General features: G+C 43.5%; 3 protein-coding genes across 4 annotated transcripts; 1 reads left to right on the forward strand and 2 right to left on the reverse strand.

Moving 5' to 3' along the window:
- Positions 1 to 17,346: 17,346 nt before the first annotated feature.
- On the forward strand, positions 17,347 to 94,708 carry MATN2 (matrilin 2). The gene is made up of 17 exons (XM_072151474.1): positions 17,347 to 17,655; positions 26,563 to 26,679; positions 40,984 to 41,553; positions 45,585 to 45,707; positions 48,051 to 48,173; positions 49,780 to 49,902; positions 51,148 to 51,270; positions 53,415 to 53,537; positions 63,589 to 63,711; positions 64,050 to 64,172; positions 74,194 to 74,316; positions 79,138 to 79,551; positions 82,435 to 82,587; positions 83,455 to 83,496; positions 84,095 to 84,181; positions 92,074 to 92,159; positions 93,706 to 94,708. The coding sequence occupies exons 2-17, from the start codon at positions 26,565 to 26,567 to the stop codon at positions 93,760 to 93,762; spliced, it is 2,508 nt and encodes an 835-aa protein (XP_072007575.1). The 5' UTR covers positions 17,347 to 17,655; positions 26,563 to 26,564; the 3' UTR covers positions 93,763 to 94,708.
- A 1,599-nt stretch (positions 94,709 to 96,307) lies between these two features.
- On the reverse strand, positions 96,308 to 102,715 carry RPL30 (ribosomal protein L30). The gene is made up of 5 exons (XM_072151476.1): positions 102,601 to 102,715; positions 102,431 to 102,475; positions 100,452 to 100,597; positions 97,422 to 97,552; positions 96,308 to 96,405 (listed from the first exon to the last, which is right to left on the reverse strand). Exons 2-5 carry the CDS (start codon positions 102,449 to 102,451, stop codon positions 96,353 to 96,355), a joined length of 351 nt encoding a protein of 116 aa, XP_072007577.1. The 5' UTR covers positions 102,452 to 102,475; positions 102,601 to 102,715; the 3' UTR covers positions 96,308 to 96,352.
- A 3,696-nt stretch (positions 102,716 to 106,411) lies between these two features.
- LOC140132559 (polyadenylate-binding protein 1-like) lies at positions 106,412 to 118,713 on the reverse strand. 2 transcript variants are annotated; one of them, XM_072151478.1, is made up of 17 exons: positions 118,630 to 118,713; positions 117,320 to 117,517; positions 114,520 to 114,713; positions 114,333 to 114,448; positions 113,939 to 114,075; positions 113,751 to 113,845; positions 111,733 to 111,870; positions 111,563 to 111,658; positions 111,182 to 111,454; positions 110,607 to 110,682; positions 109,807 to 109,917; positions 108,409 to 108,554; positions 108,245 to 108,317; positions 108,032 to 108,162; positions 107,460 to 107,949; positions 107,253 to 107,383; positions 106,412 to 107,167 (listed from the first exon to the last, which is right to left on the reverse strand). In XM_072151478.1, the coding sequence occupies exons 2-17, from the start codon at positions 117,504 to 117,506 to the stop codon at positions 107,075 to 107,077; spliced, it is 2,487 nt and encodes an 828-aa protein (XP_072007579.1). In that variant the 5' UTR covers positions 117,507 to 117,517; positions 118,630 to 118,713; the 3' UTR covers positions 106,412 to 107,074. The 2 variants fall into 2 exon arrangements, with proteins under 2 accessions (XP_072007579.1, XP_072007578.1); XM_072151477.1 differs by having other exon boundaries at positions 108,245 to 108,320.
- Between the last annotated feature and the right edge of the window lie 8,186 nt (positions 118,714 to 126,899).

Here is a 126,899-nt window from a genome sequence, read left to right on the forward strand (position 1 = left end):
TTTTGCACCTTATGTATGATCCTGTCTTTTTACTTGTGATAGATGTTCAGTTTTCCCTATCCTGGCAGACTTTTTGTTGCAAATGTCTCAAATCCACATTGACACAAGCCATGTGAAGGGGTTATATACAGGAGAGAATACAAGCCATATGAAGGGGTTATATACAGTAGAGGATAGAAGCCATGTGAGGGGTTATATACAGGAGAGGATACAAGCCATGTGAGGGGTTACATGCAGGAGAGGATACAAGCCATGTGAGGGGTTATATACAGGAGGATCGGACACAAGCCATGTGAGGGGTTATATACAGGATAGGACACAAGCCATGTGAGGGGGTTATATACAGGAGAGGACACAAGCCATGTGAGAGGGTTATATGCTGGAGAGGACACAAGCCATGTGAGGGGTTATATACAGGAGAGGACACAAGCCATGTAAGGGGGTTATATACAGGAGAGGACACAAGCCATGTGAGGGGTTATATACAGGATAGGACACAAGCCATGTGAGGGGGTATATACAGGAGGATCGGACACAAGCCATGTGAGGGGTTATATAGAGGAGTGGACACAAGCCATGTGAGGGGTTATATACAGGAGAGGACACAAGCCATGTGAGGTGTTATATACAGGAGAGGACACAAGCCATGTGAGGGGTTATATACAGGAGAGGACACAACCCATGTGAGGGGATATATACAGGAGAGGATACAAGCCATGTGAGGGGGTTATATACAGGAGAGAATACAAGCCATGTGAATGGGTTATATACAGTAGAGGACACAAGCCATGTGAGGGGGTTACATACAGGAGAGGATACAAGCCACGTGAGGGGTTATATACAGGAGAGTACACAAGCCATGTGAGGGGTTATATACAGGAGTGGATACAAGCCATGTGAGGGGTTATATACAGGAGAGGATACAAGCCATGTGAGGGAGTTATATACAGGAGAGGACACAAGCCATGTGAGGGGTTATATACAGGAGAGGAGACAAGCCATGTGAGGGGGCTATACACAGGAGAGGACACAAGCCATGTGAGAGGGTTATATACAGGAGAGGATACAAGCCATGTGAAGGGTTATATACAGGAGGAGTGGACACAAGCCATGTGAGGGGGTTATATACAGGAGAGGACACAAGCCATGTGAGGGGGTTATATACAGGAGAGAATACAAACCATGTGAAGGGTTTATATACAGTAGAGCAGTGATTTTCAACCTTTTTTGAGCCGCGGCACACTTTTTATACTTAGGAAATCCTGGGGCACACCACCAACCAAAATAGCACAAAACGACACTAAAACAGTCATATTATACATATAGTTAGTAATATAGATTCTAAATTTATTTTACTCACTCAGTGTGAAACCTGGGCCTGTTTCGATAAACACAAAAGGGATATCCTGGCAGGAATGGTGGAAAGACACACGAAGCTCTTCCCCAACAGTTCTCAGTTTCTCCCTGTTTTTAGTATATGGTGCTGATTATTATGTGGCTCATATACTGCAATATAAAGGGGTACAATGAGAAGTACTATGGCCATGAGGCCAGAGTACAAGTGCCAGCTCATATATTCAGCATATGAGCTGGTACTTGTAGTACTCCAGCCTCATGACTATAGTATTTCTCATTTTACATTTCTCATTGTTATATGCAGTATACTGCTGGAGTACTACAAGTACCAGCTCCTCTGCTGAGTATTCTGCCAACAATGCATATCCTCAGGCAAAAGCTCATATAGTCAGCATTATTGGTGGGCATTACTTTGGCGGTGGGCAAATGCGGGAGTCTCTCCGCTCTCAGGATGATGCGCCGGCCTCGGTGATGTCATTTTGTCGCACGAGGTTCAAAGCTTGCGCATGTATTATTGTACATGTCTCCTACATTGTAAGAAGCCGTGACTGCGCATCGCTGCGCATTGCCAGGAAACAAAACACAGGGGGCACCATAGTTTGGGGAAATTTCCCCGCGGCACACCCGACCATGTGTCGCGGCACACTAGTGTGCCACGGCACACAGGTTGAAAATCACTGCAGTAGAGGACACAAGCCATGTGAGAGGGTTATATACAGGAGAGGACACAAGCCATGTGAGGGGGTTATATACAGGAGAGAATACAAACCATGTGAAGGGTTTATATACAGTAGAGGACACAAGCCATGTGAGGGAGTTATATACAGGAGAGGACACAAGCCATGTGAGGGGGTTATATACAGGAGAGGACACAAGCCACGTGAGGGGTTATATACAGGAGAGGATACAAGCCACGTGAGGGGGTTATATACAGGAGGAGTGGACACAAGCCACGTGAGGGGGTTATATACAGGAGAGGATACAAGCCATGTGAGGGGCTATATACAGGAGAGGACACAAGCCATGTGAGAGGGTTATATACAGGAGAGGATACAAGCCATGTGAGGGGTTATATACAGGAGGAGTGGACACAAGCCATGTGAGGGGGTTATATACAGGAGAGGACACAAGCCATGTGAGGGGGTTATATACAGGAGAGAATACAAACCATGTGAAGGGTTTATATACAGTAGAGGACACAAGCCATGTGAGGGAGTTATATACAGGAGAGGACACAAGCCATGTGAGGGGGTTATATACAGGAGAGGACACAAGCCATGTGAGGGGGTTATATACAGGAGGAGTGGACACAAGCCACGTGAGGTGGTTATATACAGGAGAGGATACAAGCCATGTGAGGGGTTATATACAGGAGAGGATACAAGCCACGTGAGGGGGTTATATACAGGAGTGGACACTACTGTTAATTTCGGATTTAACATGTTGCATTTTTAATGCATTTTGAAACCTATTACAACAGCTGAGGAGAGGTGATTTTCTTAATTACATTACTGTTAATATTTGAATGTACAAAACGCATAGTAAACGCAATGTTAACACATGCGTTAACATGGCGTTTATATTGCGTTTTGTAAACGCAAATGCTAACAGTAATGAAATGAGGATCACCTCTTCTCAGCTGTTGTAATTAGTTTCAAAATGCATTAAAAACACAATTAAACAGCTACGTGTGACCTCACCCTTACAAGTAACCAATAAAAAATAAAAAATTCTAAAATTTTGACAAAAGAGGTTACTGTGCAAAATGTAAAACAGTTAAAGCATGTTAAAATCAGGTCCGTGAAAAAAAAAACTTCCTTTGCACCTGCCCTGGACCAGATGCAGAATTGCGCCAATAACGACGCAAAAACGGCAAAAGTCGCTAAAAATTTACAATTTGCCAAGCTGAAACTATGACACATATGCCCCATAGACACATAGATGAGACTGATCAGAGTTGAGAGATGATGAGATCCATGAGATAGATATAACACACAATGACACATTGCTAACTCACCTATAACACACACTGTCAGCTATACTATATCTCAGCTATAACACACACTGTCAGCTATACTATATCTCAGCTATAACACACTGTCAGCTATACTATATCTCAGCTATAACACACTGTCAGCTATACTATATCTCAGCTATAACACACTGTCAGCTATACTATATCTCAGCTATAACACACTGTCAGCTATACTATATCTCAGCTATAACACACTGTCAGCTATACTATATCTCAGCTATAACACACACTGTCAGCTATACTATATCTCAGCTATAACACACTGTCAGCTATACTATATCTCAGCTATAACACACACTGTCAGCTATACTATATCTCAGCTATAACACACTGTCAGCTATACTATATCTCAGCTATAACACACTGTCAGCTATACTATATCTCAGCTATAACACACTGTCAGCTATACTATATCTCAGCTATAACACACTGTCAGCTATACTATATCTCAGCTATAACACACTGTCAGCAATACTATATCTCAGCTATAACACACACTGTCAGCTATACTATATCTCAGCTATAACACACACTGTCAGCTCTGTTATAACTCCTTCCCTGGTATAAAGGACTTATCTTGCCTGTAGCTTGAACAGTAAGTCTCTGCATGCTGCTGCTTGCCCGCAGGAAGTGTCTGTGTGTGAGCCATCTTGTAATGGAGGGGGAGGGGCAGAGATCACACTGCATTCTGCAGACAGCCGAAGATACTCATGAGAAAAATCTGTCCTGCCCGATCCTTGGAAGATAGAAGATTTACGGTCAGATCCCATAGCAAGCAAAATTGTATATACCAAGACTGATGGAGACTGATAGGTTGGAATTATATCTGTGAAATGCTGTATTTTTGTTAATGACAGTGAATTAGAGAATGTGTTATTATGTTATTCTGAGTATATTTAAGAATCTTGCCTGTATGAGAATACCCCTTTGAGTGGTTAGTAAAAACATTATTTGGCATCTTTGAAAACCTATTGACCCAGAGAAAATTGTTAGCATGTTAATTGTATGGTACAGTGAACAGCACAACATTTTTAATGTACAAATCAGGCAGCAGATGGTCTTTTTGTTTTAATCTATTATAGTTTTAATATATATGATTTATTATGATAAATTTATCCGAAAAAAGTAGTGCTTTTGAAAATTGTAAGCTTACCATCCGAGTTCTGGGTTCGGGTACAACCCGCACAACCCGGACATATTGCCGGATTGACTGTCAAACAGCCAATCCTGCATATTAAGGGGGTTATCTGAGATTAATAAATAAATTAGGGGGGGCTGGGGGGGGGCTTTTTAGAAATAATAAACCTCCTCCGGCGCTGTTGATGTCCTGCGCCACGCACAGGTTCTCTCAGCATTGTAGGGCGCCGGGAGTTGGTGTCGGAAGGGAGCACATTTGTTTGTTTACAGGGGCACAGATCAGACGGACCTCGGCGCGGGACATCAGCAGCGCCACAGGAGGTGAGTACACATTTATTATTTTTAAAAAGCCCCCCCCCCCCCCCCCCAGCCCGGGCCCTAATTTATTTATTAATTTCAGATAAGCCCTTTAACGCCCCTAGCAACTAACCATGGCTTTGATTGGCCAGGGGTGTTCCCTTTCCCCTATTACAGTCAGGGCTAGTAGCTGGGGGCGTCAATTTGCTGGGTTGGATATTTAGCAGCCAATCCGGCAATATGTCCTGGTCGCGCAGTGTGTACCTGAACCCCAAACGGAAAGTTCGGGTCTGCTCATCTCTAATTACAACTCATTCTACAAAATAAGCCCTAATACGCTTATGTTGACCTAAAATAGAAAAGTTAGTCTTCTCGATGGTGATGCTAGAAAAAGATCAGCTTTTCACTCAATGGGGCACACTTACTTACCCGGTCCTGTCGCGACCCCGTGGCGCGTTTTCCGATGCTGATTCGGGCCTGCCGGGATTCACTAAGGTCCGTGCATTCGATATCCAGCAGATGTCGCTGCTGCGCCGAGGTCCACCGGAGTTCACCTTCTTCTTCCTGGTGCATGTGAGTGCTTGATCTTGCAACACAAATTATTTTTTAAATTCAGCGGTTTTTGAGAATCCGTCGGGTTGTCCGACGGCCACGTCCCCCGATTTCTGTCGCGTGAAAGCCGGCGCTGATGCAACACAATCCGATCGTGTGCGCCAAAATCCCGGGGGAATTCAGGCAAATCGGAAATAATCGGGAAACCCGACGAAAGTGCAAAGTTCGGACCCTTAGTAAATGAGCCCCATTATGTATTTCAATTAAATTAACCCTCCTGCGGCAGGCACAGATGATACTCTAGTTTTCCCGACTGTATCAGAGCGGTAAAAGCCCAATTCCACACATCTTTATTTCTGAATAAAGATTTCACCGAATGCTGTTTTTGGCTTTTGACAACACTTTTGTTCACTCATTTTGACCAGAATAAAGCTGAAATAATGGATAAGTATAGCCAGGAATTTTAAAAGGCTACAGAAGATTTCATAGGCAAAGTTCTGCTTCCAGAATATTCAGGAAATATGTAACACCCCATCACACTCCTCATCCGCTGCCACGTGGCAATGCAGTATACAGTTGTCTTACCAGACGTTCAATGTGTGGTAGGTCGTCATGTCACATAACTGTATGACACCATGGGCTACAGCAGATAGGAAATAGGGTTACGCAGTGGGGGATTAAAGAGAACTTATGCTCTAGACTGTTCCCAAATGTCTCCCCCTTACTTCCCCACTGCTGCCACATTGACAGTGTCATTGACATTGACTCTCTCTCTGATGGTAGGACACTATAAGGGACTATACATGTCGGAGAAGTGACAGAATGGGGCACATTTACTAAGGGTCCTTCAAACGCATTTCCGTCGGATTTACAGAATATTTCTAATTTGCCCTGAATCGCACAGGGGTTTTCGTTGCACATGAGCGGATTGTGACGCATTGGCGCCGGCTTTCATGCGTCACAAATTGGGGGTCGCAAGACACGCACTTACATGCACCAGGAAGAAGATGGTGAACTCTGGCAGACCTGAGCGGGGAAGCGGCACATGCAGGAAATTGGACGCACGATCTTAGTGAATCGCGGCAGCTCCGAATCCTCGTCGGACATTCCTGATCGGCAGACACAACGGGACGGGTAAGTAAATGTGCCCTAACCTCTCTAAATAAATGCACAGTGTCTTCTTCTATAACTGTGGACATGTTTCTCTATAATGCTCCAGGCTGGATGACGACTTCCCCTGCTGACTGCAGGGTTTGCAAGTTGATATATTTTTTTGTCCCTGGCTTCTGCAGTCACCCCCTGCCTACATAGCAGACCTCAAAATAAAATGAAAGGAGATCTAAAATCAAACCCAAGCATGATAAAATCAAGCTTGACACGTGACTATGGTAATCTTATATTTGTTATCTATGGCCTCCTGCCTTCTAAAAACTTACCCTAAAAATTGGGTATATTATTTATTTTTTCTTTTTTAAGTATGCGATTGAGTCTAAAAGGTTCTAGTGAGTGTTCACAGAGCCCCTCAGTTCTGTAACTTCACAGGCTGTTACACTGAGCAGAGCAGGTCCCCCCCACTTCCTGTACTTCCTTCTGCTAGATTACACAGGCAACGGGAGGAGGGAGACAGCAGGGGGTTGGCTGAGGCATGTTCTGCTCATTGTAACAGCCTATGAGCCTACAGCACTGAGGGGTTCTGGTAACGCCCCCCAGAGCCCTTCTAGTTCATAAGCATCATTTTAAAAGTTGATGAGGCCATAGATAACACATTTAAGAAGATTACCACAGTCTCAGTGCCTGGATCTATGATGTACATCCCTCGGTGATGTAGATAAACCACTGTCCCAGATTAATTTTGATGGTAGAATTTCCTTTAAGGATCGAAAACAAAAGTAAAAAACTATATACTTGGCCAATAATATGCCTTTAGTGGTTCATACAAGGTACATTGCCCAGCAGGGGGTGACATAAAAAAAGCCCCCCAGGGTGATTATAGAATGTGTTCTTTCAATACTCACTGTTTTTGCAGATAAATCTGTGTCTATGGTAACAAAGCGATTGCTTTCTGCATACACAACGTGACAGAATTTTTCTCCTGCAGTTATCTCCGGATTGATGTTTGCACAATGACAATGTTCTGATTATGTTATGTTATAATAGTTTATTTCTGTTATCATAGTGTTTTACAATCCATAACAATTATTTTGAGAAATGACCGAACTCCACAGAATAATTGTATAATATAAAGGGGCAAAATGATAAAAAATTATAAAAATATAATAATAAACTAATAGACTATAATCACACTGTCAGAAGCGCCCTAGATGAGATGGCACCACTCACTATCCGAAATTTTCAACACACACGCAGGCAACCTTGGCACACTGAACAAACTCGTTTCCTTCGGCAGTGCTCCAGGATTGCTGAACGTCTGTGGAGAAAATCGCGCACATCTGCAGACTTTCTACACTTCAAATTTATGCTAAAAACGTATAACTCTGCCCTCCACCTTGCTAAACAGGTCTATTTTACTAATCTCATATCCTCTCTCTCTAACAACCCCAAAAGGCTCTTTGATACCCTTCACTCCTTACTAACACCAAAGGTGCAGCCACCTGTCACAGACCTTGGGGCTGAAGATCTGGCCGCCTATTTTAAGGACAAAATGGATTGTATCCGCCAGGAAATAATTGCTCAATCCACTCACCCCTCCAATCCCCTTCCCTCTCATACCTTATCTTGTTCACTCTCTTCCTTTGAGCCAGTCACAGAGGAAGAAGTGTCTAGGCTCCTTTCCTCTGCTCGCCCCACTACCTGCATCAGTGACCCCATCCCCTCACATCTGGTACAGTCTCTCTCCCCAGCAGTCACTTCTCACCTAACTAAAATTTTCAATCTCTCTCTCTCTCTTCTGGGGTCGTCCCCTCTTCTTTCAAGCATGCTATTGTTACCCCTTTACTAAAGAAACCTTCACTGGACCCATCCAATGCTACTAACTACCGACCAGTTTCTAACCTCCCTTTCATCTCCAAACTCCTGGAACGCTTGGTCTATTCTCGACTAACCCGCTATCTCTCAGCTAACTCCCTCCTTGACCCCCTACAATCTGGTTTCCGCTCTATGTATTCCACTGAAACTGCTCTTTCTAAAGTCTCCAATGATCTCCTCACTGCAAAATCCAAAGGTGACTATTCTCTCCTCATTCTCCTGGATCTATCGGCAGCGTTCGATACTGTGGACCACCAGCTCCTCCTTAGGATGCTTCACTCCATTGGCCTAAAGGACACTGCACTCTCGTGGTTTTCTTCCTATCTCTCTGACCGCACTTTCAGTGTCTCCTTTTCTGGATCTTTCTCTTCTCATCTTCCTCTCAGTGTCAGGGTTCCTCAGGGATCAGTCCTAGGTCCTCTTCTCTTCTCCCTCTATACTGCCCCCATTGGACAAACCATCAGCAGATTTGGTTTCCAGTATCATCTTTATGCCGATGACACCCAGCTATATACTTCTGCACGTAACATCACCCCTGCCTTACCCCAGAACACTAGTGACTGTCTCTCTGCTGTCTCTAACATCATGTCCTCTCTCTTCTTGAAACTTAATCTTTCTAAGACTGAACTTCTTGTCTTTCCACCATCTACTAACCAACCCAACCCTGACCTCTCCATCTCGGTCTGTGGGATCACTATAGCACCGAGGCAGCAGGCCCGCTGTCTTGGGGTTGTGCTGGACTCTGACCTCTCCTTTTTACCATATATTCAATCTCTTGCTCGCTCTTGCCGTGTGCATCTCAGAAACATCTCCAGAATCCGTCCGTTTCTGACATTTGAAACTTCTAAAATGCTAATTGTTGCACTTATTCACTCTCGACTAGACTACTGTAACTCTCTACTAATTGGTCTTCCACTCTGTAAACTCTCTCCTCTTCAATCTATTCTTAATGCAGCAGCCAGGCTCGTCTTTCAGGCCAAACGCTACACGGATGCCTCCAGTTTGTGCCAATCACTGCACTGGCTGCCTGTCTCCTTCCATATTCACTTTAAAATAATAACCCTCATCCACAAAGCTCTGAATAATGCTGCACCTCCCTATCTCTCTTCTCTCATCTCAGTCTATCGGCCTTCCCGTGCTCTTCGATCTGCCAGTGACATTAGATTAATCTCTACCTTAATTCGAACCTCCCATGCACGTATCCAGTACTTCTCCCGAGTTGCACCAATTCTCTGGAATGCCCTTCCCCAGACTCTGAGACTAATACCCACCCTCCAAAGCTTCAAATGTGCTCTTAAAACCCATCTCTTTAGGCAAGCCTATCACACTCGCTAACTGCTTGAAATGTCAACTCTCCCTTTACTAATCCATCCTATGTCCTATCTCCCATCTGTTATCGGGCAAACAGCTGATATATACCAAGCTCCAGGCTTCTCTGCAGTCTTTTTCACCTAGGACCCTGTAAATAAGATGGCGGCTGATGGCTGGTTCAAGCAGCAACATCGTTGTTTAGTAAATTATTTATTAAATTATTTTATATTGTTCCCTTATAAAGAATGGCTGGACCATTATACAACCTCTTGTGTCACCCCCTCATCCTCATAGTCTGTAAGCTCTTGTGAGCAGGGCCCTCACTCCTATTGTTCCATATGACTGTTTGTTCTTTGTAATTTAATATAGTTGTATATGTCCCCTATGATTTGTAAAGCGCTACGGAATTTGATGGCGCTATATAAATAAAGATTATTATTATTATTATTATTATTATAATAGAGCTGTGTGCAGACCATTCATTGACTTTACATCTATAGGTACTCGGTTTGCCCCATATCATCAATAAATCCATTGGGTTGACCCTCTGATCCACTGATCTGCTTAAGCAGAACCTCTGGGCGAAATAAGAGGCGCCCAACAGTATAAAAGATAAAGATCAGATACTACAAATGATTCCATAGAGAGCCTGGAATATGCTTTGTATTCAGCATATTGACAGATCCCCCCATTTATCTGTATTCATCTTGAAAGCCTTTGAATTATCCATCTTACATGTACGGGTCATAGGGGGTAATTTTCTTTATTGCAATTCTTCTGCCTTTTTGGGGACATTTTGTAATGCCCGACGTGACATTTTTTATTTTGTCGGTAAGACACAATTGGGCCACATTTATCACTTTTGTGCGCCTAAATGTAGTAGTTGCGCTGTTGGCACTGTTGCACCAGAATTATCACAAGCTACAACCATCTGTGATTAGGAAATTTCCTGCCTCTTGTTAATCACTTTACTTTAACACAGTTTAGGTGCAATGTTAGATTCAGGCACTTACATGTGATCCTGCTACAAGCTCCTTTCTGCTTCTCCCACAGCCCAGAATGAAGATAACACTCACAGCAGCACCCAAGTGTGTGACACCCTGCACCCAGTGACCTCCTCAGCAGTGGCTTCTCCTGGAGGGGATCCCCCAGTGCTGGTCTCCTGCTGCACCCCTGTAATTCTGGCCAGTATCCTGCTCAGATACCAGTGTGGTCATCCTGATACACAGGGGACACTTGTCTGTAGTATGTGCAAAATTCTGCAAAGTTCTTTTCTCTCTTGCTCTGAGCTGGGGATTCTGCAGAATGTTTTGTAAATAGAAGGTGATGAACTGTAAACACACTGGGGCAGATTTATTTACCCGGCCCATTCGCGATCCAGCGGCACGTTCTCTGCGGTGGAATCATTCGGGTCCGGCCGGGATTCATTAAGGTAGTTCCTCCGCCGTCCACCAGGTGGCGCTGCTGCGCTGAAAAGCATCTGAACGCTCTAGAATTCACCGAGGCCGGCTGAGTGAAGGTAAGTGCAAGATTCGTGCAAGGGTCTAACATTCTCACCCACACAAAAACTGGATAAATTTGAATTAACGAAAGATCTTTATTTATTCTGCAGACAGCTTATTTTTAAGGTTCTCTACCATCAACCATCTATTTTAGAAACTATACCGGAAGGTGATAGACCAGTATTTCAGGACCTTTTGGAATTACTCCAAGAAAATGAAGGCGAAGCGGGTAACTATGGCAATAGGAGGTTCCCATCTAGACTGCGGTCACAGGCCACTCCATCTTTAAGCCTGTGTCCAGCAGTCAACATCTTTTTCAACTCTGTTTACAGGGACATACAAGGACTTACCACAGAGAAGAAGAAACAAAATAACCTCACAAAGGAGGAACATCAGGCATTGATAACTCTACAGAAAAATGAAAACATCATTATACGTGAAGCAGATAAAGGTGGGAATATAGTCATATGGCCTGTCGAAATGTATGTCCAAGAAGCAAAGAGACAATTACAGGACAAAATCTCAGATTTACCATCTGATCCTACCGACATATTCAAGAAGAAATTGGACAGACTGATAGACTGCGCCCATCATCACAATATCATCACCCAACAAGAGGTAAAGTTTTTAAAAACAGACCACCCCATCACACCTACGTTCTACTTGGTACCCAAGGTACACAAATCCCTGTCTAATCCCCCGGGAAGACTGATTGTCTCGGGAATAGACAGCCTTTGTGAAAAAGCTTGTACTTATCTAGATTTCTTTTTGCAGCCTCAGGTCTTACGACTAGAATCGCACCTCAGAGACTCAATGCACCTGATGGAACTTCTACAAAATACACGAATAGAACCAGGTACATTGCTGGTTACTATGGATGTTGAGGCCCTCTACACCAGCATCAGACATGATGCTGGTGTGGCGGCCGTTGCATATTTCTTGAACAAACAAGACGATTCAGACAGAAGACATGATTCCTTTATTCTAGACCTACTGTCCTTTGTGCTCAACCACAACTACTTTGTATTTGACCGTACCTACTACAGGCAAGTCTCGGGCACTGCGATGGGCGGTAGGTGTGCCCCCTCCTACGCCAACCTATTTTTGGGCTGGTGGGAGGAGGTACACCTGCGCCCATCCAGAGCCTACAAAGATCATGTGATTAAATGGTACCGATTTATAGATGACGTAGTGGTCCTATGGAAGGGAACAGAAGAACAGTCAATTCATAGCGGAAATCAATTCCAATACACTAAATATTCGACTTACCCCACAGATATCCGCAAGAGAAATTGAATTACAAGGGGACAAAATCGAAACCACATTGTACCGGAAAAAAACAGCTACAAATAACATCCTCCACTACACAAGTTTTCACCCAAAACATCTCAAAGACGGCATACCGGTGGGGCAATTCCTAAGACTTAGACGCAATTGTAGTAGTGAAGAAGAATTCAAAGCACACGCAAGGGACTTGACACAAAGACTACGGGATAGAGGATACCCAAAAAAAGTGATCTCCAAAGCATATATACGGGCTAAGAACAGCAACAGAAGCGAGATCCTACAACCGAAGAAGAAAAACAAAACCAATGAGAGAAAATTATGTCTAGTTACAAATTACAACAACCAGTGGAATGAAATTCACACAATAATGAGAAAAAATTGGAATATTTTACTTTGTGAACCCAAACTTATTTCCCATATTGATATGAAACCAACACTGACAGCAAGGAGGGCTAGGAATTTAAAGGATCAAATCACCAAAAGTCACTTCACAAGACCATCACAAAGCACGACAAGGGGCACCAAGATCAAAGGAAGCTATGCATGCGGCAACTGTAACATTTGCCAATACATGGCAGCACAAGAGACCTTCAAAGATCCAATTAAAGGTAAGATATACCCTTTAAATGACTACATAAACTGTAGAACCAAGAATGTAGTGTATGCCATAGTTTGCTCGTGCCCTAAGGTATACGTAGGACAAACGAGTCAAGAATTAAGAAAAAGAATTCAACATCACCTATCAACCATCAACACGGCCAAACGAGACTTAACACAGGACAAGAATTTAACATCGGTAGCGACACATTTCCTACAACATCATAATTGTAAGTATGGAGATCTAAACATTTTTGGACTTGACAGGATCCAAACTAACATCCGGGGAGGAGAAGTAACAAACAAATTTTTAAAAAAAGAATCACGTTGGATTTACGAATTACAGACGATGAAACCACAAGGTCTAAATGAGGAACTCCTGTATACGGGATTCTATAAGAAAAAATAAATACAGACGAAGAAAAGGTAATTCATGCACAAATATACGACACCTCACCTATAAACACATAAACAGAATTTATTCATCCTATTTCATTTCAAGATTAGCTCCATCACTTAGATTTTTTACATTATTATTCCCTCACACCATCACATCCACTCCCACTATTACACATTCACAACATCCCTCCACACATCCCTCCACATATCACTTCATATATTACTTCACATATTATTTCACATAGTCGATGCGCCACAATCCGATCGCGTACGCCAAAATCCCGGGGCAATACAGGGAAAATCGGCGCAAATCGGAAATATTCGGGTAACACGTCGGGAAAACGCAAATCGGGCCCTTAGTAAATGACCCCCACTGAGTCTGCAGCTCCTGTCTGTATAGTGTGTAATGTCTGTATTATCTGTACTAGTGTCTGCTGAGCTCTGCTGCTGGGGATGAGCTGCTCTACACAGGGGCTCAGTGTTACTTCTCAGTTAACTGGTTTGGTAAGATAGATGAGGGAAACCTGGTTATTTTTGCTGCGCGGCTAGTTTGGTGTTTAGTAGCAAAAATGGTGCAAAAACAGTGTGCCAGTATGAAAAGGCGCAAAAACAACAGAAATAACGAGTGATACATGTGGCCCACCTATCTTCTATTCCAGATATGTGTCACAAATGACAATTATCATTTCAAATTGTCTAAAATTTTTTGGTGAAAAAAAACTCCAGATGAATTTAGAAATTAAGAAAATGGAAAGAAGGGACTTGAGACATTTGTGTGACATTTTTTAACAAATTTCTCAACAAAAGATCAGAAAAAAACCCCACATTTAACACAAGGAAAAAGTGAGATTGATAAATTACCAGAGAAGCAGTCAGAAAAAAGACAACGACAAAAACTAGCCAAAACAAACAGAGATAAAATAAATGACCCCCATAAAGTGTAAAATACGGAACATCAAATCCCTGTTTGAATCTTCCAGGCAGTTCATGGCTCTAGAACACATTCCCCCACTTCATCAGTGACAATGTCATCACTATGAGGAACATAAGATGCACAATAGATCCTGGAAAGCCTCTCCCTACATGTGCCATATCGGATGTCTGGCCACAGATTATACTGGACCCTAGTAGCCAAATATTCTCAACCTTCCTTATGTTCATTCCTTTTAATACAATTCCTCATGTTGTGACTATCCCAAACATAAAAGAATATTCGTTGCTACTTGTAATTTTGCTACTGTTACGGAACTTACTCATAGTCACTGCAATCTCTCCAGTATCCGGTAGTCACAGTAATCCCCCCGTAGTCATGGCGTCTTCCCCTAGGAGTTATATGAATGCCTCCAGTAACTGTTGTCCCTAATAGTCAACAGCCACAGGGAGGACTCCAGTAGCCAACAGTCACAGGGATGACCCTATTAGCCAACAGTTACAGGGACTTCTCTAGTAGCCAATATTCAAAGTGTTGCCCCTGTAAGCCAGCAGTTACAGGGATGCCCCTAGTAGCCAGCAGTCATTGTGATGCCTCATGTAACCAGCAGTCACAGTTATCCCACAGTATACAGTAGTCACAGGGATGCCCCAGTACAGTAACCAGTGGTCAAAAGTACTTACCTGCCCATGCTCCCATAGCCTCTCTGTTCTTCTGTGGCTCCCTGCTCTCCTGTGTAAGGACGCTGCGACATTGCGCTGCTGGCGTCTGGGAGATGGTGCACACAGTTGTAACTGTGCAGAACCGCTTTCCAGATCAAATGTATGTGCATCTTAAAGATGCACATACATTTGCTTATTCAATAGGTGACGGCTGGGCATAGGTGACCCTGTGAAACGGTTATTCAACCTAAAGGTATCGTGACCCAGCAGTTTAGAACCGCTGATCTGTGCAAAACTTTTAAGCAGGTAGCAAAAGTAAGAGAACATTTAAATATAAAAGTGCTAATAGCTTTTTTTTTAAATCAATAAATGTAATTCAAAGTAAACTCACAAAAAAAGAAATCTAAGTTACATTAATATGTTCTCAAAAATGTCTGGAACAACATCCCTGCTGAGTTCCTATGTGAAGAATTGATGCTATTTTTAAAGCAAGAAATTGGTCACACCAAATATTGACTTCTCTTGTTTAGTCCTCAAAATGGTAGCGATGAAAACGTCAGCTCATCTCACAAAAAATGACACCTCACACAGCTCCGTACACCGAAGTATGAAAAAGTTATTAGCATCAGATAATGGCGAGACAATTTTATTTCGTACACTTGGATTTCATTTATGAAAATGTATTAAAAAATTATAAAACTTTTATACATTTTGTATCACCGGGATCGCACCGAACCAAAGAATAAAGTATAGCAATAAGAATCCCAATAAACATAGTGCAATATATTTCCACATGTAAAATGTTCCTCTTCTTCAGCCTGGAATAACATCATCATTATGAATAGTAAGACTACATATCACTGCTCTTCTGTCTCCTCCAGATCCTATAAGCAATCACTAGTAGTAACAATGTATCACACACAAAGCATGTAAAGTAACAAGTCAGCCCTCCTCTCCTCCATCCATTAGATCCTATAAGTAATCACTAGTAGTAACAATGTATCACACACACAGATGTAACAGTGTAACAGTCAGCCCTCTTCTCCTTCATCCATTAGATCCTATAAATAATCACTAGTAGTAACAATGTATCACACACATAACAAATGTAACAGTGTAACAGTCAGCCCTCCTCTCCTCCATCCAGCAGATCCTATAAGTCATCACTAGTAGTAACAATGTATCACACACACAGATGTAACAGTGTAACAGTCAGCCCTCCTCTCCTACATCCATTAGATCCTATAAGTAATCACTAGTAGTAACAATGTATCACACACAAACCATGTAAAGTAACAAGTCAGCCCTCCTCTCCTCCATCCATTAGATCCTATAAGTCATCACTAGTAGTAACAATGTATCACACACATAACAAATGTAACAGTGTAACAGTCAGCCCTCCTCTCCTCCATCCATTAGATCCTATAAGTAATCACTAGTAGTAACAATGTATCACACACACAGATGTAACAGTGTAACAGTCAGCCCTCCTCTCCTCCATCCAGCAGATCCTATAAGTAATCACTAATAGTAACAATGTATCACACACATAACAAATGTAACAGTGTAACAGTCAACCCTCCTCTCCTCCATCCATTAGATCCTATAAGTAATCACTGGAAGTAACAATGTATCACACACAAAGCATGTAAAGTAACAAGTCAGCCCTCCTCTCCTCCATCCATTAGATCCTATAAGTCATCACTAATAGTAACAATGTATCACACACATAACAAATGTAACAGTGTAACAGTCAACCCTCCTCTCCTCCATCCATTAGATCCTATAAGTAATCACTGGAAGTAACAATGTATCACACACAAAGCATGTAAAGTAACAAGTCAGCCCTCCTCTCCTCCATCCATTAGATCCTATAAGTAATCACTAGTAGTAACAATGTATCACACACACAGATGTAACAGTGTAACAGTCAGCCCTCCTCTCCTCCATCCAGCAGATCCTATAAATAATCACTAGTAGTAACAATGTATCACACACACAGATGTAACAGTGTAACAGTCATCCCTCCTCTCCTCCATCCAGCAGATCCTATAAGTAATCACTAGTAGTAACAATGTATCACACACACAGATGTAACAGTGTAACAGTCATCCCTCCTCTCCTCCATCCAGCAGATCCTATAAGTAATCAGTAGTAGTAACAATGTATCACACACACAGATGTAACAGTGTAACAGTCAGCCCTCCTCTCCTCCATCCAGCAGATCCTATAAGTAATCACTAGTAGTAACAATGTATCACACACACAGATGTAACAGTGTAACAGTCAGCCCTCCTCTCCTCCATCCAGCAGATCCTGATGTAAGGACACAGCAGGGATCTCCTCCAGGTCCTGCAGGCAGGGCTTCTCCCCAGCTCTGGAGAAAGTTATCCTGGAAGGAGTAGCAGTGAGATCCTGGACCCTTGGCATGTCCTGTGCTCTGTCAGGCTGAGCTGTGCCCGGGGCAGAGCAGGGGCGGGTCTTTCCATGCCTCCTGTCTCTTCCCAAGGGGGGCAATACTTGCTTTTTGTGGTTACTGGATGTAGACGGCTGTGGATGTGTCAGGAGCTGCTCTGCCAGACTTTCCTTCTTCCCCAGGAGCAGGTAAGTTCCTGAGATTGTTGTGCTTTGCTCCATGCGTTTCATGGAACTCACAAACGCACCCAATGCGCACTGTGCTCTATTCCGTGTGCGGTTATGTGTGTGGAGTTCGTCCTGTGGGCTGTAGCTGAGACTAAATGGAGAAATTTCTGCAGTGTCCAGGGGTAGATGCTAGAAACTGTGCAGAAATATTGGCAAATTGCAATCAATAGGTGTGATCTATACCATAATTATTATAGAGGGGGGTCTGTAGCTTGTAGATCACTGCCCTTATGTTTGGGATTTGCAGGTTCACAAGAACTAAGAACTACAGGCTGAACACCATTGAGGAAAGAAGTGCAACAATGTCAAAGCTGAAATAATAGTTTTGTATTGACCAGATGTAGCAGTGTGGAGTCTGTCATTTGCACAGTTGTAGTTGTGGTTTTACTGAAGACTAAAGTTGACACTAATGTATTATGTTAACTGCGCTACTTCAGCTCTGCTACATCTGTATTATATCATGTATATTACATCAGACGAGGAGTTACTTTTTGGTTCCATTTCCCAGTGATAATGGGCATATAAGGGGCACATAGACTGCAGCATGAATAGTTTATACTTCTATCATTGGTGTAAAAGTCATTTCCAAAATTTTATATTTTCATATATTACTTTTCTGACAAGATGTTGGTGCTTTCCCAGTTTATACATGTGACATTTCAGTTCTTATGTCACACGTTAATAATTTTGAAGCAGCCTGTGCCTCTTCCCCCAGGACTGGTCACACACTGCTGGCAGTGAGCCAGGTAATGTGAAATAAAGTTTTATAAAGTACTTAAATGATATGGGCATATTACAAAAATCAGCTTGGCATAGGCTATTGGAACCTGTCACCAGCTAAATATCACATTCCTGGTGACAGTTTCGCTTAGGAAAGAGCTTAAGACTGCATTCACCCAATTTACTCATAGCAGGGAGGAGCTTCTCCCTATCACGTATGCGTTTGGACCTAAATGTTTGCAATCAGGAACAAGCAACATATGTTTTGCTGGGATGGTAACAATGTAGCACCTGTAAATCACTGTACCACATGCTGCTGCAAGAAACAGTTTTGTGGCAATTCACATTTAGCAAAGTACATTTTTCAAAGGTTTTCCACCATTTTTACACTCCTTAAAATCAGAATGGTGGCTGAAACGTGGTGCACTTACAGATCAGCTGCCACCAGCATAGAGCTTCCCACCGGATGGAGTAAGTAGACGTTTCTGTCCATGTTACTGGTATGGAAGCTGAGCTGTGACAATGACTATGAAATGCTAAACTGTGGAGATGCTGTTTTTGGGACCCCACCAGTTTGATAACAATGACCTATCCTAGAGACAGATAATCAATATCAAGTGGCCGGACAACCCCTTTAAGGTGTTTTACACTTTAGGACTATGGATTTTTCTCTCTTATTAATGACAATAAAGCCTGATGGATTTGCAGCATATTTCATCCTGTTTTATGTAAAATTAAGCAATGTAAATTTTTAGAAAATACTTTTTGCAGCTTTAGAATTCTGTAAAATTGTATTGTCCTATACACAATATTGAACTATGACCTAAAGTCATTGCATTAGTAAGATAATCTGCTATGGAGCGTTGGTGATATTTACTGTAGTCCTGGCTCCATTATCCTCCCTCTACTTGAGACCCACAGGTCCAGATGCATCCTATATAACAGACTTTGCCATACAAAGCTCCATGACGGTCTATAAGATCTGTATACATTGTATCCAGAGTGTACATTATTGTGTCAGATATCACACATGTGTGTTTCTTGGATGGAGATGAGCCCCAGATCTCTATATAAGATGCTGCCAATAGTTGCTATTACAGTCAGAGTTTTACTCCTGGTTACAAGTGAGTAAATGGTGGGGGGGGGGGGGGGGTTGGAGAGGGATAGGAGAAGCTTTGGCATTTCTCCACCTGAATCCGCCTACAGGAAAAAAACATTTTCCATTACTCTTCCATGCAGTGAACAGTGGTAGGATGACAGCGGCTGTGCACATGTAACCGCAGCTTCCCACATAGGACCATCATGTAAACAGCGAGTGCATTCACTAGAAGGATCACTAAGTCCCTCTTGTCCGGCTCATTGTTTAGTTTGGACCTGGGTCTATGAAGGATTTGCCATATGGAGTGCGAGCTAAAGCAAAACTCAACCGGGGAGCTTTAGATTACATCTTGTTGTAAGTGAAGTCGCAGTAATGTATATCTACTAGCGAAGGGGAGATCCAGATTGTCTGCATTTACCTCTTAAAGGTCACCAGGGACCTCATTTTCACTAAAGACAGGTTACAGAAGCCCATCACACCAGCAGTGCAAATATGTCGTTCTGTTTTCTCTAAGCATTTGCATTACTATATAATTGTGTGTTATAATTTACCTTGCACCCTGTCAGAATCCTTTGTGTAGTCCCAGGGGTTGGGCTTTGGTTTGAATACATTTAAAAAAACAACATGTGACTTGTCTGTGCTGCTCAGCTCTCAGCCCCCACCTTTGTGCTCCTGTACAGCTCCTCCCTCACACTGATGTGAGCTCACCAGGCTGTGATCTCTGTGAAGGAGCAGGAGGTTTCACTGCTCGTTATATCCCTGGTTATGTGATGTCACACAGGTGTTTGGCCCATTATATCCCTGGTTATGTGATGTCCCACAGGTACACAGCTCGGTATATATCCCTGATCATGTAATGTCACACAGGTGCACAGCTTGTTATACCCCTGGTCATTTAATGTCACATAGGTGTGAGGCTCATTATATCACAGAGAGTAATCAAAGCTGTGTGTTTTTCATGTAAGAGTGACATTACCCAGGACTGGTGTTTACAGGATGTAAACAATGAAGCTTCCTATAGGATGACAGCAAGCAGAGATCTAGAAAACTGTGAGAAATAGATACAGAAAGTATATTGGAAAATAGTATAACGTACAATGGGAAACACTCATTTTGGGGCCTTCAAAGTTGGAACTGTATTCAAGTATCTTTGGGGCCATGATTTTGGAAAAGACACCTGTTTCCCCCTATCAGCTCTACTTTTGGAAATCTGGCACTTACATAGTATACGCTGCTCAAACTAGTGTTCACTCAATATTGAAGTAAGGAAAATTTCGAAATTAATATCCACTAATTAATAAATGTCATATTGCTGCTCAAACTAGCGGTCACTCAATATTGTGCTACATGAAATGCATGTCATATTTTGAGGCTGTAGACTGTAGAGATTTTCCATCAGGTCACTAAAACCTGGTTTCTGTGATTTCGGGTGATGAGATGTTCTTAGACAATTGTGCTGGATGCTCCAGCAGTAATCCGCCATCATATGTGTATCCCATCATCCATGGTACCGTTCTTCCATTGTACTCAATGGAAACGCTCAACATCTCATACACTGCAGCTGCTAGAGAGAAAGGGAAAGGATTCTCAGAATCAACAGCACAAAAATACCCAGAATCAGGTGTAAAGCTCCAGGAAGCACAAAACATTTTTGTTTTTCCCCAGTCTTATCATTACACAAAGAGTGTCAATTAATTGCTAGCTAAAAGCGGAAAACTCCTTTAAGCCTTTATTTTCCTGAGAGCTAAGACGACTCTCAGACTCCTGCTATATTGGAATATTTGCCTATTATCATGGTAAACACATGTAACTATCCCCCTGCCACATCCCCAGCATCAACACCATCTTGTATTTACTCAGCTGAAGGCATGGACCAAGCCCCTGGTGTAAGGCTCAGACATTTGGGACGGGGGGAGGGGATTGATTGATGCGTCCCAGGCTCGGACAGTGCACAACTGTCACCACTAGTCTTGTGCGGCACCAGATTTATCCTTGTGATAATGAATCTTTCACCGTATAAGACTATGGAATTCTTCTTTTAGACCTACTTTAAGCAGGTTTAAACTGTGCACCACATTTTGGTGCACCCTCCTTAATTTTTTGGCGCATGGATTAACTTCCATATGACCATGTCCACTTTCTACTAAAGCACATCCCTTACCGCAAGGCCACGCCCCCTTTTTAGGATGGAGTCGGAAAACGGCCAAAAAATGGTCTCAAAGTCTTCATAAATATGTCAGGAGGTATTTCAGACCATTTTTTTTGTAATTTTTGGGCGCCGGAGCAATAATGTATTCCCTCCTTTGTATTTTGCAATCACTGAATCTCATTTTATCCAAATGTACAAATACTATTGGGTGAAGGGGCATCAACTTCCTTCCCATTGGTTATCAAAGGGTTTGACTATTTTGAACATCTCCCATAAAGGAACTAGTAAATAAAATAAATTAATACCTGTGCTGACTGAAACAACCTACCTATAAGTCATTGTGTAGGAATTAATGAACAACTAACCCTGATTATCGATGTCTTGGACATAAGAGGGATATATTCTTAAGAAGTGTGAGCTCTGGAGATGAAGTGGTAGAAGGAACTAGTGGGCTCCTAGTTCATGTATCCTATATTATATACTAATGCTTGTTCTTTTTGGCGGATGAGGAAAAAAGTAGGCAAGTGCGGAAGCCCCGGCTGGTGGCTTCAGTGCACAATGTGCTGGAGGTTCCAGTGACATCACTGTAGGTACGGATAGGGAAATGAGAAAAAAAAAGAAGCTTGCACTAACGCGTTTTCGAGAACAGCGCCTCTCTGTCTCGGGGCAAACCGCAGCTTTTTTACTTTTTAACCCAAGTAATTGATAGAATTATTAAGACTTTTGCATTAACCTCTCTATACCTCGCAGTACCTCTATAATCATGTGATATTCTAGATTATCCTTCTAATGAGAGGTGTACCTTATATCTGTTGGGTCCTATTGCAAAATCTCTACCTGGCCCCATTTATAGTACTGATCTCTTTGTATGTAAAGGGATACCTTATGTGGTCCCTAAAGCTCTTGGGCCTGGTTGTCATGCATCCTTTGCACCTCATCACATTAGACACCTGTGAAGAGGGAGATGTAGATGAGCAGTGTATGGGAGACATCACAGCAGATAGTCTCCAATACCAACTCCAATATACAGAAAACAAGACATCTAAAGGAAAGAAATAATGTCACTCATCATGTGCACAGACGCTACCAGTGATTTGACAGTTTTGGTTCAGGTCAGGTGAAGATTTTATGAAAGAAAATCTATCATTAAATTTCTTCAGTCATAACCATTAACCGAATGTAGATGATGGGGCACATTTATTAAGGGTCCACATTTTCATCGGGTTTCACAATTGTTTTCCATTTTGCCCTGAATTTCCCCCTGGTTTTTGGCGCACGGGATCGGATTGTGGCGCATCGGCACCAGCATGCGATCGGGTGGCGTGGACGTTGGACAACCCGACTGATTCAGACAAACAGCGGAATTTAAAAAGCAAATTGTATCCCAAGATCAGCACTTACATGCACCGCGGAAAAAGAAGGTGAACTCTGGCGGACCTCAGTGGGGGAAGCGACACATGCAGGAAATTGAGCGCACGATCTTAGTGAATTGTGGCAGCTCCGAATCCTCGTCGGACAATGCACGGCGGGGATCGCGATTGGACGGGTAAGTAAATGTGCCCCGATATGTTTAATATGCTCTGCTCCGGTACTTAATATATACAATCAACTTTATTTGTATGTTTATAAACAGCAAGTTCTTGCAGGGGTCGTGTAACTGCCAGAAACTCCGGAACTGGTGGGGCTCTAGTGACTCCCCAACAGAGCACTTGCATTTGATTAACATAAAATTTAATTTGATTTACCTAGCCCTCTTTACCTTTCCCGATTCGCTTATGTGTTACCCCGATGTTCTTTCCTTAGTCCTTGTCACCCCTTCACTTCTATTACCATTTCCTTTTTCATTTGTTCATTACATACCAAGATACGCTTATAAACTGTGCGCTCATGATGTTCTGTTTCATACAGATTGTTACTTTTATCTGAAACTTGTCAATAATATCAGCGCCTATGATGCGCATGTTGTTTTTCAATGCACAGTATTTTCAATAAAAATGATTTACCCATAAAATAAAGTTGATTATATACATGAGGTACAGTAGCAGAGCTGCTAATAAACATACAGGAGGAGGGTTGTCCCATGAGAAACTTCCATCTGTCTGTGTCTCTTCTCTCTCACTCAGTTTCTGAGCACTCCTTCCTTCTCCATAGACACTGGTGTAAACTAATATCTCCATGAGCTGCTGTCTGTGTTGCTAAGCCAAGACAGATTCTGGAGAGTGAATGACAGTTTTGGAATAAGGGAAGAAGGAAAGAGTCTGATAACTTCAGAAAGATTCTAATTCAGACAATTTATCTTCTGATTAGAAAAATAAAAGGGACGCCAATACTGAACTGGCGGAATTTTTCGAAAAAAAACCTGCAAAAGGTTTTTCAAAGTTACGCATGCACGTGGGGGATTCCAAGTGCCCGCCCACTCAGCCGGCCACGCCCCTTTATGGTCACAGGGAGTGGTGGTGGCGTAGTCGCTGTTAAAATAGTAAATTCCTGCACTCCGCAGAAATTTGCATTTATTGCTGAAAACAGGCATAGAAGCAGTGATAAACCTTCCCCAAAGTTTCGAATTTTCCTTGTACTATTGATTTATTCAAAGTTTTTAGAATCCAAAGTGGTTTTCCAGGATTTATGTAAAACCCAGAGGGGGTAAGTGCAGAGGTTGAAAATAATGTTGAACGTACACAGACGGTCCCCTACTTAAGAACACCCGATTTACAGATGACCCCTAGTTACAAACGGACCACTGGATTTTGGTAATTTTCTGTACTTCAGCCTTACGCTACAATAAACAGCTATAACTGTTATCACAGGTGTCTGCAATTAAGCTTTATTGTTAATCCTGGTTCTTATGACAATCCAACATTTTTAAAATCCAATGGTCACAGAGACCCCAAAAAAATTTAGCTGGGGTTGCAATGATAAAGTATACGGTTCCGACTTACATACGAATTCAACTAACCTACAGAACCTATCATGTACGTAACCCGAGGACTTCCTGTACTTGCCCTGCTCTGGCTCCAATGGTGTTTTGGTACTTCTGGTCTTCGATGTTTGTGTCTGGACAGTATTTTCAAAGGGGCCAATTTTGGCCAATGAATGGTCCCCCGTGAATCGTGGGAAATCACTTGGATAGAGGAAGTGACATCCTATGGTGTGAGTAGGTGACTCACTGCCCGGAAAACTCCTACTGGGCACAGCTCCAACTGGAGTCTTTCTGGAAAATTCCTCTAAATACTTTAGTGCTCAAGTTTTTTTCACTGATGATGTCTAATTTCTTCCCGCACTTACATAGTAGCAATGTCTCCGCTTTCTTTACAACCCAACAGTAAAGAACCTAATAGGAAGCAATCATCACCTCCTCCTGACGGAAACTTTACATTATAACATCAAATATATTAATAGACATGCAGACAAAATCCAGGCCCCGCAGGTCCACAAGGTGCTGACTTGAATCTTTGAGGATAGACATATGTAGATCTCATTTTTCATTTATGAATCACAGAAGGAAAGTAAGAAATCCAATCCATGTGCCCGAGCCTAATGCTGAAACCAGCTGATGAGCGAAAGGTTGTTCCAGTTGTACCAAATCGTGATCAGACGTCACATTAGAAGTAACTTGGTCTTCAGAATCCCCACAAACATCAGCCGCACCTTCATCAGATGCCTCCAGAGCTTAATGTCTGCAGACACTGTACTGAAAGTGCAATTTTGTTCCCACTCCTCGTGGATTTATTGCAACGCCATGTACTTGGAAACACCATCTTGCCAAATAATTCAGGAAAAACTTCCCCGGCCAAGGTTGATTCTAGTTAAAGTGTCCAAGGCGCAGAGAACTCCTGTTTTAATAGGACCATTAAAATAGACAAATGTTGATTTCTTTAAATCTCAGGAGGTTTTTCCTTTAAGTCATTCCAAGACAAAGCATTTATCTAAGTCATCAGAGTCTGAAGAACATTCCCATAAATATCTTCACATTTAGACTTTGTATAGTGTAAATTAGCAGAAGACTATTTTTTACTTGTATTTTATCGGGGGCACATAAGTCTCCTTCCCTCTCATTATAGCTTCAGGTCTGGTAGAATCTTGTAGCAATAATGACTCCAACAGATGGCAGCACAGAAAGTTTTGTTAAGTTTAGGAAAATTGCTCAGTAGCTCCTTCTTCCGGTCTCTTCTCTACTAAGGTGACAGGGAGAGTCCTGATTACTCCGCCCACACACCATGATTGACAGTGAGAGTCCTGATTACTCCGCCCACCCATGCACAGTTATGACAGTGAGAGTCCTGATTACCCCACTTATGCACTGTTACCTTGCCCTGCACACAGTGATTGATAGTGAGAGTCCTGCATACCACCCTCACACACAGAATTTGACAGTGAGAGTCCTGATTACTACACCTGCACACAGTGATTGACAGGGAGAGTCCTCATTACCTCGCCCACACACTGTGTTTGACAGTGAGAGTCCTGAATACTCTGCCCACACACAGTGATTGACAGTGAGAGTCCTGATTACTCCGCCCACACACAGTGATTGACAGTGAGAGTCCTGACTACCTTGCCCTCCACACAGTGATTGACAGCGAGAGTCCTCATTATCTTGCCCACACACCGTGTTTGACAGTGAGAGCCCTGATTACTCCGCCCACACACAGTGATTGACAGTGAGGGCCCTGATTACTCCACCCACACACAATGGGGGTCATTTACTAAGGGCCCGATTCGCGTTTTCCCAACGTGTTACCCGAATATTTCTGATCACCAGAGCAAAGGGGGGGAAGTGGAGCCAGTGGGCTTCCTATGATCATCCCATAATGACACTGCTGGACCCCTTATATACAGTATATGTCATTTCAGGACGTGGTGTCTGTAAGATGCTTTTACTTTTTGTCTCTTTTTGCAGATATGGGCCTTCCACATGTGTGCATCCTGCTTTCACTACTCATTCTGGCAGCAGAGGCGCTACAAAAAAGACAATCAAGCAGACAAACAGAAGAAGAAATTCAAGCTAAAGTATTAAGTAAGTAATTGGATAACTTATACACGTAAAAATGTTTACAACTATTGCCGACAGCTGTGTTTGATTGTAATCCTGCCTGTGATAATGACTTCCGAAAATTGATCTTTATAGAACAGGAAGTGCCAGCGTCCTCAATATTCCAATATAAGGGCATAGAAAATGAGAGATTGCTACATTAAATTAAGATAACATACTTTCACAATACAACGTTATTTGAGGAGTAGGTCATTTTCTGAACAAGTGTTTCAGTGCTCGGAAATAAAAAAATGAAAATATAAACGACATTGAAAAAAGTCTTGATCCATAATATAATTTCCATATTTACAGATTGGAAAATAATTCTATGTAGTCTTATTCTAAAATAATTTTTCTGCCTTGGGAGAAGAGCCAAAGTCCTGGGGGCACAATCTGGGTAGTTTCCATATTGCTACAATTTTCTCTTTCTGGCTAATGCCTGAAATGAACAAGGGAAAAATGTCTGATTGCTGGGGATCTGTGCTCCCATTCCCAGAATGGAGTGCCTGACTGCATACCGAATAGACCTCCTGCACTCCATTGATTTCTATGAGACTTCTGCTCCCTGCCCCCTGCTGTAATATCTAACCAGAATCCTGCTGAGTTTGTGAAAGGATATCACTCAACAGTGCACCTAAGTGCTCCAAGTCCCGCTACAATCCTGGAATATGAATGCATTTTTTACAGTCCTGCTGCTACCAAAAACCCACACAAAGGTATGGTTACACAGATCTCCGGGTACAATACCTAACACTTGCTGCGGTTAAAGGGAACCTGTCATCAGGAGTCCTTTTTCTGCCATAGAGAATAGTGTACAAATTGCTAAAGAGTTTTTATAGTAAAAGGTAAACTTTGATCTAACTTATCTTTTTCTCAGAAAAAGCCAGTTTTACTATAAAAACTCTGTGACAATCTGCACGCTATTCTCTAGACCAGTGGTGGCGAACCTATGGCACGGGTTCCAGAGGCGGCACTCTGAGCCCTTTCTGTGGGCACCCAGACCATCACCCCAACATCAAGTTCACCAGACAGGACTCAAAGAATCTTCCTACAATGATAGGCAAATTTGCCCTCCTCCTTTCAACTGCGTTGGTGTCTTTAGGAGGCTGAACGATTGAAAGTTGTCAAAGAACAAGGAGAAATAAATTACTGCTTAAATTGCTGTGCTGGCACTTTACAATAAATAAGTGGCTTTTGGTTGAAATTTGGGCACACAGGCTCTAAAAGGTTCGCCATCACTGCTCTAGGGGGACATGAGGGAGCCAGAAAAAGGGCTCCTGATGACAGTTTCCCTTAAAAACTGCTGACAGATTCCTTTAACAGTGACCTTAAAGGGAACCCGTTATCATCAATTGGCCTATTAAACAACTACCAGTATATTGTCAAGCACTGTGACACATTTTAGCTTTTGTTTCTTTCATGGACTTTGGTGATGGCATCATCCAAAAATATCAACTTTAAAGTGAGATGTAAATTGGTTGTATAAAGTCAATGAGGAGAAGATTATAACACTTTAGCCAAGGTGGGGAACTTTGAATGCCTCCTCTGTGATTGACGTCATGTATCGGACTTCAGCAGATCTGTCTAGTGATGTCTCTGGATGCAGGACCATACATTGCAGGGACGGGGGTTTCTGAGAAATAGAGAGCTTGACTTCAGTGTTACAATCTCCCCCTCCTTGACTTCATAGTTGATTTTCCGGATGATACCACCATATTGGTTCATGAAAGAAACCTGATCTGGAAGGTGTTTAGCTGCTTAACAACATACTGGTAGTGGTTTATTATGTAAATTTCTGCTAATAGTACATCATTACATGCCGACTGTCAGTTATGTGTTTGTAGCAGTCAGCGGTAAGGCCAGTGATAGACCAGCAGGTCATGGGGCCAGCACTGTGACAGTGTAAGGCTATATTCACACTGCCGTTGCCCGCCGTACCGTAGCACGGGGGGAGGAGGTAGGGGAAAGCGCCACTCACTCCTGCCCCTCTCCATAGGAATATATGGCGCACAACGCCGTATTCCGGAGAAAGATAGGACATGTGAACGTGTGCTGCACCTTACCGCTCCCGTTGGACGCCGTGTGCCCATTTCCATCTATGGGGGACGTATATCGGCTGTATATATACGTCGCCCGTATATACATCCCCCATACGGCAGTGTGAATGTAGCCTAACACATAGCTGCATTAAGGCGATGTGACCTGGAAGTCATCTTAGGATTGGTTTGAAAGCAGCTATAATTTCTTTCCTGATATAATCTAACATGGCTAAATGGGATGTGAACAAAACAGTAGCAGCAGATGCTTCAAATACTGGATTTTTATGTGTAATCCCCTGATTAAATAATAACTAAGAAATCCTTTCTGAATTCCTAGCAGACTGACAATTTCCCTAGACTTCAAGCAAACTTTACCCTTTGCCAAAATACACCATAGAGGGGCAGCACATCCTATTGACTTTGGAGTCGTCTATAAATCCTAGAAATAGACTAAGAGACATAATACTCCAGTGTAATGAATAGGAAAATCAGACTGTATATTGCGGGATAGTGTAGAATTATTGCGTTATTTATATAGTATTTTTATTGACTAACTTTGTATTCCTATATATAATTTGTATGTGGAAAATATACTTTATTCCACTGCTGAAAATGAAACATTTATAGAAATGAAGAGATAAACTAAAATGTCATGTATTTTGCATGATATCATATATATAGTAATTTTGAGATATAGAGAACACCACTGGCCTATCATTACATCACTACTGACAATAGATGATGTCACAGCTTATCTCCTCCCCCTCCTGTACAATGACCTCTATATAGAAAACACTGACCCATCATTACATCACTACTGACAATAGATGATGTCACAGCTTATCTCCTCCCCCTCCTGTACAATGACCTCTATATAGAAAACACTGACCCATCATTACATCACTACTGACAATAGATAATGTCACAGCTTATCTCCTCCCCTCCCTGTACAATGACCTCTATATAGATAACACTGACCCATCATTACATCACTACTGACAATAGATGAAGTCACAGCTTATCTCCTTCTCCTCCCTGTACAATGACCTCTATATAGATAACACTGACCCATCATTACATCACTACTGACAATAGATGATGTCACAGCTTTTCTCCTCCCCCTCCCTGTACAATGACCTCTATATAGATAACACTGACCCATCATTACATCACTACTGACAATAGATGATGTCACAGCTTATCTCCTCCCCCTCCCTGTACAATGACCTCTATATAGATAACACTGACCCATCATTACATCACTACTGACAATAGATGATGTCACAGCTTATCTCCTCCCCCTCCCTGTACAATGACCTCTATATAGGTAACACTGCCCCATCATTAAATCACTACTGACAATAGATGATGTCACAGCTTATCTCCTGCCCTCCCTGTACAATGACCTCTATATAGGTAACACTGACCCATCATTACATCACTACTGACAATAGATGATGTCACAGCTTATCTCCTCCCCCTCTCTGTACAATGACCTCTATATAGATAACACTGACCCATCATTACATCACTACTGACAATAGATAATGTCACAGCTTATCTCCTCCCCTCCCTGTACAATGACCTCTATATAGATAACACTGACCAATCATTACATCACTACTGACAATAGATGATGTCACAGCTTATCTCCTCCCCCTCCCTGTACAATGACCTCTATATAGAAAACACTGACCCATCATTACATCACTACTGACAATAGATAATGTCACAGCTTATCTCCTCCCCCTCCTGTACAATGACCTCTATATAGAAAACACTGACCCATCATTACATCACTACTGACAATAGATAATGTCACAGCTTATCTCCTCCCCTCCCTGTACAATGACCTCTATATAGATAACACTGGCCCATCATTACATCACTACTGACAATAGATTATGTCACAGCTTATCTCCTTCCCCTACCTGTACAATGACCTCTATATAGATAACACTGACCCATCATTACATCACTACTGACAATAGATGATGTCACAGCTTATCTCCTTCTCCTCCCTGTACAATGACCTCTATATAGATAACACTGACCCATCATTACATCACTACTGACAATAGATGATGTCACAGCTTTTCTCCTCCCCCTCCCTGTACAATGACCTCTATATAGATAACACTGACCCATCATTACATCACTACTGACAATAGATGATGTCACAGCTTATCTCCTCCCCCTCCCTGTACAATGACCTCTTTATAGATAACACTGACCCATCATTACATCACTACTGACAATAGATAATGTCACAGCTTATCTCCTCCCCCTCCCTGTACAATGACCTCTATATAGGTAACACTGCCCCATCATTAAATCACTACTGACAATAGATGATGTCACAGCTTATCTCCTGCCCTCCCTGTACAATGACCTCTATATAGGTAACACTGACCCATCATTACATCACTACTGACAATAGATGATGTCACAGCTTATCTCCTCCCCCTCTCTGTACAATGACCTCTATATAGATAACACTGACCCATCATTACATCACTACTGACAATAGATAATGTCACAGCTTATCTCCTCCCCTCCCTGTACAATGACCTCTATATAGATAACACTGACCAATCATTACATCACTACTGACAATAGATGATGTCACAGCTTATCTCCTCCCCCTCCCTGTACAATGACCTCTATATAGATAACACTGACCCATCATTACATCACTACTGACAATAGATGATGTCACAGCTTATCTCCTCCTCCTCCCTGTACAATGACCTCTATATAGAAAACACTGACCCATCATTACATCACTACTGACAATAGATGATGTCACAGCTTATCCCCTCCCCCTCCCTGTACAATGACCTCTATATAGATAACACTGACCCATCATTACATCACTAATGACAATAGATGATGTCACAGCTTATCTCCTCCCTCTCCCTGTACAATAACCTCTATATAGATAACACTGACCCATCATTAAATCACTACTGACAATAGATGATGTCACAGCTTATCTCCTCCCCCTCTCTGTACAATGACCTCTATATAGATAACACTGACCCATCATTAAATCACTACTGACAATAGATGATGTCACAGCTTATCTCCTCCCCCTCCCTGTATAATGACCTCTATATAGATAACACTGACCCATCATTACATCACTACTGACAATAGATGATGTCACAGCTTATCTCCTGCCCTCCCTGTACAATGACCTCTATATAGGTAACACTGACCCATCATTACATCACTACTGACAATAGATGATGTCACAGCTTATCTCCTCCCCCTCCCTGTACAATGTCCTCTATATAGATAACACTGACCCATCATTACATCACTACTGACAATAGATGATGTCACAGCTTATCTCCTCCCCCTCCCTGTACAATGTCCTCTATATAGATAACACTGACCCATCATTACATCACTACTGACAATAGATAATGTCACAGCTTATCTCCTCCCCTCCCTGTACAATGACCTCTATATAGATAACACTGACCCTTCATTACATCACTACTGACAATAGATGATGTCACAGCTTATCTCCTCCCCTCCCTGTACAATGACCTCTATATAGATAACACTGACCCATCATTACATCACTACTGACAATAGATGATGTCACAGCTTATCTCCTGCCCTCCCTGTACAATGACCTCTATATAGGTAACACTGACCCATCATTACATCACTACTGACAATAGATGATGTCACAGCTTATCTCCTCCCCTCCCTGTACAATGACCTCTATATAGATAACACTGACCCATCATTACATCACTACTGACAATAGATGATGTCACAGCTTATCTCCTGCCCTCCCTGTACAATGACCTCTATATAGATAACACTGACCCATCATTACATCACTAGTGACAATAGATGATGTCACAGCTTATCTCCTCCCCCTCCCTGTACAATGTCCTCTATATAGATAACACTGACCCATCAATACATCACTACTGACAATAGATGATGTCACAGCTTATCTCCTGCCCTCCCTGTACAATGACCTCTATATAGGTAACACTGACCCATCATTACATCACTACTGACAATAGATGATGTCACAGCTTATCTCCTCCCCTCCCTGTACAATGACCTCTATATAGATAACACTGACCCATCATTACATCACTACTGACAATAGATGATGTCACAGCTTATCTCCTGCCCTCCCTGTACAATGACCTCTATATAGATAACACTGACCCATCATTACATCACTACTGACAATAGATGATGTCACAGCTTATCTCCTCCCCCTCCCTGTACAATGTCCTCTATATAGATAACACTGACCCATCATTACATCACTACTGACAATAGATAATGTCACAGCTTATCTCCTCCCCCTCCCTGTACAATGACCTCTATATAGATAACACTGACCCATCATTACATCACTACTGACAATAGATGATGTCACAGCTTATCTCCTCCCCATCCCTGTACAATGACCTCTGTATAGATAACACTGACCCATCATTACATCACTACTGACAATAGATGATGTCACAGCTTATCTCCTCCTCCTCCCTGTACAATGACCTCTATATAGATAACACTGACCCATCATTACATCACTACTGACAATAGATAATGTCACAGCTTATCTCCTCCCCTCCCTGTACAATGACCTCTATATAGATAACACTGACCCATCATTACATCACTACTGACAATAGATGATGTCACAGCTTATCTCCTCCCCTCCCTGTACAATGACCTCTATATAGATAACACTGACCCATCATTACATCACTACTGACAATAGATGATGTCACAGCTTATCTCCTCCCCTCCCTGTACAATGACCTCTATATAGATAACACTGACCCATCATTACATCACTACTGACAATAGATGATGTCACAGCTTATCTCCTCCCCTCCCTGTACAATGACCTCTATATAGATAACACTGACCCATCATTACATCACTACTGACAATAGATGATGTCACAGCTTATCTCCTCCTCCTCCCTGTACAATGACCTCTATATAGATAACACTGACCCATCATTACATCACTACTGACAATAAATGATGTCACAGCTTATCTCCTCCCCATCCCTGTACAATGACTTCTATATAGATAACACTGACCCTGATGTCTAATTAGATCCATAAAATATGATGTAAATAAAATGTTGTCTGAATTAGCCCTAAGCTTGTGCAGAGGATTTAGAGCTGAGAGTTCCAATCTTTGTACATATAACCAGTGAGGAATTTTGGAATCTATTAAACAAAAAGAAAAAACTGTTCTTCCAGGGTGGACATTCTTAAGCTTCCAAGTCGTGTTATCTTGAGAAAGTGCAGAGATCTTTTATAGCTTTGGCTAGTCATTAGGTCTTCATTAAAGGTCTCTTTTTGGTATGATATCCTCCTAGGAAAGAAAGATAAGAGTCACACGTCACATTCATGAGTGATTGCTCTATGGACTTAAATAATTATCCTGCGGAAGTGTCTTTCCTGGACCGCAGCCTTTCCTTTCTTCTTACTGAGAGATGACCATGTTCCAGCAGTTCATTGAGAAAGGAAAAGCACTGGACACATAGTGATAAGCGCCCCTGCTGTTATTCCTGGAGCCTTTGTGTACTGTGAGCCTTCAATACTCATTGCATCCCGGGAACATAAAGTGTGCATCCACACGTGGCGTCCTGACACACACGTTTTCATGTTACTATGCGTTTTCCAATTTTGAAAGCGTTTTTCTTCATTGCTGTAGTGTAAGCAGCTGTGTACCAATGTTAACACAGACGCTTACACTTCCAGCGTAAGTCAGAACGCATATGTCAGGATACCACATGTGAATGCACTGAGCATATCCAAGCAAGACCGCCCTAAAAAATAAGGGTTGTGTTAATCATGAATTACGTTGACCACCTGTATACGGGGTTGTAACTAGGAGAGGCAGGGCCCCATAGCAAACTTCTGAATGGGGCCCCCATTCCCTTAAAATAAAATAGAGATATTTGTAAACTCATACATGTTTATACGATCAAGCACATTTATACACTTTAAGTCCATATGTATATACGGTTTTACACATATATTTATACATACATACGCACACAGTTATGCACTCATATATACATTTATACACTTATACATGTATTATATACACATTTAATACAAACACACAGTGTATATACACATCTTATACACACATACAGTATATACAGGCGGTCCCCTAATTAAGAACACCCGACTTACAGACGGCCCCTAGTTACAAACGGACCTCTAGATGTTGGTAATTTACTGTACTTTACTCACAGGCTACAATGATCAGCTGTAACAGTTATCAAAGGTGTCTACAATTAAGATATTTTGTTAATCCTGGTTCTTATGACAACCCAAGAGGTTTAAAATCCAATTGTCACAGAGACCAAAAAAATTTTGTCTGGATGGGGCTTCTTAAAAAAATAAAGATGTAATTACCGCGCCGCTCCAGTCCGCGCGCCATGTACCATGGCCGAGGGAGCAGTGCTGGACTCATCTTCCCGCCGGCCGTAGCCAGCCACGCCCACCCGTGCCTATTTACAGCATTGTATATGTGAGACGGATGTTTGTCAGGTCCATGCTGAATCCAGCACTACTCCCGCGGCCTTGTTTGTCTACATGGCACGCGGAGCAATAGCATCTTGGGGCACCCGGAGGGCACCAAAAATTACGTACATCTTTATTTTTTTAAGCAGCCCCCTCCCAGCCACCTTTTTGTTTTTAAATAAGTCTCGGACAACCCCATAAACACATTACACATCACATATACATACAAGTATAGAGCATGTACACATCACATATACACACACATAAAGAGCACATCCATACATTTATACACACACATATGTATATAGTCACTGGCAGTCTTCTTTTCCCAGAGCAAAGTAGCTGCAAATATCATGGGGGAAGTAGACGGCAGCAAGGACAGATGAGACATTCCTAGTTCTGTCGTACTACTGCCCCCTCCCGTCCCCTGACTTTTTGTATCTGAGCTGCCGATTCATGCTGTGTACTGTGGAAGATTATATATCTTATATTTACATATTATTCTATACAATGTGTAGCATAATATTTGTATAATAATGCACATCCTCCATTCTTTAGTGTGTCAGGTCGGATGGCCGGGCCCCCTGACACTGCAGACCACATAGCAGCTTCTATGCCTGCCACCCCTGCAGTTACTCCCCTGTCTCTATAAATTGCATATAAAGCTATAAGGTACAAGGCCTTGGAGAGTTTACAGTTGTATAAACTAGGAACATAGAGATGTACGCCATGTGTCTGGTGTAATTTTCCGGGCCAGGCCACACCCCTTTCCACATTAAACACACCCACTTATGAGACAACACACCTAACAATGCCCAGTTAAACCATGCAGTCACCGGGTCGAAGGTGTTTGTATGCTACCTGTCATTTCCAATTTTAAGTCCGTTTGTGTCAGCATTGTATCTGCATCAGTTTTATTCTTACATCTCCTTATGCTTTGTCCTGATTATCCCCCAGACTTTTAAAGGAAATCTACTACATGGATGAAGGGTTTCTATACACTTACACTTTGGCGTGTGCCTCCTGAAACAGGGCTTCTCCAATCAGGAGAGGTGTGAATAATTAGCAGACAACAGAGCCAGGAGGGACTCCTGTGATGTAGAAAGAAGCCCCTAAGGCTCATTTACATACATTTAAAAGACATTTTTCTCAAAAGCGAAGCTATAAGAAACAGAAAGAAGATCCGATCCTTTCTCAGGAGGCACATGCCAGCCTGTAAGTGTACTTGGTTTAGAAGCCCCGCATCCATGTGGTAGATTACCTTTAAAATCTGCAATGATGGTTCTCAGCTCCCCACTTTGACCAAGTATGACCATGGTAACCAGTCTCCGGCATTTTAACCCCACTAATACTGAATGCTATTACAACTATGGAAGAATACACCATGGAAGCCATGAGTGACCTAGGCCAGGGGCAACAAACAAAAGATATACTTATAGACAATTTTATGAATCTGCCTTATAATTGTGTAATTTCAACCCAGATTCTGTTTTTGTTCTCAAGTTTAAAATTTATAATCAATTATCGAGTTTGAAGGCAGCTCACTGGGGGCCTCCATGGGGCAGATTTATAAAAAGCGTCATTGCCCTGGCAAATATGTCACAGTTATGTGTCCAAATTAACAAACCAATGCAAATGGGAACGTGTCATGAGGACTTTTACATTCCAACAGTTTACGACTGATCTGATTTGTTATACGTCGGCCAACATACTTGTATCGTCAGAGATTTACTCTGCAAGCCATTGTGGAAAATACAACAAAACAACTCTCTATAAAGGGTTAAAATAGCAGGGTATCCCTCTCCTCTCTAAGAACTAATTTTCTATTCTTATGAAGCAGCATTGTAAGTTATGTACAGTACATCTCAACATAGACAATATGGAGGCCAGACATGTATTGAAGGCTCCTGGGCCCCAATTTATAATCTGTAACATGTTCCCCTCCTAGCATGGGCCATTTATTCTACCAAGGCCTTTTTATATGGAGTAATTTGGACCTCTCCATGTTTGTCAATTCTCCTGAAACATCAGGAAGACTCCTGGATCATGGAAGACCTCCCGGAGTCATAAAAGAGTAGACCAATCTTTTGGACTTGGTGGGAGGATCTTGTGGACCATGTGATGTGGGAATTCAGTGGCAGATCCCCAGGCAAAGTGATGACTGGGAAGACCTACCCCTTCACTAATGGCCAGCTCCACCCTAAATGGTAAAGCAGTGACTTTATTGTCCCCTGGAAATCATAGGAGCATTTTGTTGAGGTCACGCTTCCCTTTAACATTTTTCAACAACCTATCTGAGAGAACAGGCTACATACCACCACTTAGGGTGCTCAAAGCAATTGTGTCTGATGCATTATGGGCCAATCGGCCTCTACATCATGTGCCAATCAAGTTACCAATAAGATTGTGAAGTGAAGGGACACACTTTGAAAAGGTTTGACCCAAAAGTTTTCTAAATAAACCATGTGTGCAGAAGACCACTCTAAAATAGTTGCCAATTATGGACTCCTGAGACACCATGGTGCAAGTGCAACTTCTACCTTTGTACCCCCTAAGATGGACACTTTTTTCCTATATTCTGAGTTTTAGCCCCATATACATCAGTAGCATATTATAATATAGGCAATTTGGGTCTCCCAAGGCTTCTAGGGAACCCATGACCATCTAAACCTATCACCAAGTTTGATACTGTAGAGATAATAAAGAGAAGGATCTCCTGCATTGAAATCCTTATACTCTCAACACATACTTATATAAGGGTACATCCAGGACCTTGGAAGGTCCTCCAGAGGTCCTTAAACAGCAGAACTACCATATTTTTCGGATTATAAAGTGCACAAAAAATCCTTTGATTTTCTCAGAAATCAAAGAAGCGCCTTATAGTCCAGTGCGCCTTATATATGAACCCTACTTGCAGACAACAGCTGCCTTGAACTGTGCACAGGTCTTCCACCTGCTGGTCATTCATCCTTATAATCAGGTGCGCCTTATAATCCAGTGCGCCTTATATGTGAACCTAGACGTTTTAGCAGGCATTTATGGATGGTGTGTATTATAGTCTGAAAAATACAGTAATAGTGGACAGAAGGAACCTCCTCCTCTTCCAAGTTTTGGTTTCATTTTAGTACCATATGAAGGAAGTAAATGGCTTTATAAAAATTAGACTTACAATAAGGCCTACAATCTTCATACAGCCCAGGGCCCATGGGTCTTAATCCCCCCCTGCATATAATATTTATCTCCTGCCCCTGCTCATACTAATACATGATGGACACATACTATACATGTGAATCCAGGTGCACAGCATGTAGTCTTGAGTTTGATGACTGAACGCATAACCCGTTGCTATTACCCATGGCCAATATGGCCGCCAGTATTTGGCCTCAAGTCAGGGACACCTGAGAATTTAGTCGTATTTAATTGATTCTGGTGAGAGAGGATTGTTGAGAAGTTGGCTAAAGGGAGCTAACTCCGAAAAGCCAAGAGAAACCTCATCCATTTCGTGGCGGTGCGGCATACGGTTTCAATTTTACAAAAATGATGACATAATCTACTTATTGGAGGAGCCTGATATTACGCCTTTTATCATTAGTATTACTATTGTGGTGTGACTGCTCTGCCTTCAATTACATTGCACCCATAGGTTTTATAGCAGGAATATTAGGAAACTACAACCCCCATCATGCCCTGATCTTTTGGACATGTCCACCCTTCATACGTTTCTTGGCTTCGTGCATCGCTTTCACGTGCCGGTACATCCCTGCCGTCTTCCCACAAGAACATTTCACTTTATTTTACCCCAGAGACTCCTATCCATAAAAGCAGAATTTCTAGCCGAGTCTCATCACAAATAACTCTCATAATGCTTTATAATTGGTCATAATCTCTTCTGTGCGGAGCAATCATTTCTTTTATAATTTTTAATAAGCTCCAAAAATAAAGAGTTTATCTGGAAAGTTTATTTATGTGGTTTGTGGTAATTGCTACAGCTGGCGTATATGCAAATGAGGGCATTACAGATCCATTCTGCGTATAATATCATTATCCATTGAATGGGATAATATGTAGGAGAATTAAAGGGCATTTCCATGAAATTGGTTATAATATTAATAAATGCAATAGTAGGTAAAGGCAACTGTAAATCTGGGTCACAACCAGCATGGCCGCCAGTAAAGGGGTTGTCCCTCAATTTAATAGGGAATTTTCACCACCCCTTCAACTCCAACTCATTGCATCCAGTGGCGTAACTAGGAGTGGCAGGGCCCCATAACAAGCTTCGGCTTAGGACCCCCTTCCCAGTTAAAAATTATACATATTTGTATACACACACATGCAAGTTACAATCACACATTTATACACTTATGCACACTCATATAGAGCATACACACACATACAGTGACATATGCAAACACACAGCATATATACACACATACAGTATATGCAGACGCCATAAACCGTATACACATACAACATATATACATCACATATATGTTATATACATATTATGATGTACAAAGTGCAGCATAATATGGATATAATGATGCACATCCTCCACTCTTTAGTGTGTCAGGTTGGATGCTGGGGCACCCTGACACTGTGGGCCCCATAGCGGTTGCTATGGCTGCTACCACTGTAGTTACGCCCCTGATTGCATCCTTTAAAAAGCATCTACCACCAGGATGAAGGATTGTAAGCAAAGCGCATTTACATACTAGTGTGTGCCCCTTCTGACAGGATCCGCTCTTCTTTTAGCTTCATATGCCCTTGTTTATACAAAAAAATTGCTTTACAAATTATGCAAATGAGTCTGAGGGTCTCCAGGATCAATTAACATCTATAGAGCCTGGAGCCACTCAGGTTCATTTGCATAATATTTAAAGGGCATAAGAAGCAAAAATAAGAGTGGATCCTACCAGGGGGCACACACCAGCATGTAAATGTGTTTGGTTTAAAATCCTTGATCCTGGTGGTAGATTTTGTGTTAAAGGAACACTCCAGTCACGGGTGATTCACTGAAAAGGAAGGGGGGGTGAACTATAGTGGTAGCAGCCATAGTAACCGCTATGGGGTCCGCAGTTTCAGGGGGCCTCGTCATCCAACCTGACAGTAAAGAATCAAGGATGTGCACCATTGTACACATATTGGGGCACATTTACTAAGGTGCTTGCGCCAGTTTTTTGTCGGACTTTGCATGCACAGGTACTTTAGAAGTGTCCGCGCCACAATTCTTTTGTGGCGCTGCTGCACAAGGCATCACGCAACACAAATTAGGGGGCGTTGCCAGATTTGATGTAAAGTCTGCCAGAATTGTATCGCACGCCACCCATGTGTTAGGTGCATCATAAAAATGTTTGTGCAGGGAGCACCAGATTCATGAAGAACTTGTACCAGCGATCCTGAATCAGATCCGTTTTGTGTTACTTGAAGCCGTTGAGCACCAATGCAAGATAGGTACTAGACCATAAACTGTTATGAATTGATTTTAATTTGTTACGTTTCTAAGGTTAAGATGGGTAAGAAGGTTCCCTTTCAAGGTAATTATTTGGCAAATTAAAATCAGACATAGGCCATTGAGTTGTCCTCCTCTTGTAACAGTAGGTGAGCCAACCTGTAGAAGTACCAAGCAATGAATAGATGAATAGATTGTTCTCCGTTCCTGGATGTTATCTCTTTTAATAGTGTTTGATCTGATTTGTCTTCCTCTACAGGAGAAGCCTGCCAAAGCAAGCCGCTTGACCTAGTCTTCATCATTGACAGTTCCAGAAGTGTCCGTCCATATGATTTTGAAAAAGTCAAAGAATTTCTCATCACTATGTTAAAATTTCTCGACATTGGCCAGGACACTACTAGGGTGGGCTTAATACAATATGGCAGTACAGTCAAAAATGAATTTTCCTTGAAAACATACAAAAAGAAGTCAGACATTGAACGCGCCGTCAAGAGAATGATGCACCTTGCCACGGGCACCATGACCGGACTGGCACTGCAGTATGCCATGAACATTGCGTTTTCAGAGTCTGAGGGTGCACGTCCTGCAGACATGTACGTACCAAGGATTGCCATGATTGTGACAGACGGAAGACCCCAGGATCCTGTTGCTGAAATTTCTGCAAAAGCAAGAAATTCTGGAATTTTGATCTTTGCCATCGGGGTGGGCCGGGTGGACATGCAAACCTTGAAATCCATTGGCAGTGAACCACACGAGGAACATGTTTTCTTGGTGGCCAATTTCAGCCAGATTGAAACACTCACGTCTGTGTTCCAGAACAAACTTTGTGGTAAGAATCTTCAGTATATATTTATATATTTTATATTAATTATATGGATTCATAGATCCAGTAAATAAATTATTTGTTCAATGATGAGGCTTCCATGCCGCCCATCGTGCATCACCACCGTCACCAGAGAAAGTTCTCCAGATTAGTACACCATTCATAAAGTAAGGAGCCCCATTAGCTGGTACTTACTCCCTTGTTTATGAACATTTTATTTCATGGACCCTGGTAGAAATTTTTAATTAATTTAACTGCACAACCGCCGGGTCCAAGCCATCGAATGCCTGGTCCTGGGAGGCAGAAGAACTCTGAAAAAGTTCCAAACCTGTCTCTTCTCTCACCTACCCTGGGTGTGCGCAGAGTGTGTGGCTCGGGAGGTGGCAGGAGTAATGATGTCATCACGCCTTCTGGCTTCAGACACAACCAGGAGGACAACTTCTGGGAAAAGGGGGATAGTTAATATCAGGAAATTGGGAGGCTTGCTGATAAGGGACGTGTCGCATTATAAGTGGTGCTGCTGTAGGAAATGGGGGACTATTTAGGAAGGCTACTTTTGGAAAGGATCATTAAAATGGGAACACATTATGAAAATAGGCATTAGAAGGGTTACTACTGCAGGAAAAGAGGCATTATAAGCAGGGCAGCTGCAGAAAAGGGTATTATACAGCATGTGCTATAGTAATAGGTAAAAAAGGGGTTGGGGTTAGGTATGAGTTAAGGGTTCCCCTGGCCAATCCTAGCCATGACAAGTAGCTAGTGGCGTTCATTTGACAGATTTGCTGTTTGGCCGACAATTCTGCAATCCGTCGGGTCCGCACATCGGGTCCACTTATCTCACCGTCCTGGTAGCCATGGGGTCCATATGGAGTCTTTTCCCATTATAAAGATATTAGGACTATCGATACTACATAAGAGTTGGCGGCCTGGTATATATTTAGCATCAAGTGCTGAGAAGAGTTACCCATGAGAGCAAAACTCATAGAACTTTGGAAACCTCAGCATTTTACATACATATCCAGATGTTTATTCATAAGGACAAGTGTTGATGATTAAACATCTGGGATTTCATTGTTGACTACGGCAGTTTTCTTCCTTCATTTACAGCACAGCCTTCACTTCCTCCTGCTCACCCGACACTAGCGACAATTTCTGAATAGACATGTTTTTCAAACTTTTCAGTGCATGTTACTCTGAGTGTTTTTTTTAGCTTTTTAGACAATAGCTGTGTCATGCACTGTTAAACTTTTTGGAGAGAAGTTTTTCCCATCACAAATTACCTCATTTTTACCCTGCCGTCCGTTGTTAGCACATCCCATGACATGTTTTAACAATCCCTTAATAGCGTCATTTATGCACACAGCAGAGGCAGCCTTAAATGATGTCTAATTTTATGATATCTTAAGATATGACCCCTGGAAGTTTATATGTTTTTGCTGTATAAAAATAAAAGGTTAACACCCCCTTGGCAAGATGAAATAAAATGTAAGGTTTATATCTTTAAAATTGTTGTTTGACTTGGTAACAGATCTTCCCTAAATCCATGCTTATTCTTAGACTATAGTTAGGTTTTACCCAATGATTGACAGCTATTTTCCACATTGATACTGAGAAGGCGGTTACATCCTTGGTAGGACCGCCCACAGGACTAATATATAAAATACAAATAAATAGTTTTGCTTCCCTCCTCCTGATTTATAATATACTGCACTATGGGATCCTTACATATTATTCCCAACACGACAGGTTCCCTTTAACAACTGTCATTTGAGATCCTATTTAATATTGTGCTTGAGGAAGGCTCCAGGCCCTAGGAGCTGAAACGTAGCTTGGCACATGTTGGAATAAACTAGTACCTATTTTCACAAGTTACCTTGGAGTGCTGCCATTTCTTCGTTGAATTTTGGAGGGACTATTATTCCAGGTTCTTGAAGGTGCACCCGGACACTATCGTTTTTGAGAGTGCTGCCACTATATCTTTGCTTCATACCCATGTTGTAGTTACGCCCCTGCCTTGCCCCACATATAAATAAATGAGCCACAATATCTTGGTATTTGCATTAAAAACGAGGCAGAAATTTCTCTCATCTTCATCATATTCCACCTTTACTAAATATAACCCAATTCCTTGCTTCTTAGTTAGAAACATCTGCTCATCCAGTTAAACCTTCTGGTGTCGGTTCATTGTTCGGAAAAAATGTCTCTTGGCTGAAGGAACAATGCAGTGAATGTCTCACAACGCTTCATAAAATTGTGTTCTCTAGGAGAGTGTTATGAGTCCATGACTTTGACTGACCTCTAACTGAGTTTGGGAGGTCTACCAGAACCCCGTGGTTCAGAGCAGACCACAGCAACTGTACCGTAACAAGACACCAGCGCCTCAAAAGACGTCTGTACCAGGGACATGAAAGCCACAGCCATCCCCTTTGTGTTGCAGAACTTTCAACTGCTGAATCAATAGATGAGAATTGGACCTCAGGGATTTGTGGTTGATTTACACAATGATTTACAGTGAACTCCCCTCGTGGCAAAGTGCCCAACACTCAAGTGAAGATATCAACCGCGTCTCAAATAACCAGAAGTGCAGCTACTGTAACATGCCATAATAAACACTCTAGACATGTTCATATATTGTTTCTAATTGTGATACTAAGGCTCAGTCAATTTAATAGCCTAAGAAACCTTTGTTGTAGGTATTTATCGAAGCTAAATTTTACGAATGGGAAGTTATAAGATGTTATTTTAGGGTAGACCATGACCTGGAGCCTACGGGGGCTCAGATATAGAGTAGAACATTAGTATTATAGTAGTGATGGTGAACCTTTTAGATACTGAATGCCCAAATTACAACCCAAACCAACTTATCGCAAAGTGCCACTTTAACCCCTTAGCGCTCTGCGCCGTAGCTGTACTGCGCTGAGTCCCGCGATTAGCGCTCAGCGCAGTACAGCTACTGCGCAGAGCCGATGCCGGTTCAGCGCTGCATAGCAGCCGAACCGGCATCGTTAGCCGCGGGATTTCAGCGGTAATCTACCGCTGACATCCCCAGCTAACACCCGGGGTCGGAGTGGGCTCCGATCGCGGGTGTTTAACCCGTTAAATGCCGCGGTCAACGCGACCGCGACATTTAACATGCCTTCTGGGGGTCTTTACCCCACGATCGGCCCCCCCGCACCGTTTTCGGGGGGGGGGGCGATCGCTGTTTTGGCTTCTGGAGCCTGGAGTCTTAACCACATTTTCAGGTCTTATTCATAACCTTAAATTCTTACCATTTCAACATTGAATAAATGAAAAGCACAATGCATGGACAAGGCAAATAACTCTGGCCATTATATGACTGCATTCTGCATATTTTAGCAGTTTGCTCCTCTGTAGACACCCAGTTTTTTAGAGATTGTGGATTGAGACTAGACGCTATTAAAGCTCCCAAACGCTGTACACAGAGCGCTTTTGGGGGAACTTCCTATGAATGTCCACCAGCCTCATTCAGGGTCTGTGGCTCTAACTTAGTTCCTGATCTCCCCTTCTCCACTCTTTACATTTCTATGTAAAGTTGTAATATGACGTTTATGTGAGCTGCAGTCCATCTTGCTTTAACAAGTAGAATTAAGCAGAGATTTAAGAATGAATGTTTGTTATAAAGCACAGGAGCAAGAAATGGGCCTGATAAGTGGAGAAAGAAGCAATAGGATTTAACTATGTTTTCTACATTTGCTTATATTGTAGATTTATTAAAAGCTAGTGACATTCTAAGGTTTAGTTGTTATGAATATAAGGTATTTTGGCAAATATACATTTTTGATTAAATCTACCTATAGTCTAAAATCTGTAGCCTACATGTCCGATCCCACCAAAAATGGCTGTTCATACACATTAAACAGGCCACGTGTGTTTTAGTGTTAATATAAGCACCAACATGAGAGAATGAAGTGGAAAACAGGGATTTCGTTATTGACCCTGAAACTTATCATACAGTTCCTCTTGCAGACTCTTATCCCCCTGTTTGTATTGACATGAAGTATTTTTCTCTCTTACAGCTCCTCATCTCTGTGCTACCACCGTTCATGGCTGCGATCACTTCTGCATCAATACTCCAGGCTCATACTTTTGTAGATGTAAGCAAGGATATGTCCTAAATTCTGATGAGAGGACCTGTAGAAGTAAGTTATACACATTTATCATATCATACTATGAACAATGGCAAGAAGATCTTGTGATCACCAAACCATGTTCCTTTAAAAAGCCGATCATCTTGTGGCAGACATTTCAGGATGTGTCCCATAATAATGTGTAGGGAACCAGATAGCTGTAGTTAGAGAAATATCCTTCCCTGAACATGTGCTTTGGCCTTTAGCTCGCCACACAAATTGTGGTTAACTCAAGGCCCCATATTATGGGGCACGTTCATGTTGCGATGCGTCCGCTGTGAGGCATCGTTCCTCACTGCAATGGGAACGTCCTATTCCTACCAGTCTCTGCGGTGGGGGCAGTATGTATGGATATTGGTGCATGAACAACAAATTCCGGATTTCCATTTGTATTGTTTATTCCCATCCTTACTGTCAAAAATTAAAATTATGTTTTAGATTTTACTTTAAATTGAAATTGAAAAGAGCAAGAGACTTTGTGTGGGTAGCATGAACATAGTCTCATATACCAACATCTGGACCACACATCCACGAAATGGTGGCTGGCCTCCTCCACCACCTCCCGAGACCCACGTATCCCAGAAAAGACCCCTCCTTCCCAACTGAGAGTCAAAAAAGTCACAACTGATACAAACAAGTTCCAACTGAGACAAAAAAAAGTCTCAAAAAGTGGCAGAAGATGGCAACTCATTTCTGAGACCACAAGGAATGGTGACCATTCAAGACCTGTTCATAAAGTGTAGTACTGCATGGCATCCGCTGCTTCTGTTGTGCTGTGAAGGTGGGGACCTAGGTCCCAGAGCCATAGCCAGTATGTCTACTGGGGGCTGCTGGGTCTTGGTCCTTGCTGGGGCTGTGTTGCAGTGGCAGTGGATGCCATGTGATTTTGCACCAAATAGAGCATGGATCCATCAGAACGAGATCATTGTCACATGGTTAGTGGCTTATGCAATCTGATTAAAATGTAACCAAGAAACTCAAGTTTGTTTTGTTAATGTAGTATAGCGACATAAGATCATTGTATAATGTGTGGATGTGCAGTCCAGCATGTTCTATCTCCAAATGTTGGTATAGACTTAAATACAATTTTATATTATATGTACAAGGTATTGGTGCGGCCTCACCTGGAATTTGCTGTTCAGTTCGGCGCACCAGTCAATGAAAGGATGCCCTGGCGCTGGAGAGGGTATAACAAAGAGCCACATAAATGATAAGGGTTATGGAGGGTCTCAGCTATGAGGAAAGATTAAAACAATTATATTCATTTAGTCTTGAAAAGAGGGGACTATGAGGGGACATTATTAATTGATATAAATATATGAATGGTCCATACAAAAAATATGTTGGAAAGTTGTTCGAGGTTGAATTAAATCAAAAGCCAAGGGGGCACTGTCTCTGTCCGGAGAAAACAAGGTTTAATCCCCAGAGGATTATTTACTGTGAGAACTGTCAATCTGTGGAATAGCCTGCCTCAGGCGCTGGTCACGGTAAGGACAGCAGAGAGCTTTATACAAATACAATAAAAATGTAAAAAGTAACATATTTATAGCTGAAATTCTTTTTCTCGTCGGTAACTACACTGGGAGTGTCCAATGTCTGTTAAGAAACAGGCTATGACCTAAACTCTTGGAAGATGTGAACATGTAATGTAGCTTCACCACAAGCTAATGATCACCCTGGAAGGAGGGATACCAATGGATGGATGGAAAGTAGAAGTCATCAGCACTGGAGCTCGGTGGTTACAACTGCTGAACCAGCATTGGGGTCTTCGAAGTGAACGCAAACAAGGACAGCATCTGTTCTCCTGTTGCTTTCATGGGTTTCCAACAAAATACTCTGGTCTAGCTTCACATGCCAAAAACGTACTTGTTAAGTTAGTATTTACATGTTAACCCCAGATGGAGAAAGGGACCAATGTAAATTATGACAAACTTTGTGCAGAAAACATAGTTACATTGTTTATATGGGTGAAAAAATACACATGTCCATCAAGTTCTAGCAAGGAAGGGAAGGGATTGGATGAGGAAGGGATTCAGGGGAAATAATTCTATATAACATAACCATCAATGTTAATTAGATGTAAAAAGGCATCTAGACCCTTCTTTAAAGCTAAGTCAGCAATTGTGTCGAATAATTTCAACCGAATACCACCTAGAAGACTACTGCCTTAGCTATACGAATCCAGTGAACTGCCTTATACTATGTAATGTGTGAGTTATATTTGTCCCTCTCTGGCTCTTTTTTTATGGGGAACATCTAAGAAAAGTAAAAATTTTGGAAATGTGACACTTACCTTTTCTTTTTGATAATTTGTTAGTTATCCTACATTGAGTTATCCTACATTGTGTTCTGCAGCTGAAGACTTATGTGCCTCAGAAAATCATGGATGTGAACAGATCTGTGTCAACACCCTGGGATCCTATCTGTGCCAGTGTCACGAGGCGTATAAGCTGGCCAAAGACGGCAAGTCTTGCACAGGTATGTATTCTTGGTATAAGCCTTTCCTTTAGCATTTGGACCTAATGGGGTATTCCACCCAAAGTCAATATTCTTAAATATACTCAACAAAATAACACATTCTCTAATACAGAATTTCACAGATATAATTCCAACCCGTTTCTATCAGTCCTGGTGTACAAGAGTAAATCTTCTCACTATGGTTGGATCTGCAACACATCCCCACTGGGGCCTAGCCTTTTCTAGTGGGCCTGGAGGGAGCCGGGGCCCAGAATACTGTAGTGGCTGGCTAGTGCGGTCTTGGTCACACTGTGGTCATGGTGTTTGGTATGGGGACCGGAGGGCTGTCCTACAGCTAATACAATGGTTTCTCCCTGTGGCAACCCCTGAGGTGTCTGTAGGATAATTCCCTGGGTGATGGATGGGGGAGTCCATGGTGGTAAGCAGCCATATCCAGGGATCAGACGGAGGCAATGTTGTGCCAATCAACTTACACTTCTTTATTGAACTTCAAACAGCAGGCAACGACCCTAACATCAGCAAACTTCTTCTGGTAGGAGATAGCTGGTCAGATCTGATTCCTCAGGATGATGGGCTCACTGCCTGGCAAGGTGGCTTCAGGCTGGAGGATGGAGGTTGAGGCAGATATCTGGTGATGGAGCTCAGCAGGCCATGTGCTGAGGAGTGCTGTGACTCAGCACTCTCTGGGCTCTCCCTGGAGAGTCCTCAGGGGAAAGAGACCACAACCATCCACACCCAAGGTTTATATAACCTTAGGGTGTGTCCAGCTCAGGTGGATCTTCCAACTTGCTTACTCCTTCCTTACACCAATTGCTAAGCATATCATTGACTAACAACATTCTAATTGTTAACTGTTGCCTTGCCAGGCAGTAACTACAGCTGCAATTACACAGTATCATTGTCATGTCGATTAGAGTTGTACATTAGCAGAAAAATGGCAAATTTACCCATCACTGCAATTCCTGCATCCATTTTAGGTAGTTTTAGTGGTGTACAGACAAACTTGCCACAAGCGATCCCCTACTTAAGGACACCTACCTTACAGATCTTGTTAAAGATGGACCCCTCTGCCCACTGTGATCTCTGGTGAAGCTCTCTGGATGCTTTACTATAGTCCCAGACTACAATGATCAGCTGTAAGGTGTCTGTAATGAAGCTTTATTGATAATCCTTGGTCCCAATTACAAACTCTAATTGTCACTAGGACAAAAAAAATTTTTGTCTGCAACTACAATTATAAAATATACAGTTTCGACTTACATACAAATTCAAATTAAGAACAATTCTATGGAACCTATCTTGTACGTAACCCAGGGACTGCCTTACTGAATTTCCTTAAAAGAGTGGTCTCATGTAAACATACCCTAATGGAAGAAAATGTGGTTATGTGTAAAGTGTATACTTAAATATAGGAAGATCTCCACACATAGCATACACCCCATAATCCCTGATCACAGTTATACATATATGTGCCTTCTCCACAAAGGTTCTGGTGACCAATCCACAGCATATGTCAGTTTCATGGCCTTGACATAACTAACTATGATATATATAGAAATGCTCTTGCTACTAGGTGCTGATATTGCCTTTGTTTCTTCTTCTCTAGTCGTGGATTATTGTGCCTTGGGTACTCACGGTTGTCAGCACAAGTGTCTCAACGTTAACAGCTCATACGTCTGTCAGTGTCGGCCGGGCTTTATTCTGAATCCTGATAAGAAAACTTGTCGGAGTAAGCAAACTCTTTGTCCTTCTTCTGTGGATATCAATGTCAAGTGAAATTAAAAGGAGCCGGGCCTATGTTGTTTTGCTGATTCTCTCATACTATAATGTGACTTTCACCACGTCTCAGCCACGTCTTGTTAGGAGTGAGATTGACTATAAATAAAAGCTTTGTCCGCAGTGGAGGAGAATTTGGTGAAGAAATAAGAACTTCACATATTATAGATTCATACTCTTCACATCCACCATGTGCAACATCCTCCCACCGGGGCTTGACCTTTCGGTGTTGGGACAGCTGGATTTCCCTGTACCTCAGTGGCTGCTTTGACGCAGGCTAGCAGTAGACGTGTCACAGTCGCTTGGTCCAGGTGGAACAGGCTTCATCCATGCCCGGCAGGTCCAGCAAAAAGATTGCAAGTAGAGTGAGAGGCCACAAAAAGATGGAAGGTTTCCCTCTAGGGCACTTCCGGTGTATGCTTGTGTTAGGGATCCCTGGGTAGATGGTAGAGGAGAGGTCACATTAAGGTGGAAAGTTTCCCTCTTGGGTATTCCCATTGTATGCTTATATTAGAGACCCCCGGGTAGATGGTAGAAGGGAGACCCAAGATGTTAGCAGCAGCCAGGCATCACACATGGAGACAAGATTTTAAAAACTTTTTTAAAGTCTCTTTATTCCAAGACTTCAGCGCAGCAATGGTAACAGGCAGAGGTAGAGGTCCTCTCTGCCAATGTCCAAGGTAGCTGGTTCAAGGCAGTCTAATAAAAGAATCTCACAGCCCAGATTCAGGAACTTGGGGCTGGAGAAGGTAGACGCTGCTTTGGCAGCAGTTTAGAGCAGATTCTGTAAGGGATCAGAGACAGCAGCAGCAGGTTGCTAGTGTGCAGGTCATGTGTCCTCCCACATGGAAGTCTCCATCATTCTGCAACTTCCAGCCAGAGGGAGTAAGTTACACTTCTCTTCTTGGTGGAGTTTCAGGCATTCACCAATTAGGAAGCTTAGGGCAGAACAGGATTGACAAAGTTAAAACACAATTTATCATTGATTAACATGTAAAACCTCCCTTTCCAGGCAGATTATATTCAGCTGCATTACCAGTTAGAGACACTAGATGGTGCATAGAGGTGATCAGGCTATATGGACATATGCAATCCAATAAGAGCCTAATAGTTCCTAATGACCACATTGTTAGGACCACTACACATGTCTGATAGATACCTTTTTAGTAGACAATTCATGCTTGATTATTGTCCCTAGGACCGGATTACTGTGCGTTGTCTAATCATGGCTGTGAACACGAGTGTGTGAATACTGACGAGTCTTATAACTGCAGATGTCGGCCGGGATATTCACTCAATGCAGACAAGAAAACTTGCACAAGTAAGTTTGTTTCAAGGATACTTTTCTATAAATAATGTGTTGCCCTATTCCATCACATCATAGTACATGGGATTGTTTCAGACAATATGATACCTAAGTTTAATGATTTAATTAAGATAAAAATTGATCCGTTGCCAGTAAAGGGAGGATTAATTTACCGATAGAGTGTTATTCACCAGGCAAGCTGAATTCAACAATTTTTATTGTATAGTAAAAGTTCTATTCATTATAAAGTCTTAAAGCGAACCTGTCATGAGTATTCTGCTAGTTTATTGTTAAACAGTGTAATACCTTCTAGTTTTTGATTGTTTCATTGGCATCATTCCAATGAAAATTGGTTGTATAAAGTCAAGGGGGAGTCAACTCTGAACGCCACCTCCTCTTTGGTTGACATCATGTATTGGAATTCAGGAGATCTGGATAGTGATGTCTCCAGATGCAGGACTGTCAATTACAGTGAAGGGGCTTTCTAAGGAAGAGAGAGAGCTTGACTTCAGTGTTAAAATTTCCACCTCTTTGACTTTATACAACCAATTTACATCTTACTTCAGTTGATATTTTGGATGATGCCACCACACTCGGTCATGTAAGAGACATAATCTGGAAGGTGTTAAGCTGCTTGGCAACATACTGATGGTGGTTTATTATGTCCATTTCTGTTTATAGGTTCCCTTTAAAGGTATTGGCCAACAATGTATCCTGGCTTCAATATCTCATTGTGGGGCCCAAGTTGTCTCAATTTCCTTGTAGTCACTAGAAGTCTTCGCTGTGGCCGTGGCTACTTCAAAGGGAGTTGGGGCTGCAGTGATAGTTTTAGGCTTCTACTGGGACATGGACCCAACTGCTTTCGGCTTCCGGTCCCATGTTTACATTCGGCCAAACAGCTAATGAGTTTCCAACCCCTGATCATGGCCATCAATATAAATTCCGGGCCATCCCAGTATAAGCCATGCCTATCCTTTCAATAAACTTTGCAGAAATCATAAGTTTAGCTTCTAACTCTGCCCATAGTCTAGTAAGAGTAACACTGTTTCTGGTCATTCCGCACATTTTCATTTTTTTATCGTCTGTTGTCTTTGTAGCCTTGTGAATTTGTAATCTGTCTGTGCGACTAATTGTAGATGTAGCTGCTGTGACTCACTGCACCCCATCCCCTCTCCATAGAGCTTTTATGTAATCTAACACATCAGTGACCTTCTGTCTTGTTTTGGGCAAGATGGAATTCAGCAGAGATTTTCGAGTGAAAATCAAATTAGGAAGTAAGGAGTGAGCATAAGAAGAGCAAAAGTTAGAAATGTTACTTGTAGTCCCGTGTACCATTGTTTTATTCATGGTTTGTTGAAAAGTTACTGATTATTTTAGACATCCACAAGTTGAGAACCACACATGGATTATTATTGTAAGGTCTCATGGACTTAGCTATATTTTAGATCTGTGTTGTACAGCTCTATAACAAATGTACATGTACTATGGATTCATCATACAGGACTGCATAGGGACTGCATAGTTTGGAAGCAGAAAAAAGAGTCAGTAGGGAAAACCGAAGTTGTATCTGAACTTTTTCGGCTGGATTTTCACTGATTTGCTTCAGTTTTGTGGAAAATTGCCTTATAGCATAATATATTACTCCAGTAACATTGCAGTTTTGTACCGGTTTCCAGTGGACGTACCCCAAAACTTTGCAGTGTTAAAATCCAGGCATACTCCTACTCTCTATATGTAGAGATGGGTAGACCCGATGTCCAAGTTGGAGTCCGGCCGCCTGACCCAGGCGTATTGCCAGATAAGCGGCCAAACAGCTCAATGCCCATAGCTAGTAGCCATGGCTGGGATTGGCAAGGGGACCTCCGGGTCGGAATCCCGGGGTTGTCGGTTCAGCTCATCTCTACCTCTACCTTTATCATGAATTTGGCTTCAAAACCTGCATCAAAAAACCTGCATGTATGACTAAGCTCTCATCAGGGCTTTATCTGCAATGAAATACATCATACTCCCTGGATTCTGGCAGAACGTTGCCATGTATTATTAATAATGCCTCCGTCAGAATCCAATTTTATTAGGATCCTGCGGTCGTTTTTACGTTCTCTCTTCTTTGGTGTCCTTTATGTATGGATTTACATCTTTTTCCCTTTGTATCTTTGCAGAGATTAACTACTGCTCGCAGGGCGATCACGGATGTGAACACGAATGTGTCAGCGGCGACACCTCATTTGTATGTAAATGTCGTAAAGGCTATGCTCTGCATCGCAACGGGAAAACCTGCAGGAGTAAGTTGCTATAGAGATGTCATATTTCCTGAAACACAACAAAAGTGATTACGGCAATTATACAAGGCAGAAAAACAGAAATGAAGTCAGAATACTTCAGCTCCAACATACATGTAAACATTATGATAGTGATATGTTACAGCTGCCTCCGTAGCGCGTTGGGTGGAGGGCGAGGCGCATACAGTGCAGCATAGTCACCCTTTTAGGTAATCTTTTCTCTATTTCAATAAATAGTTCTTATTGTAAGGATAAGGTCTTATGTACGGGACAAGCTTCGAAAAATTATACATACAGTCTCACCGCAATTTGATTTTTTAAAATAGCCGGAAATAGAACGCCACAGTGATTTAAAGGGAACCTGTCATCTGGTTTTCACCATTAAACCTAATGTCAGGTTCCCATACTGTGCCCCATGCTTTGTATAAAAATCCAGATCTATCTAAAATATTTCATTTAAAAAAGTAGCAGGCACCTTGCCAGCCGACTCAACGAGTCACTAGGGGCTCGGGAGACACCTAGGGACACCTAGGGAGACGTTGGTTGATTCAGTTAGATTTCATGGTGAATGCTGATGACAGGTTCTCTTTAAGGCAATGCCATATTTAATAAGTGCAGTTGCTTCATGTATTTAACAGTATTTAGTCAGAAATGGGAGACTGTATCATATTAACTGAAAAATAAATAGTGGGTTCCATAGGGCAAATTGAATCCATTGTAATTAGAAATAAATTAAGGACCTGGTCATGAGTGTTGACTACCAAGGATGGCCAAGCTCTGTTGTTGGCTAGTTGGGGTAGTCCAACGTAGAACGAATAGTGCAACCCTCAGACCCACGACCAATAAGAAAGTTCCCCACCATCCTAGGTGACTTGAAATAATCAAAATACCCCAGAAAGGCAGCCATACTCTTGCCATAGGCAAACATTAGTAGTAACACTGGTGAAAGCTGTCGTAGTATCTCAACCCTCCGGCAAGCCAGCTTACCAAATTATCGCCGGCCACAGATGACTGTGGGCCATGTATTTTGGCTCATGGATGCTGTCACGGGTGCCACAGCACCCCCCTCCCCCCGGTTCTCACATACTTCTCCACAATCCTGCTCCTGTCTCAGCTAGGTCGCACGCGTCCCCACTCCCTAGGGCGCACGCACACCGGCTCTCAGAGATTTCTAAGGGCCAGTGCACCGCTAATTGGCGCTGGCCTCTTCCGGGTTTTCCTTAAAGGCCGACTGTTCCCATCATTCCCAGATATTTGAGCTCATAGCCAAAGAGAAAGCTTCCTTGCTATTGTTCCTTGTTCCTGTTCCCATTCCCGCTCTGCCTTGTATTCCTATTGTGACCTCAGACCTGACCTGGGACCTTGCATCTCTGCCGCCAGCCCTGACTAAGCGCCTGTACCTGACCTCGAGCCTGAATGCTGATTTTGTACATCGACCTTAGCTGCCAACGTGGGCTAGTCGCACCTGTGGAACGACATGGTGGCACCCCCAGCAAGTCCATCCTGCTTTGTGGCGGGCTCTGGTGAAGAACAGATGCCACTTAGATTCCAGTCCTAGGTGACGGCTAGTACCATCTCCCACGGTGGTCAAGGGGGTTCACTGACCCCGAGCCCTGACAGTTGTTGTGTTCATGTGTACACAGAAGGTACCTAGTACACAGTTAGTACCTACTATTGGTCTTTGGAAAAGCAAAAACCGCCTTTCACCTTCTGGTGGACATCAACGCGTAAAGTTTGTTGAAGAAAAATGACGGGAGGATAACTTCATGTGCTAGTATATAAAATATTCCAGGCAATGTCAGATCCCAGCAGGACAATAATCCTGTGGACAAAGTCCATAAAAAAATAAAGGGTGTGATGTGAAAGATCTCGACAAGCCTTCTGTGATCTCAGCCTTCAAACCATGTCTTCTAGTCCAATATCTATGGCTGACTTAACTTTGCTTCAGTTCTTTTTACTGAATAGATGCAAAATCCAGAATTAAAAAAATCTTTTAAAAGCCACTACAGAAGAGTGGGGACTAGCGCCAAATAGGGACCATCTGCATAGAGGAGCATATCATTGTGTAATTTGGTCCCAAAGTCACCTCTTGAACTATATACAAGTGTCTGATCACTAAGAGTCCGGGTATTTCAGTTAACTGGAGCAATAGTCACACATTGGGGCAGATTTACTTAACCGGTCCATTCGCGATCCAGCGGCGGTTCTCTGTGGAGGATTTGGTTCCGGCCGGGATTCACTAAGGCAGTTCCTCCAACGTCCACCGGGTGTCGCTGCTGCGCTGAAGACCATCGGATTGCATCGGAGTTCACCGTCCTACCCTGGGTGCAGGTAAGCGCGTGTCGAGTGACACTTTTTTTTTTAAATGCAGCGGTTTTTCTGAATCCGTCTGGTTTTTTTACAGCCGATTTTGTCTTCTGCTGGATCTTTTGGGCCCATTATAAGGTGTTAGAGCTTTGGCACGCCAAAATATTCTGAACAGCGAAGTCAGGTAGGAGGAGGCGGAGCAGGGTGGGTGGAACAGAAAGCCGGTTGTTTTATTGTTCCTCAGGGGTGGGGTTACACAGTATTACAGGGGAGGGGTTACACAGCATTACTAGGATGCAGGTTGTGTGCCGCAGACTATGTTCTCCTGTACTAAAAGTCTTCTACATGTTCAGCTTTCTCAGGGGATTTCCAGTCTTGGCGTATACAATATAAAGTTAATGGAAGACAAACTTTAATTCTTGGTGACAATTTTAAACATAACTCGGCCTCTTGTAATTTATGGCAGTAAATATGAATGTCGTAACCCTGGCCGTGTTTTCTTTCAGTTCTTTAATCTCCACTCAGTTTCATGAGACCAGACATTATTCTGAGCCAAAAACGAGAAAATCTTACATTTTTATTGTAAGATAAACAGATGTTGAGTTTCCTTGCAAAAAGCCCTTTACAAACAGCTGTTGGGCCTGGACTTACACTTCATTGCACATTTCCCAGCAATCCTTGTAAGCAACTGTACCTGGAGGCTCTTAGTATTTAAGGAAACGTGATTCATTGTTTAATTTGGTCTCTCAAGTACAAATTTATATGTAAAAAGGAGAAGTTAAGAATATTGTAATCGAGCCAGTGCACATCTTATGCAAAGTCAGCTGTAATTGGAAGCATCTGGCATCGAGAACGTCTCTCTCCACAATTTCCTAAATGTCTTATAATTCATAAAAATCTTAAATAGAAGGTCCAGGTCCGCAGAACATGAAACCAGACTTTGCAGTTCACCCCCCCCCCCCCCCCACACTGGTAACTGCCACTATTGGTGCTTGCCCGTGGCATGTAATTGCCAGTGCCGCATGCAAGCCGTCATTGATGGATGCCATCACCAATTGTGGGATTTGGGTCCGGGTCCGAATAGTGATGGCCCCGCTCATCAATTACCGTTATTTATATATTTGGAAAAATTTTTCAAGGTTTCTATTATTAGAAAAGTACAAGCAGTTACTATGAGTTTATCCCTGCTAAGGTCTAGTGCCACTAGTGACCCGATCACCAAGGCATGATGCCCAGATCTCTGTAATATCATATGTTTAGAATTAGGTTGATTATTCCAAACAGTTCATTAAGATTTGTCTCTTGATAAATGTAATCCATTCTGAGAGATTCATCCAAACCAACTCTAGCATTTCCTGGATGGTGTTATTTCTAGGTTTTCAGCCTAGTTTCTTTCAGCAGCTATGAGTTCACTAGTGTGATCCTACAATACATCATGGCCATAGCTGCAGAGAATAATGTACTGTCATTTATTCATCTTCTTATTTATGATTTTAAGGGGTTTTCCCACGAAAACCACTGATCGGGGTGGGTCTCAGTGATGAGAACCCCACTGATCACAAGAAGGGGGGGTCCAATGTACCCCCTTCTGATCCCTTGTCACTCCCAGAGATAAGCGGAGCAGCTGGTCGCACATGGCCGGGCCGCCCTGTTCATCTCTATGGACCTGACGGAAATTGCCAAGTACGGCGGTCTGCAATCTCTGTCAGCTCCATAGAGATACCCCGTTCTCGTGGTCTGTGGGGATCTCATCACTAATTCAATCTTATCATTTTAAGAGTTTTCTGTACTTTCATGACTATAAAAATTGTAGATTGAAGGCATCAGAACTATGAATTGACACATCTGGAATTATACGTATACTTAACAAAAATGTGTGAAACAACTGAAAATATACCTTATAGTCTTGGTTCCTCAAAGTAGCCAGCTTTTGCTTTGATTACTGCTTTTCACACTCTTGGCATTCTCTTGAAGGAGTTCCTACAGTTGCTTAGCATTTGTTGGCCCTTTTGCCTTCTCTCTGCGGTCCAGCTCACCCCAAATCATTTGATTGGGTTCAGGTCTGGTGAATGTGGAAGCCAGGACATCTGGTGTAGCACCCAGCACTCTCCTTCCTTGGTCAAATAGCCCTTACACAGCCTGGAGGTGTTTGGGGTCATTGTCCTGTTGAAAAATAAATGATGGTCCAACTAAACCGAAACCGGATGGAATAACAACCGCTGCAAGATGCTGTGGTAACCATTCTGCTTCAGTATACCATCAATTTTGAATTAATCCCCAACACCGTCACTAGAGCACCCCCACACCATCACACCTGCTCCTCCATGCTTCACGGTAGGAACCAGACATGTAGAGTCCATTCGTTCACATTTTCTGCGTCACCCAAAGACAGGGTGGTTGGAACCAAAGTTCTCAAATTTGGACTCAAAAGACCAAAGCACAGATTTCCACTGGTCTCATGTCGATTCCTTGTTCTTTAACCCAAACAAGTCTCTTCTGCTTGTTGCCTGTCCTTAGCAGTGGTCTCCTAGCAGCTCTTTTACCATGAAGGCTGCTGCACACAGTCTCCTCTTGCCAGTTGCTGTAGAGATGTGTCTGCTGCTAGACCTCTGTGAGGGATTTACCTGGTCTCTAATCTGAGCTGCTGTTTACCTGCGATTTCTGAGGCTGGTGACTCGGATGAGCTTATGCTCCACAGCAGAGGTGACTCTTGGTTTTCCTTTCCTGGGGTGGTCCTCATGTCAGCCAGTTAACCTTTATTTTTTCCACTCTTCATGATATTTTCCAAGATATTCCCAATTGAATTCATATGCTAATGAGGCACTTAATGCAGTTGATGCACCCAGAGCACCGCTATTCCCATCTAAATTACTTCCCAATGTTACCCATGCTTCTCACAATTCTCCTGTTTATCTGATAGAGAGGGTAGTGGTCCAGGCAGGAATAGCAGTGCTCTCTGTGCTGAGGACACAACTGCCTTATTAACATATGGATTAAAATGACAATTTATCAATAGGATAACAGTGCACAAAGAACAAGCCCCAGGTAGAAAATTTCATCCACTTGGGGATAGGGTGTAGTGTGACCGGAGCTCAACGTATCTCATATTATTTCTTCCTTATTTCTCATACATATAAACGTTCTCGTCATACACATGAATATTCAGGTCAATTCATGAGTTAATCCGACCAAAACGGACTTCAGTGGGAATAAGATGCCATTCAGACACGAAACCTCTACTGCTTTTCTCCTATCCTCAAATATCTTCCATAGCCCACCGTGCTATATAAAGAAGATACCCACGGACATAGTGTAGACAGTTTCAATAGGATGAATCTTTTAATATCAGATTTATAAAACTAGTAAAAATGTGCATGTAGTTATAATTCCATGAGGACGCCAGTCACTGCCCCGACCCTGGGTTTGGCCTTACAGCTTCTTCCGGTGCATGACCAACGTCAGTCCTCTCCTTTAATTTATACATACATCGTTATAATAAACTCTCCTATAATATTAACAAAAATAAAATTCTAACATAAAAAAACACAAAGATTATACAGCATACCCAAAAAAAACCTCTTATTCAGATACATCTTCCTATCACTAATGTTATGAGTTTTCCTTATCTTTGGCTAACCACGTGGGGATCAGCCAATCGTTCTGCAACAAAGCATTCGGTCTGAACATACCTCTCAACAAGCAACCCAGCCAATCGGAACACAAGGCTATCCACGCAGCAGAGAAATCTCCTGATACACCTCCTCTACACCCCCTATACACCTATGGATAGGGCCTAACTTGTTTTGTCGGAAAACTCCTTTAAAGGGGTTTTCAAGCAATTTTGAAAACTTCTATGGAGACTGGGAAATGAGTGAAAAAAAAAGTGTAGCTCTGCTAGAAGTGCCAAGGGGCATGGTATCTGGTTCACCCAAACAGTTCCTCTGACCAAATACATGACATAACAATAAGTGTCCAATGGGAATGGACAAAAACGCCCTGTTACACTCATTGCCCATGAGAGAGACCGAACATAGAACCACTGAAATGAACGGACACGATGGGGCAGATTTACTTACCCGGTCCATTCGCGATCCAGCGGCGCGTTCTCTGTGGTGGATTCGGGTCCGGCCGGGATTCATTAAGGCAGTTCCTCCGACGTCCACCAGGTGGCGCTGCTGCGCTGAAGAGCATCGGAACGCACTCAAGTTCACCGGCCTATTCCTAGTGAAGGTAAGTGCAAGCTCCGCGACACTTTTTTTTTTTTTAAATGCAGCGGTTTTTCCGAATCCGTCGGGTTTTCATTCGGCCATGCCCCCCGATTCCCGTCGCGTGCATGACAGCGCCGATGCGCCAAAATCCGATCGTGCGCGCCAAAATCCCGGGGCAATTCAGGGGAAATCGGCGGAGATGAGTTCAGTTCAGTTTGTGCCCTCCCGTAGACCCCCAAAATAGGAAACAACCAAAGTACTTATCCTTATCTCTTACAAGCAAGTGCTGCATGTGAATGTAGTGTGGGGTCACAGTATTTTATTGGGCCAATGAACAAGAAACTCTGCAGGGAAGTAATAAAATAGGGGTGATACTCTGCAACTCTGTGATAGAAGTCTCCCACCTCCCAAAGCATTATAATCTGCTGGAAGCATGTTGTAAGGAAATTTTCCATGATTTCAAAAATACCTTTAATATTTTTGTCCATTATTTCTGAGTCGTTTCTGATAAATTGCCATTTTAATCCCTATGCTAATAAGTGTGTTGGTGCACCAGGTTGTGTCCTCAGCACACAGAGCACTGCTACGCATGTCTGGACCACTACCCTCTCTATCAAATAAACAGGAGACCTGTGAGAAGCATTTGGCAACATTGGAAGAAGAGGGGAGTGATTTAGATAGGAATAACAGTGCTCCAGGTACTGAGGACATCAACCTAGGTGAATCAACTGCCTAATTAGCATATGGATTTAATTGGGAATATCTTGGAAAAATATCATTAAGAGCAGAAATCATAAAGGTATGTTGTAAATCATTCTGTATTTTATTACAACATACTGCCAGTATACTAGAACGCCATGGAGGAGGTGGTAGACTCCCCCTGGAGACATTTATAGGGCCTCTTCCACAAAGTTTTAAATTAAGTTATGATCTCAAATTCATATGAACATTTTCAGAGTACAATTGTTGGCCCAGAATATATCACAATTGAAACCTGAGGAAGCAATGTATAATGAAAAAGCTAGCAAATGCAGGGGAGGGGGGAATAAGACCACCCACACTGCTGGAAATGAAAGAGGATAACACACAAAGAACAAGCAGGTAGAAAATTGCATCCATCTATGATGTTTATTATATATATAATTGCAACAGAAACACAGATAAAGAAGGAGCAAGCAACAAAAACCAAAATCAGGATACCAGGAAACCGGCGAACATCTTGCATCTAAAACTTTGCTAATTCCTTGTTTTTATTTAAACGAAATTATGAGGAAGTCTACATTAATACCAAATAATAGTTTGATCACTTGAAATTTCTATTAAAAATAGTGCAAACTGCACTAAGTGCAGTTTGCCTGTAGAGGGAGCGGTGTGACGGATTCATGAATTGTGGTGCACGTTCTTCATGAATCTGGCGCCCCCTGCACTGCTCATACAGAGTGCACCAACTTTTTTTGGCGCACCTTTAACATAGGGCGTGAAACACAATTCTGTCAGACCCTGTATGATAAATGTGTAGAACGGTTTGACTGAGCACCGGAACGCCCCCTTCCAGTGCAGAATTTTGTGTTTTGCGTTCAGCCGCTACACTATATAAATACCTGTGCTATATAAATAATGTGCAAAGACCGACATAAAACTGGCACAAGGGCTTTAGTAAATGTAGGCCTTGATGTTTTAGTTGTAAGGATTATTACACACGGTAAAAAGTGTTGTAAGTTGTCAAATGTCATGTTACAGAATTGTCCCTGTGACCTCACCCTAGTTATTACCTTGTCAGATGAAGGTCAGTAGTAAAGTGAATGGGGTTAATTAGGGACCCCCTACAGATATTGTCCCCAGGCACCTCTAGGATAACACTGCGGTGACGGGCAGACCCCACCACATTCATGTATGACGTCTGATACCAGTGACTCGCCTTGTTTCTAGGGCTTCATTTATATGAAAGGTTAATTATCCCACAGTTGACCTCATCAGTCATGTCCCTAAGAGAGATGAGACTTGTACTAGTTCTATGGAAAACCAAATGCTTAGTATTTTTATTCTCGGCACAGAATTTCAACAAAGGAAATCTGCATGGAAAAGACATAATGAGGTTACACAAACCTAGGCCGGATGTATCGCAATGTACAAATACACAGTAATGTAGATATTGCGGGATACAGGGTACAGAGCTCAGGCGGTGATGTTTGATAATTGTTTAATACTATAACGAGTACTGTACTTAACTGTACTTTGACAAGTTGGATTATACACAACACCATGTAATACCTGGAAGAGGGGTCTCCTAACCCCCTGTGTGTAGATTGGTAGTAATCCCCTTACATAAATTTCTGTGACCTACATAAAACAAGGGGCAGAACTGGGAGAGACAGGGCCCCATAGCAGACTTCTGAATGGGGCCCCCTTTAACCTTAAAAAAAATATACCGTATTTTTCGGACTATAAGACGCTTCTTACTGTAGGACGCACCCCACATTTAGGCTTCCAAAAAAAGGAAAAATATATTTTACACCAATTAAAATATCCCTGTTGGTCGCACTAAAGCACAGCACACACAGATATACATTTTTACACTCAGCTCTGCATCATCCATCCACATACACACTCAACTCACCTATATACACTCAGCTTACTTTTACACACTCAGCTCTGCATCATCCATCCACCTACACACACAGCTCACCTATACACACACACAGCTCACCTATACACACACACAGCCCACCTATACACACACTCTGGTCACCTATACACACACTGGAATACCAGAGTGGTTGGCTGTTGCGGCCTTTGGCACGCAATGGTCTCAGTGCTTGTTATAAGGGAACGGGGACCTTGTCCAGAGCCTGGCGAAGCTTCAGCTGGAAGGAGATAGCTGGTCGGAGAGCAGGTCCATGGGATGATTAATGCTCACAGCCTGGATATTGGCTTCAGCCTGGGCTGGTAAAGATGGACAGAGTCCTGATGGTGGATCTTTGTCATCGGGGCTGGGCTCCCATTACATTGTGGGCCCCATAGCAACTACTATGGCTGCTACCCCTGAAGTTACGCCCCTACATAAAACATTGCATGCACATGGACTTATGCTCTCCTGTGAACAGGGCGGGCTCCAGGTTTAAGTAGGCCCCTGGGCAACAGAGCCTCAGTTGGCCTCTTTTCAGAAAAATCACTTCCCTGCGCCACACTGTCTCCCCCCACATTGCCACACTGTCCCAAACCGTACCAACCCTGGTCTACCCAGATATCAATGCCACTCAGCCGGTAATTTGACTGTTAGGACAGTATCTTTTTGTAGCAATTATGGAGAACCCAGAGATGTCCAGTACTGTAGCACATGATCTTGGATTGCAATTGGCGACCCTTCTTCGTGGATCTCAAAAGTCAAGAGAAGTAGAAGTGGTCGAGCATGTGCAACATTGATATAGACCCTCTACATTCAAAACCTTTGCCTAAAGTAATGAATATTAGAACATTTTTGAAACTGTAATAGTCATATATAATAACATGTGACTTTTTTATTCTGTACTTGTTTTTAGAAGTGGATCATTGCGCCGAATCAAACCATGGATGCCAACATGTCTGCACCAACACGGATGGGTCATACATGTGCCAGTGCTATGACGGGTTTGTCTTAAATGAAGATAAGAAGAGTTGTAGAGGTAAGATGATCTCCTAAGGGTATTTTATATTACTTTTATGACACAGTGTTATAGGAACTTACCGTTATTGACAAGTAGATGGCCGTTCCAATTTCCATATCCCACATATTAGCCCACTGTGGGCATCATCAGGGCATGGAGAGAGTCAATGATGACTCATTCGAACGGGCCGATTAACAGGACAACATAACATACATTGTATATTGTCCTGCTTCATGCGCTTCCATTGGGCAGCCCCATACAAGTAAATGTAGAGTTTGTGTTCTGCAGAAGGGACATGAATCTTCTCTATGTATTACGGTAACGTGATGTTTTCTAAAATTCAATTCTCCTTTCAGCTGTGGACCACTGCGCCCAGAATGAACATGGCTGTGAGCACTTATGTGTCAATGCAGAAGGGTCGTACGTGTGCCAGTGCTTCGAAGGATATTTTCTACGAGATGATAAGAAGTCCTGTCAGAGTAAGAGGCTCTTCTTCTGTTCCTGGCAATCTGCACTTCACATAACAATGAAGAATTTAAGTTTTTGCTCTATGTTGAGTTTTTACATCTGCAGACTGTTGAAAAAAATTGGGTATTAACGTCATCTGATGTAGCGTCTTGGCAGAGAGAATTAGCGGTTGAAAGTGGACCACAAAGATGGGGGGAACTTTATGGAGTAATCCCAGAATGTGAAAGCTTGTACATTGCGGTTTGTGGTTTGGATAGAATTTTTGGTATTATAATTGTAACTAAGGGTGTATATAATGTAGACCTTTAGTAATGAATTATAGTTTGGGTGGCAGCCTGGGGCCCAAGCCTTCTAGGGGGCCCATGGCCACCAAACCACCCACCGAAGGACCTACTTCAATGACATCCCTGTACATCTGTTCCTGCTCTCAATACACATGTACACAAAAGCTATCCTGAAACATATTGAAAGCAGGCAGACAGGACACATCTTCCGTTCCCAAAGAAGCTTGATTATCATATCATCATAGTATCATAGTTAATGCGGTTGAAAAAAGACACATGTTCATCAAGTTCAACCAAAGAAGGGAAGGGATTGGAAAGGGATTTAGGGGAAACAATTCTGTATAACATAACCATCAATGTTATTTAGGTGTAAAAAGGCATCTAGACTAGAGATGAGCGAACATACTCGTCCGAGCTTGATGCTCGTTCGAGCATTAGCGTACTCGAAACTGCTCGTTGCTCGGACGAATACTTCGCCCGCTCGAGAAAATGGCAGCTCCCGCCGTTTTGCTTTTTGGCGGCCAGAAACAGAGCCAATCACAAGCCAGGAGACTCTGCACTCCACCCAGCATGACGTGGTACCCTTACACGTCGATAGCAGTGGTTGGCTGGCCAGATCAGGTGACCCTGGGATAGACTAGCCGCTGCCCGCGCTGCTCGGATCATTCTGTGTCTGGATGCCGCTAGGGAGAGAGCTGCTGCTGGTCAGGGAAAGCGTTAGGGTGTTCTATTAGAATAGTGTTAGGCAGGAGTGATTCTACGAGAACCCAACAGCCCTTCTTAGGGCTACAATAACGTTATACTTTTTTTTTTTTGTTTGCTTGTGGCTGGGCTTGCTGGCACTAGTAGGGCAGCTAGTACCATATTGTGAGGAATTTGCAGGGAGACCTGCGACCGTTGTGTTTAGCTCTTAGTGACACACATATCCACCTCAAACACCAAAGTGGGAAAATTTATTAGGGGTTGGATTTCAATTAGGCACAGTCTGCCATTTACTTTTTATTTTACGTTTATTTTTTTAATAACTCAGTGTCATCTCATCTGGCATAGTAGTGTGCTTTCATACTTGGCTAGAAAATAGCCATAGGAGAATCCAAACGGCTTACTTACGCCTACAGTAGCGTTATATATATTTGATTTCTGGTTGATCTGCTGGTGGCTGTCCTTGCTGCAGTGCATCTACTAGCAAATTGTAAGCAATTTGTAGTGAGACTTGCGACCGCTGTGTTTTGCGCTTAGTGACGCACATATCCATCGCAAAGACCGAAGTGGGAAAATTTATTAGGGGTTGGATTTCAATTAGGCACAGTCTGCCATTTCCTTTTTATTTTACGTTTATTTTTTCATAACTCAGCGTCATCTCATCTGGCATAGCAGTGTGCTTTCATACTTGGCTAGAAAATAGCCATAGCAATAGGATAGCATTGTTTGGTTTTAAAAACTAAAAAACACAAAAAAAAACTAAAAAACACAAAAAACACAAAAAAAATAAAAAAAAAATTAAAGTTATAACTTTAATTTTCAAAATGTTTAACCCGAGGGCTAGGGGTAGAGGACGAGGGCGGGGACGTGGGCGTCCAACTACTGCAGGAATCAGAGGCCGTGGTCCTGGGCGGGGTGAGACACCACCTGCTGATGAGGGAGCAGGGGAACGCCGCAGAGCTACACTCCCTAGGTTCATGTCTGAAGTTACTGGGACTCGTGGTAGAGCACTGTTGAGGCCAGAACAGTGCGAACAGGTGATGTCGTGGATTGCCGACAATGCTTCGAGCAATTTGTCCACCAGTCAGTCTTCCACGCAGTCCACCCATGTCACCGAAATCGGCACTCCTCCAGCTCCTGCACCTCAGCCTCCTCCCCCCCAGTCTGCCCCCTCCCAGGAAAATTTGGCATTTGAATCGGCATACTCTAAGGAACTGTTTTCTGGACCCTTCCCACAGTCACAAACCACTTGTCCGGTTGCTGCTGAGCAATTTTCCGATGCCCAGGTTTTCCACCAGTCGCAGTCTGTGGGTGATGATGACCTTGTTGACGTAGTGGAAGAAGTGTGTAAAGAGGTGTCCGACGATGAGGAGACACGGTTGTCAGACAGTGGGGAAGTTGTTGTCAGGGCAGGAAGTCCGAGGGGGGAGCAGACTGAGGGATCGGAGGATGATGAGGTGACAGACCCAAGCTGGGTTGATAGGCCGGGTGAACACAGTGCTTCTGAGACGGAGGAGAGTCCTCGACCAGAACAGGTTGGAAGAGGCAGTGGTGGGGCCAGACGGAGAGGCAGGGCCAGACCTGGTGCATCAGCGCCAAATGTGTCAACTAGTGAAGCTCCCGTGGCGAGGGCTCCTGCGGCGAGGGCTAGATTTTCAGAAGTCTGGAGGTTCTTTAAGGAAACACCGGATGACCGACGGACTGTGGTGTGCAACATTTGCCAAACCAGGATCAGCAGGGGTTCCACCACTACTAGCTTAACTACCACCAGTATGCGCAGGCATATGAATGCTAAACACCCCACTCAGTGGCAACAAGCCCGTTCACCTCCGGCCGTGCACACCACTGCTCCTTCCCCTGTGTCAGCTGATAGTCAGCCCCCTGCCCAGGACCCTGCCACAAAAACCCCATCGTCGCCTCCACGATCCTCCACAGCATCCACCAGCGTTCAGCTCTCCATACCCCAGACGCTGGAGCGGAAACGCAAATATAGTGCAACCCACCCGCACGCCCAAGCCCTTAATGTCCACATCTCCAGATTGCTCAGCCTGGAGATGCTGCCCTATAGGCTAGTAGAGACCGAGGCCTTTTGCAACCTCATGGCGGCGGCCGCCCCTCGGTATTCGGTCCCCAGCCGCCACTACTTTTCCCGATGTGCCGTCCCAGCCCTGCACCAGCACGTGTCAGACAACATCATCCGTGCCCTGACCAACGCCGTTTCTGACAAGGTCCACCTGACCACGGACACGTGGACGAGTGCTGCCGGGCAGGGCCACTATATATCACTGACGGCACATTGGGTTAACTTGGTGGAGGCTGGGACCGAGTCTGACCCTGCGGCTGGTCATATACTGCCGACGCCAAGGATTGCGGGGCCTACCTCGGTCCAGGTGTTTCAGGCCTACTATGCCTCCTCCCAACCCTCCTCCACCTCCTCCTCCGAACTACCATCCGTGGGCATGGCGCCATCAGTCGGTAGCTCTAGGCACAGCAGCAGTGCCGTCGCTAAGCGACAGCAGGCGGTGCTCAAACTGCTGAGCCTAGGCGATAAAAGGCACACCGCCCAAGAACTATTACAGGGCATCACGGCGCAGACTGATCTGTGGCTGGCACCGCTGAACCTGAAGCCAGGCATGGTTGTGTGTGACAACGGCCGTAACCTGGTGGCGGCTCTGCAACTCGGCAGACTGACACATGTGCCATGCCTGGCCCATGTGTTAAATCTGATAGTTCAGCGTTTCCTCAAGACATACCCCAATCTGTCTGATTTGCTCACGAAGGTGCGCCGCATCTGTGCGCATTTCAGGAAGTCCAGCACAGATGCTGCCACTCTCAGGGCAGCGCAGCGCCACCTCCAACTGCCCGCTCACCGACTGTTGTGCGACGTGCCCACGAGGTGGAATTCAACACTGACCATGTTATCCAGAGTTTACCAGCAGCGCCGAGCGATTGTAGACTGCCAGATGTCAACTTCCACCAGAACTGGTAGTCAGGTCAGTCAGCTTCCTCAAGTCTACAATGAGGAGTGGACGTGGATGTCTGATATCTGTCAGGTGCTGAGTAACTTTGAGGAGTCAACACAGATGGTCAGTGGCGATGCCGCCATCATCAGCCTCACCATCCCGCTGCTTGGCCTGTTGAAAAACTCTCTGATCAGCATGAAGTCGGAAGCTTTGCGCTCGTCACAAGAGACGGGGGAAGAAGATTCCCTTGTTGATAGCCAAAGCACCCTTAGGTCTGTTTCTCAGCGCATATCGGAGGAGGTGGAGGTGGAGGAGGATGAGGAGGAAGAGGAGGAGAATGTTGGCGAGACACAAGAGGGGACCATTGTTGAGTCCTTCACTGTTCAGCGTGTATGGGCAGAAGAAGAGGAGTTGGAGGAGTTGGAGGAGGAGGAAATGGACAGTCAGGCCAGTGAGGGGAGTGAATTCTTACGCGTTGGTACTCTGGCGCATATGGCAGATTTCATGCTAGGCTGCCTATCCCGTGACCCTCGCGTTCAAAGAATTTATTCCAGCACCGATTACTGGGTGTTCACTCTCCTGGACCCACGGTACAAGCAAAATCTTTCCACTCTCATCCCTGGAGAGGAAAGGAGTGTGAGAATGCATGAATACCAGCAGGCCCTGGTGCACAAGCTGAAACAGTATTTCCCTTCTGACAGCGCTAGCGGCAGAGTGCGTAGTTCTGCGGGACAAGTAGCGAGGGAGAGTAGGCGAGCAGGCAGCTTGTCCAGCACTGGCAAGGGTACGCTTTACAAGGCTTTTGCCAGCTTTATGTCACCCCAGCAAGACACTGTCACCTGTCCCCAGTCTTGGCAGAGTAGGGCTGATCTTTACAGAAAGATGGTGAGGGAGTACGTAGCTGACCATACCATCGTCCTAAATGATCACACAGCTCCCTACAACTACTGGGTTTCAAAGCTGGACATGTGGCACGAACTGGCGCTGTACGCCTTGGAGGTTCTTGCCTGCCCTGCCGCTAGCGGGTTGTCCGAGCGGGTTTTCAGTGCAGCTGGTGGCATCATCACCGATAAGCGTACACGTCTGTCGACTGACAGTGCTGACAGGCTGACGCTTATTAAGATGAATAAAGCCTGGATTTCTCATAATTTCCAATCTCCACCAGGTGAAGGAAGCTCAACCTGAATAATTTATCCACTCCTCCTCATTTTCCTCCTTCTCCTCCTCTTTGTACAGTAAAGCAGAGGAAACTGGCTATTTTTTGACAGGGCCCACTGGCTCTAGCTATAGTACTTTATGCATTTAATTTTTCTGGAGGGCCACCGACCCGGTCCTCTGTTTTAAACAATTTTTGGGAGTGCCACATACAGGCACTCAATCTATTCAATTTTTCTGGAGGGCCACCTACCTGCTCCTCTGGTTTGAAAACTTTTTTGGACTGCCACATACAGGCACTCAATCTATTTCATTTTTCTGGAGGGCCACCTACCTGCTCCTCTGGTTTGAAAACTTTTTTGGACTGCCACATACAGGCACTCAATCTATTTCATTTTTCTGGAGGGCCACCTACCTGCTCCTCTGGTTTGAAAACTTTTTTGGACTGCCACATACAGGCACTCAATCTATTTCATTTTTCTGGAGGGCCACCTACCTGCTCCTCTGGTTTGAAAACTTTTTTGGACTGCCACATACAGGCACTCAATCTATTCCATTTTTCTGGAGGGCCACCTACCTGCTCCTCTGGTTTGAAAACTTTTTTGGACTGCCACATACAGGCACTCAATCTATTCCATTTTTCTGGAGGGCCACCTACCTGCTCCTCTGGTTTGGAAACTATTTTGGACTGCCACATACAGGCACTCAATCTATTTCATTTTTCTGGAGGGCCACCTACCTGCTCCTCTGGTTTGAAAACTTTTTTGGACTGCCACATACAGGCACTATCCAAATTAAATTGTCTCCATAGCAGCCTCCACACGTTGTCTCCATTGCTACCTCCAAAAGTCGTCCATATAGCTGCCTCCATACATCGTCCCTTTATCAAACGAGGTGTGTCAGGCAGAAATTTGGGTTGTTTTCATGGATTCCACATCAAAGTTGTTAACTTTGTCGCCACCCTGCTGTGTTATCCACAAAATATACTGGCAAACTTTTATCATTTACCAATATTATTTCAGCGCTTCTTGCGCTTCTGTTTACATTCCCCTCACCCGCCATATCCCAAACTTATAAGAACGCTACTACACTTGATCTTATACAAAAGGTTCTTAGAAGTGCTGTTTGGGGAGTAGCCTAGAGACAGGGGCTTGGATTGGCGAAAGCTCGCCTGGCAGCGGAGCGCCAGCTCCATGCCAAGATCCAACTAACATAGTTTTAACTGCAGCACCTTTAATCTACTACTAGTTCACTGCCTCCATACATGGTCCCCTTATCAAACGAGCTGTGTCAGGCAGAATTTTGGGTTTTCATGGCTTCCATGTTAACTTTGTCGCCACCCTGCTGTGTAATCCACAAAATATACTGGCAAACTTTTATCATGTACCGATATTATTTGAGCGCTTCTTGCTCACCTCCTTTGGTTCCTCTCTGCCACCTATTGGTTTGAAGCCTGAGTCCATTTAGGGTATGTTGCCATGCCACTCTCTAGCCTGCCGCTGCTGCCGCTGCCTCTGCATGCCGTCCCCTATAGTGTCAGGGTCAATTATTGAATGTTTTAGATGCTATCTAGCTTCATTCTGTCACTCTGTCATGGCCATGCTGTTGCCCATAGTTTTGGCATAATGGTGCGATTAAGCAGCCTCAGAGGCATCCATGCATGCTGCCCCTGCTGTTTCCTGTCCATTTCCGTGGTGTTTCCATCCTTTTCTGAGGTTCCCAGGTGTTTGGCCAAGCTTCCCTGTGCAGAGCCTTGGTCCCCTTGAAAAATGCTCGAGTCTCCCATTGACTTCAATGGGGCTCGTTATTCGAGACGAGCACTCGAGCATCGGGAAAAGTTTGTCTCGAATAACGAGTACCCGAGCATTTTAGTGCTCGCTTATCTCTAATCTAGACCCTTCTTGAAGCTCTCTGCTGTCCCTGCTGTGACCAGCGCCTGAGGCAGGCTATTCCACAGATAGACAGTTCTCTTAGTAAGGAAGCCCTGTCTCCTCCTGATTAAACCTTGATTTCTACAGATGGAGACAGTGCCCTCTTGTCTTATGATGATGACAACTTACCACCATATTTTTTGTATGGACCATTCATATATTTATATAAATTAATCATGTCCCCTCGTAGTTGTCTCTTTTCCCGACTAAATAAATGTAGTAGATATGTAGGAGATGATTCCAAACCTGTGGTGGCTATAATATTCATACAGCCCAGGGCCCATAGAAATCCACCCCTGTAGACCATGGTGCCATGGGACCCCCAGAGAGAAGCGGTTTAGCCCTAGTTGGTCCGATTGCCTGTGCATGGAGCTTGTAGGTAATAAGCCGCGGATGCGGACACCATTATGGGGTTTCTGTTTTGATCTTTACTACGGATGCTCCCCTCTTCTCTGTATTAGTATTGATCAGATACAGAACTAAGCTAAGGTCATTTACAATAAGCAGGGAACGAGGCTACGAAATGGCTTCTGTATGTGACCCACCAGGCAGATTTCAAGGTCCATTACATCTTCTTGCTGGTTTGATGTGCAGCTTAATTTGCAGAACTTTGAACGCCCATTCATTACTATGTGCTTTTTCTTTTAATGCTCAATTCAACATCACGGATACCTAACAGTGAGCATGATAATGAGGGGACATCAGTGCAGGCAGTGTCATGATGATGAAGCCCATTAAAATTGTAGTGAAAGCTTAGTAATATGGTAGAACAAAGAGACACTAAGGGAAAATCAAGATGTATCAGATATTGGATCCACGGGTACTAAAAGCTTCTTGTGTTCAATATGGTCTCAACATTGTAGCAGTTTATGTTAATTATTTACTTAATTGTGTTAATTATTTCCTACCTTTAATTACCTACACAGATGCACACAGTCATGTGACTATTAAGCCCCTCCCAAGGCTGGACAGTTAAACATTTAATCATAAATAATTACTCAGATTCGCCTCTGCTATATATTCTCTCCCTCTTCCCTTTAGGCTACATTCACACTGCTTACTGGGGGACGTATATACGGCCGACATATATACGCCATATATACGTCCCCCATAGACGGCAATGGGTGCACGGGAGAGGTATTGTGCCGCACACATGCAGAACCATACCGTTCCATAGCCGGGAGAAAGATAGGACATGTCCTATCTTTCCCAGGGTAATGCAACGTTCTCCATGTTTCTCTATAGAGAGTGGCGGGGGTTAGCGGCGCTTACCACCTCCTCCTCTCTCCCGCCGCTGACGCGTTCTCGCCGTGCTACGGTACGGTGGGCACACGTTAGTGTGAATATAGCCTATTCTGTATCTGTTCACCATGAGAGAGGGTTCCTGAAACAGAAAGCTGCCTCCTACCCACTTTTTTAGGTTAGAAAAATCTTTAAAAAAAAACTTTATTTGCAAGAATTTTTTTTAAAGTACTAATCTTCTTAAGTATTCAGTAGAGCCTGTCCCAATTTTGTAAGGCTGGGTAACTACTACATAGGAGGTACAATATATAATACCAAGATCTTTGCCATTTTTTATATTTTTTACTATCTCTGTTGGTCTAATTGGTAGTAATGATTGGGTTGTATGTGCAAACTGAGTATAGAGGACGGGCAGGACAGGAAGTCAGTGAGGTGAAGCTTCAGCCAACAGCTGCAGACAGGAAGTGATGTATGAGACACCATTTTGGCAACTTCTTTACCGCCGAGTTACATGCATTGATATAGTAATTTTCTTTTCACTTATAGCCATAAGCATTTAGGGGACATGAGCGAAAGCCTGAACAGCCTTAATGTCTTGCATGATGTGGTAGCTAATTGTGAACAATAGCACATAGTATGACTTTACAAAAGGTTCTCCAGTTTATAGAGCACTTACTCACTAAGTAGCTGTTCTGCCGCAGGCAATCCCAGCAATTAATTGTAGTCTGTGAGGTGATCTAATACTAAGGGGGTCATTTACTAAGGGCCCGATTCACGTTTTCCCGACGTGTTACCTGAATATTTCCGATTTGCGCCGATTTTTCCTGAATTGCCCCGGGATTTTGGCGCACGCGATCGGATTGTGGCGCATTGGCGCCGGCATGCACACGACGGAAATCGGGGGGCGTGGCCGAACGAAAACCCGACAGATTCTGAAAAACCGACGCATTTTTTTAAAAAAAGTGTCGCGGGACACGCGCTTACCTTCACTCGGCCCGGTTTGGTGAACTCCAGTGCATTCAGCGCAGCAGCGACACCTGGTGGACGTCGGAGGAACTGCCTTAGTGAATCGCCAGAAGACCCGATTCCACCGCAGAGAACGCGCCGCTGGATCGCGAATGGACCGGGTAAGTAAATCTGCCCCTAAGTGTTCATATCAACAGCAGCGCCACCATTGCGCAAGAATTACACGTTTTCAAAGAATTACACATTTTCAAACCCAAACAATAAGGACATTGTTAAAGGGGTTTGTCCATGAAAGAAAGTTCCCCAATTTTTAACCCCTGGGTAAGACACAATGGCACACTCTGCTCTGCCACCTCACCTAATCAATAAAACACTCAGTCAGCACTGCTATGCCCCCCTCCCTTTTGGATCCAGAGCTTATCATGCCTGTAGAGCTGCTGTTGTCTCTGCTGCACGCCGCTGCTGGACAGGAAGTGCCCTTGTCTGTTGTGCTCTCTGTCTCCTGCCCCTCCCTCTGCAGTACAAGAGAAGCTACAGGTATCTTCCCAACCGCAGTTAGGAGTTTATGGTTGTATCCAGGGACAACCAAAATGTAAACATCAGGACTGATAAAGACAGGTTGGAATTATATCTGTGAAATGCTGTATTTTTGTTAATAACAGTGAATTAGAGAATGTGCTATTTTGTTATTGTGAGTATATTTAAGAATTTTGTCTTCATGGGAATAGCCCTATTAGTTTCCTATTGACTGCCTCTTGGTTTGGTAACTTCATTTCTTTTGACTCTCAGGTAAAGATGTCTGTAAATCCACGGAGCACGGATGTGAGCATCTTTGTGTAAATAACGAGGATTCCTATATCTGCAAATGCTTTGAAGGATACAACTTAGCGGATGATGGGAAGAGATGTAAAAGTAAGTGGTGCCCTACATTGCTGATTGGAGTATTCCAGTAACATAGTTGATATATTGGGGGAAAAAAACTACTTCCATCAAGTTCAACCATTTTATTCTTAAAGGGGTGGCCTGGGAATTAAAATAAATATTTATACAATCGGGGGACGGCTGTAAAAATTACAGACATCTTGTACAGACATCTTGTTGAACCATTGTGCAGTCCGTCATTGACGACTTGCCTGTGTACAGAGGCTGGCGGTGCCATCTGGACTATTGGCACACGCCCGCTATAGTGTGTAGCAGGTCCATTGTAGTAGTTAGGACAGCATGGCTGACGTCTGTAAACAAACAGAGACCGGCACTGACGGACTGCTCAACGGGAGCACCAGAGGTCCCCTCCTCTCGCACTCCTGTTGAGCAGTCAATCAGGGCCAGTTTAATGTTTTTTTAAAGGGGTTAGCTGAGAATACATTTATTTTCTAGATACAGCTAATATAACCGGTATCAGATTAGCCATATCCAGAAAAAATAATAATTCCTAAATATCCCCTTTAAAAAACAAGTTACAAAAAGATAAAAATCACTTTGTTAAAGCGGTGGCCACAATTACCAACGTTTACCAGGGTAAATATAGTACCTAATAGGGTCACCCATATTGTTTTTAGCCTTCTGTCTATATGAAGGTCACATGACCAACCGGTTTCCACATCCAGGGGTTGAGGTCTGTTGTCCTGCTGCACTTCCTGCTCTCATCACTATACACATACCTTATCCCTCCAATGTCACTGGTTGGTGGGGTGTGCACTTGTCCTTGGCATGCCCCTGTAACCAGTGAAATTCTTACACTGCACTTTTTTTGGCGTAGAAGCAATGATAAATCTCCCCCAGGGATACTATTTTTATAGACATAGTCAGGGTCATTCATGATCGACTTTAAAACTGAAAACTTGCTCCTTTATTTATGGAGTGTCAGCGCCACAATATTGGTGTTATTTGACAAATTAATAAATGCCCCCAAATGAGTAGGTATAGTTAGTGGTATTTATTAATCTGGGCGCAGGGTGGGGCTGGAAGTGTGCAATAATTTTCAGTGGGATTTAAGTTTGTTGCACAAGGGACTAATGATTTGGTGCACTAACACAATGGTTACAAACTGAGTAGTGAGTAGGGATACTATAGCTCTACACATAGTGAGTAGGGATACTATAGCTCTACACATAGTGAGTAGGGATACTATAGCTATACACATAGTGAGTAGGGATACTATAGCTATACACATAGTGAGTAGGGATTCTATAACTATACATATAGTGAGCAGGGATACTATAGCTATACACATAGTGAGTAGGGATACTATAGCTATACACATAGTGAGTAGGGATTCTATAACTATACATATAGTGAGTAGGGATACTATAGCTATACATATAGTGAGTAGGGATACTATAGCTATACACATAGTGAGTAGGGATACTATAGCTATACACATAGTGAGCAGGGATACTATAGCTATACACATAGTGAGTAGGGATACTATAGCTATACACATAGTGAGCAGGGATACTATAGCTATACACATACTGAGTAGGGATACTATAGCTATACACATAGTGAGTAGGGATACTATAGCTATACACATAGTGAGCAGGGATACTATAGCTATACACATAGTGAGTAGGGATACTATAGCTATACACATAGTGAGTAGGGATACTATAGCTATACACATAGTGAGCAGGGATACTATAGCTATACACATAGTGAGTAGGGATACTATATCTATACACATAGTGAGTAGGGATACTATAGCTATACATATAGTGAGCAGGGATACTATAGCTATACACATAGTGAGTAGGGATACTATAGCTATACACATAGTGAGTAGGGATACTATAGCTATGCACATAGTGAGCAGGGATACTATAGCTATACACATAGTGAGTAGGGATACTATAGCTATACACATAGTGAGCAGGGATACTATAGCTATACACATAGTGAGCAGGGATACTATAGCTATACACATAGTGAGCAGGGATACTATAGCTATAGACATAGTGAGTAGGGATACTATAGTTATACACATAGTGAGTAGGGATACTATAGCTATACACATAGTGAGCAGGGATACTATAGCTATACACATAGTGAGTAGGGATACTATAGCTATACACATAGTGAGCAGGGATACTATAACTATACGCATAGTGAGTAGGGATACTATAGCTATAGACATAGTGAGCAGGGATACTATAGCTATACACATAGTGAGTAGGGATACTATAGCTATACACATAGTGAGCAGGGATACTATAACTATACGCATAGTGAGTAGGGATACTATAGCTATAGACATAGTGAGTAGGGATACTATAGCTATACACATAGTGAGTAGGGATACTATAGCTATACATATAGTGAGCAGGGATACTATAGCTATACACATAGTGAGTAGGGATACTATAGCTATACATATAGTGAGCAGGGATACTATAGCTATACATATAGTGAGCAGGGATACTATAGCTATACACATAGTGAGCAGGGATACTATAGCTATACACATAGTGAGTAGGGATACTATAGCTATACATATAGTGAGCAGGGATACTATAGCTATACATATAGTGAGCAGGGATACTATAGCTATAGACATAGTGAGCAGGGATACTATAGCTATACACATAGTGAGTAGGGATACTATAACTATACGCATAGTGAGTAGGGATACTATAGCTATACACATAGTGAGTAGGGATACTATTGTGTAGGTGAGATAATCTGCGGATGACATAGTGAGGTTATGTTGGGTAACACATCTAGCTGCTTCATATTCATGAGTCTCCTGCCTCGTCGTGTGTCATCGGTGTCTTTCCTCATAAAACGGAGTTAAGTCGGGAAAACTGATTAAGCACAAATTGCACAATAGGATTTGTCTGTACATGCAAATCTGCCGCCACAAAGAATACAAATCAGACGGGAACAGTTGGTGAGATCCATAATCTGGTTTTGTGTCCGGCTTAATGCTCTGGAGCTCCGAGGAGTCGCTGCCTGTGTGACGCTGCTGTGTGCATCAGCATGACCAGGACACGCGCTTACTACAGAAATCAAAGTGACAATGACATATCTGGCACCGCAGCAAATAATGGGTGATGGGGGGTGTATTCTAGGCTGTGCTCAGAACATGTCTTGAAAACTGTCCTATTGGATCAAAGGAAAGTTTTCTGTATCAAAGACCAGAATTATCTAAGAAACCAATTACCGCAATAAGATCTGTAATGTGTCTTGTGGTTCATATCAACACGGAGATTCTCCATAGATTATCATGCGGGTTCTTAAAGATTGGATCAAGCACCTGCAGCTCCATGGGCAACACGTCACATAGCTGTGCATCACAGGGCACAAACCTGGTTGTTGTTGCAACTTTCTGGGGCACATTTACTTACCAGTCCAGAGGAGTTCCCCGAAAGTGCATTACCCAACCGGAATGCCCTGTGCCGTGATTCACTAAGATTGTGCGCCTGATATCCTGCATGTGTCGCTTCCTCGCTCAGGTCCCCGGAGTTCACCTTCTTCTTCACGGTGCATGTAAGTGCTTGTTCTTGCGACACAATTTGAAAGTTAAAACCCGCGCTCAGTCCGAATCAGTCGGATCGTCCGACGGCCCGCCCCCCGATTTCTGTAGCATGAAAGCCGGCGCCAATGCGCCATATTCCGATCACGTGCCCGAAAACGTCGAAAAATCCAATGCAAGTGCGGCCTCTGACCCTTAGTAACTAAGCCTCACTGTGTTGATGCTTTCTGTGTTTTGCAAATCTCTAACATATTTGATATGTTACATGACCACCTACCAATTGGAAAAACTTGCCCAAGATACAGTATGGCGGGTTTAAAGATGGCCCCCTCTCCCATTTGTTGCTGGGGTATTTTGATGTATAATTTTCTGTAATTTTCTGAAATAAACGGGTGTCCTGGGACTCGTGACTCTGTATGTATATATACATATCTTTACTAGAATGTGTTCTGCCCTTAGAGGTCATGAAATTTGGCAAATCTGAATAAAACATCATTATAATAAAACCTTATGTGCCTTAGAATCCGGAATGGTTTGATAAATGAAAAAACAACACCAAATACAACAACATTATTCTACTCCAGTGATATTTTGGGGATTTTTCGGGTTTCCCGATGCAGGATTGAGGAGTTCTCTAAACAAATATGTGTCAGCAAATACTGGAAATCTTGTGTTTTGATGTCTTCTCAGCGCCATCTGGTGGTAATACTTCATATTACAGTACAAATTCTCAGCACCGGACTGTATGCACTCCTCATCAGGGTGAGGTTATAAAATGTTGGGGGGTGGGGGTGATTAGAGAAAACATTGGGGCACATTTACTTACCTGGTCTTGTGCGTTCCCCGATCCGGAGTGTCCGACGAGAATGATGATTCACAAAAATCGTGTGCCCGATTTCCTGCATGTGTTGCTCCTCGCTCAGGTCCACCGGAGTTCACCATCTTCTTCCCTGTGTATGTGAGTGCATGGCTTGCGACACAATTTTACTGTTAAATCCTGCACACATATATGCCTGTCCCAGCGGCAGGATCCCTGAAAACGTCAGAAAACCAACGGAAATGCGGCCGCGGGACCCTTAGTAAATAAGCCCCATTGTCTTCAGATGCTGAAATTAAGGAGATGACAGTTGCAAAATGTTTTTGTATTATATTTGGATATTGTGGAATACATTTTGCAGTATCCGGTATTGGTAATCATCACTATACTACACCCCTACCAGTCTCCTACTAATATCCCATCACTAATGTGTGTTTGTTTCCAGAGTGCGGAGAAGGACCGGTGGACCTGGTGTTTGTCATTGACGGATCTAAAAGCCTCGGAGAAGACAACTTTGAGCTTGTGAAACAGTTTGTAAACGGGATTTTAGACTCTCTAGAGATCTCGCAGAAAGCAGCGCGTGTGGGACTGATACAATACTCCACCCACGTCCGCACGGAATTCACTATGGCGCAGTACAGCTCAGCCAAGGACATGAAGAAAACCGTGTCCCAGATGAAGTATATGGGCAGAGGGTCTATGACCGGGATGGCCCTGAAGCTGATGTATGAGAAAAGTTTTTCAGAGGCTCAGGGGGCAAGAAGAAAGTCCCTGGGTGTGCCGAGGGTGGCGATCGTCTTCACTGATGGACGAGCACAGGATGAGGTCTCAGACTGGGCGAGCCAGGCAAAGCAAAGCGGTATGATACATCTCCTCATAAAGCTCAGTTTTCTCCACCTACCTATCTATTATAGGAAGATAAAAGACTAGTCCTACTCACAAGCTCCTAAGGATTTCTTCTTGTAGGAACTTATTGTATTATAATCCAGAAAGGTGGGAGATTTTTTTAAATTATGCAAATTAGTCTGAGGCGCCCGTTGGCATATAATTTATACACTTCCCCCTCCGCCCTGACATCTCCAGCTCTCTGCAATCTCAACATGCAGGACCAGATGGGACTGGACATTTAAAGGGAACTTGTCAGCAGACATGGACCTAATAAGCCACTACTAGCATGTCATCAAGCAGCTGAGCAGCTTCTAGATCATGGTCAGGTGTGGTGGCATCGTCCAGAAAATCAACTTCGAACTCACATGTAATTTGGTTGGAGAGTTTAAAACTGAAGTCAAGCTTTCCTCACTTCAGAATGCCCCCTACACTGTTATTAATGGTCCTACATCCAGACACATCATTTTTCAGATCTACTTCATTCTGCGGTGAGGAGAGCTTGACTTCAATGCTGAGCTCTCCGCCCCCATGACTTTACAAAACCAATTTACATCTCACTTCAAGGTTGATTTTCTGAATGACGCCACCACACTGAGCCATGAAAGAAACATGACCTAGAAGGTGGTAATCTACTTCACAACATACTGGCAATGATAAATTGCGTCAATTTCTGATGACAGGTTCCCTTTAATGGGTGATTGAATAAATTATAAGACAAGGACTCCAATGACATAAGATTGAGCACTATAGACTGATTAGCATCATTTTTGTAAATTCTTTTTTGCCAAAGTTACGCCATTCTGGAATATAATAAAAGAAGTTCCTACTAGAAGAAATCCTGAGGGGCCTGTGAGTAGGATTAATCTACCCTCAGAAAATCTATCATGGTCTTTATAACCATCATCAAACCATTTTTGAGACCACCAATTATAAGATCATCTTATGTGTAGACCATTCACAAAGTAACCAAGGAAGTTTTCAATTAATAATATATGTATCGGCCCAAGCACACAGTCCTTAAATGGTCAGAAACTTTTCAACAAACTTTACATAAAATAATAGAACTAATAACTACAAGAAACTTTGTAATAAATGTTATCAGGGGAAAGGGGCTTCCTTCTCCACTTACTTTGGCTCTTATGACCTCACCTCCTTCCCATTTGTTATTTCTCACTTCTGAATTCCATATTGCTTGCAAGACAGACAGAAGCTCAGTGAGATGTCAGATTAGAAGGAAGCTTCATAACTCTATGGAGAGGGGAGGGGTGGGCATAGATATTCTCAACTTTTATTAATTCCTAGAGCTTATAAAGACCCTGTTCTCCTGAGGAAAACAGGGGCGTAGGACACGGGGTAGTGCGAAATGCGTGGTAGATGACACTTAATGCTTATGTTTTGGGGTTGTGTTAAACGTGGACCCTACTGGAATGCAGTACTGGCACTGATACAAGAAGTTTATTCATTAATCTTCAGGCCTCCCCAATAATTTATTAGGGTGCCTCGGAAACGTATGTGATTAGGGTCCTTTGACTCTTACCATTACATGCATTCTATACCAAACAGCAGGGCCGGTGTCAGCACTTGGCATACCCGTGCAAGTGCCGGGGCCCAGAGCTGCTGGGGGGCCCACATAAGGCTGTACATAAGGAATTCATAGGGGGTGAGGGTTTTTTTTTATATAAAATAACCATAAGGGGGCTGTTTGCTATGATAAACTAGGGAATATTTTAGAGAACATGAGACTGTTTTTAGTTTCTGCAAAGGGGCCCACTGAGGCTCTGTCGCCCAGGGGCCTACTGAAACCTGGAGCAGACCCTGCCAAGCAGGTAAACTCATTAGATTCCACCTAATACCCCCACCGTTACAGAGCTGCGGAATAGATTGAACAATTATATAAGACTGGAATGGGTGGTGTAAAAAAACCAGGGGTGCTCAGAAAGTTTGAAGCTGTTTGGGGATACAGCACCCATACACACACAGCACTACACCTGTCCATGGGGCAGGGCTGCAATACTCAAAACAACCTGGCGTCATAAGTGGCACTGTTCTTAGGAAGAAAATAAACTTGTTCTTATCCGGTACAATGGGGGAGATTTATCAGAAGTATCTGAGGTAAAACTGTTGGGGTTGTCCATGACAGCCAATCAGAGCTCAGCTTTGATTTCCCCTCAGCTGTTTATAAAATTAAAACTGAGCTCTGATTGGTTGCGATGGGCAACTACAACAATTTTACCTCAGACACTTCTGATAAATCCCCAACAAATATATCCATCATCTCCCCTATTATGACTGTCGTTCTAGAAAACTAGAACCCTTCCCTTTATTAAAGGTTTTTCCAGCAATCATTTCATATAGCTCTATTTCCAGTGTTTATTAGGAAGTTTCCCACACGTTACCCATGTCTCCCAGTACAGGCAGTCCCCTACGTAAGAACACCCGACTTACAGACGACCCCTAGTTACAAACGGACCTCTGGATGTTGGTAATTTCCTGTACTTTAGTCGTAGGCTACAATAATCAGCTATAACAGTTATCACAGGTGTCTGTAATGAAGATTTATTATTAATCCTGGTTCTTATGACAACCCAACATTTTTAAAATCCAATTGTCACAGAGACCAAAAAAGATTTGTCTGGGGTTACAATTATAAAATATACAGTTCTGACTTACATACAAATTCAACTTAAGAACAAACCTCCAGAACCTATCTTGTATGTAACCTGGGGACTGCCTGTACATAAGCAGAGGAGTCTCTTCAGTCTCTGGCGGCTGTGGTCGGCGCAGGGCGCTTGGAGGTTGTTGTAGATTTAATGGCGATGATGTAACGATGCAGTATTTCTCTCTTCCCTCTCAGGCATCACCATTTATGCTGTTGGAGTCGGAAAGGCCATTGACGAAGAGTTACAAGAAATTGCTTCATCGCCACAAGAGAAACACGTTATTCATGCCGATGACTTCAGCTCCATGGGATACATCACTGAAAAATTAAAATCCAGCATCTGCGACGGTATTGTGGGAAATGAAATGATGGATGTTTTGTGTTAAATCATCAAAAAAAATCAATTCCCTTCAAATTTATCAACTTTACCCAGTTATTCTGATTGCCTCATGTTGGATTTAAAGTAAATCTACCATCTACAATCTATCATCAGTAGATCCAGACAGCACGACTGTGGTCCTTCCTTCTTAACTCCACCTTTAAAATTATACTAATGAGCTAAAAGGGCTCTGGGGGTGTTACCAGAGCCCCTCCGTGCTTCAGCTTCGCCGGCTGTAACACTGTATTAGATTAATTTAGGCAGAGGGAGGGAGATGTGCTGTGGGAGCAGTGATGTAGGGAAGACAGTGTAACCTATGAAGATACAGGGGCTCTGGTAACACCCACTCAAAGCCCTTCAAACCTATTAGCATAATTTAAAAAGTTGATTTTTGAAGGAAGGAGGCAACGGATAACAAATATAAGATTACCACAGTGGTTTATGGCTTATCATAACAGATTTTGGTGGTAGATTTCCTTTAATCTTATTGAGAACGTGTAAAGTTATACTAAGTCTTAAACAATTTTTTGGCTTAGTTCATGCCAGAAGAATGGGACTAAATTTTCAGACTTTTGTCTCACAATGTGTCCCATCTTAGGACACTCTCAATTATCTGTAATGCCAAGTCCGCTTTTTCATAAAAGTCCTAAAAAGTATTTTAGAAGAACAATGTTTTTGGACTGTAGGGTTTATAGGTTTATTTATTCACATGGCACTGGACTTCTGCCACATTTTTTTAGTAAATCTCCCCTTTGTGGTATGAAATTTAAAAGAGGTAATTTTTTATTTTAATTGCATTAGATATTGGAAATAATAAAAAATATGTCTCCTCTTAGGTTGGAGCAATTGGAAAGCAACTACTGACCTCTACAACCAGGGTAAGAACTGAAAAATGGTTTATTGTGTTATTACCACAGACTATAATTTAAATGTCATTTATCACCAATTTTAAATTGTACAGGGAGGGGGAGGAGATAAGCTGTGACATCATCTATTGTCAGTAGTGATGTAATGATGGGTCAGTGTTATCTATATAGAGGTCATTGTACAGGGAGGTGGAGGACATAAGCTGTGACATCATCTATTGTCAGTAGTGATGTAATGATGGGTCAGTGTTATCTATATAGAGGTCATTGTACAGGAAGGGGGAGGAGATAAGCTGTGACATCATCTATTGTCAGTAGTGATGTAATGATGGGTCAGTGTTATCTATATAGAGGTCATTGTACAGGGAGGGGGAGGAGATAAGCTGTGACATCATCTATTGTCAGTAGTGATGTAATGATGGGTCAGTGTTATCTATATAGAGGTCATTGTACAGGGAGGGGGAGGAGATAAGCTGTGACATCATCTATTGTCAGTAGTGATGTAATTATGGGTCATCACAAGGATGGTTCCCACATGACTTACCAGCCTCAGTATTGTTCTTATTATATAATATTATACTTCATTTGTTGATTAAAATTATATTTTTAGAATTTTCCTCCGAACTCAAAGGAGAGAACAGTGAAATCACAGTATCTTGTTCAATGTCTGCCATCAAGTTCACAACTCAAGCAGAAGGTGAGATTTATGTAAAATACTAGAGACAGCACTAAAACCTTAAACTACCACTACCCAAAAACAATGAAAATTAGCATATATAAAACTAGGGAAATTGGTCTGAAAAAACAAAGCTCAGGAAGTGGAGCTTGAAGGAAATCTACCACCAGGATGAAGGATTGTAAACCAAGCACACTGACATACTGGTTTGTGCCCCCTCTGACAGGACCCACCTTTCTTTAAGCCTCTTATTCTCTTGTTTTTAAGAAAAACGGCTTTAAAAAGTATGCAAATGAGTCTGAGGGGCTCCAGGCTCACACGACCGTACTAATGCCCCCTCAATATATTACAACACTTATGTCAACAAACAGGAGGCATCACACAGTCATACAGCAAGACCATATATATGCCCCTCCCACATGCCACATATCTGAGCTTAGTGTATAAGAAACGGGAGAAGCCAAAACATCACCACCACCTGAATGTAGTTTTTTTGTTTTGGGACTGAGCTCAGGACTTTCATTTGTCATAGGTAGAGATGAGCGAACATACTCGTCCGAGCTTGATGCTCGTTCGAGCATTAGCGTACTCGAAACTGCTCGTTGCTCGGACGAATACTTCGCCCGCTCGAGAAAATGGCATCTCCCGCCGTTTTGCTTTTTGGCGGCCAGAAACAGAGCCAATCACAAGCCAGGAGACTCTGCACTCCACCCAGCATGACGTGGTACCCTTACACGTCGATAGCAGTGGTTGGCTGGCCAGATCAGGTGACCCTGGGATAGACTAGCCGCTGCCCGCGCTGCTCGGATCATTCTCTGTCTGGATGCCGCTAGGGAGAGAGCTGCTGCTGGTCAGGGACAGCATTAGGGTGTTCTATTAGCTTACTGTTAGGAGTAATTCTACAACAACCCAACAGCCCTTCTTAGGGCTACAATAACGTTATACTTTTTTTTTTTTGTTTGCTTGTGGCTGGGCTTGCTGGCACTAGTAGTGCAGCTAGTACCATATTGTGAGGAATTTGCAGGGGGACTTGCTACCGTTGTGTTTAGCTCTTAGTGACACACATATCCACCTCAAACACCAAAGTGGGAAAATTTATTAGGGGTTTGATTTCAATTAGGCACAGTCTGGCAGTTTCTTTTTATTTCACGTTTATTTTTTCATAACTCAGCGTCATCTCATCAGTGTGCTTTCATACTTGGCTAGAAAATAGCCAAAGGAGAATCCAAACGGCTTACTTACGCCTACAATAGCGTTATATATATTTTATTTCTGGTTGATCTGCTGGTGGCTGTCCTTGCTGCAGTGCATATACTAGCCAATTGTGAGGAATTTGGAGTGAGACTTGCGACCGCTGTGTTTAGCGCTTAGTGACGCACATATCCATCGCAAAGACCGAAGTGGGATAATTTATTTGGGGTTGGATTTCAATTAGGCACAGTCTGCCATTTCCTTTTTATTTTACGTTTATTTTTTCATAACTCAGCGTCATCTCATCTGGCATAGCAGTGTGCTTTCATACTTGGCTAGAAAATAGCCATAGGAGAATCCAAACGGCTTACTTAGGCCTACAATAGCGTTATATATTTTATTTCTGGTTGATCTGCTGGTGGCTGTACTTGCTGCAGTGCATCTACTACCATATTGTGAGGAATTTGCAGTGAGACATGGGACCGTTGTGTTTAGCGCTTAGTGACGCACATATCCATCGCAAAGACCGAAGTGGGACAATTTATTAGGGGTTTGATTGAAATTAGGCACAGTCTGCCATTTACTTTTTATTTTACGTTTATTTTTTCATAACTCAGCGTCATCTCATCTGGCATAGCAGTGTGCTTTCATACTTGGCTAGAAAATAGCCATAGCAATAGGATAGCATCGTTTGGTTTTAAAAACTAAAAAACACAAAAAAAAAAACACAAAAAAAGTAAAAAAAAAAATTTAAGTTATAACTTTCATTTTCAAAATGTTTAACCCGAGGGCTAGGGGTAGAGGACGAGGGCGGGGACGTGGGCGTCCAACTACTGCAGGGGTCAGAGGCCATGGTCCTGGGCGGGGTGAGACACCACCTGCTGATGAGGGAGCAGGGGAACGCCGCAGAGCTACACTCCCTAGGTTCATGTCTGAAGTTACTGGGACTCGTGGTAGAGCACTGTTGAGGCCAGAACAGTGCGAACAGGTGATGTCGTGGATTGCCGACAATGCTTCGAGCAATTTGTCCACCAGTCAGTCTTCCACGCAGTCCACCCATGTCACCGAAATCGGCACTCCTCCAGCTCCTGCACCTCAGCCTCCTCCCCCCCAGTCTGCCCCCTCCCAGGAAAATTTGGCATTTGAACCGGCATACTCTGAGGAACTGTTTTCTGGACCCTTTCCACAGTCACAAACCACTTGTCCGGTTGCTGCTGAGCAATTTTCCGGTGCCCAGGTTTTCCACCAGTCGCAGTCTGTGGGTGATGATGACCTTCTTGACGTAGTGGAAGAAGTGTGTAAAGAGGTGTCCGACGATGAGGAGACACGGTTGTCAGACAGTGGTGAAGTTGTTGTCAGGGCAGGAAGTCCGAGGGGGGAGCAGACTGAGGGATCGGAGGATAATGAGGTGACAGACCCAAGCTGGGTTGAGAGGCCGGGTGAACACAGTGCTTCTGAGACGGAGGAGAGTCCTCGACCAGAACAGGTTGGAAGAGGCAGTGGTGGGGCCAGACGGAGAGGCAGGGCCAGAGCTGGTGCATCAGCGCCAAATGTGTCACGTAGTGAAGCTCCCGTGGCGAGGTCTCCCGCGGCGAGGGCTAGATTTTCAGAAGTCTGGAGGTTCTTTAAGGAAACACCGGATGACCGACGGACTGTGGTGTGCAACCTTTGCCAAACCAGGATCAGCAGGGGTTCCACCACTACTAGCTTAACTACCACCAGTATGCGCAGGCATATGAATGCTAAACACCCCACTCAGTGGCACCAAGCCCGTTCACCTCCGGCCGTGCACACCACTGCTCCTTCCCCTGTGTCAGCTGATAGTCAGCCCCCTGCCCAGGACCCTGGCACAAAAACCCCATCGTCGCCTCCACGATCCTCCACAGCATCCACCAGCGTTCAGCTCTCCATACCCCAGACGCTGGAGCGGAAAAGAAAATATAGTGCAACCCACCCGCACGCCCAAGCCCTTAATGTCCACATCTCCAGATTGCTTAGCCTGGAGATGCTGCCCTATAGGCTAGTAGAGACCGAGGCCTTTCGCAACCTCATGGCGGCGGCCGCCCCTCGGTATTCGGTCCCCAGCCGCCACTACTTTTCCCGGTGTGCCGTCCCAGCCCTGCACCAGCACGTGTCAGACAACATCATCCGTGCCCTGACCAATGCCGTTTCTGACAAGGTCCACCTGACCACGGACACGTGGACGAGTGCTGCCGGGCAGGGCCACTATATATCGCTGACGGCACATTGGGTTAACTTGGTGGAGGCTGGGACCGAGTCTGACCCTGGGGCTGGTCATATACTGCCGACGCCGAGGATTGCGGGGCCTACCTCGGTCCAGGTCTCAAAGGCCTACTATGCCTCCTCCTCCTCCCACCCCTCCTCCACCTCCTCCTCCGAACTACCATCCGTGGGCATGGCGCCATCAGTCGCTAGCTCTAGGCACAGCAGCAGTGCCGTCGCTAAGCGACAGCAGGCGGTGCTCAAACTGCTGAGCCTAGGCGATAAAAGGCACACCGCCCAAGAACTATTACAGGGCATCACGGCGCAGACTGATCTGTGGCTGGCACCGCTGAACCTGAAGCCAGGCATGGTTGTGTGTGACAACGGCCGTAACCTGGTGGCGGCTCTGCAACTCGGCAGACTGACACATGTGCCATGCCTGGCCCATGTGTTAAATCTGATAGTTCAGCGTTTCCTCAAGACATACCCCAATCTGTCAGATTTGCTCACGAAGGTGCGCCGCATCTGTGCGCATTTCAGGAAGTCCAGCACAGATGCTGCCACTCTCAGGGCAGCGCAGCACCGCCTCCAACTGCCCGCTCACCGACTGTTGTGCGACGTGCCCACCAGGTGGAATTCAACATTAACCATGTTATCCAGAGTTTACCAGCAGCGCAGAGCGATTGTAGACTGCCAGATGTCAACTTCCACCAGAACTGGTAGTCAGGTCAGTCAGCTTCCTCAAGTCTACAATGAGGAGTGGACGTGGATGTCTGATATCTGTCAGGTGCTGAGTAACTTTGAGGAGTCAACACAGATGGTCAGTGGCGATGCCGCCATCATAAGCCTCACCATCCCGCTGCTTGGCCTGTTGAAAAACTCTCTGATCAGCATGAAGTCGGAAGCTTTGCGCTCGTCACAAGAGACGGGGGAAGAAGATTCCCTTGTTGATAGCCAAAGCACCCTCAGGTCTGTTTCTCAGCGCATATCGGAGGAGGTGGAGGAGGATGAGGAGGAAGAGGAGGAGAATGTTGGCGAGACACAAGAGGGGACCATTGTTCAGTCCTTCACTGTTCAGCTTGTATGGGCAGAAGAAGAGGAGTTGGAGGAGTTGGAGGAGGAGGAAATGGACAGTCAGGCCAGTGAGGGGAGTGAATTCTTGCGCGTTGGGACTCTGGCGCATATGGCAGATTTCATGCTAGGCTGCCTATCCCGTGACCCTCGCGTTCAAAGAATTTATTCCAGCACCGATTACTGGGTATTCACTCTCCTGGACCCACGGTACAAGCAAAATCTTTCCACTCTCATCCCTGGAGAGGAAAGGAGTGTGAGAATGCATGAATACCAGCAGGCCCTGGTGCACAAGATGAAACAGTATTTCCCTTCTGACAGCGCTAGCGGCAGAGTGCGTAGTTCTGCGGGACAAGTAGCGAGTGAGAGTAGGCGAGCAGGCAGCTTGTCCAGCACTGGCAAGGGTACGCTTTACAAGGCTTTTGCCAGCTTTATGTCACCCCAGCAAGACACTGTCACCTGTCCCCAGTCTCGGCAGAGTAGGGCTGATCTTTAGAGAAAGATGGTGAGGGAGTACGTAGCTGACCATACCATCGTCCTAAATGATCACACAGCTCCCTACAACTACTGGGTTTCAAAGCTGGACATGTGGCACGAACTGGCGCTGTACGCCTTGGAGGTTCTTGCCTGCCCTGCCGCTAGCGTCTTGTCCGAGCGGGTTTTCAGTGCAGCTGGTGGCATCATCACCGATAAGCGTACACGCCTGTCGACTGACAGCGCTGACAGGCTGACGCTTATTAAGATGAATAAAGCCTGGATTTCTCATAATTTCCAATCTCCACCAGGTGAAGGAAGCTCAACCTGAATAATTTATGCACTCCTCCTCCTCCTCATTTTCCTCCTTCTCCTCCTCTTTGTACACTAAAGCAGAGGAAACTGGCTATTTTTTGACAGGGCCCACTGGCTCTAGCTATAGTACTTTATGCATTTAATTTTTCTGGAGGGCCACCTACCCGGTCCTCTGTTTTAAACAATTTTTGGGAGTGCCACATACAGGCACTCAATCTATTCAATTTTTCTGGAGGGCCACCTACCTGCTCCTCTGGTTTGAAAACTTTTTTGGACTGCCACATACAGGCACTCAATCTATTCAATTTTTCTGGAGGGCCACCTACCTGCTCCTCTGGTTTGAAAACTTTTTTGGACTGCTACATACAGGCACTATCCAAATTAAATTGTCTCCATAGCAGCCTCCACACGTTGTCTCCATTGCTACCTCCAAAAGTCGTCCATATAGCTGCCTCCATACATCGTCCCCTTATCAAACGAGGTGTGTCAGGCACAAATTTGGGTTGTTTTCATGGATTCCACATCAAAGTTGTTAACTTTGTCGCCACCCTGCTGTGTTATCCACAAAATATACTGGCAAACTTTTACCATTTAGGGATATTATTTCAGTGCTTCTTGCGCATCTGTTTACATTCCCCTCATCCGCCATATCCTAAACTTATAAGAACGCTACTACACTTAACTTGGTGCAGGCTGGGACCGAGTCTGACCCTGGGGCTGGTCATATACTGCCGACGCCGAGGATTGCGGGGCCTACCTCGGTCCAGGTCTCAAAGGCCTACTATACCTCCTCCTCCTCCCACCCCTCCTCCACCTCCTCCTCCTCCGAATTACCATCCGTGGCCATGGCGCCATCAGTCGGTAGCTCTAGGCACAGCAGCAATGCCGTCGCTAAGCGACAGCAGGCGGTGCTCAAACTGCTGAGCCTAGGCGATAAAAGGCACACCGCCCAAGAACTATTACAGGGCATTCCACATCAAACTTGTTAACTTTGTCGCCACCCTGCTGTGTAATCCACAAAATATACTGGAAAACTTTTATCATTTACCGATATTATTTCAGCGCTTCTTGCGCATCTGTTTACATTCCCCTCACCCGCCATATCCCAAACTTATAAGAACGCTACTACACTTGATCTTATACAAAAGGTTCTTAGAAGTGCTGTTTGGGGAGTAGCCTAGAGACAGGGGCTTGGATTGGCGAAAGCTCGCCTGGCAGCGGAGCGCCAGCTCCATGCCAAGATCCAACTAACATAGTTTTAACTGCAGCACCTTTAATCTACTACTAGTTCACTGCCTCCATACATGGTCCCCTTATCAAACGAGCTGTGTCAGGCAGAATTTTGGGTTGTTTTCATGGCTTCCATGTTAACTTTGTCGCCACCCTGCTGTGTAATCCACAAAATATACTGGCAAACTTTTATCATGTACCGATATTATTTGAGCGCTTCTTGCTCACCTCCTTTGTTTCCTCTCTGCCACCCATTGGTTTGAAGCCTGAGTCCATTTAGGGTATGTCGCCATGACACTCTCTAGCCTGCTGCCGCTGCCTCTGCATGCCGTCCCCTATAGTGTCAGGGTCAATTATTGGATGTTTTAGATGCTATCTAGCCTCATTCGGTCACTCGGTCATGGCCATGCTGTTGCCCATACTTTTGGCATAATGGTGCGATTAAGCAGCCTCAGAGGCATCCATGCATGCTGCCCCTGCTGTTTCCTGTCCATTTCCGTGGTGTTTCCATCCTTTTCTGAGATTCCCAGGTGTTTGGCCAAGCTTCCCTGTGCAGATCCTTGGTCCCCTTGAAAAATGCTTGAGTCTCCCATTGACTTCAATGGGGCTCGTTATTCGAGACGAGCACTCGAGCATCGGGAAAAGTTCGTCTCAAATAACGAGTACCCGAGCATTTTAGTGCTCGCTCATCTCTAGTCATAGGCCTTTATTAAAAGTCCAGCAAGTGTGTACATTTAATTTAATTATCATAATCCTTTATTTATATAGCGCACACAGATTACACAGCGCTTGCCAAATCAGTCCCTGTCCCCACGGGGCTCACAATCTAATCAACCTACCACCATTATGCTTTTGGAGTGTGGGAGGAAACCGGAGGACCCAGAGGAAACTCACGCAAACATGGAGAGAACATACAAACTATTTGCAGATGTAGCACAGTGCTACAAAGATTTTGTATGTTCTCTCCATGTTTGCATGGGTTTCCTCCAGGTACTCCGGTTTCCTCCCACACTCCAAAAGCATCTGGGTGGGAATCGAACTCAGGACCCCAGCGCTGCAAGGCAGAAGTGCTACTCACTCAGCCACCGTGCCGCCTTTGTCATGTTTCTTATGTGTGTGTCTTTTCCTGAAGAGATAGTTACCAGTTGACCACAAATGGCAGCGGGGGCACATTTCTCAAGGGAAAAGCCTCCCTTTGCCATCCCTAATCCAACTCCTTGCAATCCTATGCCTACACATGGATGGGCTCGAGGCAGTGATGTAGACAGGATCCAAGACATGGGGTAGCAGTCCCTCATAGTACTCTCACTAAATATGCTGACACAGCTTTAAACATCAGGCCCCACAAAAGTTTTTTGTTTTGTTTTTTTTTCCATGTCCCCAGATAACCCCTTTCATGTATATTGCAGAAAAAGCGGAGGAGCAGTGCCAGTGTAAGAATATCATGGAGTATCAGTCCAACGCAAATGAAGAAGTGAGAAGACTTACTCAGCAGCATATCCTTTACCCTAATCATCAATATAACTTAACTATTGAAGTGAGTGACCCTGCCTCTGCCTGAGTGAAAAATACGCATTTGGGCCGTTTTCTTGTGGGCTTGGATTTTACGGTTTTCACTGTGCGGCAAAAATGACATGTCTCCTTTATGCTTTGGGTCGGTGCGATCGCGGAGATACCAAATTTGTATAGATTTTATAATTTTTTCATACATTTACAAAAATTAAAACCTCCTGTACACATTTTTTATTTTTTTTTTATTTTGCCATCTTTTTCATACTTCGGTGTAAGGAGCTTTGGGTGGTGTCATTTTTTGCAACTTTTGATGACTTTTTCATTGCTACCATTTTTAGGACTGTACGACCTTTTGATCACTTTTTATAGAATTTTTTATATTTTTCAAAATGGCAAAAAAAAAAGTGCCATTTTCGACTATGGGCGCTGTTTTCCATTACGGGGTTAAACACAGCTATATTGAGCAGGTGACGGCTTGTACTCTGTAATGTAGTATTATATTTGTATAGATCACCTATGATTTGTAAAGCGCTACGGAATATGATGAGACTATGATACCGTATTTTCCGGGCCATTAGGCGCACCGGAATATAAGGCGCAACAGTCCGATGCGCCTTATATATGTAATAATTCCATATAAGGCGCATCGGACTATAAGGCGCAGGGTCGGGGGCGAAGCGGATACCCGACGGGACGCGACGCCGAGAAGAGACGCGGAACGTGGGGAAGGTGAGGGGGAGGTGGAGAATGGCAGCGGACCCTACTTACATCGGTCCCCGCTACCGGAGACAGCAGATCTCCAGTGGGAACTGCAGACCACGCGGCAGAAGTTGTTCGTGCCGCGTGGTCTAAAGTTCCCGCTGGAGATCTGCCGTCTCCGGTAGCGGGGACCGATGTAAGTAGGGTCCGCTGCCCTCATATAGGGTGCACCGGACTATAAGGCGCACTTTGGATTTCCAAGGAAATCCAAGGCTTTTAAATGCGCCTTATAGTCCGGAAAATACGGTAACTAAAGACTATTACCTGCAGAAAATCATTTGAATGGGCCTACAGGTCAGGTAGGTTTAGGATATAGCAGAGGTCCCCGAGGAGTGGGCTACCACCAAAAAACAGCAAATACAGAACGGTTTGAAAATAATCACTCGTCTTTCCCCATTTGCAAACATGATGATGTCATCACATGGGGTCAAAGCTATGGCACAGGAGAGGACTGCTGCAGGGGAATGGGGGAAAGTGAGTATTAGAATTGTTTTTACTTTACCAAAGGAAAGTAGAGGGGGATTTGCAATAAAAGAGAATTATAGAGGGGGGCACAAGAAAAGGGGGCCAACAGAAAGGGCTGGATTATAAGTCAGGTAGAGAAGAATTGGGCATCACATGGAGGCGGCTACAGAAGAAGTGGACGATATACTGTACACTATCAGGGGGCCATTATGGAGTAAGGGCAGGGGGCTTCAGATCACATTCCAGAAGTTTCTATTATACAAGACATGACCACAACCAAATGCACTTTCCTTGACTTGAACCCACTGGAACAGATCACCCGACGGATGGAAGAACTAGAGAACAGAGTGGGACAGAGATAGCAGAGCAGATGTGGACAGTACATGGAGGAGAAGACCTAATCACAGGAACAAGCTATCCCAAGTGATCGGACATCAGCAAAATGTATAAAGTGCAAAGTCGTGTTATTTATAATGTAGAATCGCATGTTTGAGTACAGAGTATAAAGACGGAGTATTTGTGTCAGTTATATGAGGACTCCATCAAAGGGGTCTCTAATGCTAAAGATATAGATAACCTATCCCAGATTGGTGGGTGTCCAACAGTCAGGACTCCCACAGATCAGCTGTTAGCAAAGGATGGAGAAGGGATCAGGAAGCAGACAGCACCAGATAGTGGCCAGACGTGGTTACTGCAGATCATTCTATATACAGGCAGACCCCTGGTTACATACAAGATTGGTTTTGGAGGTTTGTTCTTAAGTTGAATTTGTATGCAAAGCAGGAACTATATATTTTATATTAGTAACCCCAGCCAAAGTGTTTTGTTTTTTTTGTCTCTGTGATAATAGTATTTTAAAAATGTTGGGTTGTCATAAGAACCAGAATTAACAAAGCTTAATTACAGACACCTGTGATAACTGTTATAGCCGTTTATAGTAGCCCAAGGGTTAAGTACAGTAAATTACCAAAGGTCCGTTTGTAACTAGGGGTTGTCTGTTAGGTGGGTGTTAAGTAGGGAACCACCTGTACTTGAATGGGAGATAAGCTGCAGTGACTTGGTTCTGCCACTACCCAGAGAACAGCGCTGTGCGAATCCTATTCCATTTCATCAACTGACAACAGCTGATCTATGTGGGTGTTGATGTGGGACCCCACCATTCTGTTATCCAAGACCAATAGTTTAAGCCCAGAAAAGCACTTTCAATGTAAATGTTATATTGTGAACAAAACCAAAACACATAAGACAATGTGTTGGACCTGGTCTAGTTTTGTAAATCACCTTGTGTTATTCTATATAAATAATAAATGAAGTATTTGTAATAACAAGTCTTTCATTGTCTCATTATAGGCGTCTGATATCAGGTATAATAAGTCCAGCAGATATCCAGGCTTTCAAGAATATAACTCCAGAAAAAAAAAAAATGTCCCTTTGTTCTACATGTGCCCTATCTGGGTGTTGCCGTGTATAGACCTTACAGAATAGAGTCAAATAATCCTTGGGCTACAATCACACAATGTATGCCCGCCAAACAGTAGCACTCCCGCCCTCTCCATAGTGATATATATGGCGCCCGGAGCCGTATTCTGGCAAAAGATAAGAAATGTACTGTCTTTCAGCTACAAAACGCTACCGCACCGTACCATTCCCATAGGGTGCCGTGCGCCCTTTGCTGTGCATGGGGGGGGATATTTTATATACACTGTATATAAGTATCATACATTCGTGTGAATATAGCCTGTGGTCTATAGATAGTGGACTCTATGTACCCTGTAGGGTTAGTAATGTGCCGCAGGCAAGAATACATTTTCTGAAAGAGGTTTGCTCAAAGTTGGATTGTTATCGCCTACTTTCAGAAAAGTGTAGGGGGAGAGGGGGGTGATTAAATGATAAAAAAATTCCTAAATTTGTTTAAAAAAAAAAAAAAGTCATTTTCTGGCGACACATTCCCTTTAAAAGCTGTATACAGTTCATGATATAGTCAGGTACATGAAGTCTTGAAGATTTCCATGCTGCATAGCCTAAATGACACAACACAACAGTAGAAAGGATAGAAAGGAGATGTCACTGCTCAGTTTTGCAGCTTTTCCTGTGTTTTTGGTGCAAAGGCCGCTATAAAACTCAACAGCAAGTGTTACACTGAGACCACAGTTGAGTTTTGATCCAGAGAGTCATGGCCTGTGCACTGGCCGGATTTCATGGATAAAACATTGTTAAAGGCTGGTCTCCTGACATCAGTGATATATGATGCAAGGAGTCCCTGCTCTGTGGTCTGAGTCAGGTTTTTCATAGTCCCTGTGGACCACTGTTTGTCGGCCGTCGGACATCAGTGTGCGAGACGCAATGGCAGTAAAGCTGCCCAAGCTGTAAACGGTATAGGACCTCTCTTTTGCAGCTCAGGTAGTCAGATCATGCTAAGAGCTGTGGAAATCACAAACATGGGCATGAACCCATAGTAGTACATAGGGGCTTGTGCTGTCAGCTGAAAAACAGCCAAAACACAAATACATTTCATGTTTATGTGTAGGGGCCTCACAGACAGGCTAAAGATACACAACATGGCCAAGACATAGGGTAGGGGGGGGCTGGAAGGTATATCCTTTACCTCCATGGGAAAACAAGGCTGCACTCTACTTGATTACCATCTTAACTGCAACACTAAGAACATAGTAGAACAATCAGTCTGATAATTATATAGTCCCATCCTCTTACTACCCATAGTGTATAATAGAGAACTATACACACAGGGAGAGCCGACAGTTCTGTCCTTTTCCAGTCTAGTCTCCAATCACAACACCAGGGAAAGGATCCCAACCCACAAACTGATCCATTACAGATAGAGTTCCTCAGAATCTGGTAAGTGCAGTATTCCAAATCTAAGCAGAATAGCCAAGAAACACAGTAGACTTTTCCTGGGAAACCAGTCATTTATTAACAGTTTGGTGTAGAAATCTACTTCTCGCTGGGCTGCTGCTCTGGCATGCTTCTAATGATATCAGAGTCACCTGCAAGACAGATACAATGGGTTAAAACAGACTCCATATAACCAATACTGTGCCACATACAAGAAGCTCATCATCCTGTGAACCAAAACTGCACATGGCCCGCAACCTTTGACCTGTGCTGTGCGTGGGCACTGGATAAGAGTATAACACTATAACACTAGAAGTCTACTCCACTAAGGAACATTAGACTGCATGAAGTTATGTCCACGTGAAGTGTGTAGATATGTAAATACAGCGACAGACTTCTGCCAATCACAGTCCGGTCACTACAGCAAAAGGAGAGCTAGGATCAGGGAGAAAATGGGTGATCACTGCTCTCATCAGGGCACGCTACTTAGATCTTACATACAAGCATTATACATCCCAGTCTTGGGGCTGATTTATACGCTTGTGGGTGGTGCATGAAAGCAGAAGATCAGACTGTGCATCATAACAATTTAAGATGCAAGGAGTCCCTGCTTCCCCGGAGAACAGTACTGAACTAGGGTCATGGCATCAATATGGTGGTGCCGTTTTGCAGCATAAATGTGGCCTATAATCTCCGTCATGTTCGGTCATAATGAAATAATTTCCCAAGATTCAACCCAATGCTTAAAACTTTAGTTTGAGGAGATTTGCCCAACTACATTGCTTTTAACATTTGTGTTTACAAAACACATTAATTCAGTGTGTTTACTTTGTGTTAACGCACATAGCAACTTTTCTTATAACATTTGGATTTACAAAATGCAATGTTAACTTCATGTAATTAGGCAAATCTCCTCTCAGCTGTTGTACTGCATTTCAAAACACAATGTAAATGCCAGATGTGAACACAACCCGAGACCCGATTCCAGTGTACAGGGCTGTAATGTAACGCGCCTACATCACTACTGCATATCAGCCAGTACCAATGACACAGACCCGTGTTTCTCTAGCGAATGTCTAGCCCAGAACGGATCACTGTCAGTTCCATCTGGCGAGAATAAATTCGCATACAGTAAAAATTCCATAACACCCCAGAGCAAGGAGCTCACCTGGATCAATAATAGCCAGTGTGCACACTCTGTAGTATTTGCCGCAGGCTGTACCAAGCTCAATGTTGTTGCCGCTGTAGTGGTGGACTCCAGTCTTGGCCAACATGGCATAGTATTCAATCTCTGATTTCCTGTGGAAATAAAGATGACATGTTATAATTACATTAATATATGACCAGGGAAGACTTATGTATAGAACTGAATTCACACTTAGGATTCTGATTAGACTGGAGGATTAAGGGAATCTGGTGAACTCTGCAGGGGCAGAATATTATAGCTACAGGTTCATATTACAAGTAGGCAAAATAGGCACCAAATCTGAAGGCAGCACAAGGCTAAAAATAAAAGCCAAAACAAGAGTAACTTGGTCATATTCTTGAAAACATCACAAGTGTTGGTCACCTTCACTAAACTTGAGCAGGGCAATAATAAAATCTTAAGTGTCATCCATGTTACATTTACTTCGTTAGCAATGCCACAAGGTCTAGCAGGTCCTGCCCCCGGAAGGTCAGATTCTCTGACATCCTGTTGGCTTCCAGACGGCTCATCCATTGTAACCACTCCCATAATATTAGTTAGAAAGAGATCCGTCGAAAGCCAGCAGAGATGTCACAGGAAGTCCCAAGTCCTGCTGTCATGAGGTCACATGACCCAAGGTCCCTACTGCTTCACACTAACTTCACCAAAGCTTTATACAGATGTCTACTTCCAACTGCATGCACTGCCCCTGGTGAAGTTTAGTGATAGTGGCCAACCCCTTTAATACGGGTTTCTACTATCCATCAAGTTAATAATCAAAAGAGCCACTTCAATAACTGATTTAGCATACACCCCAAAATACAGGCTTGTAATGTAACAAGTCTATATCACTACTGCCTACAGGGACAGTACAAATTATATGGACCTGTGTTACTCTAGCAAATGTCTAGCCCGGAGGAGATCACCGACAGATCAATCCGGCGAGAATAAATTTGCATTAATAGCAATGAGGAGAGTGATGGGCAGTGAACACAATCCATGGACCCAGGTTACAGCCGGGCACCAGAAATAAACCTGTTCTCTACTAGTAGAAAAGGATCAAACCACGGTAAACAATGTGAGCGCAGAATATTACCATGAGTTACTAGGCTACCCAAAAAAATAAAGGCACCACAAAAAGAGTTAATGAGTCCAATGCATTCATGAGGATATTCTTCCTCCTGCCCCTCATTAAAGTGATGAAGTGACAGGTCTCTAAGCATCTGTGACAATGACGAATTTGCTGCAGTATATACTATAGCGCACAAATAGTCACTGCTTGCCAGAAAGTATCTTACAACAGCTACGACAGCACCATATTCCTCCCTTTTCTCCAATAACCAAATGGCACAACATTGTACAGGGGTAAAGAAGGTCTAATCATGAAAACTAGAACTAATGTTCAGTCCTAACATTACAAACTTCGGTAATTTAATATACAGTTATAGAAAGAGGAGTATAGTGCATGTCCCCAATAGCACTGATCCCACATCACATCCAGAATGAAATTAAATATAGCGGCTATTTAGCCAGGTTGATGAAGTTTCGGACAATCTATCCCAGCACCACAGTTTGGTCTGCAGAACACGCGAGTCCTTGCATTATATTTCTATACAACGCAAAACACACCCGTGCAAAGTGTGTCATGGGCTCCAACCAACACATGGTTCCATTTTCATGGGTTCAATATAGGCCAACCCTGTACAAGTCTCCAAACATACCAAACAGAACCCGTTTTTACCTGCAACATTAATACCAAGCATAATACAAGGTAACTTTACTACACTGATGCCAATGGGGAATACAAGACAATAATAGGAAGCAGTAGATTTTGTTCGAAAGTAAAATTTCAGTTCACACCTATCAAAATCAGACATGATAAAAGAGGGACACTTACTCATAGATCCAGGGATTGTGGTAATCTTATCCAACGCCTCCTTCTTTCATAAGCAAATTTTAAAGTTAGGATGATGAGCCAGAAGGGCTCTGGGGAGAGAAAGGGTGTTTTCACTGCCCCCCAGTGTGCAGCTTCATAGGATATTACACTGTCACCCCATCTCAGCAGCACAGAAAGTTTCAGCAGACAGTGATTGAGTAGTACTCCTGCCAGTGAAACAGCCTGTAAGGATACAGTGTGAATAGGCTCTGGGAACCGCCCCCTGTAGAACTCCAGGTTAATTAGCATAATTATACAAGTTGATTTTAGAAGGAGGCCAGGGATAACAAATATCAGAAGATTACCACAGTCACGTTGACGGATTCTTTGAGTAAGTGCCCTGGTTTATCATGATGGATTTCCTGTAAAGTAGCCACAGATCAGTGTAAGCGATAAACTATTTACTTACATGCACAAACAGCCAGTTATTAGTCACAAGACATAAGCAGGCAAATTTCTTTGGCATAAGTTTTTATGGGCAAAAAAAACAGTGGTCCAGGTGAAAGAGTTTTCATTGTTACAGATCTGTGTAGCCTCCGCGGTGGGTATTGGTGCAGTGTGCATTGACATTTGGCATTTCAACCACGTTATGAAACAAAGGTTCCACCCTAGTCACAAAGTGAGCATGTATAGTGCAATATTAACGCAACGAGTTATCGGTAGCGAAGCCTTTTAATTACGTAAATGAAACTGCTCAAAATAAAAGATGCAAAACCTGAAGACAAAATGGGTTGGAACTGGCCCGGTGCTGATACGTGCAGTACATTACCAGAGCTGTGACTGGATGAACAGGTGAGTATAGGCGCTTTCATTTTTATCACATTACCTGGTCTTTGCCAAGTTTTAGTAAATCCGGTTATCACCATTTTCCATGAATAAAGAGGAGCGGAACCGAACTATAGGTTTAGTGCCGTCTGTTTAGCAAATGTGATTGATGTGTCCTCCAGGTGTCCACATAGCCAATCACAGGCCTGCCCGATTGACTGCCCATCAACACATCAGGGATAGGCACAGCTGCCGAAAGTTTGGGTCCTCTCATCTCTACCCACAAATAGAACAGGTTAATGACCACTCACCTCAGAGCTGGGCAGTTGTTGGCGAGTATGACAAGTTTAGCCTTGCCCTCGCGGATCCTCTTCAGGGTCTGCTTGTATCCGAGGACATACTTGCCGCTTTTCATCACAAGCTGAAGTCTTGAGTTAATAGACTCCAGGGACTTTTTCTATAAAAGATGAAATATAGCGAGTGAAAAACCATCACTAGACAAACACCACCGTAACTACGCCCTGCTCTTCATCGCGGCTTCAGGCGCAGCAGCGACAAATCAGTCACAGTCTACGAGGCTTCCTCAAAGAAATAGAACACCCCTTAACCGCTCAGACTCCCAATTTGTGTGTTACTTGAGCACTTCTGGATTCAAAAGTCCGAAACTAGAAGTTCTGAAAAGGGTCAAATATCCTGCTCCATCCAATGACATGACTCCTCAGCCACAGGAAGTCATTAACATTTTGCTGGGGACATCACTGCAAGTGTCATCCCCTGGTCCTAGGACAATCATTGCATGACTGATCCCATGACCATCAGAACTTCCAACTGGATTGAAACCATATAACAGAGCGATGAAGGAACCAGAAGCTGGAGTGGGGTAAGTGTATATGATATTTTTTCTACCCATAGACGTCACCCCCCCCCCCCATTACTGCCAATGAATATGTAAAACGCCTTTAAAAGGATGTTCCCATTTCAACAAATGTTATTGTTTTGTATTATAAAAAGTTATACAACTTTCCAATACACTTTCTTTATCAATTCCTCACGGTTTTCTAGATCTCTGCTTGCTGTCATTCTATAGAAAGCTGCTATGTTTACTTCCAGTGGACAGAAATCTGACCATGGTCACACAGGTGCACGGCTCATTATATCACAGAGTAATCAGCTGTGTGATATAACGTGCACCTGTATGACAATAAGGACAGCAAGCAGAGATCTAGAAAAACATGAGGAATTGATATAGAAGTGCATTGGAAAGTTGTATTGCTTTTTATAATACAACATTAATTTGCTGAAATGGGAACATCCCTTTAAGTATGAGCGATGCATAAAACAACTTCACTCTTCCTGCATTAATCTGTGCGGAGTGTGGGGGGCTGGGTCACTTATAACATTGCACCACAATATAGACCCCTATGTGGATGCCCCCCAAATAAAAAAAAAACGAATTTATAGTTCTCTACATTGTCCCATTTACTATACATCCAACAAAGCCCAGAGCAGTGTTCACACCTGAGGTACAGGTTAGTTACAAGAGACAAATTTGGCAGTCAGAATGACAGTGACCCCTTGTATGTCACAGGTGGGGGGGGCTTTGGTTGGTCAGATGTGTTTCTGTAAAAACAGACATGACAGGTGTGAAAAGAGACTTGCTTAGGGCACAACTTTTTATCTACGTAGAAACTGAGGCTACACATTGCGATCAGCGTATCGCCCACTGACTGCCTCTGTCCTAGGATCTACAGCTGTCACATCAGATTTCACCACTGACATCTGATGTATATGGGTAATGTATGAGATACCTATATATCTATATCTATCTATGTTTAAATGGGTTTTCATGCTGTCAACTTTTTACCAATCTGACTTTTTGGATGCGCACAGAAGAATAGGAGGGTCTTATGTATGAACACGGTCCCATAGATTTATAACCCTGAGATTCCCCCCCCTACGAGGTCAGAGGGCACCAGGGAAGTTGTGGCTGGGGAAAGATACAATCCCTTTATTGTAATGACAAAGTCAGTGATACCAGTGATTCCTCTAGAATTACGTGCATCCTCGGCATATAGTCACGTCCATCCATGTCAGGCAGGAGACTACTCCCATCTGTACATGACAGGCTGCCATCACATGCGGATAGCGGACACACATGCGGACGTGCAGTACAGCGGATAGTCATCCGTATCTGCCCCGTGTCAGCCTCCGGCCCGGGCTCAGCCGCCAGGGACACACAGCTCCGGCCCGGGCAGACGCCGCTCCACGTGAGACATGAGGCCGCACTCACCGTCTTCTTGGCGGCCACCATGATTGCTGCGCAGGGATCCCGGACCTGTACACGAGAGGAAAACACACAGTGAGGCGCCGGACACTCTGCTCTACAATCCCGGGCAGAAGACGGACTCCCCCGGGCCCCGAAATGAGAAAAAAACCCTGAATATCCGGAGCCCCACTCACCAGAGGTCTAGCTCCAAGATGGCCGGGGACCGAGAAAGGAAGGAGCTCCCACAATGCAACGCTTTTGATGAGAGGACCGCCTGGCTAGGAGTGAGAGGAGGGGCGGGGCTTGCAAGGGCGCAGGAGGTTATGGAACGCAGCGCTACAGGACGCAAGAGAGGACAAAAATTCAAAGCACGAAAACGAAATCGTTAATACTTATATGCGTATTACAAGAGGTTTAATGACTTTGTAAATCATTGAAGTTGTCTCTTCTGGCGTTTTATAGTTTATTAAATATGCATATTTTCCATGTACTTACAAAAATTACACTGACTCCACAAGTGTAACAAGTATACAATTTGCCATGACATGGTTTCCCTATAGCAACCGACCAGATGCAGGGAGAGCAGGCACCAACAGAGAAGGCAGCAGGGCTGCTACAGGGTCCAGGGAAAGTTTATTGTTTAATTACACAGAAGAGAGGGCCACCATATAAGTCTGAGATGAGGGGCCACAATATGAGGGGGTGTGAAGGGGCCACCAGATGAGAGGGAGACCACAAGATGAGTGGGGAAGCAATGTGAGGGGGCCATAATAATAGGGAGAAATAAGAGGGGGGAAGAGGGGACCACAATATTTGTAGGAATTGTGGGGGCCACAATATGAGGGGGTTTGAAGGGGCCACCATATGAGAGGGGGCCACATTATGAGGGGGGGGGGGTGAAGGGGAGACCACAAGATGAGTGGGGAAGCAATGTGATGGGGCCACAATAATAGGGAGAAATGAGAGGGGGGATGAGGGGACCACAATATTTGTAGGAATTGTGGGGGCTACAATATGAGGGGGAGCAGGAGTAATAAATAGGTGGCATTAGAAGTGATGTATTATAATGGACACTAAAATGAAGAAGGCATTATTAATGCGGGTGCTACTAGAAGGAGGGCATTAAAGGACATCTACCATCAGGATTATACATTATAAACCAAGTACACTTACGGTAGATCCTTTGTCAGGATCTTCTTTAACCCCTTAAGGACGCAGGGTTTTTCGGCTCATTTCTCGCTCTCCAACTTCAAAAATCCATAACTTTTTCATTTTTACCTGTACAGAGCTGTGTGAGGGCTTATTTTGTGCGTAACAAATTTGACTTTCCTGTAATGTTATTTATTTTAACATGCCGTGTACTGCGAAGCTGAAAAAAAATTCCAAATGTGGAAAAATTGAAAAAAAAAACGCACGTGCGTCACGTTCTTGTGGGCTCAGTTTTTACGACTTTAACTCTTCGCTCCAAATAACACGCCTACTTTATTCTTTGGTTCGGTGCGATCGCGGTGATACCAAATTTATATAGGTTTTATTGTGTTTGAATACATTTTCAAAAATTAAACGAATGTGTACAAAAAAGAAAAAAAAAATTTGCCATCTTCTGACGCTAATAACTTTTTCATACTTTGGCGCACGGAGATGTGTCAGGGGTCATTTTTTGCGAAATGAGGCGACGTTTTCATTGCTACCATTTTGAGGTCTGTGCGACATTTTGATCATTTTTTATTTCATTTTTTATGTTATGTAAAAAGGTGTAAAAGTCGCATTTCGGACATTTGAGCGCCATTTCCCGCCTCGGAGGTCACCGCCGCCCGTAACCGTTTTTATATTTTGATAGATCGGGCATTTTGGGACGCGGCGATACCTAATATGTTTGTGATTTTTACTGTTTATTATGTTTTATATCAGTTCTAGGGAAAGGGGGGTGATTTGAACTTTTAATATTTTATAAATTTTTTTAATTTTTTTAACTTTTTTTTTTATTTTTTTTTTCACTATTTTTTAGACCATCTAGGGTACATTAACCCTAGATGGTCAGATCGCTGCTACCATATACTGCAATACTTCTGTATTGCAATATATGGCATTTTTGCAGCACATTCATTACAATGAGCCACTGGCTCATTGTAACGAATCTGCAGATGCCAGATAGTCTCGGGTCAAACGAAGACCCGAGGCTACCATGGCAACCGATCGCCGCCCCCCGATGACGCGCCACCGTCTTTTAAACGCCGCCGGCGACTTTGCCGGCGGCGTTGAAAGGGTTAATAGCAATATGCAACAACCCCCACCTCTGTAAGAAGAGCCCTCTTCATACATCCCTTATACTTCTGCGCCATACAGCTACGGCGCAGAGCGTTAAGGGGCTAAGCTTTTTATGCCTTAGATTTTACAAAAAAAGGCTTCCAAATGAGGCTGAGGGGCTCCATGCTCCATAGAAGTTAATGGAGACTGGAGCCCCTCAGACTAATTTGCATAATTTTTAAAGCATATTTTCTTATAAATCGAGGGCATAAGAAGTTAAAAGAAGAGCAGATCCTAATAAAGGGGGCACACACCAGCATGTAAGTGTATTTGGTTTATAATCCATGATCCTGATTGTAGATTTCCTGTAAATGCTGGTGGGCTTCATTAGACGGGTTGGTGCAAAAGGCATGGTTTAAGGCTATGAAAATAGGATCTTAAGTCCGTCTTTACATGACATGTTTTACTGTGGTATACCACGAGGCACCAATGTGTTAACCAATGTACTCTTCCAAGTCTCCTCTGTGCCCCAAAGATGCGTAGCTGAAAGCAGCTGCAAAAAGTCATCATCAGTGCGTCCATTGCCAGAGGAAGACTCTGAGAGCTGAAGGCCCCTATGAAATGTTTTATACAGACATAAGCAGCACACACTTGTACTGTGATCCCAGATTACATATGATCAATGGTCATGGGTGCAGATGCTGGAGAATGATATTGCATGTACAGTGGTGGAAACAGGATAAATATGAGTAGTTTAGTGTCAGGTGCAGATATGAGGCTTAAAGGGGTTTTCCACTTTCAGCAAATAATTGATATTTTTTGTGTAAGGAAAAGTTATACGATTTTCCCATATACTTTCTGTATCAATTCCATGCCGTTTTCTAGATCTCTGCTTGCCATGCTTCTATAGAAAGCTTCTTCGTTTACTTCCAGTGGATAGAAATCTGTCAATGTGATGTGATGGAAGTACAGGTGCACGAGCCCTTAGGGTGAAGACACACATGGCGTTTTTAGGCCGTTTTTGGGCCGTTTTAGTTAGTTTGTTTTCACATCGTTAAAAACGCATGCGTTTTTTGAAAACGCATGCGTTTTTGACCAGTTTGAATTAAGATAATTGGTCAAACCTGTCAAAAACGCATGCGCACTAAAAAACGGCCTAAAAACGCCATGTGTGTCTTCACCCTTAGGCCGGCGCCACACGTGGCATTTTGAACCCATTTTTGGCCCGTTTTTAAGCAGTCTGTTAAAAACCGCACGTGTTAAAAAATTCATGCGTGTTTGAAAAACACATATGTTTTTTGAAAACGCATCAGTTTTTGAGTGGTTTTACCAATTATCTTTATTAAAATAGGTCAAAAATGGATCAGTTTCCAAAAAAACACATGCGTTTTTCAAAAATGCATGCGTTTTTTGACGGACTGCTTAAAAACAGGCCAAAAACGGGTTCCAAACGCCACGTGTGACCGCAGCCTACGTACCACACAACTCCTATTACTCTCTGTGATAACAACGGCTCGTGCACCTGCATGTCCATCACATCACATGGTCAGATTATATTCACTGGAAGGAATTAGAGAAGCTTCCTATAGAAGAACAGCAAGCAGAGATCTAGAAAACCATGATGAATTGAAACAAAAAGTGTATTGAAAAAATGTATAACACAAATTATATCAATGATTTACTGATTTACTGTACCCAGTTATTTCTAATTTATGCCCTGCAACAAACTAGCTACCACTACACTACAGTTCTGTAGGATTAATCACACAAGTACAGTAGAAATTTATTTATACAATTTACAACTTTATACAATTTTGTACAATGAAAAGAGAAAAATGACACAAATAGAAAAGTATACAAATAATAAAAAAATGTTTTGACATATAAAGGTATAAAAATATATTTTAAAAAATTCCTATTTCCTATAAGTGGGAAGGCCATAATTGTCCTATAGATGCAGTCCCAGTTCTGGAACCTGCATCTGTCTTGAAAAGGGGGGACTTTGGTCCCTGTCTAATGACTGTAGGGAGAGGAGACGTGGTTGAACATGCTCAGCGCTTTCTGGTTACTTCGATGGCGCTGCCCGGAGTAGCCAAGAATTTACGGACAGCTCCAGAGCCGCGAGTGGTGAGTGGAAGGAACCCTGGCTCTCATGACATGGCGTCTATTAGACATGACGCAACCAAAGTTCAGCTATAATGATGGAAGGTGTAACCACACTTCTATTTGCAGAACTGGGGTTATTTTTTTAATTTAACATTGAAATCTGTTATTGTCACCAATCTGTATTCATTCTTCGCATATCCGTTACGTGAATCCGCTCAGCAGATGACATCAACGTGATATGAGCATAACCTACAACTCGTCTGCAACCTGCAATCTAATTTCTAAAACCTGAAAAAGGAAAAGTACGGAAACGTGTTAGACAGCCGCCACCATCACGGCATTGTTCACGACTTGGTGCACCACTTGTGTAGCCTGATACTCCTGAAGAACACCAACAGCTTCATTGACCTGGAATAAGGGAGCACATGTTACTTCGTGGTTGTGAGGGTCTCGATAATAAAGTGTACACTACGCTGTATGTTAAATAATATACCTTGGTGCACAGAAATTCTGGCGACTCCAGCATGTGGAGAACCTCAGCGTTATCCAGCTCTAGCAACATCCCAGTGACTTTTGCCGCAAGCGATGGGAGCATGGGTTGGATAAGAGAGAAGAGCCGCTCGCCTAAAATCAAAGACCAACATGTCAGAAGCTATGTCCTTCCAGACGTGACATGGATCTATTATGCAACTATACATACCCAACATTTGCTTCTGGTCAACTGGAGGAGGTGGGGGAGGAGGAGCGACCACTATGGAGGTAGCCGATGTTTCTTCTGGATGTACAACACATATAGGCTGCTGAGGAATAGCGTTGGACTGCTGAGGAACATCCATGCACTGCTGAGGAACGTCCATGCACTGCTGAGGTGCGGCCATGCTCTGCTGAGAAGCGGCCATGCTCTGCTGAGGAGCGGCCATGCTCTGCTGAGGAGCGGCCATGCACTGCTGAGGAGCGGCCATAGATTGCTGAGGAATGGCAATGGACTGCTGAGGAACGGCCATGGACTGCTGAGGAACGGCCATGGACTGCTGAGGAACGGCCATGGACTGCTGAGGAACGGCCATGGACTGCTGAGGAACGGCCATGGACTGCTGAGGAACGGCCATGGACTGCTGAGGAACAGCCATGGCTTGTGATCCTATCGTTTGCTGCTGATGTGCTTGCAACATAGCAACAGCCTCATCGACCTGAAATACAGACCACCATAATACTGCTTAATATTTATACATGAATGTGTGCATTAGACTGCAATATGGCTGCAAACCAAACCTTAGAACGCAGAAATTCTGGAGATTCCAGCATGTAGAGAACTATAGAGTGGTCCAGATCCAGCAGCATCCCGGTAATCTTTGCCCCTAGCGATGGGTGCATGGCTTCAATTAGAGGGAAGAGACGCTCGCCTAAAACCAAAGACTCCTACGTCACGTGTTATATTCTTTCACAATGCAATTGAGATGGCAGTTCGGTCTAGTATATACCTACCCAGCATTTGCTTCTGGTCAAGTGGAGGAGGCAACATAGAGGTAGTCGGCGGTTCTTCCATAAAGACAGTGGGCTGCTGGCAAAACGTACAGAAGATATCAAATTACATTAACATTTTATTTAAGAAGAACCCGATGACTATTATTAGGTTCTAATTAAGTCACCTGCTGTACAGCAACTTGTGGCTGAATAGTGTACTGCTGCTGACAAACTGCTGCGGAGTACTGATACTGAGGAACAGAGCAAGCGGCCGTGGCTGGAGCAACAACATGGGCGGGATGGGGTTCTATTGCGGGACGTGGGATATTTGCTGTACGGAAAAATAATAACATATCAATAAATGCAAACAGTGGCAACAACTTCAACACAGTACAAAAGAGTATTGTACAATGTGACGTCCCTCTTTAGAGGGCAGGCAGGTTTGCCAATAGTGACAAGCGGACCCACAAACCCAAATCCAAAACCGCTTCAAATGGGTCTGCCCACTCACTGGTGCCGGCACCGATCGTGGGTATTATCCTTTGCACACCCCAAAGGCAAAGCCGGACGCTGCATATAATTGCCAATGCAATTTTGTCAATCCCGGTGAGGTCACAGGACACAAGGATCCTCGTGAAAATAGCCGCGCACATGTGTGCTGCCATATTGGCGAGGATCATTTCTCTGCAGGCTGCTTTGCCTGCTATATGTAAAGGATAAAACCTGAGAGGGGTGCCAGCAATGATTGCAGGTGTTACAAGTCAGGGGGGGGGACGAACCAAACTTGGACTTCTGACTGAAGTCTGGGTTTGTGTTCTGTGGTCGCGGAGCCGCAATGTTTGGTACATATGCCACATATGTGTGACCATAGGGCATCGGTTTTTTGGCTGACAAGTAACGGCCGTGGTCAGAGGAGGCAACAGATTGACCAAAGTCCTGAAGACTGAAAGCACCACTGCAATGCTGAAGCCACAGTTGGTTAGGGACACTGTTGTTTTTCCTACCCATGCTTTGGCCCAATGAGGTTTTCCAGAATTCCTGGAAAACCCATTCTGTATCCAGAATATGTCCTAATAAATAATTAAGTGAATATTATCTTTTTAGATTGTGTTTCTGTCATGAGAGTGGTGGCATCATCCAGAAAAAAAACTTTGAAGTGAGATGTAAATTGGTTATGTAAAGAAAGAAAGGTGGACAGTTTAGCACTGAAGTCCCGCTCACCCCCTTCGCTGTATTTGATGGTCCTGTGTCCATGGGCATCATGACCAGCTCTCCAGAAGCCTTGTGAATGATGTCACTCGGAGCAGAGGGAGTAATTTGAGGTGGGGAGAGCTTGACTCCAGTGCTAAACCCTCCACCTCCTTGACTTCATACAACCAATTTAATAAAATCAGATTTACTGCATGATGCCACCACACTGGGCCATGAAAGAAACAAATCTGGATGGGGTCAATCTGCTTGACAACATATTGGTAGTAGTTTATATGAATTTCTGCTTACAGGTTCCCTTTCTTTTCGTAATAAGCCATACGTAATAAGTGATCCCTGTGAAAGGCAAGGATATGAGCGGTTCAATCTTTTACCTAATCGCTGAACGGTTACAACGCGTGGGGCTGGAGCAGCTGGCCTCATTGTGCTGTAAGAGGACAGTCTGGATGAGGCTAGTCTGATGGTTCTCGGCACATTATGGAAAGCTGTGAATGGACAAAAACTGAGTTTCCAGAACTTGAAAAATACTGAGGAAATAAGTAATAAAACATAGCGTTCATGCACTCTAACATACATATAGGGGCACATTTACTAAGGGTCCGTTGGACGCATTTCCGTCGGGTTTTGCAATTTTTTCTGATTTGCCCTGAATTGCACGCAATCGCATTGTGACGCATCGGCGCCAGCTGGCATGCGCCACAAATCGGGGGGCGTGGACGTCGGACAAGCCCATTGATTCGGACAAACCACGGAATTTAAAAACCAAATTGTGTCGCAAGATCAGCACTCACATACACCAGGAAGAAGATGGTGAACTCCGGCGGACCTCAGCGGGGGAAGCAGCACATGCAGGAAATTGGACGCCCAATCTTAGTGAATCGCGGCAGCTCCGAATCCTCGTCGGACATTTCAGATTGGTGGCGCCAACGGGACGGGTAAGTAGATGTGCCCCATTAAGTGAGGGGGATTCATCCGAAATTTCAGAGAGCAGAACTGTTCTAATTTCCCATGGCAATCAATCAAACAACTGTGGAAAAATGAAAGCTGAGCTCTGATTGATTGGTAGAACAGTTTTGCTCTTGGACACTTCTGATAAATCTTCCCCACTGTATTTATATTAATTACTTTTGGAAGGAGTTCACTCTATAGGGAAGATAATTTGCAGTGAACGTACCTTGTGGTGTCCAGCTATGGCTCGGCAAAGCCTGCGATATCTGTCCGTAAGGATAATATGCTGCATGGTTCTGGGCCTAAGGGTAAAACAAGGATTTAAAGGGGTTGTATCAAGTTTGATTGTTACCCCCTTTCCTGTCGTCAGGACTTAACAATCTGATCTGTGGGGGTCTGACTGCCATTGATAATGAGAATGAGTCCCGTTCTCACTAACTGATAGAGCTGTAGGTCTAGCCTATGTACTACCACCCCCCTGTTGGGGGTCCTCATGACATGACTGCTGGGGGCCCTAGCAGTTGAATTCAGATTTTATTCCACCCATTAGGGGAAATCAATCTAACTTTATACAACCCCCCTTGAAAAGGGTGTCCAGCATTGTAAAAACGCGGCTGCTTTCTATCACAAATACCGTCTTGTCTGTGCTCATTGGAGTTGACCTGCAATACCAGATACATCCTGTGAATAAGTGTGGTGCTGTTTCCAACACCGTAAGCAGCTGTATTTTGTTTATCTCGGACAATAAATCCCAATAAAACCATTCAATGTATATAAACTTTTCGTAGATTTATGATCTACCTGAGGAGTGGGAGTCATTAAATAGTTTGGTTGTGGTTGCGGCTGGTAAATGTTGGTGCCTTGGTTCGGCAGCGTTTGAATATGATCCATCTTCTGCAGAAACTGGGCGGCCAGATTAGCTTGACGCTCCTTCTTGCGCTGTGCCAGGGCAACGTACAAGGGCTTGGAGGCTATGATCCTACCGTTCATCTCGGTGACGGCTTTGGCTGCTTCTTGGGGGTTGGAGAAGCAGACGAAACCAAAGCCTTTGCTGCGTTTACCGTCCATCATCACCTGAAATATTACACCACAGGGAAGTTGTGGCCCTCCTCATCATAAAACATAGGCAAAAAGATCTATCATTCACATTGGGTTATAAAGACCGAAATAACCTAGGCTCACCTTAGCGCTGGTGATGGTACCATAAGGGCAAAACACTTGATAGAGCCGTCTGTCATCAATGCAATCTGCAAGATTTTTAATGTAGAGGTTGATGCCCTAAAAACAAGGAAATCTTCATTAGAAACATGGACATTTAAGATATCACACATGGAAGATGTGATGCTACTCACCTGAGTTCTGGTGATGCGTTCCTGCTGTATCTGCTCAAACTTCCTCCTGAGTTCGGCTTGTCTCTCCCCCTTCTTCTGGGCTCTTCCGACATATATGGGTTTACCATTCACATTCTTACCATTCATTTCATCCACAGCCTTAAGGAATAACAGAAATAGTGACAGTACTTTACTCCTTGGATCCTGAGAATGGGATTCCGCACTGAAGGAGATCAAGACACTTCCCAGAGCCTCTCTTTGTCCAATTCACCAGGAGAGGGTGCCTGCCTAACCTTGGCATAAAAGTATCTGGAGGACGATGCTTAACTTTTGCCAGCTATGTATTTTACCTGCCCATAATGCCACATTGTTCAATTGCCCCTGCGCTCTAAAGACCTCTGGACATCAGAACCCATTGGAAGGTGCCTAATCGATAAGGTTCGAAGTTCACTTCCAATCCAACAAAGGGTTTACTTTTAGTCTATCTTTTTGTCTAATACTGACCTCTACCTGTTTAGGCGTGTATGATCCAGATTTTTGCCGGAATACTGTTTAAAGTTGGCCCCGCCAGTCCTCACCCTATTTGTTTGCTCTACCTCTGCCTGTTCCTTCTGTGAGATGACCGGAGCCACTGATCGCGTGGATGCTTGGGTCATCTTAGGGAAATGACAGGGGTACATCGGTCCCTTGTTTTCGTCATCTGTGGGGGTCCCATCACTGGGATCCCCATCGATCTGCAAGTTAGGCTCTATTGTGTGGATAGGAGATAACTTGCTACGACAGGACAACCCCTTTAATGAAAATCTCCCACCAGAATCAACCACAGTAAAGCAGGCACACATACATGTTGGTGTGTGCCCCCAGCTGAACCTGGAATTCAATGGGTCCACTCATCACTACTAGCATACATTCTCATCTCGTTTTTTTGGAAAGCATATTAGTCAGGAAGGGCCTCAATATAGAGGCTTAAAGGGAACCTGTCATAAGAAATTGACCTAATTAACCATTACTAATATGTTGTGAAGCAGATTAACATATTCCAGATCCTGTCTTCTTTCATGGCTCAGTGTGGTGGCATCATCCACAAAATCAACTTTAAAGTGAGTTGTAAACTGGTTGTGTAAAGTCATGGTGGTGGAGAGATCAGCACTGAAGTCAAGCTCTCCTCACCTCAGAATGAAGGAAATCTGGTTAGTGATGTGTCTGGATATAGGAACATCAACGGCATTAAAGAGGGCTTTCTGAAGTGATGAAAGCTTGAATTCAGTGTTAAACTCTACAGTGTAAAACCCTTGACTTATACAACCAAATAACATGTCACTTCAAGTTGATTTTCTGGACATTGCCATAACACTCAGGCCATGAACTAGACATGATCTAGAAGGTGTTCAGCTGCTTGATGACATACGGTGCTAGTAGTGGTTTACTAGGTCAATTTCTGATGACCGGTTCCCTTTAACTTGTCCATACAAATAACAGGTGGAGGACTCCTTTTTGCATCCAACCACAACACTTTATGAGCAGTCCAGTCTATTTCTGCTGGCAGATGCAGTATTTGGTCACAGGAAGCAACTAGAGGCTATGGGGGACGGATGCCACTTTATGGCATCCATATATGAACGCAACCTTAGACTGCTCCAAGAGTCAGTGTCCTCCTTGTTGTCCAGCAGTGAAGTTCACACATGGGGGTTAAATGGTGAAAGCTCATATTTAAAACAGATTATAAATAATAAATTGCCTGACCCTCCATTTTAAACGGGTTGTGTGGGATTAACTTTTATTTTTACTATTGGTCCCAGGATGTAAGAAAATAACAAACAGCCATCAACGGCCTCTATATTGTAGCCTACATAACCAGCTAGTGACCTAAATCTGTATTTATGATCCAACAAAGGGAATTAGGAGTAGCCCCCGCACTGGTGAAAGGTATCCATGTGGCAACCTCTCCTGGTGTATATGGCATGGTCTGAGTGTTTGGTTGAGAGTTATCTGATTTATATGGTTAGATTAAGACATAAAATTTGGAGTCTCTGTCTCACTCTTAGTGCATCCTCGTGTTTCTCAAAGCAGACAAAGCCAAATCCTTTGGACTTCCCAGTTTCATCGGTCATAACTTTAACACTCAGTGTAGGCCCTAAAGGGAAATTATTACACAGATTTAGAACACAGACAATCTATGCACAACCATCTGACAGATAATGAATGTGACTTCACACATAATCTTTACCGTATACGCCGAACAATCCTTTGAGCCGTTCATCATCCATATTTTCCCCAAAGTTCTTGATGTAGACATTTGTGAACATGGCTCTGGTAAGAAGTTCAGGTTCCCGTTCTTTACGGGACTTGAAATGTCCAATGAACCTTTATGGAATGCACAAAAATAATCTTTTCATAGTTTTGACTTACTAAAGACACATTTGAATGGAACATCAAAATCATCATCATTTTCCCTGGAGATCAGCACAGTCTCTTATGTCTTCAAAATTTGTTCTCCTGCTTTCAGAAGAACAAGAGCAGGACACACACCTCTCCCCAAACATGACACCATCATAGGTCCGCTACTATGTAAAAATGTACATAGATGATTATTCATTATTGTGAATTCTTTGTATACTTACACTTTCTGTTCATTTAGGAGCATCCCATTCAGGGAGTCAATGGCTTGCTGGGCCGATTCCTGGGTTTGGAAATGTACAAACCCGTAGCCTTTAGATCCATTTTCATCACACACGACCTACAACACCTAAGGTTAGTGAATCTCTGCAATACTATACAGACTGGCTCCATATCTGTAGGTTGTCTTACCTTACACGACAGGATGCTACCGAATGCGGAGAAGGTATCGTACAGCAGTTTACTGTCAATTGATTTTTCCAGGTTTTTGATAAAAACATTGCCAACCCCGCTCTTTCTAATGGATGGGTCACGTTGGCACCACATAAGGCGCATTGGTCTACCCTTCATGTCTTCGAAGTTCATTGTATCCAGAACACGCTCCGCTGGTAGGGGGAAAAAGTGTGTTTTTATGGAAACATACTCTGTACGGTTTGTTGAAATCGCTGGTAAACACTATGCTTAAAGGGTTTTTCCAGGAGTATGGAAATGCCCAAGGGGCTGGGATGGGATAAATAGGATGCATACATATCCAGCACCAGTTCCTCTTCAGCTACTTCTGACTTCTGATGTTCTTAGGTGTCAGGGGACCCGCTTCAACCAATGATTGGCCTCCTCGGATAAGGATAAACTTCTGTTTTCCATGGTTTTTCCTTCCTTTGTTGTGCCCTGGTTTAAGAAGTCAACTCTTTGGCTGAAGTGGTTCCCAAAATCAAGGCCCAAAACAGAAGTAACTGAGCGATTCAAGAGCATGTAAGTAAGTTTTTTTTCCCACTTCAACACCGATTCCTTGGGCGCTTTTCCTATTCCTGGAAAACCCATTCAAAGGGATTCTGTCAAGGGAATTTGTGACAATGAACCTTTCACAGGTTCTTATTGGCTGGTAGTTTACTGTCCAAAATATCCCTATATGAACTCTTTCTGCAGCAGAAGGATTCAAAGATTGTGACTCCTCCATGTGCAATGGGAACGTGTCCTCACACTGCTGTACACTTTGTTCTGTGCACTGAGCTAGAGAGACTGTGGAGCAGCTCAATGCAAGGCACTTTAGTAATGGAAGTATACACTCCCAGCAATCTTGCTGAAGCTACAATCCTGGGAGCTACAGTCCTTCTCCTACTAACAAAACAAATCTCCAGGAACAATACGTAAAACACTGTCTGCAGCTGTGTATGATAAAAACCCACTGACAGATTCCCTCTAACCTCTGGTCACCATTGTGAAGAGCTTACTGCATACTGTTTTGTTTTAAATCAAATACAAACAAAAAACAATCATAACAGTATGCAGAAGGCTACTGAGCTCCACCTAGTGGCAACCCAGTGGTGGCAGAATTTTTCTATTTAAAGGGCATCAACTGGCAGAGGAAAATTTTGGACAAAAAAAGGCCAGAATGATAGCAAAAAAATAATAAAAATAAAAATGGCAAAACTCACCTTAGAAACCCTCATGTATGACCACTAGAACAGTATATTAAATGGTTAATAACTTGTCAACAAACTTTACATAAATCAATAGTAGAAGTCACTACAAGAAAGTTTGGAGCACATCTTGTCATAGAAAAGTGCTTCCTTCTCCATTTACTCTGGTTTTTATAATCCTCTGTCTGTACTTTCTTCCTAAATTGTTGTTGATTTTTTTTTTTTTTTTTGGTGATCAGAGGTGGACTTTTTGTCGAAACGCATAGGTCCGACCTATTTCTGCCTATATGGTACTTCTGTGGATGCGGTTTTAATGGACTTACTGCATTTCAGTGAGAGCTGCAAGAATCCTTTTTCCTTTTTTCTCCAACCTACAGGGAATAGAACCTGCTTAATAATTTTCGGCATGGCCTGTTGGCTTGGTCATGGTGAGGCAAGGTGATTGCACTGTATTTCACCAAACTGTGCCCAATAGAAGTCTAGTTTTTCGGCTGCCACTTTTTCAAGTTTCCTGAAGCTGCCCTACTTAATCCCTTTGTGATACATGTGATGAGTTGGCTGTTTAGTGTCACTTTTGAGACTTTTTGCGGTGTCCGACTTTTTAGTCCCAAATAGTAGTTTACTAAAAGTAAGTCGGGGGGGAGGCAGGGCATCTATCACTCCTATTGCTTTCTTTTTACTTTTTTGTGTGACTTTTTGTGAGACTTTTTGCAGTTTGAGACTGCAGAATCAAGTAGCGTACCAAAGTTATCTGCCTCAAGCATATAATGCAGTGCCCGTATTTCTCTTTGTAGCCCAAATGTTTGTGCAACTTGTGCGACTTTTGGGCTTGGAATTGTCCCATTCTTGCGCCTAATAAGTCTCAAATCAGAGCACGCTAGACCCAGACTTACTTTTGGGAGCTACTATTTGGAGTGAGACTAAATAGGCGACTCGTCACATGTATCACAAAGGGCAAAAACTTAAGATACATTGCAATGATTAAGCAGGCCGACTTCAGGAAACTTGAAAAAGTGGCAGACGAAAAACTATGATACATGTGCCCCTGTGTCTAACATGCTCTGTTTTGCGACTTATTAGGCACAAGAATGGGTCAATTCCAAGCCCAAAAATTGCACAAGTTGAAAAACATCTGGGCTACAAAGATAAATATGGCTACTGCATTACATCCTGGAGGCAGATAACTTTGGGGCGCTGCTTGATTCTGCGCCTGCAAAAAGTCTCACAAAAAGTTGCTTGAAAAAAAAGAAAAAGGAAGCAATAGGAGTGATACATGTCCCCCTATGGGTGACGTGAGACAGCCGCTAGCTCCCGGAAAAAATATAGGGTCGTGTGCATGAGGCCTAAGGGGTAATTAGGTTAATGCGTCCATCCTTGGTTCACTAAACCTGCTGTTATTTCAACAACCGATCCAGGTAAATCTACATCCCACCAGCCTCATCCAGATACAAAATCGCCCCTGTATATAATCAATAGCTAATCTATCCTTTGGATCCATCAGTTTGTCATACTTTATGTTTTTCTATGCACAGCGTAGCCTGGTCTACATACAGAGATGTCATTGTACTTACCATCCGCCGGCTGCTGGAAGTTGATATAGGCATAACCCAGAGACTGTCGGGTGATCTTGTCCCTGCATACTCTGATGGATGATATGTGACCGGCAGGACTGAACTTTTCATACAGCATGGCCTCCGTCACCTCGGTCTGGAGGTCCCCCACATATAGAGAAGTTGCGTTACAGCTGAGGGCAGGCATTATTTATGTCGCTAAAATAAGAGAGATTGGAAGGAAAAATTGCTAATCAGTACACTCTTTAAGTGGCTGTATGGTCTGCATGACTGATTTCTTCCAAAAACAGCGCCATGTATTGTGCCAGTATTACATCTCAGCTCCTTTCACTTCTTTCTTTCTATACAGCTGAGATGCAATACCGGCACAAAACATCACTAGGGGCGCAGTTTTTGGATAATACCAGCGTCGGCTCCAAGTATCAGTAGGCCACTTGGCGACAGAGCCTCAGTTGGCCCCTTTGCAATGAACTCACGTGGCTGCATTCCAAATTCAGAAACTAAAACAGTCTCCTGCTAATATATTCCTTAGTTTATCATCCCAAACAGCCCCCTTCTGTATAAGCCCCCTTCCCCCAATGGATTCCTTATTTACAGCCTTATGTGCCCCAACCCCCCCCCCCCCCCCAGCAGTTCTGAGCCCCAGCACTTGCCCAGGTAAGCCCAGTGCTGGCGCCGGCCCTGGATAGCAGCCATGTTTTTCAACCTCCGGACAACCCCTTTACATATGCAAAAAGGCAGTAATAATCTCAGTACCTGATAGATGTAGTCACAGGAGCATTTTTACATCCTCCACCATAGGACTGATTGCCAAATGAGATATAAGATTGCAACAAAAACACGGCTACTTTGTTCTCCACTGGTCTGTATTCTATCATAACCTCTTTAAAAAAGACTTGACTGCAATACCGCACATGGTCACCGAACAAGAGTGGCACTGTTTTATTTTTCTTAAGAACACATCTGTGCTTTACTGAGCTCAAAAATTTGAAGCCACCTTGGTCAGAGAGATTACTAGCTCCCCGAGGCTTCTATTCAAGAAGTAATGGGTCTACAGAGTAAGGGGTTGATTCGTTTTTTGGACATCTGACGATTCGGAGGGGGATCAAGTAAAGATATAACATTACCTCTCGTAGGGAGGCTTAATAGAAAATAACTAACATGATGTAACTGGTGAAGGATTTCAGGGATCTTCAAAGGTTTATTTTGGAAATTAGAATTTTTATGTTTATGGGGCAGCATATACTTTAGTCTTGCTGCCATTTGGACTATCAGAATAGGTAAATTTAGATATAAGTGGTGATAGATACCTGATGTGCTCCTCTCCAGATAACCACTTCTGTTAAACTGTCACCAGGGCACCGCTTGGCTGCCACATGCCAATGCCCATGCCAGGCAAGGACAGTTACTACTGAGCACATGTCACATAAAGCATGACACTATATAATATATACTATATGCTATGGTATAAAACTACTCCTATAAGAGATGATTATTGATATTCTCTTTTATTGGCCCCCATTCAGAACTTTCTCTCAGCACTGAATGGAAAGGATATGAGCTGCCGACTACATCACCGGTGACACAGAATTACAGAATAATGAAACTTTAGGCTATCCCAATGTACTGCGGCATGGCCTTATTTATGTCATTACTAATAATTATTTATATAGGGCACACAGACTATGCAGAGCTGCACAGATTTTAGCAAAATCAGCCCCTGTCCCCAGTGGGGCTCACAATTTAATCAACCTACCAGTATGTTTTGGAGTGTGGGAGGAAACCGGAGTACCCAGAGGAAACCCACAAAAACACAGAGAGAACATACAAATTTTTGCAGATGTTGACCCTGGGACTTGAACCCAGGTCCCCAATGCTGCAAGGCTGAAATGCTAACTGTCACCTACCAAGCCTTCTATAAAGAGAGGTGATGTGCAAACACAATTACACACGACTCTCATGTATGGAGGGATACAGCACAAGATTGTATTCCCAAATCGCCCACATTGTGCTAAACACATCACCAGCTTTCAGACATATCTTTCCCCATTGCCCCCTCTCAAGTTAGAGAAATAGAATTTTCTTTAAAATTACAGTTGACTGTACCTGTATATCTGGAAAGCTTTTATTCACTTGGGAGCTGGCAATATTTAATTGAGTATTTAGCATTTCAAGTCTTTTTGTAGACTAAACTGAACTTTTCACAATAGTAAACACTGTAAACATGCGGTGGCAAAATTTTGACACATCTTTTGGTGTACATCAGCCTATCTAATTGCATTTTTATACAGTGGATATGTTCTCTGGTTTGGCTCATCCCACCCGAAAGCGGGAGAAGGAGGGAACATCAGGAGCAGGCAGTGATTGGATGTTGCCAAGGTTCTGGGTGTTTTCACATTTGGACAGTTACATCGCTGGAAAACACCCACAGTGTATGCTCAGTGGAGGTCAGGGCATCTGCAACACCCCTGCCAACGCATAGGCAAGGTGGTAGTTACGAATAGTGCCCTCTCCTTGTCTGGATCTATCTGGTGAGCCTGTGCATTTCATCCAGAAGCAACTGCTCGGAGATTGCCGGTGTAGCCACCGCGTGATAAGCCAAGAGTTAAGACTGTGAGCTGTTACTGTACAATTATGTTCTTGTAAAACTTGTTGGAAGTTGATTGGAGAGGTGCTTCCACCTGACCAGGGGAGTATATAAACCTCTGTTGGGCGGAAGCGCATGCTCAGAGCAGAAAGTCAGACCTCTAGTCTTTTGCTAGAGTCTGCAGACAGATCCAGACCTCATGGGCTGTCTGCCACAGCCAGTGTCCTAATTGCAGGAACTACAGCTGCACTAGGCCATCACCTGGCACCCATGGCAAGTCCGGAGACTTAAGCCCAGAGCTGAGATTCATCACCTGGACTCAGTTCCATCTGTACCAGCTCAGCGTGAACCCACTACCAGGCTGCGTATTACCTTCCTGTGCACCGGCTCTCCATGACTCTTCCAGCTTGCTGAATCTACTGTTAATCGTTTGGCCGTTGCCTGCTGTTCAATAAAAACCTGTAATTTGATTTGCACAACGTTGCCTCCGTCTGATCCCTCGATACTGCTTTATCACCACCACGGGCTTTCCCATCCATTACGCAGGTACATCTTAGAGACACCTCAGGGGTTGCCTCAGGGAGATCCAGTACATCAGCCTCTCCCTCCATATTTCTTGCACACACCACCTGCTGGAGACCTGCCAGGCTGTAGGTCAGCCCTATGGTCCCCATACCAAGCCCCGTGACACTAGCGTGCCTAGGCCGCAACCGCCAGCCACTCCGGTATTCTGGGCCCCGGCTGCTTCCAGGCCCCAAGAAAAGGCTAGGCCCCATTGGGGATGTTGCACATCCATACACCATAGCCTCTGTTTATTGTATACTGCTCCTTTCAGCAGCAAGCAGGATTATATAGAGCAGTCTGCTCCAGTTGTTCATCCAGTGTTTCCAGCTGAATGTAACATATATGTCAGGGTCAGAGGTGGTGAACCCACTGAACCACCGTGAGTGATGACATAAGCCGACACCTGAGAGCAGAGTCTAAGCGGCACCCGGTATTCACCAGAGCACGCTGGAAAGCGGGTTGGGCTTGCTGCGGTGGGATACCAACAGGTCGCTCCACAGGCGCAAATTTACGTGTGGTGGTGGCCAAGGCATGGTACAGAATCGGCACACAAAATCGGAGTTGTGGACAGGCAAAAGGTCAGGACAGGTGGCGCAGGATCGGAGTCGGGGCCGTAGCAGAAGGTTAAGACAGGCGGCAAGGAAACTAGGTCAGAAACGTAGCAGAAGGTCACGACCGATAATACACAGGAATTGCAATAGGAACGCTTTCTCTAAGGTTATGAGGCACAAAGATCCGCAGGGGTCACAGGAAGAGGATTGCTACTTATCAGGTCAGGCAGCTGGCAGCACCAATTAGCAGCGCAGTGGCCTTTTAAATCTAAAAGTGACGGTGCTGCACCCTAGGAGGCAGGATTGTGCGCCGGACCAGAGGAACCGTCGCTGGAGCGCGTAAAGGCAGGTGAGGCTGCAGCTGGCATGATTGGGTGCAAGGAAGCACATGGGTGTACCTGTGACCCGAGACATGGGTCGCAGGGGCACCCGTGACAATATACTGAGCAGAGAAAGGAAAATACGAGGCCTTTGTGCCTTTGGACACATTCAGTGGGGCTTATTTATCATACGCTAGTGGCACACTTCGCCACAGCCAGATACATCAAGAGGCTTCGGCCTCTTGATGTATCCATCCACTAGCTGCACAGCACTTGGGGTTAAAAAAAAAAAATTGCAGCCAACAACTTCTCCCACTCCCACGCCGTGCACATGCATCATTCTATTTCTGCTGCCTCTTTTCAAAGTTGTCTGCTGTCGACACATTTGTATGTTGATTTATATATTTCAGTATGAATTTTTATTAGAAAATGATTTTGGATGATATGAGTTTGCTAAATTTTTTTTTATATTTTTGCTACTTTTTAGGCATGTCTATGGAAGTATGGGTCAGTTCGTACTTCGTTTTGTGCTTAAAAAGTCTCTAATTTGCTCAAAAATATGGGGTGAAGAAGGCACAAGTAACTTCTCTTACAAACATTAATTAGGAACACTGCAACAGTCGCCCACACTGGCAAACTTAGGTACAAAATAGTATGCACAAATACTCCCAAAAAGGCACAAAAAATGTTTAAATTGTGCACAAAGCAAAGAAAAAAACAAGTCAAAGTAAAGGTATGTGTCCCCCAGTGTATAGTTTGTCATTTTCTGTAAATGTGGTTTGCCCTCAAAGTAACTCACCACATGACCAGTAATGTCGACAGCAGGCAACAAATGTGAGTACATCCCTGAAAAGGGCAAAATTGTGCCCAAAGTTTGAATATATTGTATGATCACCATTATATTTAGCTCTGTCTAAAGTCTCCTTGGCATAGAGTTCACCAGAGTTCTCTCTCACAACTTGATGACGGCATCTGACGGTGCTGGTGACCTGCGCTCCTCAACCAGGGCCACATAAGACTGTACATAAGGAAACATGGGGGAACTAGGGAATATTTTAGGTAACAGGAGACTGTTTTACTTTCTGAATTTTTTAATGCCATCACATGAGTTCACTGCAAAGGGACCCACTGAGGCTCTGTCGCCCAGGGGCCTGCCGATACCTGTAGCACTTTGTCCTCAGCCTTCCGTTTGAGGATGGCCCACAGATTCTCAATGGGGTTAGATATGTTTTGCCCAATCAGCAGTTTACCCTCAGTTTCTTTACCCAGGCAGTGGTCATCTTGGAGGGGAATACTCCCCTGCGGCCTATTATCATAGTTGAAAAAAGACACTTGTCCATCAAGTTCAACCAAGGAAGGGAAGGGATTGCATGAGGAATGGATTTAGTATTGGAGGAGTGGGGATCAAAGTGTCAGATCTTCACTGTTGTCCCATATGAAAATATAATTTCCCAAAATGTGATGAGTGTACTTATTTATGAGATCCTAATATACATCTGAAACACTACAATTCACATTACTGATATTCTGTGTACGATCCACATAAATTCTACAACATCTGAATGGACGGCTAGGATCTTATGGAAACCATTGACATTTGTTTACCTTTGTTTTCATTGCCAGTTTACATTTTGAACACTAGATGTCCCCATTGTATCAGTGTGTGACCAGCATCCATCGGGAGGAGAACTGCTGGTTTGGGATTTGTCCCATGTGGTGGTGATAAGTGTACCCAAACCTGAAACCCCACAAGTAACACTCCCAATTGATGTTGGAACTGATCACTCTAAGTCCACTTGCATTTAAACCATTGTACTGCGTGCTGCAGTGTTTAGGGGAATCGCCACACCCAACAACCTCATGGGGCAGCGATCATCCCCAAATGTTAGTGGCGGGAAGCACATGCAGCAATTAGAATTAACGTCCACAATCTGTGCCAGCAATGGGGAGTCAAGCCAAATCTGAACTTGCAAAGTTTGTCACAGACTCTACCTTTGCGGGTCCACACAACACTGGAGGCTTCTCGTAAAGTCATGGCCATAAGTTTTGAGAATGACACAAATATTATATTTTCACATGATCTGTTGCCCTCTGGTTTGTCAGATGTTTTTATCAAATACAGAAATACAAGTGCAATCATATTATGGGGAACAAAAGCTTTTATTGACAGAACAAGTTACTGCAGCAAGTCAGTATTTGTAGAGTTGACCCTTCTTCTTCAGGACCTCTGCAATTCTCCCTGGCAGCTCTCAATCAACTTCTGGACTAAATCCTGACTGATAGCCGTCCATTCTTGCACAATTTGTTGGTTTTTATTTGCCCACCCGTCTCTTGATGACTGACCACAAGTTCTCAATGGGATTAAGATCTGGGGAGTTTCCAGGCCATGGACCCAAAATCTCTATGATTTCTTCCCTGAGCCATTTAGTTATCACCTTTGCTTTATGGTAAGGTGCTCCATCATGCTGGAAAAGGCATTGTTGATCACCAAACTGCTCTTGGACGGTTGGGAGAAGTTGCTCTTGGAGGACATTCTGGTCCCATTCTTTATTCATGCATGTGTTTTAGGTAAGACTGTGAGAGAGCCGATTCCCTCGGCTGAGAAGCCGCCCCACACATGAATGGTTGCAGGATGCTTTACAGTTGGCATGAGACAAGACTGGTGGTATCGCTCACCTTGTCTTCTCCGAACAAGCTGTGTTCCAAATGTTCCAAGCAATCGGAAAGGGGATTCATCAGAGAAAATAACTTTCCCCCAGTCCTCAGCAGTCCACTCCCTGTACCTTGTGCAGGATATCAGTCTGTCCCTGATGTTTTTTCTGGAGAGAAGTGGCTTCTTTGCTGCCCTCCTTGACACCAGGCCTTGCTCCAAGAGTCTCCGCAGTCTCACAGTGCATGCAGATGCCCTCACACGTGCCTACTGCCATTCCTGAACAAGCTCTGCACTGCTGGTAGTCCGATCCCGAAGCTGAAACACTTAAGAGACGGTCCTGGCGCTTGCTGGTCCTTCTTGGTAACAATGGAACCTCTCTCCTTGATGATGTAATAGATTGGTGACTGAGGTGCAATCTTTCTAGCTGGCTGTTAGGCCAGTTTTGTGCAGTGCAATGATGACTGCACATGTTTCTTTAGAGATAACCATGGTTAACAGAAGAGAAACAATGATGCCAAGCACCAGTCTCCTTGTGAAGTGTCCAGTGGTGTGATTCTTACTTAATCATGACAGATTGATCTCCAGCCCTGTCCTCATCAACACCCACACCTGTGTTACTGGAGCAATCACTGAAATCATGTTAGCTGCTCCTTTTAAGGCGCCTGCAATGAAGTTGAAATTATTTTGGGGGAAAAAGTTTAACCCCTTGCCGCTCTGCACCGTAGCTGTACTGCGCTGAGTCCCGCGAATAGCGCTCAGCGCAGTACAGCTACTGCGCAGAGACGATGCCGGTTCAGCGCTGTATAGCAGCCGAACCGGCATCGTTAGCCGCGGGATTTCAACGGTAATCTACCGTTGACATCCCCGGCTATCACCCGCGGTCGGAGTGGGCTCCGATCGCGGGTGTTTAACCCGTTAAATGCCGCGGTCAACGCGACCGCAGCATATAACATGCCTTCTGGGGGTCTTTACCCCACGATCGCCCCCCCGCACCGTTTTCGGGGGGACCGATCGCTGTTTTGGCTCCTCTGGGGTCCGATCGGGACCCCAGAGAAGCCTGGAGGGTTTACCTTTAAGATGGCGTCTGTGACGTCATCTTAAAGGCAAAGTGTCAGCCTATGCATCTGCATAGGCTGGCACTGATAATACCCTGCAATACATTAGTATTGCAGAGTATTATCAAGAACAAGCAATCAGATGATTGCTTGTTCATATCCCATGGTGGATCATGTAAAAAAAAAGTAAAAAAAAATGTTTTTCAATAAAAAATTACTTTATAAATCACTAAAAATGCCCATAAGCCCCAAAACATATAAAGAGACATATAACGCTCAAAAAAGTCTAAATCATAACACAAACCCCACATATATAGTATCACCGCGTCCGTAACAATCCATAGAATAAAACTAAAAAACTATTGAACCCATATGATGAACGCCGTAAAAAAAAAACGTTAAAAACCCGCCAAAAATTATGATTTTTACCTATTATATCCCACTAAAAATGCAATAAAAAGTGATCAACAAAACATATGTACTCCAGAATGATATTGTTGCAAAGAACAACATGTCCCGCAAAAAACAAGCCATCGACCAGCTCTGTAGCCAAAAACGTAACAATGTTATGCCACTTGGAAGACAGCGATGCAAAAATGATAGATTTTTCCCCACATTAGGGTTTTATTTGGCAAATTTAGTAAAACATAAGAAAAAATATTCATGTCTGGTATCCCCGTAATCGTATCGACCCATAGAATAAAGATAACAGGATTATTAGGATATACGGTGAACACGAAAAAAAAAAAAAAAAGTAAAAAATCCAGTACAGAATTGATGCTTTTCTACTCATGACCTCAAAAAAAGTTCGAAAATTTTCAACAATAGGTGATACCAACCCCAAAATGGCAACACTGGAAAAAGCATCTCGTCCCGCAAAAAAAATGCCGTCACATGGCCCAAATAACGGAAAAGCGAAAATTTTATAGCCTTCAAAAGGGGCCAATGAGGAAACTAAAATCCTGGCAGCTGCAGGGTGCTCCTTCCCTTCTGCGCCTCGCTGTGCCCCCATAACACAAGTCACAGCCACATGTGGGGGGTCGCTGCACTCAGGAGAAATTGTAGAACAAATTTTATGGTGAGTTCTCTTTTTGTCTTTTGGAAATGTGTAAATTTTAGGGCTAAATGAACGTATAACCGACAAAATTTGACCATTCTAAATTTCACCGCCATTTTGATTCAATTACTATGAAGATCTCAAGGGGTTAACAATCTTTGTAAATGCTGTTTCTGATAGTTTGAGGGGTGCAGATTTGAAAATGGGTTGGTTATATAGGGGGTTTTGATGCTAAATATGTAAAATTTGATTTCAAACAGTATTTATCCCCAAAATAGTCAATTCCGAAAATACGGAAAATCGCTATTCGATTTGTAGGCCGCGTGACGTCAAAATAAATTATCCAAACATTTCAAAAATTATGAAAATGTAAAGTAGACAAATGGGAAATGTTATTCTGCAAGTTATTTAGGTGGTAAATCGATCTGCCTGAAAACGCGGTGATTTAGAATTTCGAAAATGGCAAATTTTTCTAAAAATTCATCATTTTTTTCCTTTTTTTGTAAATAAACGCAAAACTTATCAGCCAAAATTTACCACTAAAATGAAGTACAACATGTGGGGAAAAAACAATCTCAGAATCACTTTGATAAGTAACAGCGTTCAAAAGTTATTACCACAGGAAGAGACACTGGTCAAATTTCAAAAAAAAGTTGCGAGCCTTAACCTGCAAACAGGCTGCGTCCTTAAGGGGTTAAGGAAGATATTGACTTTGCTATTAATTGATGTTAAGCTGATCACTTTATAACATATATGCAAATTGCCATTGTAAAACCTGATGCAGTAGACTTTG

This window comes from Engystomops pustulosus, chromosome 5 (genome assembly GCF_040894005.1).
Source record: "Engystomops pustulosus chromosome 5, aEngPut4.maternal, whole genome shotgun sequence".
In the NCBI taxonomy this organism is placed as follows: Eukaryota; Metazoa; Chordata; class Amphibia; order Anura; family Leptodactylidae; genus Engystomops; species Engystomops pustulosus.

Coding starts and splice junctions, on each gene's coding strand:
- LOC140132559 (XM_072151477.1), bottom strand. CDS start 117,506: ATGCCTGCCCTCAGCTGTAACGCAACTTCTCTATATGTGGGGGACCTC. Junction 114,076..114,332: donor CTCCTAAATGAACAGAAAGT/GTAAGTATACAA, acceptor CATTCCATAAAG/GTTCATTGGACATTTCAAGT. Junction 107,950..108,031: donor CAGAATTTCTGCGTTCTAAG/GTTTGGTTTGCA, acceptor TCTGTATTTCAG/GTCGATGAGGCTGTTGCTAT.
- MATN2 (XM_072151474.1), top strand. CDS start 26,565: ATGGGCCTTCCACATGTGTGCATCCTGCTTTCACTACTCATTCTGGCA. Junction 51,271..53,414: donor AGACAAGAAAACTTGCACAA/GTAAGTTTGTTT, acceptor GTATCTTTGCAG/AGATTAACTACTGCTCGCAG. Junction 74,317..79,137: donor TGATGGGAAGAGATGTAAAA/GTAAGTGGTGCC, acceptor GTTTGTTTCCAG/AGTGCGGAGAAGGACCGGTG.
- RPL30 (XM_072151476.1), bottom strand. CDS start 102,451: ATGGTGGCCGCCAAGAAGACG. Junction 100,598..102,430: donor TGGTGGCCGCCAAGAAGACG/GTGAGTGCGGCC, acceptor CATCTTTTATAG/AAAAAGTCCCTGGAGTCTAT. Junction 96,406..97,421: donor ACTGGCTATTATTGATCCAG/GTGAGCTCCTTG, acceptor TCTGTCTTGCAG/GTGACTCTGATATCATTAGA.